Consider the following 142,523-nt stretch of genomic DNA (forward strand, 5'->3'; position numbering starts at 1 on the left):
AAGGAGAAGATGGATATAACAGAAAAAGCATATAGTAGTTGGCTTTATTTCTAATGTAAGTTTTTTGTCTGAAGAAGATACTGTGCACAATGGCTGCTTGCTTCATTGAACAGTATCTTTGATGATACCACTTTTATCTTCTGTATGAAATTTTCCATGTTCATGTTGGCTTCCTAAAAGAGGCTTGACCTTCATGTGGGTGTGTTAATTCTATAACAAATATCTGAATTAATTTCAGTAGTAGACTATAAGCTGTCTCTTTTCTTCTGTTTCAGGTACAGTTGCCACGGGTATACGGTTATGTTGATTTCAAAGCGGTAGCTGATACTACGAAAGCTCTCCTTTTTGCTTTCAAACACCAATTTTTACATGATGAAAAAGCCATCTTTGTAAGCGTGTCTTCACCTTCATGTTATGAAATTTACCTTGGTCGTGTTGGCTTCCTACAAGTGGCTTGACCTTCATGTTGGTATGTTCTCTAATTATGTAAGCAGCATTTGAATTAATTTCTGTAACAGACCATAAAGCTGACTCTTTTCTTCTGTTTCAGGTACAGTTCCCACAGGTTTACGGTTATGTTGATTTCAAAGCGATAGTTGATACGCAAACGTCTCCTTCACATCGGCTTTTCGCTTTCAAACACCAGTTTTTTCATGATGAGAAAGCCATTTTTTAAGCAAGATGTCGTTTGGTGCTACTGGAACACTTCGCAGGCTTGAAATCAGAAGCTTTGAGAATGTAGTATCGTGGACGCCATTATTTCTCACATTGCTTTCACATTTATTTGTATCACAACCTTTAGTACTTCGTAATGGTAGCTGTGAGGTTTGATGCTCCCAAGGAAGGCCTTAGGACAAGCCTTTCTTCAATGTAATCGGGATGCAATCTGTAACTTTTTAAGCTCTAGCTGTATTTCTTTCTTTTTGAATCCAGAAGAATACAAATTTATATGTATCACAACTTTCAGTACTTCTTAATGGGAGCTGTGAGGTTTAATGCTCCCATGGAAGGCCTTAGGACAAGCCTTTCTTCAATGTAATCGGGATGAAATCTGTAACTTTTTAAGCTCTAGCTGTATTTCTTTCTTTTTTAATCCAGAAGAATAAAATTTTTCTCATGTATGGTAACCCACGTAGTCTTTGCTTGATCATAACCATGCGTTTTTAGTCCTCTCTCTCTCCAACGTATATGAATTGTGAAACCCTTTTCTGTTGGGAACAAAAATGTTGGCTTGAGTTAGGCTTTAGTCTTCTTTTCATACCAATGATATGTAATTTAATGAACTTGCCATTTTGGTATGACAAACCACCTTCTGCTATATGCGTTTCTCATTGGAGCTTTCTGTCCTTAAATTTAGTGTCGTTCTTTGTTTGTTACCATGAACAAAAGTGTCTTTAATTAATTTCAGGAACATTAGCCTAATCAATTTTAAAAAGTATAAGCCAAATGAAATATGCATCTTCTCCTCTGTTAAAATAAGTTGATGCGGTCAACCAACATGAAATGAAATCCAAAAAATTCCAAGTCAAAAACCAAAATCGTACTTCCAACAGCATTGCCAATGCCCAACATTATTATGTAGAATAGATTTAGAGCTATCAAAAATTATCTTTGTTCTTTTGTGCATTGGTAGGCAGTGCGTAGACATTGTTCACCATGTTTTTATGGTGCCCTGAAATTTTCTATTCACCTTTGTACAAGACAAAAAGAGAGAGAGGGAGAGAGAGAGAGAGGTATATCTTTTTCTCTATACCCTGTGCCCACACTGTGCGCATTTCTTCCCTTATTGTAGTCTCGTTTCTTTTCTTCCATTTTGCTCTCCTCTTTGCTATTGCTTGTTTATGCAACATCATCAAGCTTCAGTTTTCAGCGACAGGCAGAAGAGAAGAGGCGATGGTCGTCGCCATAATCTGTTGGAAAGAAAATGAAGAGGGGGCAAAAAAGCCCTTTTCAGTAAATGGAGGGAGGCTCATTGTGCAAGTCGGCCAGTTACCTAATTTGTCCACCCCGACAACGGCCCCTCCCATGGCTGACGCAGATGATTTTATTATGTGCAGGTCATATACTCTTTTATCACAAATTTTTTAAGCCTTAGTGGCATCCCCTTAATAGCTTCCAATCAAGGCCCTAAGATGTACGCTAGTTCTGAGGTTCCTCCACTGGATCAAAGTAGTAACCAAAGAATTTCTTACCATGTTATAGTGATTGGAATCGACTGTTGCTAATGGTTATGACTAATGAATGCCCCTTAGATAGGGGTAGTACATTCATGTACCTTGATATTTTTGAGAGGGGGAAGTGTGGAACCTGCTTTATACCGGTGAATATATTCATCGGTATAGACGTTGCACAAGACGCAATTTACATATACCGGTGAGTGTCGTTGATTTAGATCTACAACGATGATTTTTGCCACATTTATTGTTTTTGTGCGCTTTTCGTTAGGTCTTTCACATATACCTAAAAGTCATTCGTATTTATATCATCCATGATTCAAAATCTTCTCAACATTCAGAAAATAATGAAAGGACACAATGAAGAGTTCAAAGATTATACTCAACACAGTTTTTAAAAAAATCTGTCTGTCAAAAATATGAAATGAATTTGCATAGAATGACTCACGGAATCAATGAAACTAACAAACAACAAGAACAGTGACCACTCTTGTCAAATTCTATTCTCATACTCTTTGATGTTCAGGCTAAGATTATCGTGCCTCCTAGATGAAAAAAAACAAAGAGACCCTCAGTATAAACCCAATGCCTACTCAAAAGAAAATGAACCGGGGAAATTCGACGTACGCCTAAGGGCTTTGGAGCTTTCTCTTCTTCTTCTCTTTGCCACCCTTGCTGGGTATTGAAGATGCTGCAGTTATAGTTGCTGCTGGTTGCTGGTTCTTACTGTTTGCTCTTTCCAGGATGTCTAGAGACTAGCTCAGCCACTTGAAACATTGACCTTTTCACTGAAATGCCAGTATGGACCTCAACCTTGTCGCTACCTTCTTCTGGCATTATAAACGGTAGCCGCCGTTCGAGCTCTGGCGCTAGTTTTGGCGCTAAAATAGTGCTGATCAATCTGAACTTGTTAATGGTTTCAAACATTAAGCAACGTTTGTTTGCCTTCGGGGTTTAAACAAACGGTGGATTTGAAGCTTTCGAGCTCATCTCTGCAACAGGGATCTCATATCCATGGTGTAGATTTGATGTCCAACTGCAGCCACAGCAAAGCCACATATTGGCTGATGTGGGCAGTTGCCCACACTAGACCCACAGTTTTTTTTTTTCTTGCATATAGTGCCTTCAAATATTTGTTTATTTATGTATACTAGTTTCTTTTAAGAAATGAAAATTCATGAAATAATGCTCTCATTAAAAAATTTCTGGCTCCGCCATTGAGCTGCAAGAGATGATATGACAGTATTATTTTGGACCATTGGGGCAGGAGGAGGAAGGGTAGAGGGCTTCAGCCTTTCTCTCTCTAGCGGCGGACTTATTGATTAATTGGCATAATGCCAGTGGACTTGGTCATGACAGTCAACTTGACTCATTCTATGTGAACTTGAGCTTGGTCCAATCCATGGAAGTCAGGACTCATTGAAGACGATGATTAAACTCCCACTTCACCACAATAACTCTTATTGGCATCTCTAGAATATTATATTCAATATTTTATAGGAAATTTCTTAAAATTTCTACGTGGCAAGTTTGCATCTCTTATATTTCCTTTTCTCTCGTGGAGAAGTTTTATTGACAGAAGTTGGTGGAAATGTCTCATTGAGAACAGTCTTTCTTCACTTGTAAAGAAATTTATATTTTAGACTTTTTTAACTTTTTTTACAATTCTTTTTTTTTCAAAAGTTATTTTTTTTACATAGACAAGGGTATTTTGGTCATTGCATATGTCTGTACACAACTTTTGTACATGCGAATGTACATATAACCAGTTTCGGAGAAGATGGGTTTAAAAATATTATAATAAGTTTTTTAAAATGAGTCTTATTGTTTTTTTACAGGGAAAGATGACTAAGAAGTTTGTATGGGTTGTTATGAGGAAGGTGACAGTGCATTTTCTGTTTGATCATGTTGGGCTTGGGGAAGTTGCTGATGATGCTGCTTTTGTTTACTTAAGTAATTAATGTTTCTGCCGGCTATGTAGTTGAAATTGAAAATTAATGTTTCTGCCGGCTATGTAGTTGAAATTGAACCGAAGTTCGGGACAACGTCAAGAAATAGATATTGGTTCTTCATGTTTGAGTTTCTAGAAAAGTAAGTTAATAAATAAACCTTTAGATCTTGCGTATTTATTTACCAATTCATTTCTCTATTCAAGATTTTTATGACTGCATTGGAGTTTGTATAATTTTATGGAAGAAAAAATAAAGCTTCTTGAGCTCCAGCTATTCACTTCAATTTTGAAAATTTTGTTCTTCTCCTGTATTAGATTTTCCTTGTACAATGATTACCAAAGTGTGTGACCTATAAAATAGGTGAATATAGTTGTTGCAGGTATGTGTGTCGTCACCTTCTGCTAGTTTAAGACGATGGCTGACCCTCCAAGGACAGCAATGATCGATGGTGGACCCTGATTAGAAGGCAAGTGTCGACGACAAATCATAACTATGAAGCAATAGTGACCCTCCATGGATAGTGATTTAAAAATTTTACAATGTTTCATTTAACAAATGGCTAAAAATTTAAAAACTTTCATTCAAAAACTATCATTGTGTTGTTATATGATGGCTTTAGCAACAATTTATAGTTTTTTAATAACAAATGTTTAAATTTTAGTCATCAGGCAACTACCCAATTATTCAACAGTCTTTATATATATATATATATATATATATATAGATATATATATATATATATATATATATATATATTTATATTTATAAATTTTAATCATCCGGCAACTATCCAATTATCAAACAGCCTTTATATATATAAAAGAAAAGTTAAGGTTGTTGGATATTGGGTAGTTGCTGATGACTAAAATTTTAAAATTTGTTTTTAAAAAGACTATGAATTGTTGCTAAAGCCACCATATACCAATGCAGTGATAGTTTTTCAATGAAAATGTTTAAATTTTAACCATTATATATATATATATATATATATATTGCTCCACCTCTTTACTTATTTGCTTGGTATAGATAATGCATGTAGACTTAGTCTAAAAGGACTCGTTCCATGCTCTTTCTTGAACTCCATCCAAGCCATTCAACACTTCATGTGAAGTTTCCTGGTCGCTCCCACATGCCTTGGCTTTCGTTAAATATGCACGGATCTTCAATAGCCTGCATCCTGGCTCTAACTCTTCTCTTTCTCAGCCTGCAGATTCACAGAAGTTGCTGGAAATGCCTCATCGGGGACAGTCTTCTGCAGTTGCAAGGTCCAATGGATTGAAGGTACTCGCTTTTCTCATTAGAGCTGGAAGATTAATTTAAGGAGCCTATAATGAACGTCCTTGACATTAAGGCTGCACATGAGCCGGCTACTTCAAGCTCTACTCGACTTAGAAAACTAGAGTTCGGCTCAAACTTGAGTCGAGCTCTATAGAACAGGCTTGAGCTCAACTCGACAATACAATATCAAGCTAGAGCTTGACTTGTTTAACTTTTTTCTGTTCAGCATATCTGGTTTTCTTATTTTCACTCATTTAACATGTTTAGTTGCTACCCCTTAATTATTCTCTCATCATATTTCAACATTCATTATGTGGTTGAGCCGAGTCGAGTTTAAATGAGTTCAATTCTTATAACTCAAAGTTGACTTGTTAATGTATCGAGCATACATTAAAACTCGAACGAATCATTTATTTATAAATGAGACAGGTTTGAGTTGATCAGCAAGTTTGAGTCGAGCTCGAGCTGACTCAAACTCGTTATGCAGCCCCACTTGACATGTTCTTACTGTCAGGGCGACGAGGCTATGAAGGAGGCTACGAAGATTGCCCTGACTATTGCAAGGAGTGTGATCTCGCATGCTGTGGGTGAATACTTTGAGCTTGGGAGACTTGCTGCTGTTGCTCTTGATTTTGCATGGCTTTTTATAAAGGAGGTGACAAAGAAGGGGATAAGGAAGCTGATACGGGCTCTTCTACCTGCTCTGTCTAAGCATGCTGTGCTTTCAATTGCTGATGTTGTTTTTGCTGGATTAAATAAGTAACGTTTCTGTTGAAATTGGACCGGAATTTGGGGCAATGTAAGGAACCTGATGTTGGACCTTCGTGTTTGAGTTGCAAACGGATTGTATGACATAAAATATGTGGACATAAGTATGTGGATCTTGTATTTGTATTGTGAATAATTGCCCCCTTTTAGGAAAACTTGATGTCATCATGGGTCCATGTTAATTTTATGATAGCAGCTTTGGAGTTAATGTAGTTAAGTAAAGAAGAAGGTATTTTTGGATTTTTATTTTTTTTTGTATTCGCTCAAAATTTGTAGATCTTTCTTCTTGTTTTTCATCTTTTAGTTTGTATTAGACCTTTCTTATATTCGTGTTTCTGCACACTGAGTGATCAGGCCAGCCTTTTACCTGACCCCTAATCCGAATTGATGATCGCTTCTCCTTCTCACTGGAGGTCGAATTGCCTGCACGCTTCTGTGTGTGCACAAGTATGCACCAAAGGTAAGAAACAGGGGTTGGCTTCGAAGTAATGTACATTTTAGATTTTTTAATATTTTCACAGTCTCTTCTTCGTCTTTTTAAAAAAGTTCTCTCTCCCGCTGTTTGAGGTATATCGGGTTATTCCTCACAATGGTGATTGGGTATTCCCAACTTTATTTATTTATTCTCATCCTGCTCTGCACACGGCAATGGTTGGAAATATGTTCACGATCCCTTCTTCGTCTTTTTAAGAAGTTTCTCTCCCTCGCTCTTTGAGGTATATCAGTTTATTCCTCACAATGGTCATTGGGTACTCCTAACTTCATTTGTTTATTCTCATCCTGCTCTGCACACGGCAATGGTTGGAAATATTTTCACAGTCTCTTCTTCGTCTTTTTAAAAAGTTTCCCTCTCTCGCTCTTTGTGGTATATCAGTTTATTCCTCACAATGGTGATTGGGTATTCCTAACTTTATTTATTTATTCTCATCCTGCTCTGCACACGGCAATGGTTGGATTGTAGCCCAGGAGACCGAGCAGCACAGCAGTCGGAAACACCACTGTCCATTGTCGATGGCACCACCAGGTATTCTCTCTCCCTCTCGCGTTCTTATTGCGTCGGTTCGAGCTCCATAGCCGCCTGCGCCTTTGGCAACGGCCTCTCTCTCTCTCTTTGAGGTATATAGTCTCTTCTCTCTTCCTAACAGTGGTGATGTTTATTTATTTATTCTCATCTGCCCTTTGTGTTTTTGTTTTGTACGGAAGCGGGGGGGGGAAAAATAAAAATGAGCCTTCATAGATACATGACAAGGCAATGGCTACGCACCACCTACCGGTGCTCAAAAGAACCAAGACCATTGTTAAGTCTCGCGGTTTTTAAATCTGTTCTACATAGGGAAGGGGTGTTGAATGAACATATAACTTGCTCCAGTGGAATTCCTCTTCGTCTCTACGGAGAAGAAGGTGCAAACTGCATGGAGCAGTACCATGCTTTCTACATACTTGGGGTAGAGAAACATGGATTCTTGGGGTTTAGGCTCATATACACCACTTAGGCATTCACTTACTGCCCTTTTGGCAAACGGAACGGTATGTAATTCTTTTATGAATATGACCCAAAAATTAAAACACCATAAAATGTGTTTTGTGAGTTTATCTTAATTTTTAAGGTATATTGATGGAACACTTGAAAAAACTGTTTCATTTACCACGGGCCGTTATGGAGCTCATGTGAACGTCTAAAGTCCATGGCCGACCCTTGTGGAGGGACAGCAAAGTAGCCCCATTTTTCTAGCAGGGGCCTTATGTTTCTTTTTTGGTATGTCAATGAAATATGTGTGTTTCTAGTCTCAGTAGTTTTTCTTTTCGATTTATCAAGCTTTCCACTCGTCAGTGTGTGACATAATTAAATCAAAAGCAAAATTTAAATCACTCAAAAAAGCTAAATCTCAACTACTTGATCCTTGTTTGGCTTTTATTTCTTGGCATTTCCACCAGGTGGTATATAAAAGAAATCAACGTCAGTGTCTGGTATGACCTTTTTAGTTAGTAAATAGAAACTTTTGCTGCAATTTGCTTTTTCCACCAGTTCTTCATGTTCAACGCAAAACTTGGTAGTGTATTTTTTCACTTGAAGCTCGTAGCAGCATCAGATAATCATGTTCAACAGAGATCATCAGGTTCTGCAGGCTGCAGCTTGTAGCAGACTACCAATCATTTTGTTCAAGCTCTATCACATCTATTCAGAACATACCTTTTCTTGTGCAGAATGCTCCACTGCTTGAATTGCAAGAATAAGAAAAAAGAATTGTTGGTTGTAAATGATGTTGTTGTATGTTTGGTTTACAACTAATTATCAACTTGATGATACAAAATTGCCTTTCCCTAGACATGGAAACTATTTACAACTAATTATCGGCTTGATGATACTGATTAATTGCCTCTCTGCAGACATGGAAACTATGGAATAGAACAAGTTTTTGGATTTTCTTGATCCAGCATCTGTAACTCCATGTGACTTAGATAAGGTGCAGATGTATGTCAGTATTGGTCTACCTTAGATTCAAGAAGGTGCAGCAGAGAGTGCAACCATGTTACCCATTGTTCTTAGCTGACCAGTGATTTTGAGGTACTTTCTGCACTCAAGTAACCAGCTTATGCATCATCGTCAATGGAAGCTTGGTAAGAGGTTCACGTTCTTCTTTCCAGTAAGGAGAAGATGGATATAACAGAAAAATCATATACTAGTTGGCTTTATTTCTAATGCAAGTTTTTTGTCTGAAGAAGATACTGTGCACAATGGTTGCCTTGCTTCATTGAATAGTATCTTTGATGATACTACTTTTATCTTCTGTATGAAATTTGCCATGTTCATGTTGGCTTCCTACAAGAGGCTTGACCTTCATGTTGGTGTGTTCTCTAATTCTATAAGAGGTATCTGAATTAATTTCAGTAGTAGACTATAAGCTGTCCCTTTTCTTCTGTTTCAGGGACGGTAGCTGACACTACGAAAGCTCTCCTCATCAGTGTTTTGCTTTTGAACACCAATTTTTACATGATGAAAAAACCATCTTTGTAAACGTGACTTCACCTTCATGTTATGAAATTTACCATGGTCATGTTGTCTTTCTACAAGAGACTTGACCTTCATGTTGGTATATTCTCTAATTATGTAAGAAGCATTTGAATTAATTTGAGTAATAGACCATAAGCTGACTCTTTTCTTCTGTCTCAGGTACAGTTGCGACAGGTTTATGGTTATGTTGATTTCAAAGCGATAGTTGATACGCAAACACCAGTTTTTGCATGATGAGAAAGCCATCTTTGTAAGCAGGATGTTACTTGGTGCTACTGGAACACTTGGCAGGCTTGAAATCAGAAGATTTGAGAATGTAGTATCGTAGAAGCCATTATTCCTGACATTGCTTTCACATTTATTTGTATCACAACTTTCAGTACTTCTTAATGGCAGCTGTGAGGTTTAATGCTCCCATGGAAGGCATTAGGACAAGCCTTTCTTCAATGTAATCTGGATGAAATCTGTAACTTTTTAAGCTCTAGCTGCAGTTATAACTTATTATAAACTGTTCCTTGGTTTTGGTGTTCTTTTTCTTTCTTTCTTTTCTGATCCAGAAGAATAAAAATTTTCTCATGTATGGTAACCCACGTAGTCTTTGCTTGATCATAACCATGGGTTTTTAATCCTCTCTCTCTCCAACGAGGTTCAAATCATAGCCAAATTGAAATGGACGGCCTGGCCTGATGACATCCGTTGGATACGTCGGGGTCTCTCAGGTCGTTCAAGGTTCTTCGGGTGTATCTTTCTCTCTATACCCTGTGCACCCTTGCCCACACTGTGAGTCTTTTCTTCCCTTACTGAAGTCTAGTTTCTTTTCTTCCATTTTTTTCTCTTCTTTGCTATTGCTTGTTTATGCAACATCTATTGGTGTATGGAACTTGATCCATACATATGCAAGGGCATTTATATCATTTTGTACAAATACGGGTTTGCCTTAATCCTTATGTTATGAGGGAGGGCGAAGTTTCTTTCTTGGTCTTCTATCTGAGAGTGTCTGTGTTCATCTAAGAGTGAATACTGAAAGATCTGTGCGACCGTGGACGTAGGAGATTACTGTTTCGAACCACGTAAATCTTTGTCTTCTTTCTTATTGCTTCTATTCCCTTCTTGAGAGTGCGAGAGGAGAGTTTTGTGTGTTGTTCCTAACAACATCATCAAGCTTCAGTTCTCAGCGATAGGCAGCTTCAATTCTCAGCGATAAGCAGAAGAGAACAGGCAATGGTCGTCGCCATCATCTGTTGGAAGGAAAATGAAGAGGGGGCGAAAAAACCCTTTTTAGTAAACGGAGGAAACAGGACGGAGGGAGGCTCATTATGCAAGCAGACCGGTGACCTAAGTTGTCCACCCCCACAATGGCGCCTCCCATGGCTGACGCAGATGATTTTTTATGTGCAGGTTCTATACTCTTTTATCACAAATTTATTATTACTGGCATCCCCTTAATAGCTTCCAATCAAGGGACTTGACCATTACCATCTTTTGCCTTTGCAACGGCTGCCAGTTCTGAGGTTCCTCCACTGGATCAAAGTAGTAACCGAAGAATTGCTTACCATGTTATAGTGATTGGACTCGACTTTTGTTAATGGTTATGACTAATGAATGTCTCTTAGATAGGGGTGGTACATTCCTGTACCTTTATATTTTTGAGATACACAAGTTTGGTAGGATGTTTTTCTTTTATTTTTTTTATCCTGATCTATACCGGTGAATGAATTCATATACCGGTGAATGAATTCATCGGTATAGATTTTGCACAAGATGCATACGCCGGTGGCCACCGATGATTTTTGCCACGTATTATTTTTGTCCGCTTTTCCTTAATTCTTTCACATAGACCTAAAAATCACTCGTATTTATAATTTATACCATCCATAATTCAAAATCTTCTCAACATTCAGAAAATAATGAAAGGGCACAATGAAGAGTTCAAAAGATTATACTCAACACAGTTTAAAAAAAAAAATCTGTCAAAAATATAAAATGAATTTTCGTAGAATTAGTCACGGAATCCATGAAACCAACAAACAACAAGAACACTATAACTGTTGTCTTTGATGTTCAGGCTAAGATTATCGTGCCTGCTAAAAGGAAAAACAAGTGACGTTGAGGGTTTTGGAGCTCTTTTTATGGACCCAATGCCTACTCAAAAGGGGAGCCCGCAAGGACCTTGGCTTTTACTTCAGATTTTAAAAACTTTAAAAATTTATATGTAAATTTAAAAAATTATAGTTTAATATATATATAAAAATTGAAAATTTTTATTTTGACAATTCAAAAAATTGAAAATTTTTATTTTGGCCCTTATTAAAATTGTGAAATTACAGTTTGATCCATGCAACAATAAATTCCCGCTGTAGTTATACACTTGCTGCTGGTCCTTACTCCTTGCTCTTAAAGCGTTGTAGTGTTTACATAGCTAAATACCGTCTCTGCTGGTTATGTGGTTGAAATTGGACACGAAATTTAGTGCTAACGTGAAGAAATAGATAGTGGTCGACCTTCCTGCTTCAATTTGAACAAACTAATGTAAATATTGTAATAAGAAAGGTGAGTGATTTCTAGTTTTTATTTAAGTCGCTCCCTTTAGTCCACGAGCGGGTTGGTGCAACAGTAGGGGCGACGGCTTGAAGAAAGCAAATCCATTTTGAATTTTAAGAGCATCAAGCCCTTTACCTTACAAGGAGTTGGGTGGAAGCTTCGGCTTTCTTCTTAGTGATATACTAACCAAAAGTTGCTCTTTATCACTCGAGGTCGGGGATTCATATTCACTCAAGGTCAGAGATTCATATTTGTCAATCATTCTTCTCTTCTTCTTCTATTGTATTATTTCAAGCCATTCACATTCATTGTAAAATCTATGGTTCATCAAACTAAGGATATTAGGTCAGACTCTTAAGATCTACACTTCAAAATCCTTATTTTACTTCTTTGCATTGAGAAAAGGTGGGATTTAAGATCAGGAAAAGGAGGAAAGAAATATCGGATCTTAAATCCATGGTTTTTAAATCCTGGGGATCTCAAATCCAAACCCCCTTCAGATCAAATGATCAATCATTGCATTGAAGAAAATATGACATAAAGTGAACGGGGAAACAAAAATAAGGTGAAAGTAAGTTTTAGAAAAGGGAAGCAAGTTTCTTAATGTGGCTTGTTTGATTAAATATGTATTCCAAACAATGAAGCTTTGATTAAATAAATAGAGAGTTGCTAACTTCAGGCGTAGACAATAAACCCGTGGCGCCTGCAGTTTCAACGGACTTGTCTTAGGTAGATCCAAATAAGTCTGCCCCGATATCCACCTGGCCTTTTGCAGATCCAGCTTGCATTCTCACTGGTTTCAAGTACAAATTCGAAATGGACCCACATCCAAAGTGATCTCAATGATCCAAATACATCAAAAGTCAGATATTTATTCCAAATCCATAACCAGAAAATGGAAAACTCAGAACCATACTATATTGGTGGGCCTGAATCATATACGGATCATATGAATCAGGCTTTCTAGTTTAGGTTCTTGACTATTAGCAATACAATGTTCAGATCAGGTTTAAGATATGAATCTGGATTAAGATGCTCAGATCTGGATTTTCTCATTCTTTGAGTCTGGATCGGATCCGGACATGGATCAACTGCAAGACAAAGTCGCATGTGCCTGGGTGACATGTCGGAGTGCCAACACATCCTTGGGGCCCACGTACATGTGAAGAACACCTTCAATGACCGTCGGTTTGGATTTTTGTGGCTCATTTTTCCCATGTTTTTAACGCGAAAATATCGTCTGTGATAAAATAATTGAAAGAATAAAAAGTTATATTAAAATTTTGAAAATGTCATGTTGAGAATGTAAGGAACAAACTATACTTGGTATTTTTTCCCAAAGGCGTGAATACTTGCTTTACAAAAGATAAATAACGCGATATTTTGCTAAATTGTGTTTAAAAACCAGACGGACATTTGGCAATTGCGACCCGCCTCGTGACGCCTTGACCGCGGTTTTCTGTGGCTCGTGGGCTTTCGCCTGCTGTTATCTTCGCTTTACCGTTGGCGCACATAGAGAGAGAGAGAGAGAGAGAGAGACCACTTTTTGCAACAGCAAGCCTCATTTGCATGTAATAATTGTCGATTTTAAGAAATGTTATAAAAAATAGTTGTTAAAGGGACAAATTGGGTTATTTTTTATTAAAAATTAAAATTTTATGGAGATCTAAATCCATCTCGTTTTTCTCTACTTTTAGGTTTAAAATTGTTTAAGATTTGAATGGACTTACATTTATTATCTTTTAACTCGAAAATAGCATTTGAGGAAACCAAATTGGCAACTAGTTTTTCATCAGTTCATCATCAACTCCATCAATTACGCTACAACAAAAAAAAAAAGTGTGTGAGTTTTTCAATTTTAACAGTCAATCATGTTGAATTTGATGACTGTAAGTGATTATAAAAAGTCAGAACCATCATTTAATTTTTGTATGGAACTTATTTTTAATTTATCTATACGAACACATGATCAACTAAATTAAATCATTTTCTCTTGCATATATTATTTCAACGAACTTAATGGAACTTGAAAAAGTCATGTTTGTTTGACTAAACAAGTTCAATTTTTCGATTCAATTAATGGGGAATAAAAACATGAGTTTCTCAATGTTCGAGTCGTGTATTGTTGTGGCGTGTCGATGTGACTGATGATCATCTTAGGAAGTGCCGCCATGGCCGAGAAGTAAACAGGTGGGCCGTGGAAGTGCCGCCGTTGATTCTCTCCGTCTGCTCTGGTGGAATTCGGGGTCAGTACTCAGAGACACAGACAGGGAATCCATATTTTAAAATTGTTGGGAAGGCAGGCGGAGGACTGGCTTTTCTCTCGAGGACCTGTCAATTCCGTGGAATTCCTCAGAGATGCCAGGCGTTTGCGATGGTTTCACCAAATATATAAGCCCCGCCTCTCTTGTTGTCTGTGTGCCTCTCTGTTACTCCCTTCTTTCCTGGTGGTGATCGCAGAGGAGGAAAATGGCGTCCCTCGCCTCAGATTGCTCGACTCTCTGTGGCGTTCCTTCCGGTTCTGAAGCACCAACTTTGGAGAAACAATGGAGGAGGCCGATTGCCGGAATTTATTATCGCCGGAATCCGGCTTTGGTGAAGAATAAAGGAGTTCGATCAGGAAAGACTCCCTGTTTTAGCGCAGTGTTGACGCAGGAAGGTGGGTATGGTTGTTCTTTCTTCGTGCTCTCTCTCTCTCTCTCTCTCTCAAGAGAAATGGTTCTCTCCTAACTACTAAGTACTCTCATTTCGATTTGTGGACATTCTTTATTGATTCGTACATATATTACAGCGAGTCTTTCTGAAGCGTATTTTACCAATATTCCTTCTGAAGAAATGTTCTTATTCATTCTCATGTTTGCGACATTTTTTTTTTTTTTGATTTTCTCTATGGTGTTCGACTGTTCGTTGGTTGGTTTTTCACTTTCTTGAGTGGATCTCTCTCTCGGTCCCTCTGACGGTCGGTTTTGTATAGGATTAGCAACGAAAACTGCACTAGAAGGAGAGAACCTGTTGGTGAAGTTAAATGATGGTGATGGGCCGTTGCCTCGTAGACTTTTTGAGCAACAGGGAGATTCTGTGGCCGTCTCAGGTGGGAACGGCAGTGATCCCACCGTCAGTTTTACTGTGGTCGGAGCATCTGGAGACCTTGCAAAGAAGAAGATCTACCCCGCACTCTTTGCTCTTTTCTATGAGGGATACCTCCCGGAGGTTTGATCTCATTTCCTTTTGGTTATCCCACAGTTTTCGCTTTCTTGATCTTCCGTAGGAAAACTTTTTTTTTTTTTTTACATTGTGGTGCTGAATCTCCATTGGAGTTGAGAAATAGTTTTGGGTTTTTGAATTTCTGTTGGCAGCATTTTACGATCTTCGGCTACGCGCGTAGCAAGATGACAGATGATGAGCTGAGAACAATGATCAGCAACACGCTCACTTCTAGAATTAATAAGAGGTGCTTCTCTGCTTCCACATCGATTCTTGAACTATAATGTTGCTTTCCCTTGTGAAGTATCATTACTGAATGAAATGTGGAGAACTTCAATATGGTTGTCAGACTGTTTGTACCTGAGTTATATTTAATCGAGTCAGTTGTTGGTTATTGTGGATTTAAATTGTTTTCCTAACATCGTTCTAAGGTTTTCCTATGTTGCTTTACCAGGGAGAACTGCAATGACAAGATCGATCAGTTTCTGCAAAGGTGCTTCTACCATTCGGGGCAGTACGATTCTGTCGACAATTTTGCTGGGTTGGACAAGAAGCTGAAGGAACATGAGGTAATCCCTGGAGTTAGGGTGAACTTTATCTCTGTTTAACTGAAGAATTGGAGCTATTTTGATATGTAAGGTCACAAATAACTGCACCAAATGTGACATTTCTTTACCTTGCCTTGGTGCTATTCTGTAGCACGTGCTAGATTGCAATCGATTTTATCCATGGCTGTAATTTGGGTTAAAACGAAAAGTCACAACCATTGTAGTGGAAAATTTGTGTTATATGAACATAATAATAGAAAACAAAGGCTAGAAGCCTAGGATCTGCTTGTTAAATTCTCAATGATGTAACTTCATGTTTGAAGTTAGCTTTTTGCACAACCTTTGGATGAGCAGTAAAAGTATTATCATCCTTTTAATAAATAAACAGAGAGCTATTTTTGCAGGTTGCAGATAACATAGATGTTTTGTGGTTCTAATGATATTTTGGATATGTATGGAATCTAGTTTATGAATTTATAGAAGTCATAGACTCATAGGTGGCTTTGGCTTATAATTGACTTGGAATTTATTATCGTTGATATTCAACTCACAGGTGCTTGCTAAATTCCCTCAAATATTTACAGGGAGGAAGGGCTTCAAACCGTCTATTTTACTTATCAGTTCCACCAAACATATTCGTGGATGCAGTAAAATGTGCCAGTTTGTCGGCTTCTTCATCTAGTGGTTGGACAAGGGTTATTGTTGAGAAGCCTTTTGGTCGTGACAGTGAATCATCTGCAGCACTTACTAGAAGCCTCAAGAAGTACCTGCGAGAGGACCAAATTTTCAGGTAGACTAAAACTTGAGTGTTCTTTTGAATAGTGGGACTAATGTTCTGAGCATGGGAAATGGAATTTTGCAGAATTGACCACTATCTGGGAAAGGAACTGGTCGAGAATTTATCAGTACTTCGTTTCTCAAACCTTATTTTTGAACCACTATGGACAAGGCAATATATACGGAGCGTGCAGTTAATATTTTCAGAAGATTTTGGGACAGAAGGCAGAGGCGGGTATGCTTGAATATCTGTTAAGCATGCTTTTGTACGACCATTTTGGTGTTAGCATCTATCTGATTATTGAAATTGTTTTTGTATAGGTATTTTGACAGCTATGGGATCATCAGAGACATCATGCAGAACCATTTGCTCCAAATATTGGCATTGTTTGCTATGGAAACTCCTGTCAGCTTGGATGCAGAGGATATTAGAAATGAAAAGGTGATGTTGGTTAAGCAAATAAACAAGTTGTGGTAAAATTTATTGCCTGGTTGGAGGTTTTTGTCTTTGCTGAATTGTATTTTTACATGCTTCAGGTTAAGGTTCTGCGTTCTATGAGACCTTTGCAACTGGATAATGTGGTCATTGGTCAATATAAGAGCCATACCAAGGGTGCACATATGTATCCAGGATATCTTGATGATAAAACCGTGCCCAAGGACAGTCTGACACCGACATTTGCTGCAGCTGCTCTCTTTATAGACAATGCTAGATGGGATGGAGTTCCGTTTCTCATGAAAGCTGGCAAAGCCTTGCATACAAGCCGGTATAAAATTCTTTCTGGAACCTTTTTCATTTTTGCTTTTTCATTCTCCTTTTTTTTCCCCACAGGGATGTATGGATAACTCTTTGCTGTAGTAATGTTCCTGCTGTCTTACTATTTCCTGAGTTGTCTCTCCAATATGTAGCAATTAGTAACTCTATTCCATTACGAGTCTCTCCAATATGTAGCTACTCCACTCTGAGTGACTAAGACTTCGTTAATATCTTGTTTCCAGAGCTGAAATCAGAGTACAGTTCCGGCATGTCCCAGGCAACCTATATAGCAAATGCTTCAGTACAGACCTTGACAGAGCAACAAATGAGCTCGTAATACGGGTTCAGCCTGATGAAGCCATCTATCTGAAGATCAACAACAAGATACCCGGGTTGGGTATGCGATTGGATCGAAGTAATCTGAATCTTCATTATGCAGCTAGGTAAGTCCGATATGCTTGATATGTAACAAACCACACCATACAGTAGCAGGATGTAGGACTCAAAGTTTCTGTGAGCAAATGTGACCTGTTAAATTGGAATACAATCATTGTTTTTTGAAAAAAAAAAAGAAGAAATTCTTGGACCATGTGGGCGATGCACATGCAGGAAATTTTTTTGCAAGCATTGATACCTTTATGTTGCTGACTTTCTCTCATGCAAAGGCCAGTACAAAGGACAAACCATTTTTATCTTTTTGTGTATAATTTATTCAAGCTAATCAGTTATCCCATGGTTTTCTAAATTGTCTTCACTATGATTGTTTCTGCTTGAAATTTGTGAACAATTGCTGCGGTTGCATGTTGTTTACTTATTTCTTCTTTAATTAAACCAGTAAAAGAAAACGGTTATTTGTTAAAGGGATTTCATGAAACCTGAAAAACTTGCCTGAGAAAAGTCATTGGGTTATCATGTGTCCCGAAGAAGGCGATTCTCATATTTTGCATGTCTAAGTCCTCCTCCTGATATTTCCTCGTTAATCATGTGCTTTTTCTTACTGTTTTTATACAAGTCGAGTCAATGATCAATTGAATTATCTCCTCTTTCCACAAGGTATTCAAAGGAAATTCCAGATGCTTATGAGCGGCTGATCCTTGATGCTATTGAAGGAGAAAGGAGACTCTTCATCCGCAGTGATGAACTTGATGCAGCATGGGCACTCTTCACGCCAGTTCTGAAAGAAATTGAAGAGAAAAGGATCGTCCCTGAGTTTTATCCATACGGTAGCCGAGGACCTGTTGGTGCTCACTACCTTGCAGCAAAGTACAAAGTTAGGTGGGGAGATATGGAACACCAACCTGAGTAAATGTGGGATTGGTATCTGTTGCCAAAGCAAGCTCTGCCTTCTGTATATACCTCTTCGAAGTTAAGCCTTTGCGTGCATGGTTATGGATCAATCCTTTGTCGAATTCAAGTTAACAAGATGAACATGTTCGCGCTAGCAACGTCATGATGTCAGGTTTGAAGCAGGTTTTCTGAACGTTTAGGCCAACGAAACTAACCTTATCTAGATCACGCATCTTGTTCCAAAAATTCTGAACGATAATGAAAGATGCAGATCTAATGGAATTTTTCTTTCTTTTCTCCGTCTACATGTTTCTCTGTGGCATCAGTTACATGGTTGTTGAGGAGATGCTCCTGTTTTTTCATTTACAGGTCAAGAAGTTTGCATTGACTTTGCTTTATTTCAGTATCTGCATTATAAAAGCTCCTCCGGATGTGCTTTCTCATAACAGATAATAACAGATATAAATGTCATTTGCCAACTTATTTAAATGATTTATTTAAATGAATAACAATCACTAAAATTAGCTTATTTGAGAAGTACTGCAGCTTTCCATTTTCTCAGAATTGATTGTCTGCATCAATTAAATCCGCATTTTCTTAGTCCTTGTGCTCTTGTTCCAAGAAATTTCATGTTTTCCTTAAATGTTGATGTCTTGGTTCAGAGCCAAATCCTCCTTCCTTGGAAGTTGATTTAAGCGGAAAACAATAATAATGTGTTACACGTGTCAGCATCTGGTAGTTAGACTTCTTTTAAAAGTGCACCGACAAGATTAAGAAGCCTTTGTCCCTCGAAATGCCAGTCTTGGACAACCAAACATGCCCTTTGAGTTTTGATTGACCCTGTTACGTAGATCCGGTCCAGCTTAATCAGATTCAGCGACCATTTTTGGATCGAAATGAAGCTGTTAATAAATCGGGCCATGTTGCGGATCAGGTGCTGCTCACATCAGCTTAAATAATATTCAGTCGAACTCGAGACTTCATACTAGGCTATGTCAGGTAAAAAAAATCAATCACAGAAACTGAATGTGTGTGTATTCAGCTGGATCCAAATTGAGGTAAAATCATACCCATACCTGAATATTAGGGTTCATATTGAGCTAGTATGAACAGATGCTCGATCTAATGCCAACTCCAGGCCCAGTCAAATATTTGAACTCAGATTCAGTATCTATTATTATATTCAAATCTGGGGCCAATCCAAACAACATCAGACGATGATCAGCATCTGAAGTTTTGTACACATAAAAAGTTTTAGTATGAACGAAGAGTTCTCTACCGGAATCTGAACAAGTCAGATTTGGTAGACAAGTAGTCCGGACTTGTTTATACACATTTCCAAGCAGATCTCTATCCCCTTAGAGATCCATGCAAACAGGGTCTTAAAAAAGGTTTCCAGATTTCCCACATCTTCAGTTCATTATCACAACTGAGCTTGCTAAGCAAGAAATTGGGGCAAGTACCCCTTCCCAAGAGTTGCTGTATCCAAAAGATAGCAGTCAATTTACTAGCCAAAAGTTTATATTACGACCAGTTAACAGCATAACATATTGAAATTAACAGAACAAATTTTCCAGCTTTACACTTTCTGATGCACAAAATGGCACCTCGCATAAGAAATTGTTACAATTTAAGATTAAAACGATAGTGCATGTTGTACAGCAAATAGTCTCATGTCTGCTACAACAAACTAATTAATAACAATTGTCAACAAAACAGAGACCAAATTGACTGCCAAAAAAAAAATCTGTCAGGCTACAACAACAAAATAATGTATTCTACAGTTCTTTCAGAAATCCCACAACACGAAAAAGCTGGACATATTGTTACAACTGCACCCGCATATGCTAGAACGGCAGGCTAGAGTTCGGACCTCTCTAACACCGAAATTGTTGTAGAAAAAATGAGTTCTTCACCTTGCACAATAAAAAGAATTACCAAGACGAACTTGCCCAAATCTTAACTACAGCTCTAGTGCACAAAATTGCAGGACGGTTCTAGTGCACAAAATTGCAGGACCCAATGGCCTTCAAAGTACAATTGCAGCTTTCTCCTGTGAAGTATTTGGAGCAGGAAAAGAAATCAAGGGCTCGTAGTGGTCAGCGCCAGCACCACACCATCCTGCAGGTATGCGGGAACCAGTTAGCTCGGAACCCATTGATTTGTTGCCAGTCGGGAGAAGTATCATGTCAAAGAAGGGGCAGGATAACTTTGCTTATATGGTAAGCAACGCATAAATATGATAAAGCGAAACTGTCTACCTCTTCCTTTCATAAGTAGGAAAGCTGGTGGTTCAGAAATTTGACCCCGTGGACAATGTGGCAAGAAAAAGAGACAGCTGTCTTCTTCTATCATAGCATCTGACCCATGAGCTTGAACCTGCACAAGGAAAAATGAACCAAAAACGTTCAGCAAAGACATAATACACAACTATACTCAGAGCATTGTTGTAATCTTAAGTGGTATTGGAAAAAGAAAAAAATGCAACGCGACCAAGTCCAGTAAACAAATGAGTCGCTGCTGATTTATAAGACAGAGAATTCACGTTGTACCAGTTTTCTGACCCTGAGCAACTGGTTAAGTCGAGAATCAGATTGCCAACTCTTCGAAGTTTCAAATAAGGTATATCAATAAATAAATTTAATCGGATAAACCTGTTACATATACATATATAAGTTAATCCTTTATTCCTTTTTAACACTAAAAAGGTGTCAACGGGAAAGAATATAATGGAGTCGAAGTAGACATTAATTGCTCAAGACAGAAGTCAGGAATACAAACTGTGCACCTCCTTTGTCTCGTTATGACTATTCACAAGTGCATATTGCATCATAAAGTGTTAAGGATGCACCATAATGACATTTCACAGTTTCATTATGCATATTTTGAAGATTAGCATATCCATTCCCGGAGCTGGCTATCTAAGAAAACGTACTTCATTTGTTGACACTCAGTATCCTCTATAACTGATTAGGATTTCACAGACATGGCTTTAGAGTCTTAGACACCACCATACCTATGTCAATAGAAACAAATGTGAGACCATGATAAAAATTGCCATATGGCATCATATATTATTAATTTATAATCATATAATTAGCTATCAAGTATCAAGTAATTCCTTCTTTCATGATTTATCATTGGCATTGTTTTGTCTGGTACTGTCCAATGACCAAAATTAAGTTGATAATTTGCAAAGAGTAAAATGACAATTAAACACAGAAATGCATATGCAAGCAAGCACAAAAGCATGTCCTTGTTCTCTCACGTGTTCAGGAACTTGTTTCGTACGCCAAATTTTACAGAATTCTCATGCACAACCACCTACCAAATTCCATGTAATAAGGGCTCTTAAGCAAATTAGAAAAACTCATGGAATCTGAGCATCAGCAAGTCTGTGTCCTAGGAATATGAAAAAAAAGTCAGAGATGAATAAGGCTTACAGAATTTCTCAAACAGTGGAGAAACAAGGACCAGTTTTGGCTCTGTTCACATTCCGGATACAGTGAAACAATGAAACAAGGCACCATTTTTTGCTTCTAATTGCATGATGTCCTATAAGCAAAATCCATACATATATTTCCTTTTCTAAGTACGAGTTGCTTTCAGAGAAGAGGAAAAAGCCCTTTTCTTGTGGAAATTCCACTGCTCATTTGGAAAAGATTTTAGAAGTTAATTTGCTTCACCAAATTATACAGTAAATTTTGACTACTCATCAGAGTGCCAACAGCAAGGACTCAAGCATCCATACAAATCACAAGATCATTGTCATTTTTTGTTTATGTATTAGTAGCAACTATCTACTATTACAGAAAGGCTATCTCTAACAAGTGTCAATAAGGAGACAGAAGTAAGTATCGTCAATAAACCACCCATCAAGCATATTGAACATTGCAGCACTCATATCAAATCAATAAGTAGATTAGCCATAGAATGCAGTGGCTAAGGTCTAGCATAACAAAAATGCTACTGAGAACTGCTTCTAACTTCTAAGGAAGAACAGTATATATAAAAGATGATGACCTATTAGACGCATTAAATTCAAGCAGCCTTATGAAAAACAATCGTAAATATCTGTTCAGTTGATTTATCCTTCTAAAAATAAAATGGCAAATTAATTAATGGAAATAAAAATTTTACCACAAATATTTCCCTTCCAAATTCAGTAGCAAGGCTTTCCACTGCAATGTCGTCTCCAAATGCAGCAGCACGCCCCTCTGTATTTTCATCTACTGCCAACAACCCATCTTCCGTGTATTGCAAAGTAATAATGTCATACTCATCATCTGCAGAACCTGAGACGGACATGAACTTGACCCAACTTGGACCATCATCAACAGCAATGCCCCTTTCCTTGTATATGGATTCTGCAGCAGACTCTCTTCACAAAAAGGTAATAAATACACATGGAAAAACGTTAATAAAGCCAATGAAATTAAATAATATACATATTAATACAAGCGACTAACTCAGCAATCACCAAGATGTTTCTCAGTAACAACTACGTCAATCTTTGATCCACCATTTAAATGAAGCAAATAAAGAATATAAAGCACTGATACTCTGACACGAGACGGATAAAGTAATTTCAATATAAAAAATATCAAACAACCAATTTTCATTAAACAATAAGGGCCTGTACAGTGTCAACTTCCAAGGTAGCTTCTCGCTGGAGGCCATTTCTCACTCAAAACTAAAATACGTTGGTATTTCTTGGATACAAATTGCATGTCAATATATATCTAGGTGAACAACTTCCCGTATTTCAAGGAATTAGTCACTTCAACAATCTGCGGCAAGTATACCTTTGGACAAGCTAGGAGATCAAGATCTGATCATTGTATGGGAAGCCTTATTCTTCGAAACGCTATAAATCCTAGTTCCAAAATGACAAGCCTATTTTCCCAAAAGATTGAAATTTAGTTCTCAGAAGCCTAAGAAGACCCAAAACCTTCATGTGCGAAGGATTTTAGCAAATCATGAATGCTGAAACAGAGAAACCCCAAATACCGTTCTTCTCAGACTTAATCGAGACAATCACCAATTTCTCTTCAACATGCATGATTCACATACCACAGTTTCCAATCCGAATCATCAGTTAATCAGAAGAGGAAACGCTACATGGATCAAGAAATCAAAGAGAAAACCGACAAGGAAGAAACCAAAACAAACGGAACACAGCGACCGCGAGGATGCTTACCTCTGCAACCCAAGATCGACGAGCTCCGAGATGGCCGCGTCGAGCTCCTCGCGTTCCACCTTTCTCGCCAGTAGCTTCACCTCCTGAACGACGTGCACCCCCCACCCCGTCCGCAGGTCCGGCGAATAAAGGTGCCGGACGGCCTCATCAACTCCCGCCCTCGCGATGACCCCGGACACCAGGTCGGCCTCGAACCGGCCAACCGTCCGTCGGCGGAGATCCCTGGCGGAGACCTTCGACAACGATAAGCCCATGGCAATACGGGCGGCGGAGAAGAGGCAGTTGCCATCGGCCTGGACGTCGCCGCCGTGGAAGAGTCGGAAGGTGGCGGAGATGGAGGGGTCGGAGGGGTGCTTCCAGAGGACGCCGCGGGAGGAGAGTTGGGAGAGGGATCGGCGCTGCTGGTCGTCGAGGCCGTCGACGGACTCCCAGTCGACGGCGGCGGAGGAGGGGAGGTGGGGAACTGGGGAGAGGGAATGAAATGGGTCAGGGAGAGTGGACGATGGAGGGCCGCACAGCAGCTTCCCCATCGGAGCAGCGGCTTCCTGATGACGGGGAGGAAGGAGAGATTTCGATCTCCCGGTCGGAAAAATGGCGGAGAGAGGAAGAGAGGGGCGGCTTTGGCCGTTAGGGTAACGGATATAGGGTCGAAAGCAGGACGTTATTTCGGGGAAGGTTCTTTTCGGTTTTTCTTTTAGTAGAGAAATTTTGAAACTCCCACAGCAACATTGAGTGGACGTGCCGGAGTGGTTATCGGGCATGACTAGAAATCATGTGGGCTCTGCCCGCGCAGGTTCGAATCCTGCCGTCCACGCCTCTTTTATTTTTTTCATTTTTGTTCCCGTCACTTGTTCACTTGCATTTTCAGAATTCTTGTACCATTCACTATTAAAAAACATGCATTCAAAAAATTTATCAATCACCAAACTGGGTCTTTGATATCCTTGAATCTTGATTCTACAATTCAAATTTTAGTTTTAGCTTTCCTTCGTTATGTGTTTGTTAAAACATGAATTAAAATTCTAAAGTTGATGAACTAAGTCTCTTCTTTTGATTCTAGAATTGAAAAGAATGTGTTTGTGAAAACATGAGTTAAAATTCTAAAATTGATTAACTAAAACCATCATAACATGTGTTATAAAGAGCAATGAAAGATTTCTAAAATTCTTGAATCATAATTCAAAATTTTAAGGTAGAATCGCGATTCTGAAAATTTTGATTCAATAATAAATTCCGTAATCAAAATTATTGTTTGTTGGTACAATTTCCATTTTATACAAAATGATGATTTTTAATTCTATAACTCCACATTTCCCCTCATCAAACATCCCCTAAGCAACTTTGACATATTTACAAGTGGGCCGTTTAGCTTTGTACAGTAATTCACAAACAATCAAAACATTGAAATATATATACTTTAAATAACGAGTTGTTGACAATATTTAATCCTCCTTTAGTGATTGTAGAGATAATAAGATTCCAGAGGGACATGTAAGGTTAATTCACAATCCAAATCCGATAATTTCAAATTCACTTTTGAATCTGAATATGGCTTTTAAATCAAATCCAACAATATGTTTAACTTTCGAAATGCATATATTTGTTTAAAAATAAATGTGGTATGATCTGAATCTATATCCAATCGAATACTTAATTAAGTTTGAACTCGAGTCTTAAGTCCTTTCTTAAAATTAGACTTCGATATGATTTCTTAATTAAGTGTTAAAGTGTTTTTGTACATTGAACTTTTTCAAAACAATTCAATCAAATAAAATCGAAATCCGATATTCATATCGTTTAGCTGCTATCCAGTTGTCTTATAATTTTTAAAAAATGATATTTTGACTGTGTCAAAATTTAAAAACTTGTGGCTTATGACACCCCTTTAACCATGGTTAAAGCAAATAAAAACAACTATTAAAGCAAAAATCTTCAGGTTTATTTTAAAGCAATGAACTTTTGTCTTCACACCAACTAACCATGGTTAAATAAATGAAAAATTTAAAAAGCATAAAATATTTGGGACGGACTCGTTACGGATATGCCAAAGATTATATATATATATCCGCTTAGTCTCTGGGTCCCCCAGTCTCCACCTCAACCGTCCGATCTTTATGACATCCGACGGTGTACAGTAACCCCTAGACACTCTCCCCTTCTGTCAACCTACAGTACGAACACATCCTTCGCTCTCTTCTCTCTTCCAAGTCCTCTCTTTTGCTGCTTCCCTGTCCATCTCTCTCTATCGCTCGCTCGCTCGCGCGCTCGCCTTTTCCTTGGCTGATAGAACGCTGGAGACGAAACCCGAATTCTCTGCACGGACCATCGCCGGGGGTAGAGACTTTTCTTCGTGTTCTTCAATATTGTCATTCCGGTGTGCTCTTGTTTGCGTTAATCATCTGCATTTCTTGTTTTGATAATCAATGGTTCGAGAAATTTATCGCTTTATTTTCTTCCTCCTTCTTAAAGAGTGAGGAGGAAAGGTGTGGTTGGTCGCATTTCTTATCTCTCCTGAATTATTCCTCTTCTTTTGCTAATCTGTAATTGGAGGTTATATTCTATGTGGGCGATGTAGTTTCACTTGGCTGGTGGATGGTAGGGACCGTGCCCGGTTTACTTGGGTTCTTTCTTGGGCCATTTTCTGGTTAGTCGAGGCAAATAAATGGCTGAAATAGTTATTTCTAGGGTTAACCTTCTACGACATTTTGTATTAGCTGAAGTCGTCACTATACGGAGAAATTAAGTCATTAGAATAGGACGTTGATGTCTATCATTCGGACAATTCGAAATCGCAACCTCCGACGAAACTGCAAGCTGAGTAATTATCATCTCCTGACAGTTAGAAAACAATACATATTTTAAATTTATTTTCGCACGGATCATCAAAATGGCATCATTTGATTGATTATACTCTTTCACTAGCGAGGAAATTGCACATCCTTTTTTTGTTGGTTTGATCAAGAAAATAAGGTCAATCGATTTTGGCTTTAGATACTCACGACTGCGATAAAGAATGTAGAACTTATTCATCTTAAAAATGCCTCATTACTAAATATGCTGATGATCAGTTTATCATATCATGTGGTTTTTCATTTTGTATCAATCCGTTACTGTTTTGTTTTCATCTCTTTGTGTTTTGGTTGTGGGTTTTTTGTTTGCTGCTGTTGTATTGGTTTCTGGAGAGCAGGATAAATTCGTCAGATCTAAATTTTTTTATTGCTTATCAATTCTCTTTACAAAATTTTGGAAGAGTTATTTTCATCCCACCAGCTTTTGCAATAAAAAGTTGTATATTGTCATTCTTAAAGGAGTGCATAGCCTTGTTGATTTATCACCTTTCTACTCTCTCAATAAGACATTACTAATTGTTTTCATTATCTTTTTTGATATGTGGATGTAAGAAATGGTTAGTAAATCTTTATCTTTCAAGTGATATGCATCACATGATTCACATGGATGGCATAAACATGCTGTTTGCAGTTTGCACCTTGTTATTTATGTATTTTGGCTCTGATAGTTATTGTCTAACTTAAACTTTTTGTACTCTTCAGGTATGGCTGACCCTCAGGACGTGTCAAATGAAATAGGATGGTATGTACTTGGTGGAAATCAAGAACATGTAGGCCCCTATGCTGTCTCTGAGTTGCAAGGTTAGTCCTCTGGTTTATAGAAATTCTATTTATGATGCTGCTAATGAAGGTATGGAATGAGGTGCAAATTATGGGTGCCTGTTGTATTGACTTACTTTGATGTTTGAACCTACAGTTGAGTCTGTCTTTTATGAATCTAATGACAATGCTTAGGGCATGCTACTCAACAAAGTATTGTGCCTTTATGGGCTCATTCTTAGTGAGATTCTTTGGAAAAAATCCATCTCAAATAACAAGCAGAGATTGCTATCATCCCAAGATGGGTATTTTGCCCACTTTGAACCAATCTTTCATATTTGTGGCCCTCTATTTCACTTTGATCTAGAAGCAGTTGACCTTTCCTCTCATGTTTTCATATTTTTTTTTTGGGTTTATAGCATGTTCCATTCAGATGCTTCGAACAAAAAGAAATTATGGCCTTCACAGTGTATTTGGAAATGTTTGGTGGACAATAATGACTGGCAAGAAAGTTGATGCTATTATCAGTTGGTTCACTGGGTGTTATGTATTGTGATTGTAGAGCACTTTATGAATGGTTACGTATCAGAAAGTACACTCCTTTGGTCTAATGGGAGAAGTGAATGGATGCCTCTAGCTTCAATTCCTGAGTTATTTGCTAGTTTTCCTTCACGAGAGCCCTTTCCTGGCCCACAGCTTGATGATACTACTACAGGTGAATACCATCCCCCAGTTACAGATGAACAAATTCTGGTTCTTTTTTCCCTTTTTCTTGTTGGGTCTGAGTTACACAAAACTGATTTTCATCCTTACAGAAGGCTCTGGTAACACTAATGAATTCCACAAATGGCAAAAGGAGATTAGAGCTGAGCCTGTACCAAATGGTTCTGAATTGGGCACTGAGACTGCAGGCTTGCTGGAAGATGCTGCTGCAGATTATGATGACAGGCCTCAAACACCATCAGATGGGGAAGAAGAATTCACAGATGATGATGGCACAAGATACAAGTGGGACCATGGTCTTAGAGCATGGGTTCCTCAGGTGGCTTTTCTGTACATAATTGCTTACATGTTTGTTTTCTCTGTGATTTTTGCTGATACCACATGCGTAGACACCTGTGAGATTGATGGTCTTACCTGCATATATTCTGGTGGGCTTCTGTTGTAAGATTTGCTGCTTCATTTTACTCTGTGTAAGTGCAGTTGACCTGTGAGGTCATCTTCATTAGGTAAACAATCTTCTATTTGGTCCAAATGATTTGTAGATGACATGGTATGCCCTTGCAGAAATAAGATATGATTTACCTATGTGTGTTTTTATGAACACAGGCAAGACATAATCCTAACTTGGTCTTATGTGAAAATGTCCTAATTTATTAATCGTATGTGTGAAAGACTCCATCTTACTTGTGGGTTGTGCTAAGAGGGTAGGGTAGCGCAGAGGTAAAAGAGGGTAGGGTATTGCAAAGGTAAAAGATGCTATTTGGCTCTATTTGGTCTCAGTTCTGCAATCTTGGAAACCATCTTACTGTATTGGCATGAGGGAGAACTTATCTTGTAGATTCTCACTTTTACAATCGTTGCACAAGCACAAAAATTTCTTGGCACTAAATTTGTATATGAGATTTGAACTTTTGGGACGTGACAATAGCTTTGGATTTAAGAAGGAATGTTGATGTTGATGCGGAAGAACCATATTCATCAATACAAATTGCATAAATATTTTAACTGGGACAAGTACATGAGTAACGCAAAACCACCCATGTCAAAGTTGCCTAGCTTGGCTGATTGGATGTAATATATTCTTTCTCAGAGACGATTGGTGTGGAATCATCATGATCATATGAGAATTTCCATGGAAAAGTAGTGGGCTGTACTCTAGAGCATGGTAGAACTTTAATGGTGGGCAGCAACAAAAACGGAAGCAGAATCACTAGCAGAAAAAGAGATCATGATGCATTTGTTATGTGGTATCATCGGGCAAGTCGGCATGGCAAAGCTGAGCAGAACACCCGAACAAAGGGAACATGTCCTCATGCTGTAATGGTGGGCAAAATGAATGATGACAAGACTTAGCATGAACTGTCTAACATCTAAGGCTTTTTTATCAGAATTTTGCTATGAAGATGAATTTTAACTTTTTAAGTATACCAGAGAGATGTATCAGAAAAGTTACTATCAGTTTCTTTTCCGGAGTTTAGTATTCCAATTCAAGGGATGTTGCATGTGAAATTTGAATTGCAAGTCTAGACCATTGCCAGTCTGGCAGTTTTTGCTTCTTAGGAATTGTAATGCCTAGTTAATAGGAGTGATTTAGTAACTAGTTTTTTGAGCATGTGGATGGAACTAATGGACTGGGGAAATCCATCTCTTAAAATAATACGTGATCTCAAGCCTATGCCTGATGTTAGATTAAGCTAGGGTTTGCCACACCCTATGGAGTCAAATATCCTCTCAGTTGGATGATGGTACAAGGATGGTGCACTGGGGGAGTTGGACACCTGGGATATACTGATATATAGGTTTACATCCTCTAGGTGTTGTAGGGCCTAAATGGGATATATTTACGATTGAGAAATTGCAATTAGGGGGCAAATTTGCTGCTTTTGTTGCCATCAGCCTAGTCGTAGAAAGCAGTCACTGTCAAAACATGGAAAACCTTTTTAATTGAAAAGATATATAAGCATGTATGGCATTTTGATTATATGTACCTGTTATCACTTCACTGATTTGTTTGGTAAAAATCAATTTTTCCTTTTTTCTTTATGACGTATCAGACTATTTGTGAGGTGCCTTTCTTTGATTATATGTGGCTGCTATGTTTGGTAAAAATCAGATTTCCTTTTTTCTCTTGATGATGTACCAAACTTATTTGTGAGGTGCCTTTCTTCATTGAAAAATATTAGATATGCTATTTAGTTGGTGCGGATAAGAAAGTTGATAGGTTCAAATGGAGGTTGTTACAGGCTGTATGTTTCTCTCATAATGCAGGAATCTACTAGAGTAAGAAACTATTGACTGACATAGACAAATAACTAATATGTTAAAATGTACAAGGAAAGTGAAAAGTTGAAGAGGGTAGTCAGATCCACCCAATCTCAGTGAAGAGTGTAATCATGAGAAGCACTAGAAGAGAAGGTCTAACATGTGCTCATCCTTGGAGAATGAATATACATGTTCGTGAAATTAGGGTGATTAGTGATTACTGTATGGTGTATCAAGCAATGAAAACTGTCAGTGTATATTCTAAAGTTTGTTAACGTCAATGATTTTGAGAAGATGGGTACCAGAAACAGTAATCATAAATTCATAATATAGGTGATACTGGCTTGTAATCTTATATAAAATTGATTGATGAAGCTTTGGTTGGCTTTTGTTAACTCGGGATGCTTTTATTATTTACTTGGTAACCTTTTCATCAATTTTTTTCTGAATCCTTTCAATTGATCACTTTGATAATGTAAACAGGATGAGCCTTTTGGTGATATAAAAAATTATGCAGTTGAAGAGATGACTTTCTTGGATGAAGAGGAGGTCTTTCCCACAACTGGGACTAAAGGTTCACCCTCTGATTTGGAAAAGAATTCTCAAGACAATGTTGAAACACAATCCACAGATTCCACAAAGAAGAGGAAAGAACCAGAAAAGAATAGTGATAAAAAGGTAATTTTCTATGTCATGCTGTCCGTATATTTTTTTGGTTTTCTTTCCTAGTTAACGTGTCATATTGACATAGTATTGCAAACAAACAGATTTTTTTGACTGTAGATTGACTGGTTTAGATTTGAAGAAATTGTCTGTTTTGTAAATACAGATGAGTGGATCTGTGATACTAGGTTGAAGACGTGCACTGATAATGGAATAATGGAGACATACCTGACACATTCAAGGTCTTCATCTTACTTTACAGGAAGCCAATAAGCAACCAGATGGCTGGTTCGAGCTGAAGGTCAATACACATGTCTATGTTACTGGATTGCCTGATGATGCAACTCTCGATGAAGTAAGTATTTCTTGCTGTTGAGTATGTTTTTTTTTTCAATTTTTTTCCCATTTGCTTTTTTAATATGATTGATGACTAAAAACAGGCTGTAAGCTGCTATTTTGCATGTGCTTTATAAGTCTACAACTATTATCCTGTCACTCCTGTGTATGTTATTGAGTTACTGCTTTACTTGTTTCTTAGAGCATTTCGTTGCTGGTGCCTGTGATGGTGTCATGACTGTTATTTTCTCATGGATGCCTCTAGTTGTTTTGGTTAGGCACTTCTATACCTAGTCTTTTCTGAGCTTGACCGGTGTTAGTGCAGTTACCTGTCATAGTCTTTTATCATTCAGTTGTTTGGCTCTCAGCAACATCCTCTGGTTCAGCATATGGTACCGAAGTGGAGTATCCAAGCTAAAGGTGAACGTACTGTTATTATACATTAGGAACGTGAGCCAATCTAATCTGCCCAAGTGCATAATTTGGTTCTAGGATCTAGTCCCATGACTTCTATGTATGAGAAAATACAGATGCTTCTGTTTGTACTAGTTCTTGAGAAAGGATGGATTCAATTTATGTTTGTTTATGTACAAGCTCTCAGATTCTAGTGCATGTGATCTAGAAGCTTCCAGTCAGAATTCATGTATAAAAGAATGGTCATCCTGATCAGACCTACACACACACACCTTTGACACCTTAATTGCTTTTATTGTAGATCATCTTGGACTAACAGGATTGATAATTGGACTTTGGGTACTTTCAGTTCTTGTGGCAATTGGATATTTCAGATCTCTTACACCGCTTTAGCTCCTATACCATAGGTTACTTGTATTAACTATCAGCAGCCATGGAAGTGCATTACTTGTCTCAGAGCTCTTGTATTATTATCATGTGCATTTTGTTAAGCTGTTGTAACTTGACTTTTAATCTCATCTGGTTGGTTATGTGTTTTAACTTAGGACATATGCATTGTGTCTCTGTTTTTTACCTTAAAATGGGTTAGGACGGGTTCTTCATATCCACAATGGTAATGGTGTAGTTTGTGAACTTGCAGGTAGTGGATGTGTTCTCAAAATGTGGCATCATCAAAGAAGTGAGTAGCTTATGAATGGTTTGCTGCACCTAGACGAACATCTGTTTATATGTATTTATACATATATGTAAACCTTCTTACATTGGTGTTGTTTGTAGATACTCTGATTTTTGGGAACTATACTGTTACACTTATGTTATAATAATTATGTATATATATGAATATGTGTTTAATTGTTTATTATATACTTTCTCTATAAAGCTGTGATTTGGTGGCCAGAGTTAGAAGTCGTGATTTTCCTCCAGGGGCATGAAGGTAGTTTGCCTTATGATACAGCCAATGTTATCATTGTTGGCCCCTTACCACAAAAATTTGGGTTGATGCATGGGTTTTCAAGTATGAGTTGACATGCAGCCTGTGTGGTCGATTCAGCTCATTATTGGCTGATATTCTAAGAAACTAAATAAAACCTTTTATGCTTTTCTTAATTAAGAAGATGATGGATATGTTCTGATGTGTATTGGATGAAACAGCGTATCCTGAGGTTTCCTATACGAGATGGAAAATGATATTGACAAAATGCAGCTGTTTCATCATTTGTTTTGGTAGATTTGAACTGCAAGCATCAATGTAATCTATGCATGTGTCATTTTTTATTCTATAGTAATCTAAGTGTAATGTCTTGAGGATAAGTGAGTAGTACTTATTAACCCCCCTAAAGTGATTTTCCCGATGCATGGACTCTCTGAATTATGTTGTTGGAAGAAGTCTTAGTTCTTGTTGGATTGAGCATGCAAACAAGGATCCATTCCATGGCTGAAACTCAAAACGAAAGAACAGGAAGGAGGAGAGCTTCAATTTCATCAAGTTCAATTAATAGATTAGGAGTCCGACAATTTGATTTTCAGACAAAGAAGTGAAGATTTGATTGCCAAAGGCCAAAGTTTTAGTGGGTGTATGAATTGCACTGCGGAAATGCTTGTTGAAGTTATTGAGCTCATACCAACATCAAAATTTTGGATCTGAGCAAACCTACATAGACAAGTGGCTGCAGTACTACCTAGTCGTCTACTGTATTTTGGTACTGGTTCAGAAGACCAATACCATGGAGTCTTGCTTTATATATGTAGGAGCTGGAACAGGCACTTTACAGTTTACACTTTACAGTTTCTAGTCTTTCTACCACATACATAGATGCACATACACCATATATATATTTGAAATCATTTTTTAATCTGGTCGTTTTTCATGTTGTCCTACTTTATATTAAAGATAGAGTTGCTGCTTATCAGGCATACGACGTACTAGTGGTCTTGCACTTCAGAATTTTAAACTATATTTTGTGGATTTCAACAAGCATGTTCTTCAAATTACTGTGTAAATTAGTGCACGCTAACACCTCTCGCTTTTTCTTTGTTTGCCTCCGCTGGGTGTGTGTCTTTTCTCTTTTCCTTTATTCGTAAAATTTCTGGCCTACATACAGTTGGCTGATATACTTTTGCTTCCTATTGTTAAGTGTATTCATGACCATAAACTATATAAACTTTTTTTTTTGTCATCAGTTCATTAATTTGATTGTTATTCTCATTTTAGGATCCTGAAACTAAAAAGCCTCGTGTGAAACTGTATGTTGACAAAGAGACAGGCGGGCAAAAGGGTGATGCACTAGTAACTTATTTAAAGGTATTATTGAATGGCACCAATACTAGAGTTAGTGTTTAATCTCTCTCTCTCTCTATATATATATATATATGCATTCCTAAAATGTGCGTGCTTGGTTTTATGAGGTCTATGAACCTTACCCTGGGCTGTCTCGTTGGTATAAGCAGATGAGTTACAAGTTGCCACAAGTAGAGTAACTATTTAAATAAGTGAATGGCAACTATTGGTTTGACTGAAGTTGCTTTACATGTGGTAACTTGTAAGTCGTATCAGATTGATTGAGTGGCTGGTATTCATAGCCCCATATTTCTTGTTGCACATATTTTAGGAGCACTATGTTGATTATTTAAATATGTTTCTATTTTGACTTTTCGCTTTCTGTTGTATCCTGTAGGAACCTTCAGTTGATTTGGCAATTCAAATTTTGGATGGTACAGCGTTTCGTCCTGGTGCACCACATTGTATGTCTGTTACCCGTGCTAAGTTTGAACAGAAAGGTTATCTGCGCTTACTTTTATCATTTTATGACTTTCTTTGTCCTGTATGACTTGTTATTTATTTTAGCAATTAAAATGGTAGCCTGTCTTACTTTAGATCATGTCTGCAGGAGAGAAGTTCATTGCTAAACAATTAGATAAGAAAAAGAAAAAGAAACAGAAAAAGCTTGAACAGAAGATTCTTGGCTGGGGTGAGCTTTTTTATTTATTTATTTTTCTGTATACCTTTCTACTGCATGTTTGATTGTGTCTATGTATTTAAGTAACTGTAGGAGTTATTTCATGTGGGATTGGGAAAGCTAAGATACCATTTGATTTAAAAATTGCTATAGAAAACTGAAATTATTAGACATAACCTTTCCCTTTTTGCTTCTTTTGACAACTTATTTTGCAACAATGTCTAGAAGCTTTTCTTCTCAAATAATTGAACTGATATTAGCTGGGAATATGAGTATATTATTCTTTCTACAAACAAATTCATACTCTTAGCCACATTATCCTGTCACCCTGAAAATGGGTTGCACATGAACCGGGAACATTGGTGTTAGCATGTTGAGCTCCAGTATAATCGTGGTGTTGTTGTATTATGTATACCAATGCAGTTGATATAGGCCAGCATCTATGATTTATTTACTAGGTTATGTCAACTTTATGAATATATGGATGGTTTTTCTGTTGCTTGATATTGAAATTTATTATATTTGTTGAAGCTGTTCTTAGTAAGGGGAACATCTGATATTCATGCTTACTGTTCGCAGTCTAGTTCCTCTTTCCTATTTCTAACATAATGAAAATGTTTGTATTATTTCTCACCTATCTTTGGTGTTTGTGCAACATGAACCATACACACATACACATATATAATGTAGATAATGTTTCCAAATTACATGAGCTTCTGATGTATACATGAATTGCTGATGTTTTTTCATAAGCTCTTGGGTATTTTCTGCATGAGTTGCAGAACGAAGCAAATTTTGAATCTCTCTGGCTGTGCTGAGTACTTGACTAAATGAAGCCTTTTACTTATATCTCTTCATAGTTCATCTATGCAGTGTGCTCTTCGAAGGCATGATGTTGTTCTTGAGAACTGTCTTTTGTGAAGTATGCATTCAAATATCTGCCAATTATGCTGTTGGCAGTTTTGTTCATAGCATGTGGAAGCAATTCCAAAATGGGAATATAGTGCTTTTGCACATTAAAAATTCTTTATTTCATTTAAAACTTTATTTTGCATTACCAGTGGATAATTTGCAGAATCAGTACTTCAAGGCTTTCACTGTGCATCCTTAGTGTACGGCCTTTGTTCACTTAGTTCTTTTACCTAAACTAGAGTTAAATAAAAGATTGTTGACCTTTGCTGAAGAAATTAAAACCAATGTACTGAAAAGAAAGGGCCCACTTCTTTGAGACATAAAAACACCTATTTGAGAGGCTGAGCATTCTTGGCCGTGCTTTTAGTTTGTTCTGAATCCTTGTTTTTGGAATAATCTTTCATGGTAAATGCTGTTCATTTGTCAGGTGGTCGTGATGATGCAAAGTTGTTAATTCCTGGTACAGTTATCCTCCGACACATGTTCACACCTTCTGAATTGAGGGTAAGCCTTTCTGGGGATCCATCTCTGTATGTGCATGTACCTGCATGGTGACATCAGACCGATGTTTGTGCTCATTTACCTAGGGCATGCATTCATCCATCCCTGTGCATGTGGAGATATTCATGCATACATTGTCTGGTAGGAATAGGATGTGAATGCATGCATGTATCCTTGCCTGCTCTTCTTTGTGTATGCATACATTGCTTACTGTCTGCAGATATTGAAGACTGTTGACGAGTTTTTCTAATTGAAATAGGATGATCCAAACATGCTTACGGAATTACAGGAAGATGTTACAGAAGAATGTGCCAAGATTGGTCCAATTGATTCAGTTAAGGTAAGAATTTTCTACATATTTTGAATTAATTTCCGGTATTGAATTTTCGTGTATGTATTACATGATTACAAGACTGATTTAATTGTGCTAGATTAGTAGATAAAAAATAGGAGCTGCCAATTTCTTGACGGAATCAATGTCCTTGGTTTTGCTACCATGAATTTAGGTTCCAGCTCCAGCTTTTTATCGTTTGGTATGTGCCATACCTATAAGGTGACTGAGTTAGTATTGATCTTTGAGCGTCCATTTTCTCAAGGGGATGACTGAGCTTGATTTTTGGCTTGTTGGGATGTTTCTCTTCTTAACAGTAAGACCTTTAATTTGTTGAAGCCCATTTTATTTTTCAAGAACAAGGTTACTTGTATAATCTCAGTTGGATTTGAAAGGCCATTTTAAGAACGCCACTTGGAGTGTCTCAGTTAGATCTTGGGAGGACCGTTAAGGTTTATTATTTGCCCGTCGCCGCACCCCCCGCACTCCCCCACTTCTTCCTCCTCCCCACCTTTTTTTTTCTATGTTTGAATCCATGTTTGAGTTACCTTAAAGAACATATTCATTGTTTAGTTCACGGTTTCAACCGATAAAGAGTATTTTTACAAAAAGAACTAGTAGTTGACTTGTCATATTACAGTCAGCAGCAGACAATTTTTTTTCACTGGATGATTGCTTGTTGTAAGGTACAACCTGGCTTTTTGGGCGTTTATAATCTTCCAATCCAACTTGTTGATCTTTCAAAACAGCTGGCCTTCCATATTTTTGAGCTATTTCCAGTTCAACTTATTAATAATTTCCAGATGTGGCACTTGTGTTCTTAGACCTGGTTGTGATGGTCGAAACACCCAACTTGCAAAAAGGTTACTTTCTTAAGCTGAGTGTGGTGGTTCTGACTTCAGGTATGCGAAAGTCATCCACAAGGTGTTGTGCTAGTGAGGTTCAAGGATCGAAAGGATGTTTTGAAGTGCATAGAGCTCATGAGCGGGAGATGGTAATTGAGTCTTCATTTATTGATTTGAATGCTCTTTCTTAGGGTTTCTTGCAAGTGAAAGCGCGGTCTCTCTGTTATCTGGAAAACTATGACGACAGAAGATTCAAGTAAACACACCCTTAATTTCTCAGGGCATTGTAATTTTTGCTGTCTCAGGTTTGGGGGTAAGCAGATACATGCGAGTGAGGATGATGGTTCAGTAAACCATTCCAAGATTCGTGATTTGGATGCGGATGCTGCGAGACTAGATCAGTTTGGTGCCGAACTTGAAGCTGAATAGCTGGTTGATTACATCTTCTTTTTTTATTTTCTTTTTCCGTGGGGAGCGCCTGGTTTTCATGTTGAACGATGATGGGCATTTCCTTTGTATTTAACAATGAAAATGATATGAATTAGGTCTTTTTAAGATGGATTATCCAGAGAAACAAGCTGCTTAATCCACTTACAAGCTCTAACCAGGTGCTGCTTTATACCACTGTGGCATTGCCAGCAACGGCTCTGTCACTTGTCTACTAGGTGGGGCTTGAGGCCATCAAAGAAAGAAGAGTTCAGTAATGTAGAGTACATCTCTTGGCAGTTTTTTTTGTTCGGAATGCACCTAGTGACATTTGTAACTTGTTGGGCTGGTGGACTAGTGAAAGTCCGGTAATTAGTCTGACTATATGGGTGTTATTTCTTTGGACTGCAAATAGTGGCAGTAGATGCTATTTTGGGAATTGAATGGAGTAAACACAAGTTTTATCAAGTCTTAAAGGTTGGGAAAAAATAATTCATTCTGAGCAGCGTTAATTTAAGTTGACAACTGACAATTCAAAATCAATTTACATAGTTTGACAAGTTTATATGTGTTGGCACGTTCAAAATGAGTAAAATTAATTTTAGTTTGGGACCAAATTTTCAAGGTTTTTTTTTTCTTTTTAAAATTAACTAATTTTACGCTACAGTATATAGTTGTGAACAGAAAAAGACTTCGGTTCTCTTCTAAGCAGTGGATTGTAATCCTTTTGCTCGCATGAAAATTACTAATCTCATGTAAAGTTTCTTACTAAATTCAATTACTAGAAGCCAGATTCGAGCCGATGTTGTATTACATGCATTATGCAAGCTTAACAGAAGGATGCAGGAGCCAGGAGCAACTAGGCTCACCTACCAGCACTAACTACGAGCCCATCTGTGCCCGAGTCAACATGCAACTATCATAATACGACACAACCACTCCCCCTGAACCAACTTAAAGGCTTCTCCACATGGTTTCGTACGCATACAGTGGTCGCAGCGTACAGTTCAAATGATCAATAGGCGCAGAGCAGGGTTCACGTGACTCCTCTTTATTGCCACCTTCCCAGATTTAGTGATGGCGCAGGCGCTGGCCCCAACGAGCCCAGTTTGGCCAGGTGGGTGCGGTCGCAAGTGGTGTCTCAGTACTTGTACCTCCTGAGTCTGACTCCTTCCATAAAGGCTTGATGCTGCCAAATGTATACAGTCCTTGTCCTGCCACCCTTTGGACTCTCATCATTCATGGTTGAAACTAATGTTGTCAGAATCGGTGCTGGAATCGAATCAGCTTAGCAGTCGATTCCCTGAATCCATTATACTGAAATTTTGTTTTCTGAAAATAAAGGGACAATATTAAATTTCACTGAAAGTGAAAAAGATCTTGAAATATTTGATATGCAGACTCTTCGATGAGGGTGACTTCCATGGTAGGGCGTTTCATTTAAGATGGTAAAACCCTTCGACTATCTGACCATGTGATTGGAACATTTCACTGTCGCAGGTAAAATATCCTAACAAATAAACATGCTCCGATGACCAAACTAGGTAGACACATTTTAGCAAAATTTAATATCTTCACTAAAATTTTGTTTTTTTGACAATAAAGAGCCATTGAAAGTAAAAATGATTTCGAAATGTTTGATATGCGAACTTAGCCGATGAAGGTGATTTGGGTGTTAGAACATTCCATTTATTATGGTAAAACTCCCTCAACGATATGATCACATGGCGTTAGGTGATTGAGTAAGCAGGGAGCAAGAGGCTTGGGTAGTAGATGGAGCAAGAGGCTTGGGTAGTAGATGGGGCAACGATATGATCACATTCCATTCCATTTATTCGGATCGATCCGCTAATATATCGGGCTGGTTCGATGGGGCCCGATTTGATTCCATTATTTTTTTAATTATTATTATTATTATTTATTAATAATATATATTTTATTATTAAAGTATATTTTATATTTAAAAATTTTTGGTCTGTACCGAGCCCGAGCTCGAGTACCGGGTATCGAACCTGGCCCAAGCGAGAGCCCAAGCAAGAGTTTCAAGTGTTGGGCCGAGCCAGCCCCGATGCCCAAGCCTATCATTGAGGCATTTCACTATTGTCGCAGTGAATGCTCCAACAAATAACCGACTCCAGTTTCGCGTGGATGAAAGCTAGATAGATAAATTTTAGGAAATTTTTTTAAGTTCAATATAGATCATTTTTTTTATGAAAGACCGCACAAATGTAATTTAGTGAGAAGAGGAATCCTTGCAGATAAATAAACGAAAATTTAATTTTTTTAGTCAAACGGTACGGACTCGAAATAAGAAAAAAACAAAAAAAAAACTAATGGGTGTACTTTTACTAGCAGTCAGGCTTAACTCATTTTAGAAATGAGATCTTCTTTTTTTTTTTTTTGTTTGAACAGGCAAGTTGGTCCTATGCGCGTCAGTATTATTAAAATCAGAAACTAAAGAACTAAAAAATAAAATAAATTATTTTTAAAATATTAAAAAAAATCAACAGTGTATCGTTCGCATGAACCGGTTGATTTGCCACCCATCCAAGTCGAAGCGGTCAATATCCGATCGGCATCGATCAAGCACCTACCATATCGATCCAAAATCCAAATATCCAGAATCCGCAGAATCCGAATCCTCTTCCCCGGTTCTGACTCCATAGCACTCTTTGCTTCACAAAAAACTTCTAACAATAAACCACCCGAATTAAGTACATTTAATTTCAATTAAGAAGTGGAAGCAAAATAAAATTTTGAAACCCGAGTTTTGTTATCTGGCAGTTTCCTGTAAAAAAGGAAGAAAAAAACGAAAAAAAGAAAAAGTGGAAATAACTGAGCTCCCGAAACCGAAAAGGGTCTTCTTCATTCCAAAATTTTTCTTCTGCAACACAGACGTAGACGACTACTCTCTTCTACGCAACGTACTGTATACGTAGAGCTCGGTGGCTCTATACGATACGGATACAATACGGTTATCTCCGTGGATTTCTACTGAGAGAGTGAGGGACTGAGGGAAACAGAGAGGGAGGGAGAGAGAGAGAACCAGAGGGGGGGAGCCGGAGGGTTACATGACGGAGCAGGCGTTAGGGTTCTCGTCGCTGAAGATCTGAGGAGCATGAACGTACTCAATGGAGTACTTGGGAATAGGGGCCTCGCTCTTCTTCGCCTCCGCTTTCGTCTCCCCTCCTTCCTCGCCACCTTCCTTCTTCTCGTTCTTCTTCTCCGCCTTCTTCTCGCCGCCGCCGCCGGCGGACTCTGTTTTGTTGTCTTTTGCCTCGCCGCTACCTCCTCCCTTTCCCGCCTTCTTGTCCTTCTCCTCCTTGCTCTTCTCCTCCTTCTTCTCCACCTCCTGCTTCACCACCGCCGCGTGCTTCCCCGTCCGCCGGTGGAGGTACGCCACGAGGCTCGCCGGGTCGAACGCGCCCCTGACCGTCACCTGCTTGCTCTTCAGGTCCGGGTCCGCGGACTGCACGCCTGAATCGGGGGAATAAGGTAGATTATGAGTCTGGGAGAAGTGATGGACGGGTGGAGCCCGGGAGCGGCGGTGCGAGAAGCCTTACCTTTCATCTTCTCGATGATCCGTCGGATTTCCTGGGAGCAATTCTCGCAGTGCATGTGGACGTCTAGGACGGCGACTATCACAGCCGGCTGCGACGCCGAGAAATCAGAAGTTTTTAACTTGGAAATTGGAATATCTGAGATTTTTGAAATTTAGCGCCGGAAAGAAACAAGTAGCGAAAAATGATGAAAAGAAACGCAGGAGAACGTGTGTTAGGATATTTTGAATTCGTATATCACTTGCAGGATATTTTGAAATCTCTACGATCTTTTGAAATCTCTTGTTTCCTCCTGAAGACAAATGAAGAAACTGTAGAAAAAATAGCAGTTCCATGTGGACTATACAGTGAGATCGCGACAGTTTCTTGTTCAAAGTTCAAGATTTTCCGCGTCTGAATGATTTCCAGAAAAGAAGAGAACGACAATAGCTGGAAAATTCCGAGTTTCTTTGCTTCTCTTAGAAAAGAAAAAACAGTTTTAGAAGCTGAAGAGCAGTTGAAACGCAGTTCAGAAAACCGGAAAAAGGAAGGACATAGAACGAGCTCAAGATAGGAAGAAAAAGTTCGCCAAAATCACAAAAATTATCGCGATCTTCTTGGAGTTCAGACCTCTTCTTTCTTCTCCTTCTCCTTCTCCTCTTGCTTCGCGGCCTGCTTCTCCTGCGCCTTCTTCGCCTCCTCCAGGCTTTTGGGCGACGGAGAGATGAGCTCTACCTTCCGCCCGCTCTTCTTCTCAATTCTCTGGCAGATCTTCAAGGGATCCGCCGCCTTTCCCTTCACCACGACTCTGTGCGTCTTTGTGTCCACCTGAATCTCCTCTACTCCTGAAAGCCAAAACCCGCCGGATTCCGGCGTCATTCCAACCGCAAAAAAAGGAAAAACCCCAAAACCCCACACATTGGTTAAACCACATGTACTAACCTTCGAACCCCCTCAGCGACCGCTTCACCTTCCTGGCGCATCCCTCGCAATGCATATCCACCTTGAGGACGATCTCTCCCTCCGTCTCCCCCTTCTTCTCCTTCTTCTCCTCTTTCTTCTCTTCCTGTAGCCACAAAAGCAAACAACAGCAGAGGCTCAGCTCCCCACCTTCAGAAACAGCGAGAAGCAACCACAAGCAAGAATATCATTGTAAATCTCTACATTTACCTCTCCCATTCTCCTTCTCCTCTTTCTTCTCCTTCTTCTTCTGGTGACGCTTCTTCTTCTTCTTCTTCCTGTGATAAGTTGCAGAGAGAGAGAGTGTGTGTGGGTGTTGGAGTGTGGGCGTCTACAACGGACTCGGCGTCACATGCGTGGTGAGAGCGAGGAATATCGGCAACGGCATTCGCGCTCTCTCTCTCTCTCCCTTTTCCCTCCAGGTGCGCTCTCTCGTCCTCATCAGCATCACATCACATCACGCCTCGAGCGTCATTCCCAACCGTCCGATTCCCCCCTTCATCCCTGCCACCATCATTTTCATATAATTACTCTCTTAACTTCATTAATCTTAGTTTATATAAGTCACAAACATGACATGTATTTTAATATTGTAGACAAGATATGGGTATATATATAAATGTATATATATATATACTCTCTATGAAGGTTTGCCTTGAATATAACAAGTAGCATCTCTTTTAAGAAGAGACATATTAGGGGAGGTTGCTGTCAAAAGAAAAGAAAATCGTTTGGTTGGAAGAATGTGGTGATCTTTGGCAACATTTTACTGTTATATCATTGTTGACATGTTTTGATGTGTGGGCTGAAGATGGATTCAAAAAGAAAAATTATACCCAAGAGGGAATGTTTTGATAGACCTGTGGGAACGTTTGAAAGTGGACAAATGATACGAAATTTGTCGAGAAAAGGTTGTTGGGAAGTGGAAAACTTTTCGTCATTTTGCCTTGGCACTTTCTGTGCTTTTGTTACCGAAATAAATCTGCACGCGAATTTACAGACAGGTGCTTAACTTTTATGAATTTGTAGTCAACTCCTTAATATTTGAGGATTATAAGTGACAAATTAAATTCATAAAATAATTCACAAACACGATGTATACGTAAAACATATTTTGCCCTTAATTTTTTTTTTTTCAAAAGAAAATTTGTAGACCATATGAGTTGATCCAATGACCAATCCCTCCCCATTTTTCCCTCTCCATCACACTTCAGTGAAAAGGGCCAAATCATGAAGTGATGAGCACATAAATAATGATATTTTCCTTCTAATGGGGTTCAATAGATTTCTTAAGTATATTTCATCACCTTTCGCTAGTTAAACATGTGCTTGTAAATTATTTTGTAAACTTAGGCAGTTATTGTTAAATTTCAAAATGATAGATGGTCCCTTACAAATATATCAAAAAAGTTCAGCTACTTTTTCCAATTTCTTTAAATTTTTATGTCTTTCCCCCCATGTCAAAATATTAGATAAAGATATTCTTCCACAAGGTCAGATAAATTAAGCAAAGTTCTCTAACATGCATATTTAAATGAATTTTCTTTCACTTTGAAACGTAAAATTTCTATGGGATTTCTTCCAAATGGATTTTTTTAAATAAAAAATCACTCTTATTGTGGAAAAATTACTATATTAGTTGAAGTTGTACTTATTATTGCTACTTTCCTGTAAAAACCTCATTAATTTATTAAACCCTCACAGCAATTCTGATCAGAAAACTCAAACATTATCAGTCAACAAAAGAAAATAATTTGACATGAATTTTTCTCAAGTCAAATGATAATATTTGATGCTGATTTGCATCCAGATCCAACTGCATGAACAAATTCTAATATGAAACTTTATGTCTTCTAGAGTTTAGCTAACATTCTTGGGGTCTTCCCCTCTTATGATTGGCAGCTAGCTAATGGGGCTTTCCCCACTTTTTCCAATCCCTTGGGTTCCACCCCCTCTTTTATTGAAAAGAGAGAAGTACTCACCATGTGTTCTCCTTGGAGAACTTAAGTCTACCTACCCAATTTTCTCTTTATCTTATTGCACCATCCATACTTCACTACATTTCATTAATCCATCGATTAAAAAAGAATCCCTTCAAAATTCAAGCTCACTTAAGAAACATATCTATGTAAGCACATGCAATTTTTAAATAATGAAGCCACATTTGGATCAGCATGGGCTCACGCCTGCTTTACAATCAAATTTCTAAACTCATGGCTAACGTAGAGATGTAAACAGTTCGAGCTCCGGTCGGATCCACCCTTTATTGAATTTGGTTCAATCGGACTTCTTTTGAATGCAGACCAAGTTGAAACATGACTAGCAGCCAAGTAATTTGGTTAGAGAACTGCATACTGAATCCGAAATCCATTATTCTGATCTGGATTAGTTTACCTAAACAGATTTGAAACAAAATTGGTAATTGAACATATCCGGTCCATTTGTCTTCCTCAATTCAAAGTGGGCACTGCTCGTCTTGAAGTATTGTCACAAAAAACGTGTACGGGTATTATATGGCGAGGAAAAAGATGAGTATGATACGACAAAGTTGTATATCTCGAGAATAAAACGAAAAAATCTCGGTAAATTTTTTAAAAAATTAAAACATTTAATAAATCCTAAAAATTAAAAAAAAATCATAAAAAATGCAAAAAAATGGGTATAGTACTTGCTTTATATGCGTTTTTTATTTTTTGACTTTTTTTAAAAAAATAGGAATAAAACGGGTATTATATAACTGACTGTGTTTTTGCTGTATTATACGCATCGTTTTCCAATAGAACTGGCTTGAACCTTCTCTTATGTCGTCGGCGGCGCCACTCACCGAGTCACCGGCGACGGCCTTGAGATTTCTTGGTTCGCCAGTTTTCGGCCTTGACGGCGGTGCCAGGAAAATATTTTGTAGAGAAGGACGAAGGAAAAAAGGACGGTGCAGAATCATACAGCAAAGGAGAGGTTTTGGAGGGAAAAGATTGGGTGGATGGCGACATTTCAAACTCCATTTATTACTTTACAAATAGTAATGTTTGTCACTCTAGACAGATTGATTGTCTCATTTGTCACATAGTGTGAGAATCTGTGCATCTGTTGGTATAATAGAATCCCATGTCAAAAACCAGACTCCTCTATACTGTAATCTCCGGGAATCCAGGACTTTTCAGGCCTACAAGCTTGCCAAACCACCTATATATATATATATATATATATATATATAGCTACTGAACTCTTATTGGGTGAGATCAGGAAATTCATACGTGAGATGAAAGAGAAAGGAATATGAAACATATTTATTATGTTTTTTTTATTGTTTTTGTTCACATATGGACGGCCTTTTTATTGTTTGCATGATGTACAATAAAATCAAACTGAAGGAAAGAGAGAGCAGATTTAATTGTATGAAGCATATCATCATCTCCAATGTTCTTAGATCCAACCCGAAACTGAATCCAGATCGTAACATTTATCGATAGTGGCTCTTGGATCAGATCCAGAAACTGCAAAACTGAAAGTTTTGGAGTGTATGAAGATATATGGTTGGATATGTAGTGGTTGAGAACTAGGAGGCAAGTAAATATGTTTATATTGACTCTCGCTTAATAATTTTAAGTAAAAATTAATCTGAAACCGAGACTTAATCCCCATGATTAAATGAACAATCGAAGGGTCAAGGCTCCAGGTGTCTGCTGGACACCTGTGCAGAGCTAAGTACTGTCGGCATTACGGGGAAAGACTTGGGCCATCTCGGGATTTTCTTTTACACGTGGCTAATTGCCTGATGAGACTTTTCATCCCTGACAATTAGATATTTTCTGCCATGAATGTGGAGAGAGAGATATTATGTAAAGTTCAGCAGTAATAAAGTGAAAAAGAGAACAAAAAATCCTTGACTTTTGAGAGAGAGAGAGAAAAGGGAGAGGGAAAAAGCAAATTTATTGGAAATTTTGAAGAAAGTTACTTTCTTTTGCATCTAACCTTTTTTCCTTTTTCTTTTTTTTTTTTTGCTTTTCTTGCCTTTTTTTTTCTTTTAACCATCATGGATATTCACTGAAAAAGAACAAAAAAGTTTAAAAACATACTTTTTTAAAAATCTTGAGGGCGTGTATCATTGACCCCACAGGACCAAGAAGCTGCCGATTTTTTGAATCTAATCTCAATAATATTGAAAATAATCTAAAATAACTTTTTTCTTAAAATCTATTTGAACAATGTCATGCTGATTTAATTTTAATCAGCCAAAATTCTGATTACACTTGGACCCGAACATTATTGTTTTTATATTTATCGGCTTTACTTTTTGTTTACGTTTATAAATAACAATCCACAATATTTAATCGACGGAAAAGTACCTAAAAGTCCGACGCCGTTTCAGTTTCCGAGTAAAGGTGCGGTGGCCTTATCCATCTGTCTCTCGCTTCTTTCCTGAAAGGGGAGGCTAATCATAGCCATCCCCTTTTCAATAATGTTTTTTCAGTACAGAAAGTGAAGTTGAGGCATATGATAATTATCCAAATTCATTTGCAAGTGGTTGGGAATTGGTTCGAAAATGCTGTCAATTTATTGTATCTGATTTTTTTTTTTCAGTTTACTACCACATTTGTAAAGTTGCTTGGCCAACAGAATTTAAAGAGTGATTTAAAAAAGTAAATGAGAAAATATTAAAATTAATTAGACAAAAAAATCTTAAAACATATTAAAAATTCAACTTCAACTTGGCATGTTTCACTTCAAGAATCGTCCCAGAATCAAATCCATTTGCCACCAGTTCCATTCGAATCCGCCAATTTGGGCCGATTCTAATAACACCGCTCTTTAATTAGGGAGCTAAGACTCGAACCCAAATGAATGAGTGAGTCATGGCGAACCCATATATATATTGGACTAACATATCTTCAAGTAGCTCACTCATAGAGCATACACACACATATATATTTCATGTTCAACGCGACTTTAAAACCGATTAATGTTAGATATGTTCAGTTCAGCTCAAGCTTAGCCTAGGCCAAAGCTCACTCGAGCCCAGCTAAGAGATGCCCATGGTCAGGGGCGGATGGAAGGGGGAGCACGCCTAGGCCTTGGCCCCACCCTAACTAATTTAAAAAAAAATTTGAGCCCAGCTAAGAGATGCCCATGGTCAGGGGCGGATGGAAGGGGGAGCACGCCTAGGCCTTGGCCCCACCCTAACTAATTTAAAAAAAAATTACATTAGAAAAATAAAAAATTGTTAGTTGTGCAATGTATTTTTTTTTTATTTCGGTTCAGTTTGGCCCTACCCAGATTTAAGGTTGAACTATTTGGCCTGCCCCGAAACAAAATCCTGGCTCCGCCCCTGTCCATGGTTTAGATGTAATTTGATGACTGGCTTCAAGTAACTGGATCTAGCAGGCGAATTATCAAACTAATTACCCTATGGGATCTCAAAATCTTATTGAATCAAACACAATAGAGTTTTAGGATACCAGGATCCAATTAAATGAAAAAAATTTAAATATGAACGTCTACTTTTTGTATTGAATCCCAAGCTACTTCTATTTCAAACCAAGCAAGATCCAGAAAAGTGAAAAAGATTCTCAATTGTTGACTTCTTTCTTTCTAATGAAATCTGTGATTCTATCTAATTGTGGGAATCATTTACTCCTGAATGCAATTAGTTTATACCAAGCATGGAATCAGATCCAACCAATTTACTTCCACAGAATTAGATCCTCAACCTCCAAATTGTGTTTTGGCAGTAGTATAATGAAAAGGAGTTGTTCCCTTTAAAGAATCATTTATTCATTCATTCATCCTTTTTTGAGTAGAATCTATTTAATTTCCACCAATTCGGTTTGGATCACTCCAATGAAACCGACTTTTTGGACACCGGCCAAGAGACAAGCTTTTTCCAAATAGAACTTGTTTGTTCGTGTAGGTATGGATCTGCCCATGATCGGCTGGATCCAAACCCACATAGCAATTCAGAATGACTTGCAATCAGTGGCGGAGCTAGGAATTTTGGGCTGACGGGCATTAAATATAAAATCTAAGTTACCGGACTCTTTTATTTTACTGCCGCACCGGAGTCCGCATCGAGTCGGGTGCGCACCGGACATGAGTGCAGCTCCGACTCACCGAGCCCAGTTAGATCCTGATAGTTGGATCAATGTTTCATCGCCATCATTCGGACAGAACTCTTGACCTTCTTCAGCTTGACGCCTTGAATACTAAGCTCTTAGTAGCAAATTATAGATCGATCACTTCGGCACAGGGGGGGAGAGGCAGGTGTGGGCGATTGCCTACACAGACCCATAAAAGACTTATATTTTTGTATTTGATATTTCAAGAAAATTGTATTCACTTACATATTGAAGTCCCATAAAAATTAAAAATTTTATAAGCTCCGCCCTTGATTCGATGTTGCAGAAACAGATTAATGTTTAATTAGTTGATCGATCTTGCACTGCTCCCCGTGTCTTAAATTCGAGTCTCAGTTGTGAGAATTATGGCAATTTGATCACTTGCACCACTTATTGACAACTGGGTAGCCCTGGAGAATTGGTAACATGTAGAAGAAAGAAGCAATAGTTGCTCTCCCGTTGCCTACTTGTCCAATGAGCATCTGTGCTTAATTCTTTTCTAAAAAAGCATCGGTTTAGTTCTGTTTATGTAAAAAAACCAATTTTTTTACAAACAATGATTTGATAAAATGACTTTTTTAAGAGTCGCTGAAAGAAAAACAAGAAGAAAAAAGTGTAAATTAATACTAGATGTTGAAAATGTTCATTTCTTTTTCTTCTTATTTTTCTCATGTTGGATTGGACGGTATAAATTAGATGGCTGTGGATTCTAAAAAACTAGAGTTACCATTCAATTTTCTCTCTCTCTCTCTCTCTCTTTCTCTCTCTCTCTCTCTCTCTATATATATATATATATATATATATATATATATATATATATATATATATATATATATATATATATATATATATATATATATATATATATATATATATATATATATATATATATATATATATATATATATATATATATATATATATATATTATTGCATATTTTATATATATATAAGTTATATTGCATATTAGATCTCAAATCTGAGAGTAGTAGTTTAGATTCAAATGCTTGGATATCCAAAAATTGTTCTTCGGATCAAAGAGAAGTTTTGCCAAAAGAAGGCCTGGAGCGGACTGAACATGCGGCAGGCAGAAACAAGACAGGCCCATAAAATAAAACCTTTGATTTTTCATGGGTTTCTAAAAATTTTGATCTGGTTAATTTATTTTTGTTTTATAAAAATAAAAAGAATCAAAGTAAACACATTCACCAGATTCAATACTGCCCAAGTGTTTGGATCGGTTTTTGAAAGGATCTGTATCCAATAGTTGCCACTGAGACATAAAAAAAGAAAATGCAGGCATTTTCAATGTCCAATCTTGTTGTTAATAAACATATGAAAGGGAACCGTCTTATATTCTGATATTGGTAGATGGAATCAAACATGGGTCAATTTCTCATCATCAGCAAAAGCTAGCATTGGAAATTAAATGCTCTCATGGATTCATATTCTTTGCATATAATTGCAAGTTGCTTCCTCCATATTAAAACACTAAAGCAAGCAGAGAATCAGGAAGAAAAAGTTATTGAGGGCCTTAATTGCTCATAGTGATGCATGAGATGACATTTTCAGAAAGGAACATGTTTCAAAGCCAAACTTTTTAGACCTTACCAGTCCCAATCCAAGCCTATGAAATTCCTGAAACAACTCAAACACAACTTTCTCTTTCTCAGTCAAGCTTCCTAGTAGTGGCGGAGTCAGAAAAATTGGCTGAAGGAGCACTCGTTTAACATTACTTATATCTGGTGCGGCACTTATATATATAAGGATAAACGTTTAAAGAAGCCCATTTAAATAAAGAAATTTTAAGAGACTGGGGTGGGCAACTGCCCACACCAGTCACCACCATGTGGCTTCTAGGGTTTCCAGTATGGTGACTGCTGAATTTTAGGAGTTAACCTCGATAGTTAGACCTGACCATGATTCAAATCATGATCTGAATGTCATTTTCAGCAATAATCAAGTCGGCCGGCAGTGGAAAATGTTTGATACAACTCAAGACAACTCCACTATCTTTCTCCCTCAAGCTTTTTAGGGGGTTGGCAATTGCACCACCATGAGTTTTCAGGAACTTGGACAATTACACCTGGAGGCAATTAAAATCGGGATTTCGACACCAATTTCGGCAATAATCAAATTGTCTGCCTAAAAGAAACGCTTGATGTCGCGCTCTACCTCCTGGGATGTGTAACAATCGAATTGTTTATTCATATGAGGTGTTTGATGCAACTTGAGACAATTTATCATCCTTTTCTCACAACTATTTTAGGGTTTCTGATTTGGTGAATGGTTGCACCACCATGAGTTTGAGGAACTTGGACAATCTGTCCTGGACATGATTAAGGTTTGGGTTTGTGCACCATTTTCGGCGATAATCAAGTTGGTTAATTCCCGGCCAGAAATGCTTGATACAACTGAAGATCACTCATCTTCTCTCTCTAGGATTTCTGGTGCGGCGATTGCCCCGCCATGTGCTTTGGCAATTAGACTTACCCATGACTAAAATCTGCCAAGATAATCAAGCTCGTTGCCGGTCAAAAAAAAAAAAAAAAAAGCTTGATCCAACTCAAAACAATTCATCATCTTTCTTTCGGAATTAAGTTCCTTTTAGGAGTCATTCGGCAGCGAGAACAACATGTTACTGTTCCCGAATGCCCCTAAGTTGTTACCGCTTAACAATGAAAACAGTTTATTATTGTTCCATGAATCTACTCCAAAGATTTGGATAATTTTATGAAATACTATAACAAAGTGCTTCATAAATCTGCCCCAAGCAAATTTAAGCAACAGTAACAAATGGTTATTGTCGCGAAACGCCTGCTTAGGGTTTCTGATTTGGTGACCAAGAATTCTGGGAACTTGGAGGACCAAAAACAACGACGTCCTTTGGTGCCATTTTCAGGAATACTTTTCAAGTTGGTTGCTTGTCGATTCTTCCGCTTTCACCACATTAAGTTCATAAGCTCACTGCTGGTTTAGGTTCTCCGGCTACTTTAGCTATTAATTGCTGACTACACGAAAAATTTTCATAAATTTCAGCACACTTTGATTGATTTATACAATCTCTTTTTTATTATTTTATACTAAAATTGCATCATATGAAACTTGATGATATCTATTCATAATATCCACAAATTTTTGAAAAGCCGGTGCTGGATCCAGACAGCAACTTGAGAAAACTGAATTTCGCAAGATGGAAAAACGATCTGAGATAATTTTTTTACAGAAAACTTGAAGGAAAACGATCACAAACTCAGTTGCTTTCTCTTTCTAGAGAGAAATCTAAAAAATATTAAAAAGAAAAAGTATTTTTTCTTTTGAATGGTCTTGTTTCGGGTCCCATATTGCTATTATCAAATCTGAATTAAGTGTTTTTTTTTATACGATGATAGCATGGAATAACTTTCTGACGAGGTCCAACTTCAAGTTGATACAGATCTAATTTGGATCCAGATTCAGATAAAGATGCAAAATCGAACATGATAGCTTCACTTTTCATAATCGGACCCCAATAATCAGGTATTCATTAGACTAAATCTGACCAATGCATGCGTTTGTACGTTTATCCATGAGAATAACATTTCAAACTTTTCTTATGAGGCGTCCTGTTCCGCTTGTCCATATAGGCATGCTTGGATGTGGTGTGATAAAGTGTCATGAGATAAAGTGTCATGAGATAAATCCTCTCATATGCACAACCATGAAAGAAGTTTATGATTTTTTCTCATAACTTCTAAAAGATGCCATAATTTTAACCCGAAACTTTGAGACAATATCAGACGTATTTGACTAAGAGTTGAGACACTGTTCTCAGTGTTTGATTGAGACCGACCAGTGAGATATCCAAATCTTAGATAAAATATCTTATATCCGAATCTTAGATAAAATATCTTATGCACAATTTTGTTCCCTATTTAACCACAGCCTAATAAATATCTTGAATATGTAATGCAAGTATGACAAGAAAAAATAATACCACGTACCTTGGGACTGCGGCTTTGCCTTTTCTTTTCAAAGAAGCTAATGACTTCGGGTCCCTCATTTACTTTTTTAATTATTTTAATTATGTAAATTATGTTAAACAGATTTCGCTTAAGCTCGGTTCAAGCTCGATCTTATGTAAAATAAGCCAAGGAAACTAAGATTTTCTTTTCGGCCAACCACATGGTCTAGGCTGCATTAAGTATTGAACTCTTGACCTCCTTCAACTTTGACCTAATCAATATCCATTGAATGACTTCTTCAAATTTTCCCAACATTAATTTTAGACATTAGCAAGTTGCACCTATTGAAATAAATTTTTTTGCCTATTAAAAAAACACACAAATGTAATATTTTTCTTTAATTTTTTCATTGAAAAAAGGAAAGAACCAATTTTTTTTTTTAAAAAAAAAATCACTTTCCTTTTTTCCATGTGGGCAGCTCACCAATTTTTGGCCTTTGGGACCATAAGTGTGGAAGGAAGGGCTTCACTGCACCTGCCCTGCCTTAAAAAAAGAAAGAAGAAGAAGCAATCCATTGCATTAAACACAACAGCCAACTGCCCAATTCAATTCCCTTAGTAAATGATCCATCTGGGTGGTTAGCCCATCACCTGCTTCAGTCTTATGCCCTATAAATACTTTACACTCAATTAATTTGACCTTTATTTAATGCATTTTTCCTCCTCAGCAACCAATTATAAAATGATCTTTATGACGACTCCAACTAGGGCCGAAATATCATTTTTCAAAATTTTTATATAAAACAAGTGAAATTTTCTAAAATTTACATATAAGTTCTTTTTCAAAAAAATTTAAAGTGGGTCAGGGCCCAGGCCGGCCCTACCTTGGCTCTAGCCTTGTGCTTGAAGATTGGTACCCAAGCATGAATGCTAAGGAACCATATATATTACCTATTCATGTGATGAATTGTTTAGTATATATCTACATTTAGCCATGAGATTTCTAGGGTGAGGATCGTGAATTTTAAGTTTTCCGATGATGTTGTCCTCGTAGGGCATGGTGGTCACGGCCTTCCGGTGAAGAATGTCGGTGTCGTTCTCGAAAGGCCGAGAGGATAACTTTGTCTGACGAAGGTGTCAAGTTGAAGACCTTGAATTAAGTCTGACTTGTGATAAAGTTCGATATTCGGGACTTAATTAGAGAATTAAAAAAAAATAACTTTATTTAGTCATCTAGAATTGGTCCAAAGAGGCGCCATGTGGTTAACTAAATTACTTGGGGACGTATATATATATATATATATATATAGTGTTCAACCACCTAAAGTTGTATTCAATGAATCGAACTTGACAGTTGTACTTGAAGACTAATAAATATATGGCAAAAAATTGTGAAACTTCTATGTAAAGATTTAATCATATGACTTAAGTTTTGTTCTTCACATTTCACATTGAGATCATTTTCATGACTTCTTCCGGTCATTAAATTTTGGTCAATTTAAGTGCATTTATACGATTGAATTCGCAGAAAATAATTTCAAAGTTCACACTCTGTCACGTGCTGACTCCTTCAGTCTTTGCGACACGATTCTAGACACTGGAGAACACGCCCGCGCAGTCCCTTGAATTACATAAGTTTAGAATTTTCTTTCTCTCTTCATCGCTCACCTTCCTTGTCCCCTTCCTTGGAGAACAAGTTACACATCCGGATCAGCTAAAAAAGGATAAACCTCAGAACCAAAGTCAAATGACATATTTTATAAACGGATCCAAATTCAATCCAGATCCAAATCTAAACCAAAACACAAGTAAGAGAGATTTTTTTTAAAGAAAAAGTTAAATGAGGATTCCATTCGTCATTAACAAAGAAGTGCAGGGCTTTTATGGTCACTCGCTCGCTATTTAATTTCGACTGTTGTAACGTCTTTAAGGTCGATTTCATCAGCCTTCGGTTCTCTCTGCCTGCGGCTTAAATTCTCTCTCTACAGGGACACACACACACACACACACGGAGACCGGGAAAAGAGAGATGGCCAAGACGCTGCTGGTGGTGGCGCTGCTGCTCGTGGCCGTCGTCGGCCGGTCGTCGGCGGAGCTCTCCGCCGACGAGCAGAAAAAGTGCCAGGCCGAGGTGACGAAGCTGATGGACTGCCTCCCGTACGCGCAGAAGTCGACCAACGAGCCCACGGCGAAGTGCTGCGCGTCGGTCACCGACATAAGGACCGCGGACGCCGCGTGCCTTTGCTACCTCCTCGCCGCCACCCTCAAGGGCGACGACGCCGTCAAGCAGCTCAATCTCGACAGCTCCAGGATGCTGGCCCTCCCTAACGTTTGCAAGCTTCAGAACACCTCCATCTCCGACTGCCCAGGTGAGCTCCTTCCCTCCTCCTCCACCATTTGTGTTCCTGCAGCTTCCTTCTGGACCCTTCATCTCTCCTGATGGAGGGTTCCCCTGCAGCTGTTCTTGCCATAGGTAGTACCGGTGCCTGTCAGATCATATCTCCCCGATACATATTGTACCGGTATTATGCAGGCGGTCCACAAACCGGCATAGCCGCCGGAAAAATCCGCTAATATGAGACCTAATCGGGGTCACAGTGGCCGTATCGTGTCGCCGCTGCACATGGGTTTTCTCGGTTACCTATACCAAGATGGAGACGGAAAATTTCCAGCATTTGCTGTTTCTCTTTCTCCTTAATAAACTCTGTCGCTGGTTCCGAGTAATCCCATCAATTTTTTTTTCGAGGAAAAGACGAAAGTTGAAGTTGGTAGTAGAAATTATTGTCATATTCTCTCAATATTGTTTTCTTAATGTATAAAATTCAATATAAACGTATTAAAATCCATGGTGATATATTTCCTGTTGGTTAAACAAAATTGAGTTGAATTTGGTGTAGAGTAAAAAATTCTTCGTTGCAAGAACTAAATTAGTGCTAACAGCAGTCAAATTTTAATTAAATGTCAGAATAAATTACACTAAAATATTTGATTTTAGATATAAAATTTTTGAATTTTTGCAAATCTGACACTCTAAGGTTTGCTGGCGACGTGACCTCCTGCAAGTGCTGATTTATTTATAAAAAAAATCGGGCACTTGTGCCAAATTGATTTGATAAAATATTTTCATTTCTGTAATTATTTTTACACGATTCACAAGTAAATTAATGGCTCTACAATCAAAAGGACCGATTCGATTCGATTTCTGACTTTTACGATACTGGCAAGGTTTATTTAACTCCTCCGCCGGCACGGCCGCCGATGCGACGGCCAAGTGGAACACTGCCCATCTGCATGAGACCTCCCATGGCCGGTGTGGCTCGTCGGTTATCCCATTTTTAAAAAGGTTCTCTTCTTTTTAAAAGGAAGAAGACACTCAGTATGCGTGATTGCTGCAGGATTCTCATGAACCAGTTTCCTTGTTTTTTTTTTAATTGTAATTTGAAATGATCAAAACGTTCTTGTATTTAAAAATTATTACCCTCTTATAGTCTTTTAAGTTGGGTGTCTTTGATTACTCACGAATTTCATGTTTGAAGAAATTTCAAATGTGTGACAGTTGAAATCCACACTTGCATCAAACTATTAATTTTAGGTTGTATTCCCAATGAAGATTTTAAATTCAGACTGGATTTATGATCGAATGGAGGGGTTGAATTTGGTACAATAGCGAAGATTATTTTAAGCTCTGCTATTTTTTTTTTAAGGCCTTTTTTGGGGAGAAGCACAGAGATGCAGGTCTTTTATAATAAATTTTAAGAGGAACCAATAAGGGCTATCTTTCCATTAAGAGCCACCGGCTCCGGATCCGCCGATTAATTTTTATGCTCGTGCTTGCATTTATTTGTCAAAATGATAGAGCCGTCTGATCGAATGGCTTAAGTGTTGTCTAGTTTTTTTTTTTTTCATAATTTTTCACTTTCTCTTTTCCTGATTTTGGGCCCCCTCTTTCCCTCCATCGACTCAAAATGTCGAAGTCATGGTTCAGTTTATATATATATCAGTTTATATATACATTATATATACACGTACATATTAATATATAAATCCAATGTGCTTGGATGTATATATATATATATATATATATATATATATATATATATATATATATATATATATATATATATATAAAAGGTGCCTTGTTCTAATGGAAGTTTGGTGTCCTAACCTAAGTACCCAACTACTTGCTGCTTTAAATAAATAAAGGAATGGCTTTGATGCCAAAACTTAGTCCATTGATAGGCTCCATGAGCTGCCTGATCGGGTCTGAAGTCAATTGGATCCAAGTGAGATCCAATGTGCTTGGATTTAGTGGTGCTTTTGGGTGATGGTCAAAATAGGGTTTGTGGTTGATGTCAATAGATCGAATCAGATATATCCTTAACCTTGTAGTCGTATCTTGTAGTCGTATCTGAATCTGAACCTGAATCTGAAATTCGATTTCACCATTCTGATTTTTTGCATTCATATCTGAATCCGAATCTGACTTTTAAACCAAATCTGGCTGATTTTGAAAAATGTAAGAGTATTGGATAGAGCGTATTTCTTTAAAATAAATCTGATCAGATGTTATTTTACATATATATATATATATATATATATGAAACAAAATTTTTAGATGCATGTAAAAATAAAGAAATTTTAAGGGGCATGCGGCTCCACCATTGAGCCAATGTTGTAACTATCAGTTTCCTTTTCATACAATATGCATGATGAAGCAAACAGGTTGCAAATCTTGTGATTTGAACTTGAAGATCTTTTCCCATTTTTGTCCACTATGCAGTTGCATCTCTCTTTCAACAAGGCTATCCATTAATATAACAACTCTCTTGTGATCTACAACAATGGCATCATCTTCAACTGTGTCTTTGTTTTGCAGCACAACTGAAGTTGTCGCCGAACTCGCCGGACTACGCACTCTTCAACAGCTCAGCTACTCCAGCTCCAGGTCTGCATCTCAAAGTCCTATACTCTTTCAATTTTACATTTTTTGCCTAAGATCAAGCGTTCGTGACATGAAATTTATGATCAACTGGATCATCATCTTGGTGTAGGCGCTCTACCAAAGGTATCAACAACAACAACAACAACAACCACAACCAGTGCAGGATCGCCATCTTTGGATGCTTATAGTATCCAATTGCCTTTCAGTAGCTTCGCCATTTACGCGGTTTCTGTCGCTGTCGCTGCATTCTTCGTCATCTTCCTAACCTGGCCATGAGGACAGCAGAGAGAAGCTTTGCTATTTTGTCTTTCCTTTCTGTAAAGGACACAGCAGCCCATGGCGGTCCTTTTTGCTTGGATGCTTTTTTGTCCTCTTCATGTGAACTCTTTCAAGCTACCATTTCCTGAATTGTTTGAAACGTATGTGGATCACATTGTTCACCTTGTTCCTGTTGGATTTTTAGATGGTCTGAACAACAGTTGAATGATTTTTCTTTTCTTTTCTTATTTTGGATGAAATATTTTTCTAAATTAAATAAGACATGACCGGGCCACGACGAGACAAAGCAAAAATTATGAATAACTGATCCAGTTGAGTTCTAACCTGTCCAACCTATTGAATGCCACATTCCTCCTGTTCTGTGCACACAACTACTGAGTTTGGGCCCTATCCTGGAAAAAATATTTAGTTTGTGCACTTTTATGGCGTAAATTATGCACACCTGTACTCAATATTCAGATTTTGTTTCTTGAAAAGGCTGACAGTAATAAATGTGAGAGCTGCTGTAGTCCGAACTCAGAGAGTTGAACTAGGTAATCTGTAAGGCAGAAAATAAGACTTTGATTGAATGAGGACATCAAACTCTGTAATGATCTTAAAAGTGATAAAAAATGTCATCTATGCATGCAATTATTGTGCCATTTTCTCCATATAGCTAGAATGAGATCCCAAGTTGACAGGCGAAGCCAGGAATTTAGAGAGAGAGGGAGATCAATGGACGAAATTTAGATTGGATACAGTTATTGAGATCATATTCCAACATAATACAAAAGCATACATCTAGCTTTACATAAAATCAGAGTTTGATGCTGGTGAAAGTCGAATGTCTTATCATATTTCGCATGGAGAACTTCGCATCGTACATACATCCGATTATTAATCCAAAGGAAACTTTCTTATTAAATCCAGCTACTGCATCCAATATTTGGTTTAGAGAGAGGGAGAGGGCTGTCTTCAAATACCATGGATGTGTGTGTCAGTGCGTGTTTTTTTCCAATTTCAAAGGAAAAGGAGATCAAGATATCCAAATTTTCAGCTTTTTCCAAAGATTAGTCTCTATACGATCAGATTGTATCGATTTAAAAAACAAAAATAAGAAAGCGCACATGATACTAAGGAGTTTTGGAAGGAGCATCATGTCTTAAAGAGAATTTGAGACGGGGACAACGGCTATCTGAAAAACACCCAATGGCTATTTTAAGTTGTTAGCTAAAATTACGTTCACAAACACGAAGTACACAAGGGACTATTACTGCCAGCCAGAAATGTTCAGTTTGAAAATCGGATATTGCATTTTGTCGTCACCACAAAGCCTATCATTGTTCACTGTCCTTTGCAAAAGTAGAAACTTCTCTGCGACAGTTGATCTCCAGTTGTGATCTGGAGATGAACAGTCACAAGCTGGCTAGTCATGGCTGTGATTCTTGAGGCTATGGTTGGACACTCCCTGTCCCCAATACTCTGCTTCAGGTCCAGATGTTACATTTCTTACCAATCTCTGCTAGGAAGAGAAAAGTCTGTCCCCTTTTCTTTTCCTTTTGAACACTAGAGAAACGTGAAGAGATCACACATCCAAATTAAAAGCGATAGACAGCTAATTTCCAAAGTAAAAAGGTCAATCCATAAGTCTGCAAACACTTCCGGCAAATGCTAACATAATCAAGAAAGAGCAACTTTTCCATTAATTGGCCTCCTTAGATTTGTAAAACAAACAACAAATCAAACGCACTAACAAGATGGCACTTTACCTCTACGGCAAAATCAAGTTCAAATTATTAACAAGAAGCTGCATCTTCTGGGACCTCCTCTTTTGAAGCTAAAACTAACTGAGGAGATAAAATGCCTTCCTTTTTTGCTTTGAGACGCTCCCGTTGGAGTCGGAAATACTCCCTTCTTCTTGCCTTGTAGCTATTTGGGTTTTCAGGTTGAACAACACGTGGGTAAACACTCACCTGCGCATAAGTGAAACGTATAATGAATTTCATCAATTTTCATGCTTGAACTTTTTATCAGTATACCTTTTTCCTATCTGGTCCAAATTTCTCAAACTTGACCAGTCCATCGATCAAAGAAAATAGCGTATGGTCCTTGCCAATTCCAACGTTTTTCCCTGGGTGAAACTGAACCAAGAAACACAAATATAAAAAGACGGAGATGGAAGACTGAGTCATCACATAACATCAGAAAGAGCTGATCGAAATTCATAAAATGGATAACTAAAATATCAAACTACATCACATCAGAAAACGCTTATTGAGATTCAAAAATTGGAGAGCTCAAAGGATGCCCAGTCTCCAGAATTATGTGCATAACATAGCAAAAGAAACACAAGTCCTTAGTCAATAGGTCAAAAGACTCAAAACATAACCCAGAAATACCAGTATATTAACAAAACAAAATTAAGATTACGGGTCAAGTTGTCCATCCAAGAATCATCCAACTTCTCCACGATACAATAAAATAGGATATCAGATTCTTTGTAACTCCAAAAGGCAGTGCAACTCTAGAACTAGAGCTGCTAAACGAGCTGTAAGAACCCAGTTTAGACAGTAAAATCCTCTGGAAACCATCAAAGATGTAATTGGCATGCCACAAGATCAAGGAATGGCTAAGCTACTATGTCTAAACAAAACAAAGAAGATCTCCAATCAACAACGTTAGAAATCAAAGATCTTCCCATATTACCATATGGTTCAATCAACTTTTCACCAGACATATTTGCCATGACCCGACATGGTTTAATTTATAACAACTATAAATGCTTTTCTCTGTTTAATATGGATCAGCATTTGGTCATTAGATTCCAACATGTAAGAAGGCTTTTTCTGGTAATTCAAAATCAGTGGTCAAGAGGACAACAGATTAGATGATCAAGAAAGACATTGTTTTTCGAAGAAATGCTTTAGTGGCTGATCCTACCAAACCTATAACGTTAAGCACATCTACAGTATTAAAGTGAACATGAATTTCCAGGCCATATATATACAACTGAATTCAGCACTCCACTGTTTTTGGCCATTCAGCTAATTCCTAAAATCTGACTTCTCCAATGAACTTTGAAGGCTCAAATCTGTAGATCTAAAAAAAAACCATCAAAATTCAATGCACGGAGTGGATTTTATGGCCAACAGATGGATAAATTTAAAACCAATATAAAACTGTTGGTTTTAGATCCTTATAAAATCCAATCTGTGCATTTGAGTCCAACAATTTTTTCAAACCAATAGGTTTGGCAAATTTGGATTTTTCAAGTTCATCCCTGAAGAAAAAAAATAAATGGAATCTGGCAGGACAGCCATGAATAGTAGTGCCAAGCCAGGGATTCTATACATGCATATTGGCAAAAAAGCCATACTCCCAACCAAGTTTACTGGTATAAAACCCCGTACCTTTCCTACCTAATAAGCACCTTTCACCTTGCAGCCATATATGGAATTTCAAATTCTTGATGTCCTAGGAACTACTGATGTTGACAAAATTGCCTCTATCACATCAATAAAGCCAATGTTTCCAGCGCACATACCCCCGCACATACACATATGTAAATTTGCTTATCTAATTGGAGACACATACAAAACTTTGCCCTAGCAGCTTGTACAGTTATTGAACATACCCTTGGGCCACCAACCTATCCCTATATATAGGACACAATGAATGCCGGGTTCAGATCAATCACTCATCAAGGTAATCTGAAGCATGATCCCTTGCACATTCTGTGAGAGCATATCCACGTCAATATAAACATTATGCCTTTTATATATTGACAGTAATATACTTAGTATGCTTATGGGCACAACAGATCTCCCTTTCATGTATCTGCAGTCTGAAGCATGATCCCTTGCACATTCTGTGAGAGCATATCCATGTCAATATCAACATTATGCCTATATCCATGTCAATATAAAATTATGCCTTTTATATATTGACAGTAATATACTTAGTATGCTTATGGGCACAACAGATCTCCCTTTCATGTATCTGCAGTAACCACCTGCAACAATGTTTTCCAGCAAACAAAAGGCTTCCAAGGTGCCAAAAAATATCATAACTCCATGAATTGGCATGACAAAAGGAATTTGGGTTAGAGATGTATGGATATTGGATCACATAACTCATTCATGACAGCTATCTTGTCTTCTACTTTGGAACTATGCTAGATAGGCATGGGTTCCAGTCTTCCAAATGCCGATGCAGGTGCATGTACAGATGAATGTGTGGAATTAAAAAAAAAAAAGAAAGGCATGGGTATATGTGAGGCAAGTGTACACCATACATATAATAAAAAAACAATAAAATTGTTGACAAACAATAAAAGTAATAATTAACAAGCAACAGAATATAATTTTATCAATGATTCAACAGAAAGGAAAGCACTCTATTTGTTTCCACACCCAACCTGCACCCACATGTGAGTCATGCCGAGTTGGGTGCAGCAACCTTTCTGAAGGGTCCATGCATCCATGGTACTTACTACGTAGTTTTTGACATGGCCATGTTCTTAATTTGTCACAGTGCAAAAGTATGAGTACCAACTGTGTGAACCAACAGTTCCTTTTTCTCTTCTCCTATTTATACAAATATGCTTTCTCTCTCACTGCAAAGCAGCTGCCTATAATGGTGCCTTGCCAATTGCCATCCACTAAAGCATCAAAATAGAAGCATGAGTTGTATAGGCTTGCGAGGGATCTCGAACAAGGATTACAGCAAGAGGAGGATTATAGATGCCAAGATATAGAACAAATCACTAGGTCAAGGATGCAAAGATCTTTTTAACTTCAAATGATGCCGGTTCCTTTATCTTTGCCTATACATTGGAAATTTCAAGATAATCAATTTTTTTTTTTTGTAGCTGGATTTACAAAAAGGCATGAGACAGACAAATTATATAAAGCCTGGTTCGTTTGACCTAGGATAAGGCCCATTTTGCCATGCCATATTTTTGTATACCTTTCCAATGTCCACGGATTTCCTTCTTATTGCATCTCATTTACCTTTCTCTCCAACAGTATGATAAGCCTCCACCGCAATTTCCAACTCATTATAAATGATTGTCCATCGGATAGCACTCATAAAAATTTTGTTAACTCATACCTACCCTAATCATCCGCTGTAACTTCCCAGTCCATGAGAGACACCCTCTTTCAGCATTGTCACAGCCTCAACATATACCAGCAACAAACGCTTAGCTGAAAAAATAAAAGAAATCCTACAACCATACTTTTTTGAATACCATATATTTTGTAAATTGTGAGGGACGTATCATTATATAGCATAAGCTTCACCACAGAGGGTGATGCTGCAACCTTAAAAATGAAAACCTAAAGGCCAACTATTTTACACAACCGTAAAAGAGACATCGTTACATCTCTATAACGGGAAACGGTGTATATAATATGAATGGTTCAAATAGCACATTCCAAAATTACTTAAGATACAAAATGAAGACTCCAGCCTTTGAATCATAATTCCAATAAAACAAACCACATACACTCAAACAGCAGAACAACCGATACCATCTTCATTCTTTTAAACAGTAAGCACAAGAAAACCAAAAACACAAAGGTTAAATAGCTTTTCTACTGTTATTTATCAGAACCACTAACCGAATAAATTTTCGGTTGCCCAATTCAGATAATTGAGCTCGTCGGCTTTCTTCCCACCAAAATTCAAACCCTAAACGCCTGAAGAAACGAACTCCTTACCTTAGTCCCACGCTGCCTCACAATGATCGCTCCTGGTTTGGCCACCTGATCACCATAGATCTTCACCCCGAGCCTCTGCCCCCTCGAATCTCTTCCATTCTTCGTGCTCCCCGCCCCTTTCTTGTGTGCGGCCTCGATCGACAGGGGGGACCTCGCCGGGAACGAGACAGAGCACCTGTTATTGAGATAAGGCGCTCCGATATCGCCTCTGAGATAGGAAGACGACGAACTGGGGCTCAAAGAGAGCCCTCTGAAAGATGCAGCCAAGCCGAAGCTCATAGCCGCGGTGGAAGCCATTCCTCTCTCTCCTCCCTCTCTTCTTCGCCTATTGATTCTCTGCAGACCGATCGGAAAGGAAATAAATAATGAAAGCCAGCGAGAGCGAGAGCGAGAGCGAGTGAGAGAGAGAGAGGGAACGACCTTATCTCTTCAGAGAAGACGCAGACGAACGTTTGGCGCCACGAATGCCAAGACAGTGGCGCAATGGCATCGTTAAGCAGCAAAGCTGCAAAAGAATCGGGTTTGAACAACATATATAATATCCAAATCCAAAACCGAGCCATTGCAATTGGAGGTTCGGAAACCCGAGAAAAATATATATATATATATATATTATCCAATCTGATAAAGGTCCCTGAGAATTCCGTTTGGATCTGGATAAAATGTGCTCGAGAAACACGACGTTCGCCGTATGAAATTCATACATGAATCCGATTTTTATCCAAATCCAGACAAAATCTATCCAAAGTCCAAGTTTCTATCCTGTCGTATACACGCAGTTGATCCAAATCCAAGTTTTTTTTTTAGTATTAATCAGGAAGTTCGTTTTTTGTCGAGAAAAACTTAAGAATTCGCAATTTTAAAATTTTTAAAATTATAGAAAAATCTGTAATTTGGCTTTTATACTATTTTTTATTACAACAAACCCCAAAAATTGAAATATCATGGAACGTTTTTCCCTATCGCATTTTGGGCTTTTTTTTTTATTTTTTTTTTTTGAGTAACTAGTATTTGTGGCAGTTCCTAAACTCCTTTTTGAATTGATCAAACTCCATTTAACTTTAATTAAATTTTTTCAAAAAGTTTAAATTCCACTCATGCATTAAACTAAGATGATAAATTTTTTGTGTATGTATGGAGATTTAATACCTGCATCTCGCATTTAAGTTCCACCCTAAACCGGTGAAACTCAAATGTCCATGCTTTTTTTTTTTGCATATTTATTTTTCTTTATGCAGGATGGTATGTGTGTGAGTACGATAATAAGATAATGTTCATGAGATAATAAAAAAATTATAATATAATAAGATAACAGAAGAAAACATAAATATGAAATAATATTTATGAGATAACGCTAAACATAATTATAAGATAATATTTATAAAATAATAAAATATTTATAAAATAATGAGATAATAGAGATAACAATAAAGATAATAAAATATTTATGAAATAATGAAAATAATAAATAATGTTATAAATGAAAAAAATAAAACTACTTTTTTACTAAATATATTGATATGGATATTTTTACTTTTATTCAATTCACAATGTATTTGTGGTTTTTTTTTACCAGTTTTTTTTATTAAAAGTATTTTTTAACATTATGACACATGAAATTACAAGTGTCCGCTGATATAATCAGCTTCACCTTCTCCCACCACAACAGACTGCAGGTTCCATCGTAGCCGGAGGTTCTCACTGCTGCATACTTCTCACTGCAACTTGTCTCCTTCACCAGGTAAACCATACTTTCCCCTTTCGTTCTATTGCGTCATATGTGCTCTTCCACCGGCAACTAAGAGTCGCCATCTCCCTCGCACGTCCTCAGCATCACTGCTCAACCAGAAGACTACAAAAGAAGAAGACGAAGATTGCTGGAAAAGCCCCAAATCCATTAACCTAATCGTTGTTTAAGATGTAAACTCATTTATTTGACCTCTTTTATCAGATTTCATCTGTTGTTGCAATTGCTCTTGGTTCCTTCATTCGTTGTGTGGGTTTGATTTGGAGGAAAGGGATCGATCTTTCCTTGAGGGGAGAAGAGGGATTTTGGTCGTTGTGTTCTGTTTTCTTGAATGCTTTAGACTTATGATTCTGCTTCGGTGCTAGACAAAGGACGCCTTACACTGGATTGTCAAAGCTTGGAGGAACAAACTTTCTTGCTGGGAGATGAATCTGTACATGCATTTGTCTTCAAGCGTTCAACGTGAACATCTGAGAAAATTCAAATGCTTGGTGTGTCAATAATTTGCAACCTTGGGGTTTTTGATGAAGGAAATCAGTATCTTGGGGAATATATCTCATTGTCTATTGCTTGCTGCAGGTAGTACAAGCTGCTAGGGCAAAGTTTTGTATGTGTCTCCAATTAGATAAGCAAATTTACATATGTGTATGTGCGGGGGTATGTGCGCTGGAAACATTGGCTTTATTGATGTGATAGAGGCAATTTTGTCAACATCAGTAGTTCCTAGGACATCAAGAATTTGAAATTCCATATATGGCTGCAAGGTGAAAGGTGCTTATTAGGTAGGAAAGGTACGGGGTTTTATACCAGTAAACTTGGTTGGGAGTATGGCTTTTTTGCCAATATGCATGTATAGAATCCCTGGCTTGGCACTACTATTCATGGCTGTCCTGCCAGATTCCATTTATTTTTTTTCTTCAGGGATGAACTTGAAAAGTCCAAATTTGCCAAACCTATTGGTTTGAAAAAAATTGTTGGACTCAAATGCACAGATTGGGATTTATAAGGATCTAAAACCAACAGTTTTATATTGGTTTTAAATTTATCCATCTGTTGGCCATAAAATCCAGTCCGTGCATTGAATTTTGATGGTTTTTTTTTAGATCTACAGATTTGAGCCTTCAAAGTTCATTGGAGAAGTCAGATTTTAGGAATTAGCTGAATGGCCAAAAACAGTCGGGTGCTGAATTCAGTTGTATATATATGGCCTGGAAATTCATGTTTTCACTTTAATACTGTAGATGTGCTTAACGTTATAGGTTTGGTAGGATCAACCACTAAAGCGTTTCTTCGAAAAACAATGTCTTTTTTGAACATCTAATCTGTTGTCCTCTTGACGACTGATTTTGAATTACCAGAAAAAGCCTTCTTACATGTTGGAATCTAATGATCAAATGCTGATCCATATTAAACAGAGAAAAGCATTTATAGTTGTTATAAATTAAACCATGTCGGGTCATGGAAAATATGTCTGGTGAAAAGTTGATTGAACCATATGGTAACATGGGAAGATCTTTGATTTCTAACGTTGTTGATTGGAGATCTTCTTTGTTTTGTTTAGACATAGTAGCTTAGCCTTTCCTTGATCTTGTGGCATGCCAATTACATCTTTGATGGTTTCCAGAGGATTTTACTGTCTAAACTGGGTTCTTACAGCTCGTTTAGCAGCTCTAGTTCTAGAGTTGCACTGCCTTTTGGAGTTACAAAGAATCTGATATCCTATTTTATTGTATCGTGGAGAAGTTGGATGATTCTTGGATGGACAACTTGACCCGTAATCTTAATTTTGTTTTGTTAATGTACTGGTATTTCTGGGTTATGTTTCGAGTCTTTTGACCTATTGACTAAGGACTTGTGTTTTTTTTTTTTGCTATGTTATGCACATAATTCTGGAGACTGGGCATCCTTTGAGCTCTCCAATTTTTGAATCTCAATAAGCGTTTTCTGATGTGATGTAGTTTGATATTTTAGTTATCCATTTTATGAATTTCGATCAGCTCTTTCTGATGTTATGTGATGACTCAGTCTTCCATCTCCGTCTTTTTATATTTGTGTTTCTTGGTTCAGTTTCACCCAGGGAAAAACGTTGGAATTGGCAAGGACCATACGCTATTTTCCTTGATCGATGGACTGGTCAAGTTTGAGAAATTTGGACCAGACAGGAAAAAGGTATACTGATAAAAAGTTCAAGCATGAAAAATGGATGAAATTCATTATATGTTTCACTTATGCGCAGGTGAGTGTTTACCCACGTGTTGTTCAACCTGAAAACCCAAATAGCTACAAGGCAAGAAGAAGGGAGTATTTCCGACTCCAACGGGAGCGTCTCAAAGCAAAAAAGGAAGGCATTTTATCTCCTCAGTTAGTTTTAGCTTCAAAAGAGGAGGTCCCAGAAGATGCAGCTTCTTGTTAATAATTTGAACTTGATTTTGCCGTAGAGGTAAAGTGCCATCTTGTTAGTGCGTTTGATTTGTTGTTTGTTTTACAAATCTAAGGAGGCCAATTAATGGAAAAGTTGCTCTTTCTTGATTATGTTAGCATTTGCCGGAAGTGTTTGCAGACTTATGGATTGACCTTTTTACTTTGGAAATTAGCTGTCTATCGCTTTTAATTTGGATGTGTGATCTCTTCACGTTTCTCTAGTGTTCAAAAGGAAAAGAAAAGGGGACAGACTTTTCTCTTCCTAGCAGAGATTGGTAAGAAATGTAACATCTGGACCTGAAGCAGAGTATTGGGGACAGGGAGTGTCCAACCATAGCCTCAAGAATCACAGCCATGACTAGCCAGCTTGTGACTGTTCATCTCCAGATCACAACTGGAGATCAACTGTCGCAGAGAAGTTTCTACTTTTGCAAAGGACAGTGAACAATGATAGGCTTTGTGGTGACGACAAAATGCAATATCCGATTTTCAAACTGAACATTTCTGGCTGGCAGTAATAGTCCCTTGTGTACTTCGTGTTTGTGAACGTAATTTTAGCTAACAACTTAAAATAGCCATTGGGTGTTTTTCAGATAGCCGTTGTCCCCGTCTCAAATTCTCTTTAAGACATGATGCTCCTTCCAAAACTCCTTAGTATCATGTGCGCTTTCTTATTTTTGTTTTTTAAATCGATACAATCTGATCGTATAGAGACTAATCTTTGGAAAAAGCTGAAAATTTGGATATCTTGATCTCCTTTTCCTTTGAAATTGGAAAAAAACACGCACTGACACACACATCCATGGTATTTGAAGACAGCCCTCTCCCTCTCTCTAAACCAAATATTGGATGCAGTAGCTGGATTTAATAAGAAAGTTTCCTTTGGATTAATAATCGGATGTATGTACGATGCGAAGTTCTCCATGCGAAATATGATAAGACATTCGACTTTCACCAGCATCAAACTCTGATTTTATGTAAAGCTAGATGTATGCTTTTGTATTATGTTGGAATATGATCTCAATAACTGTATCCAATCTAAATTTCGTCCATTGATCTCCCTCTCTCTCTAAATTCCTGGCTTCGCCTGTCAACTTGGGATCTCATTCTAGCTATATGGAGAAAATGGCACAATAATTGCATGCATAGATGACATTTTTTATCACTTTTAAGATCATTACAGAGTTTGATGTCCTCATTCAATCAAAGTCTTATTTTCTGCCTTACAGATTACCTAGTTCAACTCTCTGAGTTCGGACTACAGCAGCTCTCACATTTATTACTGTCAGCCTTTTCAAGAAACAAAATCTGAATATTGAGTACAGGTGTGCATAATTTACGCCATAAAAGTGCACAAACTAAATATTTTTTCCAGGATAGGGCCCAAACTCAGTAGTTGTGTGCACAGAACAGGAGGAATGTGGCATTCAATAGGTTGGACAGGTTAGAACTCAACTGGATCAGTTATTCATAATTTTTGCTTTGTCTCGTCGTGGCCCGGTCATGTCTTATTTAATTTAGAAAAATATTTCATCCAAAATAAGAAAAGAAAAGAAAAATCATTCAACTGTTGTTCAGACCATCTAAAAATCCAACAGGAACAAGGTGAACAATGTGATCCACATACGTTTCAAACAATTCAGGAAATGGTAGCTTGAAAGAGTTCACATGAAGAGGACAAAAAAGCATCCAAGCAAAAAGGACCGCCATGGGCTGCTGTGTCCTTTACAGAAAGGAAAGACAAAATAGCAAAGCTTCTCTCTGCTGTCCTCATGGCCAGGTTAGGAAGATGACGAAGAATGCAGCGACAGCGACAGAAACCGCGTAAATGGCGAAGCTACTGAAAGGCAATTGGATACTATAAGCAGGGGCGGAGGGAGGGGGGGCCGCCTAGGCCATGGCCCCACCCCTGGCCAATGAAAAAAAAAAAACTTTTACATTGAAAAAAATATTATTTTTTAATCACTTTATGTATTTTTTATATTTAAATTCAGTTTGGCCCTACCTGGATCCAGAGGTTGGACTGTTCTGGCTCGACCGTGGACTATAAGCATCCGAAGATGGCGATCCTGCACTGGTTGTGGTTGTTGTTGTTGTTGATACCTTTGGTGGAGCGCCTACACCAAGATGATGATCCAGTTGATCATAAATTTCATGTCACGAACGCTTGATCTTAGGCAAAAAATGTAAAATTGAAAGAGTATAGGACTTTGAGATGCAGACCTGGAGCTGGAGTAGCTGAGCTGTTGAAGAGTGCGTAGTCCGGCGAGTTCGGCGACAACTTCAGTTGTGCTGCAACAGTTGAAGGTGATGCCATTGTTGTAGATAGGGATGTCAACCGACCAGATTCGGATCGGATACATCTTTAATCATATCCGTTTTTTAGATATTCATATATTCGGATTCGGATTCAGATTCGAATTCGAATAAATCAAAGTCATATCTGAACCCGAATCTGAAATCCGATTTTACAATCTGAATCCGATTTTACAATCCGAATCCGATTTTTATATTTATATCCGAATCTGAATCCAAATTTTGAACCGGATTTTGCCATTTTCTAAGTATTAGATAGAGGATATTTGTCTAAAAATGAATCTGATCCGAATCTGTATCCGAATCCAATCCAATATTCATGTATATCCGAATCCAAATCCGATCGGATGTCATTTATTAAATCCGAATCCAATCCGATTTCTTAATCGAATATTAAATTTTTATCCATATCCGTTTTTCCGGATCGAATCGGTCGGATATCTGATTCAAATCGAATATATTGACATCCCCAGTTGTAGGACGAAAATCGCAAAAGATCTTCAAGTTCAAATCCCAAGATTTGCAACCTGTTTGCTTCATCATGCATATTGTATGAAAAGGAAACTGATAGTTACAACATTGGCTCAATGGTGGAGCCGCATGCCCCTTAAAATTTCTTTATCTTTACATGCATCTACAAAATTTTGTTTCATATATATATATAAACTGAAGCATGACTTCGACATTTTGAGTCCTCCAATGGAGGGAAAGAGGGGGCCCAAAATCAGGAAAAGAGAAAGTGAAAAATTATTTAAAAAAAAAAAAAACTAGACAACATTTAAGCCATTCGATCAGACGGCTCTATCATTTTGACAAATAAATGCAAGCACGAGCATAAAAATTAATCGGCGGATCCGGAGCCGGTGGCTCTTAATGGAAAGATAGCCCTTATTGGTTCCTCTTAAAATTTATTATAAAAGGCCTGCATCTCTGTGCTTCTCCCCAAAAAAGGCCTTAAAAAAAAAATAGCAGAGCTTAAAATAATCTTCGCTATTGTACCAAATTCAACCCCTCCATAAATCCAGTCTGAATTTAAAATCTTCATTTGGAATACAACCTAAAATTAATAGTTTGGTGCAAGTGTGAATTTCAACTATCACACATTTGAAATTTCTTCAAACATGAAATTCGTGAGTAATCAAAGACACCCAACTTAAAAGACTATAAGAGGGTAATAATTTTTAAATACAAGAACGTTTTGATCATTTCGAATTACAATTAAAAAAAAGAAAAAGGAAACTGGTTCATCAGAATCCTGCAGCAATCACGCATATTGAGTGTCTTCTTCCTTTTAAAAAGAAGAGAACCTTTTTAAGTCACACCAGCCATGGGAGGTCTCATGCAGATGGGCATGGCCGTCGCATCGGCGGCGGCGGCCGTGCCGGCGGAGGAATTAAATAAACCTTGCCACTATCGTAAAAGTCAGAAATCGAATCGAATCGGTCCTTTTGATTGTAGAGCCATTAATTTACTCGTGAATCGTGTAAAAATAATTACAGCAATGAAAATATTTTATCAAATCAATTTGGCACAAGTGCCCGATTTTTTATATAAATAAATCAGCACTTGCAGGAGGTCACATCACCAGCAAACCTTAGAGTGTCATATTTGCAAAAATTCAAAAATTTTGTATCTAAAATTAAATATTTTAGTGTAATTTATTCTGACATTTAATTAAAATTTGACTGTTGTTGGCACTAATTTAGTTCTTGCAAAGAAGAATTTTTTACTCTACACCAAATTCAATTCAATTTTATTTAACCAACAGGAAATATATCACCATGTATTTTAATACGTTTATATTGAATTTTATACATTAAGAAAACAGAATTGAGAGAATACGACAATAATTTCTACTACCAACTTCAACTTTCGTCTTTTCCTCGAAAAAAAAATGATGGGATTACTCGGAACCAGCGACAGAGTTTATTAAGGAGAAAGAGAAACAGCAAATGCTGGAAATTTTCCGTCTCCATCTTGGAATAGGTAAGGTAACCGAGAAAACCCATGTGCAGCGGCGACACGATACGGCCACTGTGACCCCGATTAGGTCTCATATTAGCGGATTTTTCCGGCGGCTATGCCGGTTTGTGGACCGCCTGCATAATACCGATACAATATGTATCGGGGAGATATGATCTGACAGGCACCGGTACTACCTATGGCAAGAACAGCGGCAGGGGAACCCTCCATCAGGAGTGATGAAGGGTCCAGAAGGAAGCTGCAGGAACACAAATGGTGGAGGAGGAGGGAAGGAGCTCACCTGGGCAGTCGGAGATGGAGGTGTTCTGAAGCTTGCAGACGTTAGGGAGGGACAGCATCCTGGATCTGTCGAGATTGAGCTGCTTGACGGCGTCGTCGCCCTTGAGGGTGGCGGCGAGGAGGTAGCAAAGGCACGCGGCGTCCGCCGTCCTTATGTCGGTGACCGACGCGCAGCACTTCGCCGCGGGCTCGTTGGTCGACTTCTGCGCGTACGGGAGGCAGTCCATCAGCTTCGTCACCTCGGCCTGGCACTTTTTCTGCTCGTCGGCGGAGAGCTCCGCCGACGACCGGCCGACGACGGCCACGAGCAGCAGCGCCACCACCAGCAGCGTCTTGGCCATCTCTCTTTTCCCGGTCTCTCTGTGTGTGTCCTTGTAGAGAGAGAATTTAAAGCCGCAGGCACAGGCAGAGAGAACCGAAGACTGATGAAATCGATCTTAAAGATGTTCCAACAGTCCAAATTAAATAGCGAGCGAGTGACCATAAAAACCCTTCACTTATTTGTTAATGACGAATGGAGTCCTCATTTAACTTTTTCTTTAAAAAAAATCTCTCTTACTTGTGTTTTGGTTTAGATTTGGATCATCACATTTGGATCTGGATTGAATTTGGATCCGTTTATAAAATATCTTGATGACATTTGACTTTGGTTCTGAGGTTTATCCTTTTTTAGCTGATCCGGATCTGTAACGTGTTTCTCCAAGGAAAGTGAGCGATGAAGAGAGAAAGAAAAGTCTAAAATTATATAATTCAAGGGACTGCGCGTGTTCTCCTGTGCCGTAAAGAACAAAACTTCCTTGTCCCCTTCCTTGAAATTATTTTCTGCGAATTCAATCGTATAAATGCACTTAACTTGACCAAAATTTAATGACAGGAAGAAGTCATGAAAATGATCTGAATGTAAAGAACAAAACTTAAGTCATATAATTAAATCTTTACATAGAAGTTTCACAATTTTTTGTCATATATTTATTAGTCTTCAAGTACAACTGTCAAGTTGGATTCATTGAATACAACTTTAGGTGGTTGAACACTATATATATATATATATATCTACGTCCCCAAGTAATTTAGTTAACCACATGGCGCCTCTTTGGACCAATTCTAGATGACTAAATAAGTTAGCCTCTCGGCCTTTAGAGAACGACACCGACATTCTTTGCCGGAAGGCGGCGACCACCATGCCCTAGGAGGACAACATCATCGGAAAACTTAGAATTCACGATCCTCACCCTAGAAATCTCATGGCAAAATGTAGATATATACTAAACAATTCAATCACATGAATAGGTAATATATATGGTTCCTTAGCATTCATGCTTGGGTACCAATCTTCAAGCACAAGGCTGGAGCCAAGGTAGGGCCGGCTTGTGCCCTGACCCACTTCAAATTTTTTGAAAAAGAACTTATATATAAATTTTAAAAAATTTCACTTGTTTTATATAAAGATTTTGAAAAATGATATTTTGGCCTTAGTTGGGGTCGTCATTAAATATCATTTTAGTAACTGGTGGGTGAGAGAGAAGAATGCATTAAATAAGGGTCAACTTAATTGAGTGTAAAGTATTTATAGGGCATAAGACTGAAGGAGGTGATGGGCTAACCACCCAGATGGCTGGCTGTTGTGTTCAATGCAATGGATTGCTTCTTCTTCTTTGATGAGAGAGCAACAGTTGGCAGGCAAGTGCAGTGAGCCTTCCTTCCACATTTATGGTTCCAAAGGCCAAAAAATGGTGAGCTGCCCACATGGAAAAAAAGGAAAGTTAATGAAGTGATTTTTTTTAAAAAAAAAAAATTGTTCTTTCCTTTTTCCAATGAAAAAATTAAAGAAAAATATTAGATTTGTGTGTTTTTTTAATAGGCAAAAATAATTATTTCAATAGGTGCAACTTGCTAATGTCTAAAAGTAGTCTCCGGAAAATTTGAAGAAGTCATTAATGCATATTGATTAGGTCAAATTTGGTCAGAAGGTCAAGAGTTTAATATTAATGCAGGTCAAATTTGGTAGAAGGTCAAGAGTTCAATATTAATGCAGGTCAAATTTGGTCAGAAGGTCAAGAGTTCAATATTAATGCAGGTCAAATTTGGTCAGAAGGTCAAGAGTTGCAGCCTAGACCATATGGTTGGTCCTGAAAAGAAAATCTTAGTCTCTTTGGCTTACTTTACATAAGATCGAGCTTGAACCGAGCTTAAGCGAAATCGGTTCAATATAATTTACATAATTAAAATATTAAAAAAAGTAAATGAGGGACCCGAAGTCATTAGCTTCTTTCAAGGCAAAGCCACAGTCCCAAGCTACATGCTATTATTTTTTCTTGTCATACTTGCATTATATATTCAAGATATTTATTAGGCTGTGGTTAAATAGGGAACAAAATTGTGCATAAGATATTTTGTCCAAGATTTGGATATCTTATTGGTCGGTCTCTATCAAACACAGAACAGTGTCTCTCAACTCTTAGTCAAATACGTCTTATATTATCCCAAAGTTTCGGGTTAAAATTATGGCATCTTTTAGAAGTTATGAGAAAAAAATCATAAACTTTTATCTCATGACATCTTATCACACCACATCCAAGCATGCCCTTAGTGTGTGTATGGACAAGTGGAAGAGGACGCCTCATAAGAAAATTTTGAAATGTTATTCTCCATGCTTTTATTAGTTTGCACTTTAAGGCCGTGTTTGGTAGCTTCAAATCTAAGATCTGAGGCTCATACGAGATCTGCATTGGGAGATATCTAGTGAACAAACTGTGGATTTCAAATCCATAATTTTCAAACCCGTTTTACACTGAAAGGCCATAGATCTGAGATACAACAGATCGGGGAAGGGGTAGATGAGAGATCCAAGATTTTTGAATCCGGGTATATATATATATATATATATATATATATATATATATAAAGATGGGCAAATCAAGCATGGCCTTCGAACTTGCAATGAATACCCGATTATTCGGGTCCGATTATGGAAAATGAAGTTATGATGTTCGATTTTGCATCTGTATCTGAATCTGGATCCAAATTAGATCTGTATCAACTTGAAATTGGACCTCGTCAGAAAGTTATTCCATGCTATCATCGTATAAAAAAACACTTAATTCATATTTGATAATAGCAAGATCGGACCCGTAACAAGACCATTCAAAATTAAAAAAAAAAAATACTTTTTTCTTTTTTAATATTTTTTTAGATTTCTCTCTAGAAAGAGAAAGGAACTGAGTTGTGATTGTTTCCTTCAAGTTTTCTGTTAAAAATTTATCTCTGATCGTTTTTTCATCTTGTCAAATTCAATTTTCTCAAGTTGTAAACAGATATCATCAAGTTTCATATGATGCAATTTTGGTATAAAATAATAAAAAAGAGAGATTGTATAAATCAGTCAAAGTGAGCTGAAATTTATGAAAATTTTCGTGTAGTCAGCAATTAATAGCTAGAGTAACCGGTGAACCTAGACCAGCAGTGAGCTTATGAACTGAATGTGGTAAAAGAGGAAGAATCGACAAGCAACCAACTTGAAAAGTATTCCTGAAAATGGCACCAAAGGACGTCGTTGTTTTTGGTCCTCCAAGTTCCCAGAATTCTTGGTCACCAAATCAGAAACCCTAAGCAGGCGTTTCGCGACAATAACCATTTGTTACTGTTACTTAAATTTGCTTGGGGCAGATTTACGAAGCACTTTGTTATAGTATTTCATAAAATTATCCAAATCTTTGGAGTAGATTCATGGAACAATAATAAACTGTTTTCATTGTTAAGCGGTAACAACTTAGGGGCGTTCGGGAACAGTAACATGTTGTTGTCGCTGCCGAATGACTCCTAAAAGGAACTTAATTCCGAAAGAAAGATGATGAATTGTTTTGAGTTGGATCAAGCTTTTTTTTTTTTTTTTGACCGGCAACCAGCTTGATTATCTTGGCAGATTTTAGTCATGGGTAAGTCTAATTGCCAAAGCACATGGCGGGGCAATCGCCGCACCAGAAATCCTAGGGAGAGAAGATGAGTGATCTTCAGTTGTATCAAGCATTTCTGGCCGGGAATTAACCAACTTGATTATCGCCGAAAATGGTTCACAAACCCAAACCTTAATCATGGCCAGGACAGATTGTCCAAGTTCCTCAAACTCATGGTGGTGCAACCATTCACCAAATCAGAAACCCTAAAATAGTTGTGAGAAAAGGATGATAAATTGTCTCAAGTTGCATCAAACATCTCATATGAATAAACAATTCGATTGTTACACATCCCAGGAGGTAGAGCATGACATCAAGCGTTTCTTTTAGGCAGACAATTTGATTATTGCAGAAATTGGTGTCCAAATCCCGATTTTAATTGCCTCCAGGTGTAATTGTCCAAGTTCCTGAAAGCTCATGGTGGTGCAATTGCCAATCCCCTAAAAAGCTTGAGGTAAGTTCCATCCTAAACCGGTGAAACTCAAATGTCAATGTTTTTTTTGCATATGTATCTGTATAGTTATTTTTCCTTCATTTTGGAGAGAGAGTTATGTAATTTGTTTCGTGTATGTAATGAGGTATGTAGGATGGTGAACTTTATTTATTATCAATATGTACGAGTATAAGATAATGTTTATGAGATAATAAAAAAATTATAATATGATAAGATAACAGACGAACGGATGTTTGAGGTATCGTTAAACATAAATATGAGATAATATTTATGAGATAACGCTAAACATAAATATAAGATATTATTTATGAAATAATAAAATATTTATAAAATAATGAGATAATAGACATACATAAAGATAATAAAATATTTATGAAATAATAAAAATAATAAATAATGTTATAAATGAAAATAATAAAAATACTTTTTTACTAAATATATTGATATGGATATACAAACCGATAAGTTTTATTTTATTCAATTCACAATGTATTCGTGGTTTTTTTTTACCAGTTTTTTTATTGAAAGTATTTTTTAACATTATGACACATGAAATTACATGTGTCCGCTGATATAATCAGCTTCACCTTCTCCCACCACAACAGACTTGTCACTGCAGGTTCAATCGTAGCCGGAGGTTCTCACTGCTGCATACTTCTCACTGCAACTTGTCTCCTTCACCAGGTAAACCATACTTTCCCCTTTCGTTCTATTGCGTCATATGTGCTCTTCCACCGGCAACTAAGAGTCGCCATCTCCCTCGCACGTCCTCAGCATCACTGCTCAACCAGAAGACTGCAAAAGAAGAAGACGAAGATTGCTGGAAAAGCCCCAAATCCATTAACCTAATCGTTGTTTAAGATGTAAACTCATTTATTTGACCTCTTTTATCAGATTTCATCTGTTGTTGCAATTGCTCTTGGTTCCTTCATTCGTTGTGTGGGTTTGATTTGGAGGAAAGGGATCGATCTTTCCTTGAGGGGAGAAGAGGGATTTTGGTCGTTGTGTTCTGTTTTCTTGAATGCTTCAGACTTATGATTCTGTTTCGGTGCTAGACAAAGGACGCCTTACACTGGATTGTCAAAGCTTGGAGGAACAAACTTTCTTGCTGGGAGATGAATCTGTACATGCATTTGTCTTGAAGCGTTCAACGTGAACATCTGAGAAAATTCAAATGCTTGGTGTGTCAATAATTTGCAACCTTGGGGTTTTTGATGAAGGAAATCAGTGTCTTGGGGAATATATCTCATTGTCTATTGCTTGCTGCAGGTAGTGAACCATTGCTGGCTTTTGAAATATGGTTGGTAAAGTTTTTAGTAGAACGCACTGTGTGTTCAAGTAATATCTTTCTTAGGTTTGAAATATAATAGACATATGTTTACACATGTATAAAAAATTATAGATGATTCATGAAAGGATAGAGCTTAAGCCTGGGCGTCGGACCGGGCTGTTGTCGGGCAGGGAAAAGCCTGATCGGGGCTGGGCCCGATAAGCTTACCCGGATCAACTCGATTCGGCTTGTTTAAAATTGAAAAATAATTTTTTAAAATGTTTTTGTTTTAATAATGTATATTTATTATTAACAAATATATTTTATATTTAAAAATATTTATTTTATAATTAAAAAATTATTTCTTATTTTTAAACGGATCGGGGAGGAGCTAGACCGGGGCTATCAGACCAGACCCCACATGGGCCTGGGCCCCACATCAATTTTTTTTTTAAATATATGTAAACTTTAAATGATATTTTAACTCATGTAAAAAGTTAAAAAGTTTGTCCTCGCTGTTCGCCCGTCCAAGGGATGCTGTTTGATAGCGAATTAAGAAAATGGAACGTGTGTGTCCTGCTCGGCTGTTCCCACGAGTTCCATTGCTGTCAAACGGTGTCTTAGGGACCGTAACTTCTAGAGAATACTCCAGCTGAATGGTTAGTTACCATACAGTAAATTAATTCTAACCGAGGAACCTACCAATAAAATACAAGTAAACCCAATAAACACGAAAACAATCCAAATCTACCCTAGTAAATTCTAGAATTTATCCTCGCTATACTCCTAAGTCTATGGATTCTACCTAGAAAAATAGGCACCAATCCAAATCTACCCAAGTAAATTCTTGAATTTATCCTAGCTATATTCCTAAATCTATGGATTCTACCTAGAAAAATATTAGAAACTAGAGACCCTAACTACAATCTAGATTAAGTTAAAAATCTGCCTAATGACTGAACTACCTTCTAGTCCTATGCTAGAAATTTTATGTGGTGCACTACATTAAATGCAACACTAAATAACAATCAAAATAAAATATAATGCAATGCTAAAGAAAACGTCCTAATTGCTATCTTAACATGGGTGGTTAATATCAGGCATTCAAACGCTATCTTAACATCTCAATACATAAACTACAGCCATGTTTTGCGAAAGCTGACAACAAGAAGGCGCACGATACAAAAATTGTATACGGCAACATTGTTTTGTAATATGTAATCCCATCGTAGTGTTTTGGAAAAGAGAGTAAGAAAAGGACAAAAGAATTCCGACCTGCCGGATTCGAACCAGCGACCTAAGGATTAGCTGACGAGCTTTGCCCACTACAGTCCTCCGCTCTACCAACTGAGCTAAGGTCGGTCGTTGGACGATTGCTGAAATCATTTTTATTCTTTAAATTTCGAAGGTTCCACCCGCGTCAAAGATGTCATTAATGTCCTTGTGCGACTTACTCACATGCCACATCAACACGTCTTAAGTTATTGACTCGACAAACGAGTCAATGGATAGGATTTAAATCCGCTATATGGTTTACCAAAATTGATTTATGAGATGCACACATATTCGGATTCAAATAAAAATCAAAAGAAGTTACGCCATATTTAGAGTATTTCGGTCTAATATCTTATCCGAATTCGATCCATTGACAACCTCACCGCTTGTTCTCTTAAATTGGTAGGTTATTAGCAGGTTTTCAGTTCTTTTTTAAGAGTAAGTTTCTAAGTGTTTCTCCCCTGCCTTCACTGGAAACACCACTTTACGTCCGACTTGCTCAAACACTCATGTTTATAGGGGTCTCAGAATTGCAGAAATAAAGCGTTGCAAAATGTACAAATATGCGCAAAGTATACGACATAATTACGTATAAACATCTTTTGATGGTGGGTCAAATACTCAATTAGTTGCACAATTGACCACATCTAAAACATTGATTATGGCAATAAATATGGATGTCAACATGTCCACCTTGCATTAGATATCCGACCGAACTATTTCGGTAAAATTGGTTATGGAAAAAAAAATATCCGATTAAGAAATCAGATCAGATTCATATTTAAGAAATGACATCCAATCATATTCATATTTGTATATTTGATCGGATTCTGATTAAGATAGGATTTAATTTTAAATAAATATCCTATATCCAATATCTTTACATTTTGAAAATAGGTTGAAACTTGTCAAAAATTTGGATTTGATGTGATTGTCATGCATTTACAAATCAATCTGGATCATCGTGGCCAGCCATCTAAATCCGATTAAATACAAAAATTTGGATATGGCTTTGTAGCTTTTATATTTTAATATGAAACTGATTTGAGATCAAATAAAGCAAGATCCAAATATTTAGATAAGGTAACATGTAGTTATATCCGACATGGATCTGATATATGTGCTTACCCTTACTTATATGTGGCTCCATGAAAGAGAAGATTGTTGCATGAAGGAGATGGCTAGAGATGCATTCTTGGGAATATGAAATGCATCATACTTCTAATGAAAGGTAAGTAAAATCTATTGGTTGTTGGGTTGTGATCATTTAGATCCAGATCCAAACCTTGCATTTTGAACCGAACCTTAATCAACAGGGGCAAACCAGAGCCAGACGGGCCAACCATCGATTGAACTCTGGTTTCCTCCTTGATTGGACCAACAAGAGACTGGATCCAGATCATGATTAAATGGATACAGGCTCCTAAGTGGAAGCAACCTCCTTTGTCATTCTTTGGTTGCAAAAATGTTTGAATCTGCACCCAAACTCCATTAGAAAATGTATTCAAGTCTTTCCCAGTGTTGGTGGGAAGATCGTAAATGGACTGGGTTCAAATCAACCATATACATGAAAACTTGGATTCAGATCAAAGTCGACAAAACGAAGGAATCAAAGTAAAAATGGGTTCAAGAATTAACATTGATACTTTTCAAAACCTAGTTGCACAAGATTTGGTATCTACATGAACTTGAGTTGGATTGAATCTCAATCATATGTCATATTTCTATTCATGTGAATCTTATTAATAATCAGATCTAAATTTCTTTACCATCCTTGTCTAAAAGAATTCAAAATCAAATCGGGTCAGAGGAAGGGTTTGGGTCAGGTACCGAGCGAGTAACGTTGTGAGTCGTGTTCTTCGATGTCTTAAAAATTTAGTCCTGTATCGATCAGAGGAGATGTTGGGGTCTGCTTCTCTACTATATAAGCGGACGAAAAGAACGGTGGAAAGGCACGCAGCCGCGTGGTGAGAACAGAGCGAACTATTCTTTCGCCTTTTACTAAAGAATACCGTGTTCTCTCCACTCGAAGCGGCATACGCCTATTTTTGGAGGGCTCTTCCCCTAACGGGTGAAGGCCCTAACAATTTTTTAATTCAAAGTTTTGTGCCGTCGGTTCCTTGTGGTATGGCCATTGTCTGGTCTGGAATCTAACGGGATCTGCCGGTTCGTAAACGATCCAAACCTTCTTATCGGGTCTGATAGTTTGAGTGCTGATCATGACGAAATGTTTTCGGATTCATCTCAGAGATCCAACCACAAACTTAACCAGTTTGACTATTGATTGTGTAAATAGTCTAGGCGTGGACATGGCCCATACTCGTTCCCGGATCCAGGTTGTACCTGATTTGTGGACCAAGTTCTGTGAAATACTATCAAATCCATAAACTTTTTAGTGTAAAATAAATGGGTACAGGACAATATTTTGAACTTTGCGCCACTCTAGACCTGCTTGGTAGGTAAAAGATCAGGCATAGGTCCAGACTTGGTACCTGCAGGTTTGATCTGGATCCGAATCCACCTGGTCAAGAGATCCTCCTGTTCACGTTGATTTATTCGGCGTTCTAGATTGAGAAGTGCAAGACTCAATGGGTTCGGATACGGATCATCAAAATACTGATAGCTGGATTTGGCCTGGACCCTGTACCGCCATAGAAAAACTATGCTATTTGAGGGAGACAACAAGTTTCAAGGGTCCCTTAACAAAAACACCATACCGAATGCATAGACGATGGTCATCATAATGAACCTTGCAGTTTTTAGCGGCTCCATCCATGAGTGCATCATCAGCCTTACCATGGAGCACCATACCAAATGCATTTCATGTTCATCATCATGAGCCCCAACATAAAATACCCTAAAGCCACAAATTTTAATGGCTCCATCGCTACAGTCCACATCCTGAACCACCAAACCGAATCCATTCCATGCTACACCAAATGGTAGATGTGAAGACCATACCAAATGTGTACCATGGTTTCTTCATGACCCTTACCATCAATCATCTACCATCATCACGATGTATGCACATGCAGCCATAAGCAATCATTTTTTTAGTCCTGTATCGATGATGAGCAGGTGGAAAGGCTAGAGGGCTATAAAAGGAGAAGGATACCTGGCATGGCATGTGTGAGCCGGAAAAGGCAACTCATCAATGGGTGAATGCCTAAACTGACTACATAAAGTGGTTTCCAGGATACCTGGAATGTGTGAGCCGGAAGCAGCCATCCGTGACGCTATCCATGATTCCGATAGTTAAAATGGTTAGCAGGATACCTGGAATGTGTGAGTCCGTGACGCTATCCATGATTCCGAGAGTGCAGAGACCAAGCCGGAAGCTGCCATCCGTGACGCTATCCATGATTCTCCGAGAGTTAAAATGGTTAGCAGGATACCTGGAATGTGTGAGTCCGCGACGCTATCCATGATTCCGAGAGTGCAGAGACCAAGCCGGAAGCTGCCATCCGTGACGCTATCGGGACTCGGAAGAGACCAAGCCGGAAGCTGCCATCCGTGACGCTATCGGGACTCGGAAGAGGGGAAAGCAGGGGAAGAAAAGGGAAACCGCCAGGAGGCATCGGGCCAGGCATGGTCGGTCCCGGGCCGAGACCCAGGATATCGAGCCGGCCCGCCCGATGCCTTCCTCCGTCTTTATCCAATCTGGCCCGGCCCTTCTTCCCACCAGAGATTGCAGTAGCAGAGAAAGCGGGAGAGACCATGCCCGGCCCGAGATTATCAATAGTTTATTATTATTTATAAAATAATAATCAGATGTAAGAAAGAACATTTAACGCAAGTATAAGTATAAGATAATGTTTGGAGACAATGAAATAACACAATCAATATAGTAAAAGAAAAAAAACTTTTTTTTACTATTTAAAAAGGTATATTGATCATAAAGAGGTATATTTGATTATTATGTTTATACCGACTAACTTTACCATTATCGAATTCTCAATTTTTTTTTTCGTTTTCTTTTGTTCTTACAAAAATAATTTCTTTTGTCTTAATCATTGGTATTTTTTGTCATTATTAAAATATACAAGAAATTGCATGCACGAGAACCTCGCATATAACCCAGCTTGGGTGAACAACGGGTTTCTATAGTTTTTATAAAAATTTCGTTTCCATCCCTTTCATAAACATAATTATAGAAAGAGGTTTACAGCCCCTTTTTCTGCAATTTAGTAAGTTTGCATGTTTACAAGCTTTTGAAGAAAAGTTTTAAAGTTTGGAAAATATGTTTTGAGTGGTTTTAGCTTTTGGAAATTTTAAAAGAGGCTTTCAAATAAGGGTGAGCATCCGGCTGACCCGGTAAAACTCGACCCGGGTCGACCCGTCGGGACCGAAGCCCGGCCCAATAGCCTGCGTCCCGGCCTGGGCTTGACCCAGCCCAGCTCGTTTGATCATAAAAAAATATTTTTAAATTATAAAATAAATTTTTTATAATATATAATATATTTTTAATAATAAAAAATATTTTTTTAATTATTAACGGGCCATGCCGACCGGGTAAGCACCTGTACTGGGTACCCAATTATATTTTCCGTAGCTGGGATGGTTTATTAACTTTGTCTATGTAGACTAAAATGGGTAGGTGAAAAATCAGACCTCTGGGCTAAATAACTTGGAATCTAAACCAGGTTGGATCTGGACCCGAGTTCATCAGATCATGTATTCCAACTCACACTCAATTAGTCTGTGTATTAGCATCAAAAGTATAGTCTGGGGTATACCATAATTTTAAGGTGGATTTACAAAAGACTCATATAGTGTTCTTAATGCCAAACAACTACAACTCTCCATAAAGAATATGGATTGGGACAATCAAGATACCAGAAACTAGCACTATGAAACGATTTTCAACGGCTCTATGGTAACTAATGCATACATTACCATGGTCATCCTCATCAGTTTAGGATGTTCATGCATGGAGCTGAGCAGAGTGGTGAAGCCAAGATTTTTCATTATGAGGGGCAAACTATAGTTTTGAAATTTTAGTAAGGGTCAAAATATATTTTTTTAAATCTTTTATATAAGCTAAATGAAATTTTTTAAAAACTATATATATATAGTAATCGTTATAAGCCTTTAAACATAACATAGTAATCGTTATGAGCCTTTAAAGTTGGCTTCTTACCTTTTATTGAAAAAACAAAATTTACATGTACAAACAAAAAAGTGCACAAAAAAATTCAAAAAACCAAATTTATAAGAAGAGAAAGGGATAACCCTGAAATGACTTACAACTCTCTCTAACACCATTTAGAGGGTCAAAAACTTTAAGGAGATTAATCTCACTTCCAGTGATAGATTTACATTAAGCACTGTAACAAAAACCAAAACAAGACATCTTGGAGTCTTACAGCTGCTCTCAAGTGTTTATTTCCATTTTAAAGAAGTACCGAGAACCTCAAGCAGCCTACTATTCACCTGTGAAGAACCTGCGAAGAAGAAGTGAAAATGGTTTCAAGTAATCTGCAGCATCTAATTGGGACACTTTTCCTTCAAAAATATGCTGGTGTATAGACAATTTCTATCTGGAGGAGCAGATGCAAATCATCTGTGTACCAGATATGGTTGTGGGAGGCTCTCCTAGCAGCGATCGTATCAGCAGAGCAGAACAGTTTCTCTCCACCTGTTCGAGAACTCTACAACGCTTCCTGTTGCAGAAAATAAACTTACTAGCTTTTCTTTTTGAATTGATGGTTAACATTCATGAGCCTTTATGTCATACCAAATGCCAACCACGACAATCATAATGGGCTGTCCCATGAGCATCGATACAGTTATGGAAGACCAATAGATACTCTGAGACACCAGAACCTTCAATGGCTCCTTCACCACGTCAACAAGCAAAGGAAAAACCCTTTTCTGGTTGCTTCTCGCACACTGCTTGACGATCTCTCTTCCCGTCAACCGCATCCAGATTTAGGGGCTCATGGACTTCAGTCCTTCTGGCTTTAATCCCTGGGAAGTGCCGAACAGGAATCCCCTCCATGTTTCTTCTTAAGCGGGAAACCTTTTTGTCCTCTTTCGATTTTATTCTGATCGATGGGAGCAGCCTATTTTCTAGCGTAGTCAAGATTTCTCGCAACCATTTGGCGGCGTTCCGGCAAAAATTTGAAGTGGGTACCGGGAAAAGGTGTTTGTCCGGCTGCCAGCTTGGCGGGAAGAAGCAAAAGGGTCGTGTTATAGAGAGAGAACTGAAACTTACAAGAAGAATTTTATGACGTCGTCATATGACGACCTTTCACTTATTTAGTCCTGTATTGATGGGCAGGTGGAAGTGGCGGCGGTGACAGGGCTATAAAAGGAGCATACTGCCGTTGCTCGAAACCATGCCTTTCTCTAAGATCAAGTGTATCTTTTCATTTATTACTTCATCTTTTGCCGAATAGAATCAGACATATATGAGTTTGGCTTTCTTCTTTTGCCGAATAGAATCTGATATATATGTGTTCGGCTTTAGTTATTTCTAAATCTCAAAGAGCTTAACATGTGTGTAATAGCCCGTAATTATGTGCTTTATTTAGTCAGTGACCTGTTTTAAGTTTTGTAGGCAGTTTTTTACTATTATGGTTTTTTTTTTATTCGTTCAATGATTTGGACATTGTCATGATTGGTGTAGTTTTTTATTTCTGGTCTTTCGTTAAGATTATAGTTTTTGAAATTTTTCTTATTTGATGTTTTACGTTGGACATTGTCTTGATTGGTGTAGTTTTTTATTTCTGGTCTCTTAGACCTATCGTTAAGATTATAGTTTTTGAAATTTTTCTTCTTTGATGTTGATTATAGTTTTTGAAATTTTTCTTCTTTGATGTTTTACGTTTATTTTCTTCTTCTATGGTTTTCATTTGCCAAGCGATTGTTATTTACTTTCTTTTGAAGTTTTCTAGTTTGGTATATTCTCTTAATTTATTTAGAAGGACAGTTAGTCTGTTTTTCAAAATATTTATTTCTTTTACTTGTGTTTTTAGATTTTTGATATCTGCTCTATCTTTAGCATCTTCATAAGAACATCGTTAGTCATTTCCGGTGCTAATTTTTTCTTTTACCTTTCCAGTGGCCTCTACTCTCTTGAAGAACATTTGCAAAACTATTTTCAGCGGATTTTGATACTTCTATGACAAAATTAAACAATTTTTTTTATTTACTAACCTTCATATCTCTTTTTTTACTATCGAGTTTTTGCATTTAACCAATGTTTTACCTGTTATTGTCCGTTTTAACAATAAATTTTGTGAATACTATATAGATTTCAAAAAGTAAGAATGCATAATATAATGCTAGTAATTCTTTCCTATCAATTTCTCATTTGCTTTCGTTTTTTTTTTAACTTTCGGAGTGATACCTTCAAAGGTTTTCTTTGGTGTCTCCTTTATATCTATATTTTAATACTGACCCATAACTATTATCAGATGCATCTTATTCTATTATCCAGATTAAATCTTTTGTTTCATCTGGGAATTCTATCTTAGCCTCTTAGGTAGGTTTTACATATCTTTTGACTTTTTTGTATATGTTGTCCGTCAGTTTCATCCCAATAATATTCTTTATCCCTTTTTAACATGGTTTGTAATGGTTTACAGTATTTTGCCAACTTAGGAATGTATTCTCGAATTTGGTTGACTAAACCAAGAAAAATTGTAGTTTTACTTTTGTTTACATTATAGTTTCACTTTCATCATTATATTCAGAACGTCCTTTAGAACGATGAGAAAACACAATATTAGTGTAATTAAAATATATTCGAATTCGGATTTAAATTTAAATTCCGATGAAAAAAATTATATCATATCCAAATCCAACTTTAAAATCTACATCCGAATCCGAATTTTAAGGTACATATAAATTAGACATTTAAGTTATATCCGAATCCGATCAGAATCCGACTTTCAAATTATATCTGAATCCATCCGAATCCGATTTATGACTTTTAAACCATGTGTAAATTATGTACAACAAAATATATAGTATACTCAAAGTGAACTATGGAACCCAATCTTCACACCTTTTAATAACATCTAACATGCAAGACATAGGAATTAGGACTATATCTTTTAAGAACATCTAGCAACCAAACTTCAGTGTTGCCCATGTTATTTTCAGCTTCCCCAACCTTCAATATGTTCTCCAATCCTTCAAGACAAACCATCACAATTCTTATGTCTGGGTACATCAGAAGATCGCACAAAGGTTTGATGCAACCCTGACTCACCAGATACCTAAATAACAATGTTTACCAATTAGGAAAAAAAATGATACAACAAACGAGACAAAAAAACCATACAATAATGTCACACCAGAGGAGGACGGAAATAAAATTACAGAATGCCGCTCAAAAGCATACCACATAACCCAAGCCACCACAAATAATGCCGCACCAGATCACAACTCAGAGAGAAAGAGAAGAAGGAGGTAGTTTCACCAGTTTCCTCCTCCTCACCCCTATGGCCGGTGAAACTACCTTCTTATCTTTCTCTCTGAGTTGTGATATGGTGCGGCATTATTTGTGGTGGCTTGGGTTATGCGGTATGCTTTTGAGCAGCATTCCATAATTTTATTTCTGTCCTCCTTTTGTCCAAAATACCCTCGAATGCCTCAAAACGACTTTTTTCGAGGCCTCGGGGTTCGGGTAAGATAAATCTATTGTACAGTTTTTTAAAATAGTTTAAGTCTGGCATGTTTGATACTGGTGACAACCCATGTGGGGTATCCTCCCTATAAGGGAGTGTAAGTGGAGAAATAATCCCGTGGACGACCTTCACTTGTAATTCACTTCCCCTTCAAACATGTGTTATGTGGGTTTGATTTGGATTAAGTACCAAAATTCAAAACAAGATCTGGCCATTGATATGGGCCATGGTGGGTCGAACCATGGTCCAGAAATGTAAATCATTAAGATTCATTCGGGTTAGATAGGGAATCAAATTCAGTGCAGAGATACATATAGAATCCACAAGTGTGTGTTGACACATGCACATTTATCAAGAACGAATAAAATGTGGTTGAGATAATTATAACACATATTATAATTATAACACTAACAACAACAGATACTATTTTCAAGAAAATTCAAACTATTTTTCGTTTAATTCATTCAAAAAGTTACTTTTGACCCCCCCTCGAATTTCTTTTCTGGACTCATATCATATTTAATGTTAATGTGCCCCAGTAAACTCAATGCTCGCCAAAAATCCTAGATCGTATGAAAACAAGATGATGGCAACTTAGAAAACAAATGCACTGATGTTCATGATCCACAACAGCAAGCTATTTCTGATATTGTGGAGGAGGTTGGCCACCACCGATAGCTTGCTGTCGGTGCCTCCTCGAGCGTCGCTCATGCGTTGCACTGCTGCACGGAAATGAGCATGCGACGTCGTCATCCTAATTTTAACTCACTTAAAGGATCAACTGACTGGCCGAGATCGCCAACGGTAATGGATATTGGCCTGGTGTGGAAGTCCCCATCCTCTTTGGGCTGACCTGGTTTGGTCTCGGTCCGAAGACCAAGCGTGTGGCAACTTGACCCACTAGGCATTCTAATTCATCATGAGACAGCCCACCAACCTCGTAGGTCAAGCCAAGCCAAGGTGGTGGTCCGCTAACTTGGCTCATGCAAGTATTTACTGGCAGGAGGGCCCGGGCCATGGCTCCGGTGAGCCCAGAATTTTTTTTTTAACGTAAAAAATTAAATTTTTTTAGTTTGGTTCGACCCGTTGCTCACTGGACCGAGTTGGGTTTGTGGCGAAGAGGGTCTGAACACTCAAAACATGTTAAGGCCCGTCCACTAAGATCATGACAGCAGTTTTTATCAAAGCCAATTGCACCAAACCTGGATTAGCTGGATCCGTGGGTACTGCTCAGAGAAAAGAGCCAAATCTTCCTTTTAACTCCTCATCTTTTTAGAGTATAAGATTTGCTTTCGGTCCATCGACATGCCGCTTCTGCAGTTGTTGGTGGTGCTTCTGAAAAAGGCTTGAATGAATTGGAGGAACAGAAGAGGAGATGGTCACATAGCTTTCAGTCAGTAGGCGATGCAATCACCCCGCAGTATGCTATCAAAATGCTTGACGAATCGACTAAGGGGGAGGTGATCATCTGGAATCGGGCAGCATCAAATTTGGCGGCGCAGTGGTACAACTACAAGAGGCCTCGGCAGTGGCTGACTTCTGGTGGACTGGGGGCAGTGAAGTTCGGTGTGCCGGCTGCAATAGGAGCCGCGGTCGCCAATCTAGGTGCCCTCGTGGTTGATATTGACATGGACGGCAGCTTCATCATGAATGTGCAATAATTGACCACCATTAGAGCGTACAACCTACCTGTGAATATCATGCTACTGAACAACCAGCATCTGGGTATGGCGGTACAGTGGGAAGATCGAATCGACAAGGCGAACAGAGGGCACAGTTACGTCGGAGATCCAGCAAAAATGTTCGAGATATTTCCGAACTTGGTGAAATTTGCAGAGGCCTGTAATATTCCAGCCACCGGAAGATGTAGGACACTCCAGGGCCTTTCTTGCTGGATGTGATTGTCCCACATAAGGAGCACGTCTTGCTGATGATTGCCAGGTTTGGGGCATTCAAGGATGTGATCATGGAGGGAGATGGCAGGAGAAGTTACTAAAGCTCTGGCTTCATCATTTAAGTGGGATATCATTTGTATATATGTGTAAACCCTGAGGGAAGGAAGACAATGAAAATAAAAACCTAAAGAAAAACAATAACAAGAATAAATACAAGGGCAGAGACGTCGACAGTGTTGTGGAAGTCTGACTGCCGGTGGACAGAGACCGCTTGATGCTGCTGGATGCCGGATCTGAAAACGAGAGTGAGAAATGAAGGGTGCGGCCGTGCGGGTGAACAACGACAGATAGTTCTCTATCGGATCATCTACGTAACCAGCGTACGCGTATGTTGAATGTAGACCTATCAATTATAAAATATTTTTTTAATTATTAAACGATCTGGACTGGCCGACTCAGTTCGCACCATCGGGTAGCCGGCCCGTGGTCCAGGCCTACTTTTGGACCAGTTTTTGGTAAAACATAGATCTATCTTAAAACAATTCTTTTGGATTTGAATACTGTTTAAGCCATTTTAATGATTCTTGCATCTTGTAAGAGACTACACATTCATGTTTAACTTAGGTTATCAAAAAAATTGATTATACTTTTGTTTAAATTTTGAAGAGATAATGCTAAACTGATATCCGTAATGCAACTTGAATTAGACTTGGATCTTGATTATCAGTCCCACTCATATTGAAATTATGTTTTAACTTTTGTGGAGATAAATTTAAATAAGGGACCAACTTATTTTAAACGTGCATTTTACTTGTTCTAAACTTGTTTGGATTTGGATCCACCTTGTTTCAGATATAGATGTTTCGGTTCTTTTCAAATTATATTCAGACTTGGAGTTAACTTGTTTACAGTCGACATATTAGTTGTTGCAAATAGCTCTGGACCTAGATCTAGCTTGCTTTGAAAATAAATAATTTAGACATTGCAAATGAATTTGGATTTGGATCTACATGATCTACAAATAGATATTTTGCGGACCTGAATATGGTCTATATTGTTTTGAAAATAAAATGTTGCAAATAAATTTCTAAATTGGTCCAATGTATATTCTAGTTGTTGTACATGGATCCAAATCTAGATTTGACCTGTTTTGCAAAGGCTTATGAGCAATGGTGGTCGATAGTAATTGGGGATGTCGGATGTTTGAAAACTTTTTTTAATTGTTGTGAACATATTTAAATAAAAAAAAAATTTTGCTCCAAAATGTATTAGTTATTGAAAATGGATTTGGATTTGGCTTGCTTGAGAAAAGTTATATTTCTGTAATTAGACTTGGAAGTGTTTTTGTTTGAAAATAAATCCATGTTCAAAGTTGCAAACTGATTTCAGATTTGGATGACTTCCTTTGAAAATGTGTATGTTTAAATGTTGTTATAGATCTGGACCCGGACATAGTTTGGCCTAATATAGTTCCACGGTGTGAGCTTCAATACAATGAAACTTTGGGAACAGTAAAACATGATAATAAATACTTATGGATAATCTGTTGCATGATTACGAATGGATCTAAGTTGTTTTAGCATTCACATATATATGTTTGTAACTTTGCTAACTGTTGCATATCAATCTGATGATGGTCATAGAATCATGTTGTATTTGTTTTGATTAAGCATATACATTTGTGCTTGGATAATTGTTGCAAAGAGATTTGCATCTGAATCTAGTTTATCTCACATAAGTCTCATGTGCTTGTGTTTTGCAAAATTATGAACTTACTTGGATTAGTACTTGAGATCCAGACTTTTGTGCTAATCAATTGAAATATTGTGCTTGTAGACATACAAATGAGATTTGGTCTTGATGTCTGAAAACTTGCTTTTTAAGTAAGTTTAGGTATGCTATACATGATGTTGTTAATTACATGTTTTGCACATGGTGTAAATGAAGTACATGAGCAAAACAATATATATGCGTCTAAAAATACGTTTAGATAGATGAACTAAATCATGAATGTGGTTAACGCATATCTAGGCTTGGGACACCATCCGCATTGAAGGGTGGGCGTCGGGCCTGGGCCAGGAAAAACCTGGCCCGGGACGGGCCCAATAGGCCGGCCCGGCCCGTTTTGCCCGTTAAGAATTAAAAAAAAAATTATTTTTTAATAATATATATTTATAATTAATAAATATATTTTATATTAAAAGTTATTTTATAATTAAAAAATTATTTTATAATTTTAAATGGGCCCGGCCCAGGCCGAGACCCGGGCCCCTGCCGGGTTCACAGGCCCAAATGCCCACCCTTATCCACATTGTGCCCTCGGTTATGCACAAGGAAGATTAATTATGGTTGTCAACAATGCCAACGGATAATTAATATTGCATGAATTTCATGTATAAAATTATAATAACTATTGTTGCAAATACATATTATTGTTAAATGTTTTTTTTTATCTATGTGCATATAAATTTTAAAATCTTACCCTTCATATAATAAATATTAAGTTGCATGTCGCATTGTTAACCATGAATGTTGAAATAAACTGAGAACATGTTTTTTATTTTTTATTTTTTTGAAATTTCAGATGATGATGAATAGAAGGGATGCTGATGAGGCTGCTGCATTGCACACTGTAACAAAAACCAAAACAAAGGACATCCCCAAAACTATGTCCAAAACCCTTGCCTACCTTCAACCTTGGAGTCTTCAGCTGCTCTAAGCGAAAATGGTTTTGAGTAAATCTGCAGCATCTAATTGGGGTGCTTTTCCTTCAAAAATATGCTGGTGTATATACAATTTCTATCTGCAGGAGCATATGCAAATCATCTGCGCACCAGATATGGTTGTGGGAGGCTCTCCTGGCAGCGATCTTCCCGTTGCAGAAAATAAACTTACTAGCTTTTCTTTTTGAATTGATGGTTAACATTGATGAGCCTTTACGTCATATCAAATGCCAACCACGACAATCATAATGGGCTGTCTCATGAGCATCGATACAGCTATGGATGACCAATAGATATTATGAGACAACGGAACCTTCAATGGCTCCTTCACCACGTCAAGAAGCAAAGGAAAAACACTTTTCTGGTTGACACTGCTTGACGATCTCTCTTCCCGTCAATCGCATCCAGATTTGGGGGTTCAGGGACTTCAGTCCTTTTGGCTCTAATCCCTTGGAAGTACCGAACAGGAATCCCCTCCATGTTTCTTCTCAAGTGGGAAACCTTTCTGTTCTCTTTTGATTTTGTTCCGACAAACGGGAGCAGTCGATTTTCTGGCGTAGTCAAGATTTCTTCGAACCATTGGGTGGCGTTTCGACAAAAATTTGAAGTGGATATCAGGAAAAAGTGTTTGTCCGGCTGCCAGCTTCGTGAAGGGAAGAGGCAAAAGGGTCGTGTTATAGAGAGGGAATGAAACTTACAAGAAGAATTTTATGATGCTGCAAGCTTCGCCATATGAGGGCCATACATATGGGTCTTTCACTTATTTAGTCCTGTATCGATGGGCGGGTGGAAGTGGCGGGGGTGACAGGCCTATAAATGGAGCGGACTGCCGTTGTCCCAAATCATACCTTTTTCTTCTTTTCGGTTGAGATAAAGTGTATCTTTTCATTTAATACTTCTTGGGTCATATAACATATATGTGCGGAATAGAATCACATAACATATATGATTATGGTTATTTTTAAATATCTTTTTGTAGCCTTACATATTTCAGGAAGGTTTTCTAATTCTTTTCTTGTTTTAGTGTATATTGTGTGTAATAGGCCGTAATTATATTGCTGTCTTCTGTATTAGTTTTAGGATATGCTATTAGTTTATTTAGACCGGGTAATGGTAAAGTCGAATATCCTTTGCCCTTTGTTTGGTTTGGTGGGGTTGTTATTTAGGAAGTCCGTGACCTGTTTAAAGTTTTGTATGCAATTTTTTACTATTATGGTTTGGCTTTCTTTTTTCTGTTTTATGGTTGGTTGGTTTGGACATAGGTCTAGATTTGTGGTGGGATAATGTGGACTGGTGTAGTTTTTATTTTTGGTCTCTTGAACCTTATTAAGATTATAGTCTTTGAAGTTTATTTTCTTCTTCTATGGTTTCATTCGTAAAATCCATTTGGCACTGTGAACGCTGTCAAAGATTTACTTTCCTCTTCTAATTCACGTAGAATCCGCTTTTGCAGTCAAATTTATTAAAATGTTGATATCTTGATATTTGTGTTAATTTTAGTATTTTATTTGAAATAACATAGTTGTAAGTTTTTGTTTTTGTATTAAGATTTCTATAATCTATAACCGTTCTTGTTTTGCTTTTTTTTTATCGCTATGTTTATTTATTATAAAAACTGGAGTATTATGTTTTGAGTTAGATTATCTTATGTAGACTTCTTTAGTAGTTCTCGTATGTGTTTATCAAATTCTACTAAATCATTTGGTACATATTTCAATGGTAGTTGTGTGATTATGCTATCTTCATCAATCAGTTTTATTTTCACACTAGTTTTGTATTTTTCCCAGATTTCTAAAAAGATGTTTTGAATATAAAGATGAAAGTTCTTTTTCTATTTTCTATATGTTGAAGTTCATTTATGTCGTATACGTGTAATGTGATTTCATTTATACGTTTTCTAAATAGCTTTTGAATCATTTAACTGCTTCCTTTTATTCACGAGACTTTTCGTTTTTTCACTGTTCTTTACAATTAAAGCTTCTATTTTCTCTTGGTATGGTGTAGTAAGAATTAGGTGTTTTTCAGTTATTTAAGAATGGTTTCCTAAGATTATATCTTTCCCTTGTAAGTGGAAAGCGTACATCCTACTTATTTCATATTTGTACTGTAATATTGTCAGCTTTGTATGTTATTAAATCTTTCAAATTATTAAATGTAAGATTGAAGCCGGAGGAATCTAGAGCAGTGAAATCATCTATTCCATATTTGGACTGTCATCCGTTGAATTTGTGCAAAAGTACACAACACAACTATAGCAGACCTTCTTCCCGGTAGGGAAATTCCAATAAGGAGTTGGTCTTATGGTCGATTGGGAATTATGCAATAGACGCAGCTGAATGAACTTGGTCATTTCCAGGCCCCGCTTTGCTTCTGGTTGGGTGCTTGAGTGAACTCTTGATCCTCGGATGGAGATAATTTCTCCAAGGTCACTTTGTCGTCAGCCTTGTAAGAGGGCACTCGGCTCACGTATTATCTTCGACCTCCTCTTACTTTTACTTTTTTCTTGTCCTTCTTTTTAAAGCTCTAATGGGGTCTACCACTATGAAGGTAGCAGCTATCACCAACACCACCACCAAAAGCTTTCTTCTTACCAAGCTCCACCGGAAAGAGACGCAGGGAGAGCAGCCGGCGGCAGAGACGAGTCCTTTGGGACTTCCCCATTTCGGGCAAGTTTGGTTGGAGGGAAAGGAAAGGAAATGGAGGGATTGAGCAATCCCTCCTTTGTTTGGTTGACTAACTAAAAAGGAGGAAAAGTGAGGGAAAAAGGTAAAGTGTGTTTGGTTGGGAAGGAGGAAAATGAAATGATTGTGTAGTGTAAAATCAGACGACTTGAGAAGAAAAGGAAAGGAAGAGAGGAGCAAAAGTGCTGACTGCCACAATGCCCCTTCCTTCACGTTTTTAATTTTTTTAAACATTTTGACTGTTATTCCATTCCATTCCTTTACCGGAGACTTTGACGACGGGGCAGTCAAGTAGGCTTCCTTACTGATTCAGATTTTGATCAAATTGAAATTTGGATCTGGACAAAGTGGTGACGGGCCTCGCGCACTACAGCGAGGGAGAGAAGGCCTCGACAGCAAGCGATCGGTGGTGGCCAACCTCCCCCACAATATCAGAAATAAAAAAAACCTGATACCAAATGGAGAGGAGATGGTTAAGGGGGAGAGGGACAATGGTTATCTAACCGTCTCTCTCTCTTTCTCCATTTAAACACTCTGCACTACAGAATTACACAGCAAAGAATATGAAAATCATATACCACTTGCTAATGCCCACGTATAGCATCATCTCAACGCCATCTGCAAGCAGTAGGGAATCAGTCAACAGTTCAGATATCCAAGAAGATGATCTTTTACAAGTTAGACCAACACAGATCTGTCTCCCACATTCAACCATTCACAAAAGTAGCTGAAACCGAAAAGAAAACGATACTCATGCCAGGACCCAACTCCTCAAAATTCACAGAAACAATGGAAAACAGCCATCAACCACAGGAATCAAAGGGGCACACAGACCTGCGGGGAGTCCATAAATCCTAACCAGTATTACCTCCAAGGAAGCCCAATACAAGGAATAAAGAGATTGCTTCTCTTTTGGTAGGAGAAAAAATGGCAATAGATGCAATGGGAGTCAATGGAATGGAGAGAGAGGGAGAGAGCGGAAATCTGGGGAGAGAGAAAGAGGAGGTACACAGACGTGGGGGAAGGTGGGGGAGGAAGGATCGCATTTAAAGGCGCCAAAATGGAGCGGTTGATGGAGGGAGAGGGAGAGGAACAATGGAATATCTCTCCCACAACAGCAAGCTATCGGTGGTGGCCAACCTCCCCCACAATGTCTGAAATAGAAAAACCTGATACCAAATGGAGAGGAGATGGTTAATAGAGGGAGAGGGAGAGGAACAATGGAGTAGCTGTTAGGATTGAATCCATAGGTTTTTTTTTTCCTCTCCATTTTGGCGCCTTTAAATGCGATCCTTCCTCCCCCACCTTCCCCAGATGTACCTCCTCTTTCTCTCTCCCCAGATTTCCGCTCTCTCCCTCTCCCTCCATTCCAATGACTCCCATTGCATCTATTGCCATTTTTTCTCCTACCAAGAGAGAAGCAATCTCTTTATTCCTTGTATTCGGCTTCCTTGGAGGTAACACTGGTTAGGATTTCTGGACTCCCCGCCGGTCTGTGTGCCCCTTTGATTCCTGTGGTTGATGGCTGTTTTCCATTTTTTCTGTGAATTTTGAGGAGTTGGGTCCTGGCATGAGTATCGTTTTCTTTTCGGTTTCCCTACTTTTGTGAATGGTTGAATGTGGGAGACAGATCTGTGTTGGTCTAATTTGTAAAAGATCATCTTCTTGGTTATCTGAACTGTTGACTGATTCCCTACTGCTTGCAGATGGCGTTGAGATGATGCAATATTAGCAAGTGTTATATGCTTTTCATATTCTTTGCTCTGTAAATCTGTAGTGCAGAGTGTTTAAATGGAGAAAAAGAGAGAGAGAGGGATGGTTAGATACTCCATTGTTCCTCTCCCTGTTAACCATCTCCTCTCCATTTGGTATCAGGTTTTTCTATTTATGATATTGTGGGGAGGTTGCCCACCAGCGACAGCTTGCTGTCGGGGCCTCCTCGACTACCAATTCCTTTTAAATATTGTTTGGCATCTTATGTTTTTCGTCTCTTTCACCGCTTTGGTTTTTTCTGGCAATCGTTTATATTGTTGTTGATCCTATCTGGTTTAGCGGTTTTGTTCTCAAAATTCATCCGACTATTGCTTTGAGATGAGAAAGTTGATCGATCGTTTGAAATGTTTAAAATAAAGTATATATAAATCCGTCAAGAAATTCATGATTTTTTTATTGTTAATTCATTTGAATATTTTGAAATTTCTCTACTGTATTTATATTTCTAATATTGAATCCATAGGTTTTTTCCCTCTTATTTAAGAACTGTCCATTTTCCCTGTTATTTCAGATCCTTATTAGAGGCAATGAAACATGAACTTTAGCGTAACCAATCCCTGGGCATTAGCAAGTGAGTTTCAATTTAGAGCCTCAAGAAAGTAACCAATCCCTTTGTAAGTAATCGGGTCAAATCCACTTATGCGTATACTAAGCCCGATATCAGAATTTAAGGTTGTATTCTGATACATTCAATATGATGCACATCGTGTTGAAACAAGAATGGCTTTGAGGGAAAGAAAGAAAATCCAGATTCAAAATCCAATTTGATGAAAATCTGGATCCGCAAGGACCTACCTAACTGCTCCGTCGTGAAGTCTCTGGTCCATCACCACTCAAAGAGGGAAAGTGGGGAAGTCCCAAAGGGCTCGTCTCCGCCGCCGGCTGCTCTCCCTGCGCCTCTTTCCGGTGGAGCCTAACAGTGATCGCGAGAGAGAGATAAAGAGCACTTGGGTCATCTTTAATGGCGTCTACCACTATGAAGGTAGCAGCTACCACCACCATCACCACCACCACCACCAAAAGCTTCCTTCCTACCAAGAGCCCTAGCTACCATCACCACAACTTAACAATCCCCCCTCCTTCATGCTCATCACGCAGAGCCACTGCACTTACCATCAGAAACGCTCTTCCCCCATCCCAGCAGCCCCGCCATAAATCACTCGATCACGCCACCGCCACCGTCCCAACGCAGCACGAGCGCCGTTCCGCCGTCGCCGCCCAGTCGATCCCTGCGCCCTTCGTCTCTCGTTTCCCTCCGGATGAGCCGCGCAAGGGAGCGGACATCCTCGTTGAGGCGCTTGAGCGTGAGGGCGTCTCTCACGTCTTCGCGTATCCTGGTGGCGCCTCCTTGGAGATCCACCAGGCCCTTACTCGCTCTTCCTCCATCGAGAACGTCCTCTGCCGGCATGAGCAGGGCGAGATCTTCGCTGCCGAGGGCTACGCCCGATCGACGGGCCGCGTCGGCGTTTGCATCGCTACCTCCGGCCCCGGCGCCACCAACCTTGTCAGCGGCCTCGCCGACGCCCTCCTTGACAGCGTACCGCTCGTCGCCATCACCGGTCAGGTTCCCCGCCGTATGATCGGCACTGACGCCTTCCAGGAAACCCCCATCGTCGAGGTCACCCGCTCCATCACCAAGCACAATTACCTAGTTCTCGACGTTGACGACATCCCACGCATCGTCCATGAGGCCTTCTTCCTCGCCTCCTCTGGCCGCCCGGGCCCTGTCCTAATCGACATCCCCAAGGACATCCAGCAGCAATTGGCCATCCCCAACTGGATGCAGAAGATGAAACTCCATGGTTACAATCAGAGATTGCCGAAACTCCCCATCTCTTCCCAGGTCGAGCTCATCGTTGATATGATCGCCAGTGCAAAGAAGCCCGTTCTGTATATCGGTGGCGGCTGTATCAATTCCGGCGAGGAGCTCCGCCGGTTCATCGAGCTCACTGGCATCCCCGTCACGAGCACTCTAATGGGTCTCGGCATCTTTCCTTCTGCTGCTGATCTTAGTCTGCAGATGCTGGGGATGCACGGGACGGTTTACGCGAACTATGCGGTCGATCAGGCCGATCTGTTGCTCGCCTTTGGTGTGAGGTTCGACGATCGGGTGACCGGAAAACTGGAGGCGTTTGCGAGTCGGGCGAGCATCGTTCATATCGATATTGACCCAGCTGAGATCGGGAAGAACAAGCAGCCCCATGTATCGCTCTGTTCAGATATCCGGCCGGCGTTGGAACTGCTCAACGAGCTGTTGGTGCAGCGGGAGGAGGTTCTTCAGAGTCTAGACTTCTCAGGGTGGAGGGTTGAATTGGAGGAACAGAAGCGGAGATGGCCATTGAGCTTTCAGTCATTCGGCGATGCGATCCCCCCGCAGTATGCCATCAAAGTGCTTGACGAATTGACTGAGGGGGAGGCGATCATCAGCACTGGAGTCGGGCAGCATCAAATGTGGGCGGCTCAGTGGTACAAGTACAAGAGGCCTCGGCAGTGGCTGACTTCTGGTGGATTGGGGGCAATGGGGTTCGGTCTGCCGGCTGCAATAGGAGCAGCAGTCGGCAATCCAGGTACCCTGGTGATTGACATTGACGGGGACGGCAGCTTCGTCATGAATGTGCAAGAATTGGCCACCATTAGAGCGTACAACCTGCCTGTGAAGATCATGCTACTGAACAACCAGCACCTGGGTATGGTGGTTCAGTGGGAAGATCGATTCTACAAGGCGAATAGAGCGCACACTTATCTCGGAGATCCAGCAAAAGAGTCCGAGATATTTCCTAACATGACGAAATTTGCAGAGGCCTGTAATATTCCAACTGCCCGCGTGACTCGGAAGTCGGAACTGGAGGCAGCCATTCGGAAGATGTTGGACACTCCAGGGCCTTACTTGCTGGATGTGATTGTCCCGCATCAGGAGCACGTCTTGCCGATGATTCCCAGCGGAGGGGCATTCAAGGATGTGATTACGGAGGGAGATGGCAGGAGAAGTTACTGAAGCTCTGAAGATTTATCATATGAGATATCATTTGTATATAAGTGGTATTGAGTTCTACAAGGGACTGGGCTTAACTTTTCCGTTTTCCCTCTTGGTTTAATTGCTAGTCCTCTGTTATTTATCTCTTATGAGTTTTCAGTAGATTGGAGCTTATGATTTAGCCTAAGGAATTAGTTGTTCATCTGCTAATTCTTTTGGACACAGTTGAGATAAGTATCAAATCATGGGTGATGTATGATGTACTGATTTCGGCTCTTCTGTCTGTTTTTGTTTAACAAGGAATGAAGTTTACAACCGGTGTTGAACTCCGTCAGTTATTTTGCTCCTTCTGTTATTGTAGCACGTTGAAAGCTTGTGGAAGATTGTATGGAATACTATATTGTGATTTTGTGTTAAGTGAAGAGTCCTTTGGATTGGGTTTCTTCTGCTGCTCGTGTGTAATCTATCTTGAACTGTTGAGAGAAGATCAGTTCAAAGGGGGGAAATCTGATTAATCTAAAAATGAACCAGAGCCAGTCCTGGTGTGAACCCGATAATGTTTCTGGTCATTTGAAGAAGCTAAATAGGCGCATCAAACACGAGAATGGTTTCTGGAATTAACAGCAATTATGGAATTAATTTAGTGCCTGTTCAAGTTTTCAGTTGGATAAATATGCAGGAAACTTTTTGCGACTACGTTTCTTTATCTCCCTAGAGGATATGAATAGATTGTTTTACTGCTCTAGATTCCTCCGTTTTTCGCTTCATTCTCACATTTGACAATCGACAAACTTATCTTGGCATTGCGGAAAGCATGCACCAAGTTGTATAATGTATAGGTGACAATTAGAGCCTCACGTAATGACAAGAAAAGTTATCAACTAAAACACTTACAGTAAAAGCTTTTCTTGCTTGCATTTTCCGTGGAATCCTTTTCCCCTCTGTTCTTTATTCTTGCGTTTGGAAAAGAAGAAAAACGTTTTGTTGGTTTACTTTTCTGTGTTTGATTTGATGGAAGAAGGGGAGAGTTGGGCAGTGAAAATGAAACAGTTTTAAGAAGTACCAAGTTACGCTGCTGCTCTGCTTCTGTCGCCTCAATTCAACTTCACAGGTTAAACCAACATTTCATAACTTCTCAGTGCAATCCGTCTCTCTCCATGTACAAGGTCAGCAGATGGGGATGGTACCCGGTTGAAGCCTCCCACCATTTGTATTTTAGAAAAATAGCACTCACAAGAATCAAACTGAGGACACACGTTTACATGCCACCAACTCAATCAACTATGTTATGGACAAAGTAGAAAAACAACAATAATTTACAATAATAAATTCATAAAAAAAAGGTTAAAACGCTAGAAGACAATTATAAGGCGTATCTGACCATATATAAGCATCTTCTGTATGAAAATGAGGATGGCTTCCGTGAAGCGATGCAGGGATAGGGGCTCCCATCCCACGTCTCGCCGACTGTGGAATAATAAAATAGGGTTGTAACATAAGACGAGTCAGAAACAGGCAGCCCAAACACGGTCAAGCTCACATAATCGGAGGAAAGGAGACATGAGAAGCCGCCCCACGGGGGATTGACTTGGTATAAGCAGTCGGGCTTACTACGTAATAGTAAGAACATCTTTGTCGACGTCCTAGGTACGTCTGACTTGTTAAGGACGTTGCCTCCCTTTACTTGTAGTCATTTTCTTTTCAACTCAGAGAAATTCTTGATGAACCACCGATGTATAAAGACATAGGAGGATTTGTTAAGAAAGTAGTTAGTCCTTTTTAAATTGAAAGGAAGTCGACGTTACAGAAAACTGGATCAACGAGGACGCGTGAAAAAAGGAGAGCTTCAAGAATCTGGTGACTAACACTTCCTTACTTGTTAGATGGCGGACCTTTAGCCCCCCTTAATGGTTGATTAGGAAGTTGAACTTGACAATTGAGGTGCTGATAAGAACGTATTATTTTCTGAAAATATGCTTCTAAAACACGTTACATAAAAACTGTGTTTTGTGCCAGAGAAAGCAATCTGATCATGAATGTTATTCATAGATACAATAATCAAATACTAGATCCACCGATCAAATACAGGATATAGTCGCACTCTTCCCTAAAACAAGAATAGCCTGAGCTTCAAACAGGTGTTTACAGAACACGATGTTAAATGCCGCCGATTATATCCAACAATACGATAGACTAATACAAGATTGCCCAAGGGCCCTATCACTCAGCTTTTCAAAACATTCCACAAATTGTATGGTCACAATAATCTCAAAATTTTGAAGCAGTAAAATTGGTCTAAAACCCATAACAAAGGAAATTAAGATTGAAGTAATAAAAGCTTATGGGAGTTCGCTAGAAGTGAAACTGAAAGGCAAAGTTCTGTACATAATCGAATGTAACTTCCTGAAGCAGCAACCCCCAAACTGCCTGCTCATTTAAAATGAAAAAAAATCTAGAGATGGCAATGTTGCTGCATCAAGAATTCTGATGTAAATAAATTAAGATGATCCATGAAAACAATGGGCACAATCTTCAGAGTAGAAGCAGTTGAATTAATCATGACACAGATAGGCCCATACTGCCACCAGCAGTAGAGATCTAAAAATCTCGCTTGGAAATAGAATAAAATAAAATGCACATGAGGTAACGAAGATTTATCAATTTATTTCATAGTCTATTAAATGTACGATAAAGAAGAAAGAATTACATCACAGGTTCAGAAACATCTTCTCAACCTAGCATCTAAAGGTAGTAAAACCACCCTTCTCATCAAAGCCTAGGAAAAGATCGAGAAGCAGCAATGTCTACACGTGAAATCAGCATCCTCATCTTCTGCTCCAAGGGAGAGGTTAACCTCAACCCTGTTATCATCACAAGCTGTGGCTTTAATCAAACCCTCCACTCATGGCAGTCCGGATGATCTGAAACAAGGCTGCCCGACAGAAAATAGAAATAAACGTGAATGCACTTGAACAAAGTAAAAAACAGATGTTCAATGCAAGGGACGAATAATAAATGACACAGGATAACTATTTCACATCATGGTCTATGTAAAGGTAGACGGTGGTGACCATGTTTCTTTGTGAAGAAACAATCAAAATATGCTTTAGATAGAAACATGCAATTGCTGCAATGGATAATTCTGACCTAGAAGGGAAAAGCACACAAAATAGGCCATGAAAAAAGAAGTTGGTTACTGTCTTTTGTGGAATAGGGGATAACTACCCACTATTTTCCACAACAAGAAAGTGACGAGCTGATCAATCCAAATTTTCTTAGGCAAAATATGAGAACAAGAAAGCTTACATGATCCGATCACAACAAATATAAAGAAGCCAAGAACAATGGGGCCCACAGGGTAGTCATCTTTCTTTTTGTATGTCTCTGGAACTGCACCCCTCTTGGTGACGTTTTTCTCAAACCTGGCAACCTTCCTGTCTGAGAAACGCCTTGAGGTTGTCTGCGAAAGATCACGCAGTTGGTAGGGTATCAGGAAGTAAAACTTCTACACTTAAAAATAAAGAAATTTCTTTCACATCACGCATCATCTTACACAGAAAAGTGTGACTTAAGAGCCACAATAAAAACATGATAATTGTCATTTGTGGCTACTGTCAGTCTTATAATTATAATGCCTGCAAATAAGTCTACCAATAACTTCCCATAAATATATTTTTCCCATATCTCCAAGTGTATTATCAAATCTTTATAAGCTTTCCACAGCATCGTGTTTGGTTCAATAGTTGGAAAACAAGGTAGGTTAGGATCGATTAGTTAGACTATTCCACCAACGGCACACAGAACAGCATGGAACAAGTTGCACCTAAAGATAGACTACCTAAAACTGTCGGTACAAAACAACGGGTACTGGCTTAAACATAATTTTTTAACTTGAAAGTAAAAGACAACCTGTTACAAATGCAAAATTTCAACAGTGATTTTTTACCTTGAATATTTTTGAACTGCAATTGACTGCATAGATTAATAAAAACGACCTTATCTATATGTCAGCAAAATATAGCAAATAATACAATACAAGCTCTGTTGATGAGAAGGAAGGAGGATTATAGTTTTTACTGGCAAAATTTAATTGATTTAGAAAATCAGCATCCGAACCATTTAAACTTTAAGATTTTAACCCCTATCCTCCCCAGTTTTTCGATTTGCATCTTCATTTTATTAAGATTATCATCATAACTCAAAGGTACCAGATTCTTGTGTGAAAACCCAACAGAAATTAGTTGAAAATAGCAACTTCTTCAGTACAACGCTTATAATAGAAGCCAACATGCATGTTGCACAAACAAAAACTGGAAAAGAAAAGACATGCTAAATTAAATGCGGCTGTCAGCACAAGGACTAGTACTCGAAAATATATTATTAAACAGCTCCATGGCGCAGGCAAGCAGATGACCGGTCTGATTAAAAAGATTAGCAGTCATAAAAGGCCATGTTATGATCCTTTCGTAAAGGACAGTGACTTTGCTAAAAATTGAGCACCAAATATATCAAGATGATTTAATGCAACATAAATGAAACTTAGAAACACCAAACAAACGTTTGCCATTGAAGCCATTGTTTCAGACAATTTCCAGTTCAAGTTCACGCAAAAGTTATTTAGATTCCCTAATCTAAACAGATCTAAGCAAATATTATGCGAACGGGAGTCAAAATAAAGCAACGCATGCATAAAAGTAGATTGCATCGACAACCCACAGCAGATCAAAGCCAAAAATATGAATCTGCTTCAGATCTAAGCCAAAAATGCGAACAAATAAGACCAACAAGCGCAAAGAGAGGAAAAAGGGATGCAATTCTACGCTTTCACAATCTTCCGAACACAAACAAAAAAGCGAAATAAGAGAAGACAAAATCAGAATCAGAAAAGACATGAAGAAGCTATAATCAAAGTGCAGGCTGCAAGGGATCGAAGAACCATAATTAGGGAGACCTGCCTTCATCCGGTCGTATCAGTAACAAAGAAAACCGAAATCCAAACAAAAAGTAAACAAATAGAAACGCCGACATGAAAACATAAAAACCCCGAAGAGTTACAAGATCTGAACTCCAAGGGATCATCAGCAGAGAAAAAAATCCAGCGGGAAGAGAATAAGCGCAAAATTTCGCCAAATTGTTCACCAATGCCGCCACAGAAAGCCAAACAATACAAACAGGAAATAAAAAAAAAATCAAGTGTGCCAAAGATCACAAAGAAGATCAAGACGAAGAAGAACAAATTATTACCATCTTCCTTCTTGATCCCTTTGCAGAAGCAGAATTTACAGAGACCGAGGATTTCCCGGAACCCTAATGGCGACGATCTCTCCGGAATCCAGAGAGAAGGAGAGAAGCCCGGAAAATGCAAGAAACGCCGAAAATAACGTTTTAAATAGGCGGATGTGAGAAAATAAAAAATAAAATAAAATTTAAACAAAAATAAGCGGACAGACGCGGCGACGTCAAATCAAAGAAGTCGCCACCGATTTTCCGCCCGCAAAACCCAAAAAGGGTCGGGTCGTAAACCTGTTGTCTTAACTTGATCGGTCAAAACTATTGGACCCGATCCATGAATGAACAGAAGTAACCGAAATTATCACTAAATAGAAGAATAATAAAAACTTGGTTAATTCATAATTAGACAAATATTAATATTATACATTTTTTAATAGAAAAGTCAAAATGAAAATCTGAGACTTAATGGCATTTAAAGCTTTTTATTTATTTAATTTGGCAAAATGATTAAAACGTACATTTAACAATTTATTGCAGTTATTGCAGTTTTTTTTTTCCTCTATAGCCTGAAGAATATGAGCATAGTGATTCACTGACTAGCTTAAACAAGTCAAGTTTGAGCTCACACTTGGTTAACCGAACTGAGCTCGAGCTTGCCTCATAAAGCTCGGCTTGAGCTCGCCGAGCTATATGCGAGTCGAGCCGAGTTCAAACTGACTCCGCTCATGCTCGACTCGTTCGTTGAACATTCCTTCCAATAGGCCTAGATGAGCTTGAAGCCTGACATGGCAAGTTGTATGAATGTTGATCTTTAGACCCAAGCCGGACTCATACACCCATTTTAGTTCACCGTTTCGTATAGGGGATTATAAGTTCATCAATCCCTATTAGCTTGCTTAGCTATGCCCAATAATATCAATAAATAACAATTATACCGAAATAACTTAGTTTTGTTAATATTTAAAAAACTATGTAACACTTGATTAATATTAGATATTATTAGTCTTTTAATGAACACCTAATTATATTAATAAAAATGGACATATTTTTTCATGACACTTTTTAGAAGGTAAAATGGAAAAATTTTATTGATTTAACAATTAACATTTTAAAAAACATTTTTTGTGGATCTTTTTTATTAACCAAGAAAGCGCGTGCTTTTAACAATATGATAAAGTTATGTATGCTAATTTTTCAATTATAGTTAGCTTTCTAATATTGTCTTTGTACTTTTCTCTCAATTTTAAATGTAGACCAACTGAGTTCAAAGTTGTGAAGCAAGGGGATGTCAGGCCAACCTCTTAACCTCCTTCAAAATAAAGATGGCATAAACAACTCAACACACTTTATCTGTTTCTTATTTTTTAATAGTGTTTCTGTTAAAAATTTATATTTTGCATGGCGTTTGTTCAATGTTTCAACAATTGTGAAATGGTCGCCCACAATCTACATGTTTTAATTCAACATTAAGATTGTGTTTGTTTCACCGCGGATTTGAGATCTGCAGCGGTCTGAAATTCTAAGATCTTAAACCAATAGATTTAAGATCGGGCACCCCATCCCGCCGCGACTTTAAATCCATGTTTTTAATATGTAACGTGGATTTAAAATTCATGCTAGATAGATCTTCAATTTGTTGAATAAGAAACCCTATTATACCAACACTGCTTTTTTATGCAGTCTCAGATCTAAAATCTAAAGCTATCAAACACAACTTCATGGTCATCATCAACATTTTCATTCTTCATTAATCGAATAACATCCTTTTAAGGCCGTGACAGTAGAACAACTTATAAATGTGCCAAAAGGAGGGTGGGTGGGGTTACCCCATGGGGCCAGGCCCAGCACAGTAAGACTAGACTGGGTCGGCACCGGCCAGGTAAGAACCGGGTTGGGGCCGGCTCGGTCCTTACAAGTCGGGCCCAGACCCAATACCCGAAACCCTCCCCTTGGCCCGGCCCGATTTTAATAAAAAAAATATTTTTTAGATATCAAATACGTTTTTTTAATATAAACATATTTTTAATAATAAAATGTATATTATTAATAATAAAAAATAAAAATTAATCAGGCCAGATCTAGCCTCGGTCGAGCCAGGTTTTTCGGGCCCAGGCCTGGGCCCATACCGGGCTGGTTACCGAGCCCCATCTGCGGCCTGGCCTTGCACCCTCCCCTAGCGGTGTTGGGCTTTTGAACCTCTTCTCGTTCACACAAAGAAGGGCACTCGAATTTGCTCTCATATCCTATAATACCCATATTACATTCACTAATATTTCATTATCATATTTTATGTGCGTTTTTAGGCGTCGTTAGGACTCAATATAAGGTGTATTTACTTTCATACACGTAAAGGTTTTGTGCGTATCTTGTTTGTGGTTCGAATAAGTAGTTGATCCATGTCCAGATCCAATAAGACATGAACTAAATCACGCTTGGGGAATTCTTCATTGCTTTTGACCTTTGTATATCAAACAAAGCCAGTAGTGATCCGCGCCGCTCCCATGCCTTTGTGCATTAGAAGAGAAGTGCTTATATCATCTTCTTCTTCTTCGACTTTGCGGTTTGTTCCCTATCAGTATCGAACTGGTAACGTCCTGCAAACTTGTCATTTCTACAGGTTTTCTTTGCCTTCTATTAGTCCAGTGGAGACCTTGTAGGTCCTAGCCTTTATTTTTCAGATAGTAGGCAAATGCTTTTGTAATAGTTGCAGAAATTTGAATTGCAATTTCTAGCACTGTGAGCAAACGTGTGAATCAGTTCAAACGTTTCTGCTTTAAGATTTCACTATACAAAAGTTCATCAATTATATATTTTCAGTGGTCACAGAAGCCGCGAAAATTTGCCAAAGGGCAACTGCATTTTCATCTTCATGTGTTGGAAGGGCAGTGTATAACCTGAACAAATACACATGATCATGTGAAGCAAGTCTGCAGGCACAGGCAATGGTGGAGATAAGAGCAGCCCAGCCTGGTCTGAACAGTCCAACCAGCCTTTGGTACATTGTTCACGGCCTTGAGCTTACCATCTCGGCCTTAAACTGTTTCTGGTCTTGTCTGGTCTACACTTCGTGGACTGTAGCTGAGTTTTCTGAAAAAAATGTCATGAACAATTCTTAGCACTCATCTTCACCTACATATTATTATTATTATCTAAGAAAGAAAAGGGACTGAGCATGTGAAACAAGACCTACCAAGCATAGCTTGGACGCATTGAGGTTGAAGCACACTTTGGAGGGACCCTCATCGACAAGTGATTGATAGATTTCCCTTCAGTTACCACAGTCCACTACTTATCTAGCTAGAGAAGAAAAGTATGAGGTACCGTGTTCAGCCACCAACTGGGGAATGGGGATGCCAACGGTCAGGTTTGTGTTCAATGTCAGAACAAGACTGGGAACCCAAATTTCTTAGTCTTGCTTGTTTATCCTGCAGTAACCTGTTGATGTATACTATGCAACACTTTCTTCGCAATAAACTAATAGCACACAACAGCTAAAGGCCTAGAGAATCTGACATGCTTCCACAATTCAACTTAATACAAGCCACTTTCCAGAAAGGAATCCACACAAAAAAACCATGATGTTTGGTGCACACACCTTAAAGGGGTTCTAGCCTGAGCTAAGGGCACCCATAAATTTCATTCAAATCAGACCAAGTTTCAAGGGCATAAAAGGCTTTCAAAGACAAACATTTTCGAATTTTCTAAAGCAAAGGGAAAAGTGAAGAAGATACTGAAGGAGAAAACAACAGATTGAAGCACCAATATGTTCACAAATGGTTGAATACTGGTTGACGCAGCTTCTCTTCATGGGAGAGACTACTGCTGGCTTATGACCAGAAGCAGCACCACAATTTTGTCAAGAATGAAAACATGTTCATGAATGGTCCAGAAACAATTATCATCCAAAATAAGCTATGCCTGTTAAATCCCATTTCCAGACCCTTTTCTTGCAATTGGCAAGGAATCAGGTAAACCTCAAAAGAAAGCTTCAAGGTGTAAAATGGCAAGGCTGGAGTCTAAATGTGCTGCACATTTTGGCGTGATTTGGCAAACCCTCCCCAACCTTAGTTTTCTTCATTGTCAAGAGAAAAGTTCAAGATGACAACCAGAACATAGGACAGTTCACAAAAAAACACATAATCTGGCATCTTCTTTTCCAACAAACAAAGGCATCAAATGGTAAAGTATCATTAACAACAACAACAACGATGATTTCAGTCTCGCAGCTAGGTTTAAGAATAATTAGTCAGTTACTATTGTTGGAAAAATGCACTTATGCTCAACAATTCTACAGAAAATAGGGGAACTCTCAATAGGCATTATGCAGAGGCATTTCAAAGGCACAACACAAGCCATTTCTGTGGGTTTTTCCATTTGAAAGCACAAGTAGACATGCCACAACGGCAAGCTGCATTTTTCCAGATGTATAGCTTTAAATTCATTCAACATGACCAAACTGCAATGTGCTACTACAGATTTGATTTCCTATTTCTTTTTCTAGGATGAAGAGAAAAATGTAGTATTTTGTGGTTCCTTTGTGCTATAGGGTTGCATGGAATAATTCCAGTTACAGAAGCAATTATGGAGAACATGCAAGATTTATGCTACCATTTTCTGGAGAGTATGCAACAATTAGTCCACAACCATTATCTACTAAGTACAGGTAGATGTATGTACAAAATCTCAAGATTTTCCATGAAGTGAGTATACAATTAGAAATTAGTTACTGACAATATCCTTTGAGAGAGAGCCTATTAAATAACTATTTGAGAATTTACATTGTTAGATATTTTTATTGTCAAAGTACAGAAATTAGAAGCCTACCTCCAAATGTTTGATTATTCTTTAGTCGTTGCAAGAGGACATTCCAGTCTACACTTTCCATCCATAAGTGTTTGAATCTAAAATTTAGATAGTGGATATACAACAACATCACATAATCTTAGCATGTAGGTAGTAAAATTGTGAACATGGCAGTCATGAAAGAAGTTTAAGAGCAAGTATAAATAAAGAAAATTTGTAAAAGCGTAGCAATTCACAAAAATTACATGTATAAGAGCTACAGATGATTTAAACTAGAGAAAAGAAATTTCACAGTGTACACATTTGGAGAAGAACAAAGAACAAAAGATTAAGCACAAACAAAGATGGCATCAGTCGATGCACTTATCTTGTCAAATTTACAAGGCATACCATTCAACCAGAAAAACGTGGCATGCCTAAGACAAATTTACCCTAGTAGCTTTGACAGTTTATTTGAGGATATCCAAGTGAAATGATGTGTTTGGACAATGAAACCTTCGCTAACTGCTTCCTCCACTAACTGCTTCATGAGCGGGCTTTCCCATATAGATTAGCATAAACAGTCTTGGTCCTATACACAAGAATCATGCTCAACATAACAGCAAGAATACATAGCCCTGACATTATGATCAGAGTTACAAAGAAACAAACAGCGCCAACACACTTCAGTGAATCCTCTACATTCAGCATGCCAAGTGTCGTCCTTCCCAGAATGGCTAATGAACCCCACGGGTGGTGATCAATCTGAGCCTGCTTCTCGGCCTCATGGTCATAAATGGTGCTAGCGATCAACCCAGAAAACACTAAAGAACCTGCAGGGTTTGCTAATGTCAGGAAATTGTACAAGGCCCCAAAATTTTTCAGCCCAAACAGTTCGGAAGCAGCAGCAGGCACAATTGCCCAGTGGGCACCATAACCAAGACCGATCAACAGTGTGCCAATGTACATGGCCCCAGGAAATGCCATTGCAACAGAGAAGTGCCCAATTGTCATGATAACCTGTGAAACAGCCAATGCGATTGGCCTTGGATATGCATATTCCCTGCAGACCACCATATTCATAAGCATAGAGAAGGAAAAACAAAGCTGCATATAAAAACAGTTCATGCCCCAGAGATTATTTTAGAGTGATAAATTTGAAAATGTTTACGTTGCTTTCTGCTAAGACTAGCTTCTAAAAAGTATATCCTTCTAAAAACCATTATCCAAGATCATGTGTGATAGAAAATAAACATGCTACTAAGAGAAACATATAGAAGTCATAGACTACCAAGCTAATGTGGAAGGATCATGAAAATGCACATCCAGCCAAATCAGTTCAATGAATTACGGAGAAAAAAAAGCAGTGAGAATCTGACAAAAATTATTTAGAGATAGATAGACTTACTTAACAACAATTTCGGAGAAATAGCCTCCACCGACACGTCCAAGAAAGTTCCAGATGCTAATCATTGACACGAATATATGTGTATTGTCATACCCCAGGGACTGACTCATCTGACCCAGGTTATCAATGACAGTTAAACCTGATCCTGAACCCAGAAGCAAAGAAAACCATAACAGCCAAAAATCTGCCTTGATAAGTGCCTGCATCAAGGTGAAGTCTTCTCCTCTGCGTGGCCCCTTCCTCCTTTTGACTCTTACGGCACCATCAGCTGCTGCTTGAAAAAGACGTGCCTGCAAATGGGCAATTCTCTTTTCTCTCTCCAATGCAGGAAGCAAATCCACTTCCCGAGGTTTTTCATCCTCAACCTCACTGAGTATAACCTCATTGATGTTGCTGGATTGCCCTGCTTTGCTGGATTCTTCTTGAGCTTGAGGCAGCAGATTTTCTTTGATATCTGATCCTGGATTCAGATAGCAGCTCATTGTCAGTGGTATGACAATAGGAGCCAACAGAAGCAGGAACAACAGAATAGTGAACACTGTCACTATTGATCGACGCAAATCAACCAAATCCTCCAGAAGCATGACACCCATCAAATATGCTGCTAAAATCAGACATATGCTATACACAAATGTGAAACTAGAACCGTCAGAAGCATTAACTTGTCTGTGCCCTCCCACAGGCCGCACGATAAACATCAGACCAATGGCCACAATGGTAGGTCCAACAGCAACCATATATATCATTGCTGCTTTATCAGGAGCAAACACCAATGCATATATCTGGCTCAAAATAGCCCCACTCAGGCCTGCAAATCCTTTCAATATTCCAACTATTGGACCTCTGTTCTTGGGGAAATTTTGCACACACGAAACCAAGGCAGCCGTGTTGAAGTAGGTCTCTCCATTTGTCCCAACGAATATAAGTAGACACATCTGCAACAATTAGGAGGAGTTAGTGCCGGGGACGGCTAATCAGTTTTCTTTGCCACGGCCATGAAACACTAAAATAAAACCAAATAGCTTCACTAAACCTGAAGATCGTGAAACATCAAATTGCATGGCAACCTGTCCACAAGCCACAAGGCTTTTGAACGCAGGCATGAGATTAAAAATTTTGCCATACAAGCAAATCTACTAATCAACAAAAGCAGGAGCACAGATGAACGTCCAAGAGTCAGATCTGTGCATTGAACTCCTAGAAGGCTAGAAGACATCAGCACTCCATGGATTCCAGGTCTTATATTTAAAACTTAGATCACATAATTTAAAATTCTCCTAACCGTAATGAGATGCAATCGCAGCTGTTCTTCGGAGCTCGTGATACACTTTCACCAATACAGATATTGGCATGCAGATCAAAATACCAAAGAGAAATAAAGAAATTTACTCACAACCCATAGCGGCACAGTGGGAACCCTGTGGGTGACAACCAGCCAAAGCCATCCATAGCCAATGAAATTCTTAATAGCACCAATGGAGATAACACCCCATGTGGGCAATATCTCACACAAACTCCCTGCAAGAAACCCAACGCAGTCACCCAAATCCTTTGCAACCCCCAACCTAGCAATCTGCTTCTGGTTATAACCCAGCGAACTCTTTATGGCAGGAGATATGCTTCCAAAAAGATACCCAATTCCTGCACAAGACTGCAACCACATCGATGCAACGAAAACAAGCCATCTGCTATTGAGGAACTGCGCCATTCTCCCCCCGCTGTGGCTTGTCATGTTCACTTCCTATGGTAAAAATAATCAATGAATCAACACTACCCACTTGATATATGCTTGTGGGTACCTCAGAAAGCCATTTCTTTTGCCTTTATTTCACGATTTTTGGTGGTGGGTGATCGTCCTATTTAACAGTAACCAGTTGAGATCTCTTTGCTGGTATCTCTGAATGGCTGAAAATCCATCCGTTGCCTGCCCCTCATGTTCGTGTTAATTTTCTGTCCTCTTCCATGCTTGCCGATTATGACGTCCTCGCGGATATCGCTGGACACAACACATTTTTGCGTTCCATCACGTGTCTCTCCCTCTCTCTCCTCTCTCTCTCTCTCTGTATTAATGCAAATGACGCACAGGAAACCAGGAGCATTCTTATCTCCTACGTGTCAGGATTTTCGTTTTTTTCCTGAGATGGCTCGTAACTTTTCACAAGAGGGGCGGCTTGAATTGGATTTGACATTCAGAAATAAATGTTTGTCTTTGTTCTCGGCAGACACAGAGAAATACACAAAATATTTAGAACCATGCACTTCCATGCGAAAGTGGGGAACGAGTGGTGACGATTTGGTATTTATGACTAAAACGACAGCCACCAAGTGTTCGATCTCTCTTTTTTTTTTCTCTGTTTTTTGTTTTCTTTTTTGGTGTGTGGGGTTTAACTTATTGAATGAGAGAAGTCAAATTTTGGACCATTTAAGGTACAAAGCTTGCTGGTTGGAGGTGTTGCTTCCGCCACTCCTACATCTATCAATCAATTCATTGCTAGTGCATTCCAGGGAGAATCTAATTTTCACTTTTAGTTGGTGGGTGAAAAGTGAAACTTACAAAACCGAGATATGAAAACATAGAGATTGTTTAGATCTTTTGTAGCTTTTCTTTGAGCAATTTAATTGAATCCTAGGAAGCAACCTTCTTGAAATGGTCTTGTGAATAGAATTATTTCAAAAAATATTTAGATAATCAATCGAACTTAGTCCAAGTATCACCTCTATGCCCCCTTTCAGTTTTTGAAAGAACCAAAATTTTATCTATAAGCTTTAAAAAATTTAGTTTAATTTATATAAAAAATTTTGAAAAATTATATATTTCATCTTTGTTAAAATTTTGAAACTATAGCTCAGCTCATGCTACAAAAAATTCCTACCTTCTCATTCTAAGGTGTGAGACGACGATTTGAGGAAGTTTGCATAAACTGTTCAAGCAAAAGCTAGATTGTACAAAAAATATCAAGATAATAATACGAAAAGATTTTACAGCACCTTTTGTTACCATATCGATTCGAAATAAGATTATTTTAGTCAATTCTAGTGACGGTGCTATGAACATATTTCCACATAATTTATTTGCTGCAGACCAATTGTCTAAGAGTTTTAAGTAACGAAAGCATTATGTGGTCATTAAATATTTGCCAAAGTTGTCAGCGATTTGATCTCTAGGCTCTTACAATAACCTGATAATTTGTCATAAAAAATAGCTGATTCCGACAGCCCAAGTGATCCATATCACGTGAATTTGTTAGCTTTCAAAAAAATAAGAAGACTGCGGAAACCACAGGCTGATTACATTCTTTAAAACAAGAAAACGTGTTTGTCGGTTGAAAAAGCGATTCAATGACCACTGTAAGAAATAGACAATCAGGATTCCAATGGCGTAGTCTATTATGATTGTTCAAATTATGGTTAAAAAGTTTAGAACTGTACAACTAGTCGAACCAACTCCACTCGGACCGAATTCATTCGGCTAAGCTTGACTCGAGTTCGACTTGTTTGAGCTCGAACTTAACTGAAAACCCGAGCTTTTAAACAAGTTGAACTTAAGACTAAACTCTAAGTAAGCTTGTTTAATCAAGGTTATATATATTTTTTATAATTTCCAAACTTAAAACTAAGGGAAATGGCAAGCCAAATGGGGAGTTGGTAAATGAACTTAAATGAGTCGAGCTCGAGCCAGAACTTGGCTTATTGAGTCGCGTTTGACCTAACCTTGTACAATCTACTCGAGTTCCAGCTGAGCAATATGTGTAGTTTCATAACATAGACCAAATTTGAGCTTGTTATCCAACTAGGAGCCAGTGGCCGAGCCACATGGTGGCTAGTGTGGGCAGTTGCCCACACCAGCCTCACAAACTTTACTTATTTTTATGTTAATAAATATATAGGTACTCCTTAAAACATTAAGGTTATTGAACTAGTGCCCCTACAAAATTTCTGGCTCTGCTAATGCCAGGAACAGATAAAATGATATGTTTCCATTCTACTCAAATGCTGGATCATAGACTCTAACAAATTTCAATTCGTTTTAAAAGATAGGGTCCGTTTCAAGTCTAAATCCAAATATCAATGCAATAGTCAGATTTTTTTTTTTCCTTTAAAAGGCCCGAAGGCCCCCCCATTCCCCCTGCCTCTGGGGTCCTGAGCTGCATCGATGTCAGCGATAGCAACGGTGCACCCTTCAGCTTAGATGTCGCGCCCTACCGCCTTAAGACACAGGAACATAGCGCTCACGGGAATCGAACTAGAGACCTGCCTTAGTACAGACCCCTAGCTCAACCAGCTACGCTATGCCCCTTGAGGCCAATAGTCAGATTAAATTGAATTCAGTAAAGAGTATTTTTGAGCTTAACTTAGACCATCTATATCCCTACTTGCAAACATCAGCCCTAATCGCACTCTTTACGGTGTAATTGATTGCCTCAGATTTATGATCCAATATGATTTGGGATTATGATCGGATTTGAATCAAATACCTCTGTAACCATATCTGCTTTTTTGATATTGATATATTTTGATTCACATACAAACAAATGAAAGTCATATCTCAATCTAAATCTGAAATTTGACTTCACAATCCGAATTCGATATTTACACTCATATCTAAATCTGAATCTGAATTTTGAATAAAAATGTAAGGGCATTGAATACATAATATCTATTTAAAACTAAATCTGATTTGAGTAAGATCAAATATTTATGTACATTGAAATATGAATCTAAAGCCAATCAGATGTCATTTCTTAAATGTGAATTCAATTCAATTTCTTAAGATATTAAATTTTTTTCCATATCCGAGTTTTTCAGAATGATTTGGTCGGATATCCTATCCAAATTTGGATATATTGACATCTTTATTTAAGATCCCTATATATATATATATATATTTATATTATGTATGTAGTATGAAAACCATGGATTTCACATTAGAATCCTCTCTCCTTTAGATATCAAATATATGGTTTTCAGTACAAAAAAAAATTGAAATCCATGCATATGAAATTCTCCATTTATCAGTGCAGATCTCAATATCACCTCCGATCTAGGCTATTAAATGTAATGCCGCCTCGAACCCCCATAATCCGACGGCCAAAACTAAGTTGTTGCCCAATCAAATTTTCTTGATATCCAACTTTTATGCTCAAAATTATTGTAGTTTATTGCATATTGTTTAGATATGCATAAATGAGGGCCAATCTCCTCATTGGCAATTTAGACATTAGTAAAGTTTGGCTTTAACACTCAAGTAGTTGACCCAATAAAAAGTGGGAGAAACAAGAGAAAGATGACAAATTGTGGGGACTTTCAGGCCCTGTTTGGATGACATGCCTTCAAAACCTGATTCTGTAAATCAGGTTTTGAAATCTGGTTTTCTTGTGGATGCCAACACAAAAACCAGGTTTTTTCTTTTTAAACCTGGATTTTGCTTTGATGCCAAAAACCTGGTTGTTTTAAAATCTGGATTTCTTGTGGATGCCAACACAAAAACCAGGTTTTTTTCTTTTGAAACCTGGTTTCTGCTTGGATGCCAAAAACCTGGTTGTTCAATCAGGGTTTGGGAGCCAAAAAGTGGTTTTTGGGCTCCAAAACCTCGTTTTGGGGTGTCACCCAAACAAGACTAGTGTGAACCTGATAATATAATCAGATTAAGATTGTGATAATGATAATGGCCACAAAATTTAGTAAAAATAAGAAAAGTATGGTTATATAAAATTATGCATCACAATGAACACCTTGGCTCACTCATTAGCACTAAATATGTTAAGATGGAGTACTGGTATGAGAAGGAACATAACTTCCCTGGCTCCTGACTTAGCAAGAAAGAAGGTAGGTCCATGCAGGGTCAAACCAAATTAAGCTTAGCCCAAGGACTCCTGAATGGTTTGAACGCAAGGTCTAGTTTGCAATCCAAACTTGGCCTATGTCACCGGACACTCATATTTATAAATTTGTAATTCACTTATTGAAACGACCGTTACTAGAATTACTCAGTCATCTAACGAAGGCCGTTCATCTAAAGTAGATGAATGATTGAGAGAAAAACAAGAAAAAAAATGTGTAAATTGATAGTAAATGATGAAAATACTCGTCACCTCTTTCTCCTTATTTTTCTCTTAACAATTCTTCATATTGGATCAGACAGAACATGTTCGATGACTGGTCTAAAAAGCTAGAGTTATCATTCATTCTCTCTCTCTCTCTCTCTCTCTCTCTCTTTCTCTCTCTCTCTCTCTATATATATATATATATATTTATATTTATATATACACAATATGCCATTGACATTATTTTTTGTTCTTTCTCTTTACTCTTTCTCAAACACACATGCATAGATACATGTACATACACACACTCTCTCTATTTGGCAAGAAAGGGCTGTTGGTGAGAGAAAGAGGGCGGGTAAGAGGGATAATTAAGAGCCAATCTTATTAGACTCAAGACCAGGATGGAGCTAGAAATTTTTCATGAGAGGGACTGAATTAAAGTTTCTAAATTTAGACTAGTGCTGAAATATCATTTTTCAAAATTTTACATAAAACAAGTGAAATTTTCTAAAATTTACATGTAATTTAAAAAAAAAAAACACTTAGATAGGGCCAAGCCCATGCAGGCCCTACCTTGGCTCCACCCTACTCAAGAGCGATAACCTTCACTGCCTTGGCGAGAAAAAGAAGAAAAGAATAAAGGGTATCCAATCTTGGCTATATATTAAACCTTGACTTCAAGACTGAATCTTCGTTGTCATTTGTGGCGGACATGAACTGGCCCATATGAACCTTTATTACAATTAAAATAAAATATCATCTTCATCAATATTTCATTCAAACCTTGACCTATACAATGTTGAATCGATTGAAAGAAATTAAAGTAGCCCAAAAGACCATAGAACAATGGATGGAGGTTGCTTCGCAATAGAAATATTACGTTCTTTGAATACATTATTTCATGAATCTATCCTAAAGATTGAAATCAAATTTTGAAATAATATAATATTCATACGACCAACAGTCTTATGGAGGCGTTAATTTGTTTACTTTGGATATGAGATTTGAGGTGATATAATTATGACTGAGTACCTCAGATTTGATAATTTGAAGTCAAATCCTCTTCCATTTTACCAAAAATATGAGGCTTTGACCATAAATTGAGGATGTCAAGTCCTTGTTTTTGCTTTTTACCCAATGGTAAAATCCAGTATTTGTTCACTATGTAGCTCTCATGTAAAAGAGATTTCAATTTAGCCCCCAATCTAAAATATGGGACTTTTAAATGCACTTTAAGAGGGCATTTGATTGCTCTGGATTTGAAATATTTGGATCTAATGTTGGAAGTGACGTGACATACTTTTGCTGATGTGGTAAAAAAATTCATCGCAAAATGCATGGTTCATCAAACTAAAAATCTTAAGCCAGACCTAAGATTCACACAATATCATTATGCTTTTTTTGCATTGAGAAAAAGTCAGATTGAAGGGAGGACGGTTGGATCTTATATCTATCGTTCTTAAATGTTGACGATCTCAAATATAGAGCTATCATTCTATCACATGCCCCCTAAGAATTCTTACATCGACATGATATGATGGGAGGTCAATACAATACGATTAAGCGTGGGCATCGGGCTGGCTCGGCCTGACCCAACCCGATAAGCAGTCGAGCTTGGGCCGGCCTGACACCCGAAACCCGAGCTTGGGCTCGGCTCGGTAATTAAAACCCAAGCTCAAGCTTGACCCAATTAAATTAAAAAATATAGCAATAAAATATTATAATTATATATAAAAATTAATAAACATTTAAAAATTTTATCGAGCCCACCTGTCAAGCTAAGCTGAGTACCGAGTATCCATCCACCGGCGGCCTTGCCCTAGTGCTCAGGCTTAGATACGATGCAAATTTGCTTATAACAGCTGACATACGGAGAGGCATTGGTAGTCTAAGCCTTTCAATATCAGACAATAACTTGTGACATACATTGTATTGACTCCTCCTGTTGTTATTTGGGTAATGACTTTTGCATTTGTATCTAAATTCAAGCAGAAATTGAATCCCGTTAGGCGTAAACGTTGGATCTCTGCAAGATCCGATTTAAATCCAAATCCAACCAAGCCAAATTGGATAAGGACGGACTTCTGATACCAGAAACTCGGCATGTGTCCGACCCGTTAACATGCATATAAAAAGCGCGTGAAGGTTTTGAAAGCAAGGTCTACCGCCTTTTCTTTCCCGCGTCCCGCGAAAATTGGAAGAGAGAGAGAGAGAGAGAGAGAGAGAGAGAGAGAGAGAGATTCGTCGTCAACGATCGGTTGCAGTCTTCTACCTCATCGGGCTTTTAGATTCTTGTTGCGGCGATCTTACCGAGCTCTTCGAGGTAAGTTTCTTTCCATCTCACTCCTGATTGTTCCTGTTGAGATAAGGGAAGCATGTTCCCCGTTTTACATTCTTCTCTTCGTCGGTTCGTCCTATTTCGAAGTAGACTGTGCAATGTAGCGGTTCTGTCCTAGCGATCGGTTATCTGTTCATTTATAGTTTATTGTCTTTGTCCCTTCGCTTTCATATTTGTATGTACTGATATCGCGGTGGATCTACGAGGAAAACGCGCGGCGCATGCTTTTTTGCTATGATCTGGAGAATTTTTATTGAGACGATTTCGTGCGAGATTGGATTCTTGCACTTGTTCCCGATCTTCATTTTTTCTCTTTTATCCGTTCCGAGGCAGTCGATCAAGTTGAATGGTTTGGGTTGTTTTTTTCCTTCTTCGCTTGTGTGCTTTTAATGTTGATATTCACCGATAGCTCCTGCCGATTTGTGAGAAAGAGGCGCGTTACCTCCCTTTAGTTACTTATCTAGGAATCAGCGTTTTGAAACATCCTCCGTGCAAGAACTGGCCATCATGTCATGAGATCTTGCATTTTCTTGTTTTCTCCTTCTGATATTGATTTGATTACTGATTGAATCTCTCAAGGAAGGGAAAGATAGATCACTGTGTGTTGTGCGCGTGTGTGCACGCGCAGGAGATCTTGCTTTTCTCTTTTCTTCTTTTTGCTGTACTTACTGGATATCTGAAAGAGGAGACGTCTGTGTGTGTGTGTGTGCATGCACTCGCAAACATGAATGTTTGTCCTACTTCCATATGCACAGTTTTCCCTTTCTTTTTCCACAGCTAGTGATAAGAAATATTAATCAAGTTAAAAGCTGAAGATGGTGAAACTACAGAAATCATAACATAGTTAAGTCTTCTGATTGTTCTTAAAGTGTATTCTGAACGGGAAAATAGGTTAAACTAAAATATATCATGATGCAAGTCTAGGTAACTTGGATTGGCATGTATAATCACTGTTCTTGGAAATTTATCATATAGATTCTCCTTAATTTGTTGAAACTCATGAACCGCAAGCATCCATCGTCATTAGAAAGGTTCAATGTCGATTTGTGTTTCTCCTTCCATATATTTGCTAATTCCGGCATTTAGCGGTATTAGTGTTTCTTTTGGACTATATTTTTAGGATTTACTCCAAATTTAAACCTGCAACATGCATAGACATTGCGTCCAACTCTGATTTATTCTAGGTGAACAAACATATCCCCGAAGCTGTAAGATGTAAGATGATGAAATTGTAAGAGCATAATGTTGGGTAGTGGTAGTGGCCATGAGCCCTACCCATTCATATCGTAACTGCAAGGGGGCCCACTTGCAGTTACGAGCTTTAATGCTCACCTAAAATCTCTCACTCACTCAATCGCTGCTAGGGTTGGGGAAAACCTAAGGGGCTGGACTATCGATTCCTAGTATATCTAGAGAGTTTGATGAATCTCTCTAACACATCAACCTGTGAGAGGCCCCTTGGAAGAAAACCCCAAAAATCTCTCTCTCTCTAGTTTTCTTTCTTTCTTCCTTTCTTGCTCGCAGAGTTGCAGGCCAAACTTGGTTGGAGATCCTGGGCGGAACCTAAAGTTCCTACAGTGGTATCAGAGCGTCAGGTTCTTCTAATTTCGGTAAGTCTCTTCAGACTTCTGTGACGCCTATGATGATTACCTATGTCATGCTGTGAATGCCTAAGTGTGTATCAAGCTGTATATCGAATCATGTTTTGTGAATGTGCAAAGCATGCTAGTGTTGAGTGCTCTGTCTCTGAGTTTCAAGAGAAGCAAAGATCAGTGTCGATCTCTAACCCAAGCATATAAGTGTCTTAAAAGGAAGACGCTGTAATAAGAACAAATAGCAGAGGGTTTGGACAGAGAATGCATAAATCAGAGGACTTCGTTTTTTTTTTTTTAGTCGACCTCTTTGTTTTTCCAATGACCGAGCATGTGGAGAACGCCTTCACCAGCAGGAAAGGGCAAGCATCCTTTTTTTTAGTGCTGTCTCAGATAAGAAACACCGAGCGAGAAGGAAGGCTGCACACACTCCCTGCTGACCGCCTGACGGCGGCCCTTCCTCTCCTTCATCACGGAAGAGGAGGGGCGACGGCCTGTTTCCTTTCTTCTGATTAAAAAAAAAAAAAAGGCACAAAAAAAAAAAGGGGGAAAGGCCACCACCATGGCCGGCGGTGGCCCTTTCACTTACGGGAGTAGTGAATCAGGGTTGTTCTCTGAAGTGGCACGAGCATCTCCTCGCGATAATGGTGGAAATTGGCCGGAGGCGGCAGTTGAAACCGTCGGTCAGCCGGACGCGGTGGAGGTGCGGCGGGCGAAACCCTAGCAAATGGTTTTCGCGAGAGGAGAGAGAGTATCGAGCGAGAAAAATGGGGAAAACTCGTTCGGAGGGGTATTTATACAAAAAATTTTGAAATTACGAATTTGGTCCACACATTTCTCATAATGTTTTGAAACGCATTCATATTTTGTAAATATTAGTTCCGCTGCCATTTTTGCTGAAAATCTTTTCAGAAAAAGGCTTGTGAAAGCTTATTTCTGTGGAAACCTAGAATTTTATATGAAATTCCGTAATGATACCCTCAGAGTTATTCTAAATTTCTTTCCGTAATGATACCCTCAGAGTTATTCTAAATTTCTGAAAGAAGGTTCCAGAAATTGTTTTGCATTTCCGATGAAAACAGAGATTTTGTATAATTGTATATAGGTTCCCTCAAGATGATCGAAAATTGCAGCAAAAAGGGTTCCAAACGATTTAAAATTTAATATTGAGTTTTGATTGTTTTAAGTGATACCTTAAAATGGTATTAAAGATCTTCTCCCTGTTGTGTATCGTTGTTATATATTTGTCATGGAATTAACTTAGAAATGATTTCAACAGTGGGAGCTTAGAAATGGTGAAAACTAAAAATGGTTAGCAACAAGTTTGTGTGCTTATGCAATTTTGTTACTTTGTGTGTGCATGACCCAATGGCGCTATAAATGTTGTGTCGTATTTGGATATGGATATTATGTTGAAACATGTTTATACTGAATTTGAATTTGGATCCTCTTGTTGATATTATTGTATGTGGATCCGATCTGAATTTAAATAATTATTTGGATTGTTGCTTTGGATCTGATTGTTGCTTAAGAACCATATTTGTATTCAGTTTGAATTATGACATATTCAGATCTAAATTTGTTTGGATATTGGTTAAAAATCCATATCCTGTTTATGTTGGTTCAAGTATATGTTATTGTACTTAATTTATGAATATTCATCTTAATTTTGGGTCTATGCAGATATTAGATATGACCAAAACTTTTGTTTTCAAAATCCATATTCAGTTGACACTAAACACTAAACATTGCATTCTTTTGGAGCATGATCTGATTTGACTTGTTCAAGATCTATATTAGATCTAAACATATTATGATGAGCTTTGATTTTTAGATCTAATGGTTTTACAAGTTGTACTTTTGCAATGTGTGTAACGCTAAAGTGCTAAAGATGAATTCCAGTTAGAAGGAATGATTATGTTATCACATGTTGATATGCTAAGAGGTGTAAATCAACACTCTTAGACATGGTGAGATCCTTATAACATTATGTTGGGTCGTGATACATTAAGTTCCAAATTAACTTGGTTGAATCATTGGATCCAAATTCTCGTACTGTTACTAAACACAATATATCATGTTTGCTTTTTGGATCCAATGATATTATGATATTTGTTGTCCTTTCATACTCAAATCATTCTAGAGTGCTATTGAACAAGGCAGAGTGCTATTGAACAAGGCTTTATTTACTCCATTAATGAGGTGAACTTGTTTTAAAATATATATTCAAGAGGTGTAATGTAACACTCTTGGAGTGGAACTCATATAAGTTTGAATGTCTTGATTTAAAGACTTACTTTATTTGCTCTTAAGGGTGATGGATAAGTTTGGGTAAAAACCTGCATCATCTCAAGGTAAAGAAATTTTTTCTTGTTTCACCTTGTTCAACAGTTGGACTATTGTTTGGATCCAAGCATGGTTATTGAAATCATAGTGCACAATACTTCATATGGATCATTTTTTTTTAAATTCAGATTATTGTATTGTGGATATTGCTGGTTGGATCTGAATTTTCATATTTGAACTAATGAAATCCACATTACGTAAAGTTTAGCTGCAGATCTAAACTGACTTGTTTGGATATGTGAGAATAATTCATATCCTGTTGTTTTAATTCCAATATATGTTATCATGGTTGCTTTTGGCAATACGTGTTGTCATTCTAGATCCAAAGGTTATTATTGAAAATCATTGAATAAAACTTCATTTGCCTTTCTTTCTTAGGAAAATGAATTTATTTTAATGCATACTCAAGAGATGTAATATAATACTTGTTTGAAGCTTTGTAGCACTAAAGTGCTAATACATGATAACTTGTTTTTCTCAAAAGAGAGATGGGTTAGCAATGATCTAAATATGGTTGTTGAATCATATTGTAGAATATTTCAATGAGGATCATGTGTTTTAAACTCATATCAATTGTATTGTGGATGTTTTTGGTTTGGATCTATACTAATTTAATCTGAATCTTTATATTCATGTGGCTTTTGGAATTGGATCTATTCATTGTTTGAGATCCACCTTATATACATCATTGATTCAGATTTGAATATATATTTGGATATATGGTTAAACAACCATATCTTGTTTATATTAGATCCAAGCATATTATGTTATTTATTCGTTTGAGGATCAAACAAAGCTAGCTTGGTATTAAGCAAGTTTCTGTTTGAGGATGAATTTGATTTTAAATTTTTCATGAGGTATAAAATAATACTCATGAAAATAATGAGATCCACACTAATTAGATTCATATTGAAATACTTGGAGATCTATAATACATGTTAAATGCATATCTAAAAATGAAACGATGTGTTTGCAAATACATATGTATGGGATACCCAAATGAAAGTAGGGTATATGACATTTTCTTTTTACGCATGAGTTTGAAGTGTTCGAATAAGAATACCGAATACAATAATCCAATGGGAGATCATAACGATCTACTGGAGGATCTGATTTATTCAGATAATCAGTCTGGCAATGAACCGACTGAGAAACAATTTAATGATGAATCAACTGTGCACGATTCTTATGATGATAAGTCTGGTAATGAACCGACTGGGTAGTGAGCTCCATGATTATATGTGAATAATTGTTGCATGTACAAAAACTGACTATTTATTTGGTGATCAAGTTTGATTGATTGAATATGCTAATAAGCGGTCAGGTAATGAACCGACTAAGATCAGTTTGGTATTAAACGTCCAACTGAAGCTTATTAGTGATCTTATTGATCATCTTGTGGTATACATATGTAGAGATATGTGAATTGTATATTGCATGCATGGGTTGTCAAAATTATGTATTGACCTTGATGAGTTAAATGAAACTCATTGTATGAGAGAGTACATTGATGAAAATTATACAAGATGAAAAGTGCTTGTATGATAGACTATGGGTTGATTGCTCATTCCCTTAAATAGTCATAATAAAGATTAAGTGTCGCTAATCAAGTTGATGACTATATAAATATTTGATAAGTGGGAGCACACTTGAATATGTCATTTACTATGTTGAAAAACTAATATTGCTTTGCCATATGATATAATGCATTGCATAAATGCTATGGAACTCCTGTTGTTAAAGGAGTTAAGTAATTATGGAATACAGTAAAGAAAAATATTTCATGTGTTCTGGACTTGGTACAAGCTTCTAATTTGGCTTGTAAGTATACATTAAGAAAGTCCAGGCTGACCCTTGTTTTATGACAGTTAAATGTTTGAGATACATGAATGAAACAAATGATATATTCAAGTGATTGTTAGCATTTTTTAACAAAAGGAATTCTAAATGTATGAGGCTAAGAAATTCCTGGTTTGCCTCTTTGTGAGGTGGTTGAAAAATATTCAGATTGATTTCATTGTTGAATAAGAAGAGAATATGCATGCACGTTCCAAATGCTTATATGATTGCTAGTATTATAATCAAGAGAATTCTTGATGTTTTATGTAAAACTTGTGGTCCACATGGGACTAAGTTTTAGTATGTTATAATGTGATATATATTAAATATTTGAAAGGTTGCGAAGGAAAAACCATTGAATGGAAAACCTCGCTGTAAACCTTCAAAAAGGTTAGGTTGCGTTGGAAAAGCCAATTATGGAAAACCACGTAACAAATTGAATAAAGAAAACCCACATAGAGTGGAAGCAAACTGGCGGTCTCATGGCCAAGTGGGAGATGTTGGGTAGTGGTAGTGGCCATGAGCCCTACCCATTCATATCGTAACTGCAAGGGGGGCCCACTTGCAGTTACGAGCTTTAATGCTCACCTAAAATCTCTCACTCACTCAACCGCTGCTAGGGTTGGGAAAAACCTAAGGGGCTGGACTATCGATTCCTAGTATATCTAGAGAGTTTGATGAATCTCTCTCTAACACATCAACCTGTGAGAGGCCCCTTGGAAGAAAACCCCAAAAATCTCTCTCTCTCTAGTTTTCTTTCTTTCTTCCTTTCTTGCTCGCAGAGTTGCAGGCCAAACTTGGTTGGAGATCCTGGGCGGAACCTAAAGTTCCTACACATAAAGGGTTGAATGTGAGCTTCGGCTGTTTTTTGGGTGATAAAATGAAATATTCTTTTAGGTAAAGTTTGCACCTGTCAACATTATTAAGAAAATCCAAAACCTTCAATTGGACCTCCTCCGCTTTCGAATACCAGGCAATATTCGGCCGTCTACATCTCCAAATTCCGATCGGGTATGCGAAAGTTTAAGTAAATTCAGTAGCGGAAGTAGGGTTTGATTGTGGCTGAGTGTGCCTGGGGTTGAGATCTGATCATTTAGGACAAAATTATGGGTTTGTCCGTAAGCTAAGAAGTCGTATCTGGATCTTCAATTTCATTGATTTGAACTTTTATTTCAAGTCTGAGTTCCGAGTTTGATTAGATCCAGATCCAAAAAGGGTTCTACAGCTACCTGCCGCAGGTCTTATTCAGTAAGGTCCGGTCCAAACAGACTGTTATTTATTTAAATAAGCCCGGTCATAGCCTAGTCCGCTGTTCGTCATGCCAGCGTATGAGCATGAAAAATGTAAAAAACTGATTAAAAAAAAATATCAAGCGGACATGGTGCATGTGAGCACATACCAAAATCGAATAGGCATTTCAGGTGGACCCTGAGGAAAAAAGAAAAATAAAACAAAGCACGGAGTTGTGGTGGTAAAATTTAGGAGTTGGTGGTAAAACTGATCAACGTATGTTTGAGGAAATTGATTTAGTTATTACCTCACTGTGAGATAATAAGTTTGTAAAGAAGTTCAAATTGGCACTAAGATTTTATCATGTCACCTGTTTTGTAAAATTTCTGCAATGAAAAGGGGAAAAGGATTCTCTGAAGTGAGTCATGAAAAGTGCTACATAGTTTTATCAAAGCTTAAGCCTACGGAACACTTGGCTCAGACAAGTAATTCTCTATTTGGATAGATTTATGTTTGATGACTGGTGTCAGCCTGCTTGATCTTTGCAAAGGAATAATCATGTTGCAAAGTGTTTAATTCCATGGTAGAAGAAAAGTAACACATGGAAACTTGCACAAACATCTTACAGTATGAAACCCATGTTTTTTAAGCTGTGATTATGCCTAGTGCTTACTTTTTAGGTTGAGTATTGAACTGTGTTTTGATATCACTAAAGCGACTCGACCCACTATGACAATAAAGTCGGGCCTGATTCAGTAGATTCCAACTCGCTCCCTAATAGTTTTGGTTTCGATCCAAAGGCCAAAATAATTAGTAATGAGAACAACCAATCACTTTAACAACTCCTTTATATGCTCTTGAAGATAGTTATATCCATTTTTTTATCTGAATTTTTATGTCTAATCACGTTTTGGTTCTCAGGCATTAGTGGGCACCCTTTGCGGCTTTAAGCTGAGCAAATGTTGCTTTCAACCGCAAGGCTTGGAAACTCACTATAAAGTTCAAGAACTCATGCACTGCGGAGCAGAGTAGAAGGAACCGAACCGACCAAAAAAATGTCAGACAAATCATCACTATAATTAGGCCGAACTTTCTCATGTTCCATTAAACCGTTTATGCTATCATATCCATTGTCTTTTTTCCAAGAGTCGTCATGAAAAAACATGATTGTCGGAGGGGGAGGGGGAGAGGGAGCCGGAGGGGGAGGGGGAGCGGGGGACTGGGGAGGGGGAGGGGAGCTGGCCGGATCGGGCTGGGCCGGGCCGACCCAAGCTGCGTTATTTGGCCCGGGCCCGACTTGGGACCTGGTTTTCTTGGCTCGTATTTGGGTCCGACCGGGCCAGGTACTGGGTACCCAAAGGCGGCTCGGCCTGATGCCCACCCTTACTCTTATAAGGCTGACGACAAAGTGACCTATCTCCATCAGAGGATGAAGAGTTCACTCAAGCACCCACAAATCGTGACCAGAAGCATGCGGGGCCAGTAAATGACCAAGTTCATTCAGCTGCGTCTAGGCGAGGCCAGCCAACCAAAGCGAACCGAGAGAAGGGAGAGTGACACTCTGACTTCAGGACAACTGCCTTATAAGTCAAATCTAGATCCTGAAACTCCAACTCAAGAGTGAGGAGGCCATATGTGGAGCTTGGTCAGGCCTAATAGGGTTTTGGTAATTCAGAAATGGTAGATGGCTGATCTCAGTGAGCTTATTAAATTAGAGTAGGCTAGTTCTTAGCTAAGGTAAACCTATTGTTGACTCTAACAACTTCTGCGGACTATAGAGAGAGTTATCCTAACTGCACCACTGTTTGGCAGTTTTTAGAATTCTAGAAGAACTTTTCAATTTTGGGGGTAAAAATGGTAGGTATCAGTGGCAAAATGGTCATTTTTAGGATGACGGCAACTTAGGAGATCTGGGTTTGGCCTTCCGGTTAGTGAATGAAGTTCTTAAGAGTTTTTTTTTTTTTCCTGATAAATGACCCGTAATGTTGAACCTGCTTTGGAAATCAATTCAAAATCAGGGCAAAATTGTTTGACCAATGACGAATTTGTGGGTTCTATAGTATAAGTTGGCTCACACTTCACTTAATCTCATTCAGGTCATGGACCTTAACTAGCCAGGCAAGTTAAGGTTCATCTGGGCAGCAAACTAGTTTAGGCTAAACACAATTTAAAGGTTAAACTAATCAAGTAAATTGTTGCTGTTTCAAAATTGATTTATTAAAGCATGTAGTTAGTTTTAGACAATTCCTTTCGAAAGAATGAGCGCAGTTAAGCTTAGCCATGTTCCATACCCGTTTTAAACTTCAAGTATAGGAGCAAATATTGCTTAATTGGGTTCTACTTTTAAAAAGAATCCATGCTGCATAGATTGGAAACTAAATGAAACCTTATATTATAAATAAATAAATACAATTATAATAAAATTATTAGTATGTTTACTAAAACCAGCCTCACATTCTGTGAATGACATCTTATCATTTATGAAAGAAAAGTTCAAAATCATATGAATGCATACAACTGTGTTCCATTGAAATAATTTTCTACAGTTCAAAACTGACGGAATGTACAGTTTTGATTTTAAACTTTTCTTTTGACGATGCACCGTTTCGTGGATGCTGATGAACGGTTAACCAGTGGCCGAGCCAGAAATTTTTTTTTTGAGGGACAGACAATAAGTTTATATTTACTCACATATGAAAAACTAAAAATTAATGAAATTTTTATATATAAATAAAGTAATTGTCGTGGCCTGGTGTAGGCCAGCTACAATGTAAGCCCCGCTTTTGGGATGCATCATAAAATCACCAAGATCTTAAATGAGATGGTTTCGCCCTTCTCGTGAACCACCAAAACCTGTCGGTCAGGGTGCACAACCCGATGTCATTTTGAACAGTAGTCTCCTCTCGAAGCCATTTTGAACAGTCCTCTCCTCTCTAAGCCAGACCAGACGAAAGCAAACGATTTTTTTTTTTCCCTTTTTACTCATAAGCTTCCTTTTATATATTGGAAAGCATAATCTTGGTGAAGAACATCTTCAAATATCATACCTTTTAAGTGGCTTAAATCACACATCACAAACGCGAGCTGGTTACGTGCATTGGTTTCGCTTCCCTCTTCTACAAAAAAAGGACGAAAAAAGGAGTCGAAAGTGGTCAGATTTGGAAGAGGTCGGCAGAAACTTTTGAACGGATTTGGAAGCAGTGGATGCTTTACCCACATGAATGCTAGAGGCTCACTTCTGAACATAGCAAAAGCGAGGGTGAAAAAAAATTGCACAAGCTTTTGGGAAAGCCGCCAAGCAGGAGGACCCAGAGAGAAGGAAAGGATTTGCCACTTGCAATCGTTCAATTTGGTTTCAACAATCTCCACCCAATTTTGGGCGGGAGAACATTACATGGCGATCGCCTACATCTTCCCCTCCGGACGTCCCACCCACTTTCGGGACTTATTTCGGGAAAATTTCTCCGCATCTTTTACAGTGTCCACAAAGTTGGAACTCCTGCCGGAAAGTTTTCCATTTCCGGCATGACTTGCTTCTGCTGTGCTTAACAAAGCAGAGAAATAGAGAGAAAGGACGTCATCGCGCTTGCCTGTTTTAGCAATCTGTCTGTTAATATCGCATACTTAAACTAAGCGTTCTTGTTGTTCATTTTTTCCGTTTCCCGTCCTTATCTGACGCATTTATCTTCAACTCCTGAAAAAAAACTTGGTGATCAACATCTAAAATAATAAAAACTTATAAACATGCCAAGGGCTATAACATAGCTCGTCGATCGGCAATGGAGTCCGGGCATACGACGCCGGAGTTATATCCATCAAGAAAAACAATGGTGATCCTATTGCTTGCAGCTAGACTGGGTTCCATATATGAGACAACTAAGAGGGTTCCGTATATGAGACAACTAAGAGAGGATCACCATTGTTTTTCTTGATGGATATAACTCTGGAGTCGTACGCCCGGACTCCATTGCCGATAGACGAGCTATGTTATAGCCCTTGGCATGTTTATAAGTTTTTATTATTTTAGATGTTGATCACCAAGTTTTTTTTCCGCAGTTGAAGATAAATGCGTCGGATAAGGACGGGAAACAGAAAACATGAACAACAAGAACGCTTAGTTTAAGTATGCGATATTAACAGACAGATTGCTAAAACAGGCAAGCGCGCGTTGACGTCCTTTCTCTCTATTTCTCTGCTTTGTGGAAGCAAGTCATGCTGGAAATGGAAAACTTTCCGGCAGGAGTTCCAACTTTGTGGTCACTGTAAAAGATGCGGAGAAATTTTCCCGAAATAAGACCGGGAAGTGGCTGGAACGTCCGGAGGGGAAGATGTAGACAATCGCCATGTAATGTTTACCCGCCAAAAAAGGGCGCGTAAAAAAGCGATGGTAAAAGAGAAGACAATAGTGTAAAAACTCAAATATTACATTACATATAGGCTCCAACTCATATATACTCCATAATTGGGAGAAGCAAGTAGCAAATACCAAATTATAATAAAATTTGTTAATGCAACTGACATAATTCATGAACCATAGATCACAATCTCCACCCAAAAGACCAGACATAAACCAAATTGAACGATTGCAAGTAGCAAATCCTTTCCTTCTCTCTGGGTCCTCCTGTTTGGCAGCTTTCTCAAAAGATTCTGCAATTTTTTTTCACCCTAGCTTTTGCTAAGTTCTGAAGTGAGCCTCTTGCATTCATGTGGGTAAAGCATCCATTGCTTCCAAATCCGTTCAAGAGTTTCTGCCGACCTCTTCCAAATCCGAGCACTTTCGACTCCTTTTTCGTCCTTTCTTGTAGAAGAGGGAAGCAAAATCAATGCACGTAACCAGCTCACGTTTGTGATGTGTGATTTAAGCCACTTAAAAGGTATGATATTCCTAAGTTGGCAGAATATTGTAAACCTTTACAGATCAAGTTAAATAAGGATAAAGAGTATTATCGATGAAACTGACAGACAACATATACAAAAAATTCAAAAGATTTGCAAAACCTACCTAAACTAGAATTTTCATATGAAACAAACGATTGTATTTGGATAATTGAATCAGATCTGATCAAAGTTATGGTTCAGTATTAAATTATAGATATAAAAGAGACACAAAAAAAAAAACCATTGCAGGTATCACTCCGGAAGATTTAAAGAAAACGAAAGCAAATAAAAATTAATATGAAAGAATTACTAGCATTATATTATGCAATCTTACTTTTTGAAATCTATATAGTGTTCACAAAATTTATAGTTAGAACAGACAATACAGGTAAAACATTTGGTTAAATGCAAAATTAAGAAACTTGATAGTAAAAAAAAAAGAGATACGAAGGTTAGTAAATAAAATAAAATTGTTTGATTTTACCATAAAAGTATCAAAAGCGTTGAAAATAATTTTGTGGATGTTTTTTCCACAAAGTAGAGGCTGCACCGGAAATGACTAACAATGTAAATTCTTATGAAGAAGGTAATGAAGAAGGTAGAGATTCCAAATCTTAAAGCTGAAATCGAAAATTTTAAAAACACAGGTAAAAGAAATAGATACTTTGAATAACCAGCTAACCGTCTTTAAGTAAATTACCAGAATGTACCAAACTAGAAAACTCCAAAAAAAAAAAAAGTAAATAAAGATTGAAACCATATAAGAAGAAAATAAACTTAAAATAGCAGAGAAAATTTTTTTGTAAAACTATAATCATGACAATAAGTTCAAGAGACCAAAAATAAAAAAAACATCTACAAAACTTGAATGAGGTCATTGACTTCCTAAATAACAACCACAAGGAACCCAACCAAACAAAGGGCAAAGGATACACACAATAACCTTCCTGAAACATGTAAGGCTACAAAGAGAAATTTTAAAAAAATAATAAAGCTGAACTTGAACTCATGTATGTCAGATTCTGTTCGGCCAAAGAAGTAATAAATGAAAAAATACACTTAATCTTAGCCAAAAGAAAAGAAAAGCGTGGTTTAGAACAATGGCAGTCTGCTCCTTTTATAGCCCTGTCACCCCCGCCACTTCCACCCGCCCATCGATACAGGACTAAATAAGTGAAAGTCCATATATGGTCGTCATATAACGAAGCAATTTTGCAGCATCATAAAATTCTTCTTGCATGTTGCAGTCCCTCGGCTCTCTATGACATGACCCTTTTGCTTCTTCACTTCACGAAGCTGGCAGCCAGACAATCACCATTTCCCGATACCCACTTCAAATTTTTGCCGGAACGCCGCCCAATGGTTCCGAGAAATCTTGACTACGCCGAAAAATCGACTGCTCCAATTGGTCGAAACAAAATTGAAAGGGAACAGAAAGGTTTCCCACTTGAGAAGAAACATGGAGGGGATTCCTGTTCGGTAGTTCCAAGGGATTAGAGCCAGGAAGGACTGAAGTCCCTAAACCCCCAAAAACCTGGATGCAGTTGACGAGAAGAGAGATCGTCAAGCAGTGTCGCGAGAAGCAACCAGAATAAGGTTTTCTCCTTTGCTTCTTGATGTGGTGAAGGAGCCGTTGAAGGTTCCGGTGTCTCAGAATATCTTTTGGTCTTCCATAGCTGTATCGATGCTCATGGGACGGCCCATTATGATTGTCGTGGTTGGCATTTGGTATGACGTAAAGGCACATGAATGTTAACCATCAATTCAATAAGAGAAGCCAGTAAGTTTATTTTCTGCAAAGGAAGCGTTGTAGAGTTCTCGAACAGGTGGAGAGAAACTGTTCCACTCTCCTGATACGATCGCTGCCACTCAGGAGAGCCTCCCGCAACCATATCTGGAGTGCAGATGGTTTGCATCTGCTCCTGCAGATAGAAATTGTATATACACCAACATATTTTTTAAGGAAAAGTGCTCCAATTAGATGTTGCAGATTTACTAGAAACCATTTTCACTTCTTCTAGGCAGGTTCTTCACAGGTGAATAGTAGGCTGGCGGTTCTGGGTGCTTCTTTAAAATGGAAATAAACACTCGAGAGCAGCTGTAAGACTCCAAGGTTACGGGGTAGGCATGGGTTTTGGACATACTTTTGGGTATGTCCTTCTTTGTTTTGGTTTTTGTTACAGTGACTTAATGTAATCCATCACTGGAAGTGAGATTAATCTCCTTAAAGTTTTTGTCCCTCTAATTGGTGTTAGAGAGAGTTGTAAGTCATTCCTTGTAAATTTGGTTTTTTGAATCTTTTTTATACACTTTTTCGTTTGTACATGTAAATTTTGTTTTTTCAATAAAAGGTAAGGAACCAACTTTAAAGGCTCATAATGATTACTATGTCATGCATGAACAAGGGCAGAGCCATAATCCTTCCCCAATATATATATGTGTGTGTGCAGTTTTAAAAAAGTTTCATTTAGCTTACATAAAAAGTAAAAACTATAGTTTTCCCCTCATAATGAAAAGTTGTTGGCTTCACCACTCTGCTCAGTTCTATGCACGAACATCCTAAACTGATGAGGAGGACCATGGTAATGTATGCATTAGTTGTCAAAGAGCCGTTGAAAATCGTTCTACTGCTCACTAGCATTTGGTTTTCATAGTGGTAGTTCTTGGTATCTTGATTATCCCAATCCAAATCCTTTACAGAGAGTTGTAGTTGTATGAGGATTTTGTAAATTATGGTATACCCCTGACTATACTTTTGATGCTAATACACCGACTAATTGAGTGTGAGTTGGAATACATGAGCTGATGAACTCGGGTCCAGATCCAACCTGGTTTAGATTCCAAGTTATTTAGCCAATAGGTTAGATTTTTTACCTGCCTATTTTAGTCTACACCGACAAAGTTAATAAACCATTCTAGCTAGGGAACTTCACATAAACCATTCATGATTTAGTTCAAACATTTAAACATATTTTTTGACGTATATATATTGTTTTGCTCATATACTTCTTTTACGGACGTAATTAACAACATCATGTATAGCATATCTAAACTTAGATAAAAAAGCATAATCTACGTTTCTGGACATCAAAGACCAAATATCATTTAACGTATATTTCAATTCATTAGCACAAAAGTCTGGATCTCAAGTAGTAATCCAAGTAAGTTGCAGATAGCAAAGTTACAAACATATATATGTGCATGCTAAAACAACTTAGATCCTTTCGTAATAATGCTACAGATTATCCATAAGTATATATTATCATGTTTTATTGTTCCCAAAGATTCATTGTGTTGAAGTCAGTAGTCAAACGAACTCACACCGTGGAACTATATTAGGCCAAACTATGTTCGGGTCCAGATCCATAACAACATTTACATATGCATTTGCAAAGGAACTCATCCAAATCTGAAATCCGTTTACAACTCCCGACATGGATGTATTTTCAAACAAAAACACTTCCAAGTCTAATCACAGAAATATAACTTTTTTCAAGCAAGCTAAATCCAAATCCATTTTCAATAACTAATACATTTTGGAGCAAAAAAATATTTTATTTAAATATGTTCACAACAATTAAAAAAAGTTTTCCAACATTCGACATCCCCAATTACTATCAACCACCATTGCTTATAAAGCCTTTGCAAAACAGGTCAAATCTATATTTGGATCCATGTACAACAACTAACCGTTTTAACAATATCCTTTATATGTCAACGAAGATCTTTTATAATTTTTAATAGGAGACTAAATTTTTGGAATGCTACATTGATAGTAGGCCTGGGCAACGGGCCGGCCCGATTGGGCCCGGGCCCGATAGGTCTGGCAGTGGCCCAACCCGGTCAGTTTACATTAAAAATTTATTTTTTTTAATTTTTTTTAAAAATATATATTTAGTATTATTAAATACATTTTATATTTTAAAAAATATTTTATAATTTAAAAATCAATTTTTAAATTTAAATGGACCGAGCCGAAACCCGGGCTATCGGGCTGAGCCTGGCCTGGGCCAAAATCCGGGCTATGGGGCCGGATGCCCACCCTTAATTGATAGAAACCAAATTTTCTAATCAACTTGAACCTGGTCTCAATAAACCAATTTTGGCAATTCTGGCTGGATCCGGGCGAGAACGGCGCAATTGATATAGTCTTTCGCTAGACAATGCTGTTCCCCCGATGGCTGGAAAGTTGGAAATTTGTTCAGAATTTTTGTCTCTCTCTTGATTTGGCATTTCCGGCGATATGCGAGAAACCGGCGCCTGAGGTCATTGACATGGGTGACACCAACCAGCCGGAATTTTTTGCATTTTATTTTATGGTATTGGATATGAAAGATAAGTTAGCATTCTGTCACGCCTCTTATATAAAGTTTGATATGTTAATCTGGTATGTCTGGTTCTTTAATACATTCAAATTTGGGAAACTCAAAAAAGTGTTTTTTTTCTTCTATAAATCAGCAGTTCGGTCGTGTATTCATATGATTATTGGTGTTTGGTAGTGCCACGAGCAATTGAAATGACACCTGTAGACAATAACAATAGCATTATAGCGGGAATAAGCAGCTTAAATCACTTTAATAATTGAAGAGAAAAATTATCTCGTGAAATACTTAAGAACGAGTGAGATTGAATCTTTTTCCTTTTAATTCTGTTTCCAAACAGCGGCGAATTAAAAGTGAAATATTCATGTTAGTGACTATAAAATATTCCAATAATTTACACCTGCATTTTAGTTTCTGTTTTTTTAAAATGCACCTCACATGTAAATTTCTATGTTCAGCACATTTTCCAGAAAATCACTTCCCCATTGATAGATTCAGTATCTTCTGTTTTTTTTTTCTGGTTTTCCAAAATAAAGCATCGAAATTTCTTAAACAATCCATCACAATAAAATCAACCTACTAAATATAAATACGGTGGAGAAATTTCAAAATATTCAATGAATATATTGACAAAATCAATATACCAGCTAAATTTTAGTCGCTCAAAAGTTTCTTGAATTTATTGACCGACTTATGGATTTTTTGTTTTTCTGAACGTTCGTTCAACCTTATTAACTAAATCCCAATATTCGGCTAAATTTTAAAAACAGAACCACTAACCAAGAATGAAAATCAAAATAAAAACGATCCGTCGGAAAGAAAATGGACGAAGGAATCCCAAATAATATTTGATTAAGGAATTGGTAGGGGTGCACCTGCAGTAGTGCAACGCATGGGCGACGCTCGAGGAAGCCCCGCTGGCAAGCTAGCGGTGGTGGCCAACCTCCCCCACAATAAATTAATTTAACGCCGTGTGATAACATGTCAGATATCAAACTGATAAGAACAGACACTAATTGATCTTCTGCTTTTATAGCCCTCTCGCCTTCCGCCATTCCACCTGCTCATCATCGATACAGGACTAAAAAAATGATAGCTGATGGCTGTATGCGTGTTGTACATCGTGATGATGGTAGATGATTGATGGTAAGGGTCATGAAGAAACCATGGTACACATTTGGTATGGTCTTCACATCTACCATTTGGTGTAGCATGGAATGGATTCGGTTTGGTGGTTCAGGATGTGGACTGTAGCGATGGAGCCATTAAAATTTGTGGCTTTATGGTATTTTATATGTTGAGGCTCATGATGATGAACATGGAATGCATTTGGTATGGTGCTTCATGATAAGGCTGATGATGCACTCATGGATGGACCCGCTAAAAACTGCAAGGTTTTTTTATGATGACCATCGTCTATGCATTCGGTGTGGTGTTTTTGTTAAGGGACCCTTGAAACTTGTTGTCTCCCTCAAATAGCATAGTTTTTCTATGGCGGTACAGGGTCCAGGCCAAATCCAGCTATCAGTATTTTGATGATCCGTATCGGAACCCATTGAGTCTTGCACTTCTCAGTCTAGAACGCCGAATAAATCAACGTGACAGGAGGATCTCTAGGCCAGGTGGATTCGGATCCAGATCAAACCTGGAAATGCAGTTACCAAGTCTGAACCTATGATCTTTAAACTACCAAGAAGGTCCATAGTCGCGCGAAGTTCATAATATTGTCCTGTTCTCATTTATTTTACACTAAAAAATTTATGGATTTGATAGTATTTCACAAAACTTGGTCCACAAATTAGGTCCATCCTGGATCAGGTAACGAGTAAGGGCCACGCCCAAAATCTGTTCACGCCTGACTATGAACACAACAAATAGCCAAACTGGTTAAAGCTTGTGATTTGTATCTCTGAGATGAATCCGAACACATTTCGTCACAATCACCAGACTGTAACAATTCGGACCCGATCAGAAGGATTGGATCGTTTTTTAACATTCAGAACCAGTTAGAATCGAGACCCGACAATGGCCATGTGGCAAAGGCACCTGCGGCGCAAACCATGGCAAAGAGAATTTCCACCGTTTTTCTCGTCCACTTATATAGGCAGAAGCAGACCCCAACCTCTCCTCCGATCGATACAGGACTAAATTTTGCGTCTCTCAACGTCACTCGCTAGTACCTGATCCCAACCCTTCTTCTGACCCCATTTGATTTTGAATTCGTTTAGACAAAGACGGTAAAGAAATTTACAAATGATTATTAATAAGATTCACATGAATAGAAATATGACATATGATTGAGATCCAACTCAAGTTTATGTAGATACCAAATCTTATGCAACTAGGTTCCGAAAAGTATCAATGTTAATTATTGAACCCATTTTTACTTTGATTCCTTCGTTTCATCGACTTCTGAATTAAAATCTAAATACATAGTTATTTGAAAAATGGATACAGTCAAAAGTATATGTATATCTGATTATTTGACATCTCTACCAATGCAAAAAACCAAGATGCATCATGATTACCAGGTGATATCAATGGCCATCATTTTCTTGCTTTGGGACATTATGAATGGAGAACAAGGGAACCAGTTCGGGAGGAAACTGGGTTTGGCGGGGTACTGTCATGCAATTACAATTTAATCTGTATCATTGTGGCCAGACATCTAAATCCGATTAAATACAGAATTTTGGATATGGCTTTGTAGCTTTTATGTTTTAATATGAAACTGATTTGAGATCAAATAAAGCAAGATCCAAATATTTAGATGTGGTAATATGTAGTTATATCTGACATGGATCTGATATATGTGCTTACCCTTACTTTTATGTGGCTCCATGAAAAAGAAGATGGTTGCATGAAGGTGATGGCTAGAGATGCATTCTTGGGAATATGAAATGCATCATACTTCTAATGAAAGGTAACTAAAATCTATTGGTTGTTGGGTTGTTCTCATTTAGATCCAGATCCAAACCTTGTATTTTGAACCAAACCTTAATCAATACGGGCAAACCAGAGCCAGACGGGCCAACAGTCGATTGAACTTTGGTTTCCTCCTTGATTGGACCAACAAGAGACTGGATCCAGATCATGATTAAATGGATACAGGCTCCTAAGTGGAGCAACCTCTTTTGCCATTCTTTGGTTGCAAAAATGTTTGAATCCGCACCCGAGCTCCATTGGAAAATCTATTAAGTATTTCCCAGTGTTGGTGGGAGGATGGTAAATGGACTGGGTTCGAATCAACCAGATACATGAAAATTTGGATTCAGATCAAAGTCGACAAAATGAAGGAATCAAAGTAAAAATGGGTTTATGAATTAACATTGATACTTTTGAAAACATAGTTGCACAAGATTTGGTATCTACGTGAACTTGAGTTGGATCTCAATCATATGTCGTATTTCTATTCGTATGAATCTCACTAATAATCAGATATAAATTTCTTTACCATCTTTGTCTAAACGAATTCAAAATCAAATCGGGTCAGAGGAAGGGTTGGGGTCAGGTACCGGGCGAGTGACGTTGAGAGACGCGTTCTTCAATGTCTTAAAATTTAGTCCTGTATCGATCAGAGGAGAGGTTGAGGTCTGCTTCTCCAACCTGTCTTCTATATGTTACCAATTGGTTGTTTCTGGAATCGGACATGTATGAGTTCGGTCCAAAATTGGACATATATGAGTTCGGCCCTTTATTATATGCCATCATTATTAGATTTGGATTTGTTTTAGGATATGCTATTAGTTTATTTAGACCGGTAAAGTCGTATATCCTTCGCCATGTTTTAAGTTTCGTTTATGGTTTGGCTTTCTTTTTTTTGTTTTGTGTTTCATAGGTAATTTTTTATTTGATGGACTGGTGTAGTTTTTATTTTTGGCTTTTGAACCTATCGTTAATATTATAGTTTAAATATTATAGTTTTTGAAATTTTTATTCTCTGTTTTAAATTTATTTTCTTCTTCCATGGTTTTATTTACCTTTTCTTGGAGTTTTTTTAGTTTGGTACATTCTGGTAATTTATTGGTTAGCTGGTTTTTAGTTTTTATAGACTATCTATTCTTTTAGATTTTCGATATCCGATGTAGCAAAAAGATTATTTAAGTCATGACCAGATCCATGATCCATTATCTAATCATGTCCCTGCAGTTCAAAACCAAAAATTTGGTAGGAAGCGCACTAATTCAAAACTTTCATGCTTCCATGCTTAAAAGGTATCTATGAAAAGGTAGTGAGTAGATCTATAATAAAAAAAGGATTTCTTACGGTATAACTAGGATAGTCGCCTCAATGGGCATAGCGTAGCTGGTCAAGCTAGAGGCCTGTATTAAGGAAGGTCTCTAGTTCGATTCCTGTGGGCGCTATGTTCCTGTGTCTTAAGGCGGTAGGGTGCGGCATCCAAACTGACGGGTGCACCATTACTATCGTTGACACTGACGCAGCTCAGGACTCCGGAAGCAGGGGGAATGGGGGGGGCTTCGGGCCTTGCTTGGGCGGTGGGGGTTTAACACCTCTCGCTCACCCAAAACTAGGATAGTCAGTTATGAACTGTCACATAATAAAAGCAGTTGTTGCTGATATTTATGAAAAGGTAGTGCAGTGGCAGAGCCACATGATGGCTGCAAACACCAGTCTTAATTTTTTTTATTTTTAAATAAGCATTTTTAAATATTTATCCTTATATTATATATTATAAGTATTTTTAAATGAGTGTTCTTCCAACCAACTTTTTTTTTTTTTGGTTATGCTACTGGGGCTGATGTGACCAATAATCCACTCCAAACCACATGTGATTCCAAAGAATTTTTGAACTTGAAGTTGGATACCATTTTATATCTGGGTCCGAATCCAGCTGATCCTTAAGAGAGATCTGGGACCATAACATGCATGTATAATCCAGGTCTGAGACCAGCTTCAACTCATTAGATCCTGCCAATTTTAAACCGGAGCCATTACTTTAAACTCGAATCCAGATTCAAAACTACCTATGTACAACTCACTTGTGATGGACTCCTCCCATCTTTTCCATTGGCGCATCTGACATTAAAACATGAATAAAATTAAAATAGCTCGTTATCAATTGGGATGCCCTTTTCGACGATCATTCTTAGAAGCAAGTGAAATCTTAGGTAAGTGCTCAATGAAACCACATACATATACATCAGTTTAGATTGAATGTCATAAACTTATATGTACACAAGCAGTGGCAGAAACTAAAACTTAGAATAGCAAGCGCTTGAATATTAGTAAAATAATGATAAACAATGGTTGATATATAGAACTTACATACAATATGTTTAAAAAATATATAATCACTTTAAGACAATGGACTGACCACATACTATGAAATAGATATAAAAATTCAGCAGCTGAGCAAATGAAAACCAGTTTGCATATGACATCTGGAACAGTTACCAGTCACATATGAATCCCTTCGTTAATAAACACTAACGATGATTTTATTTTCCATTGGTTTAAAAATTGGTAATATTTTAGCATAATACATGCTAGCAAAGCGAACCACGTTAAATTTGTCATTGTTTTCTTTATGAATACTATGTCATTATCACAGTGAGCTTGATGAACCATCAAAACTCGCTATCGGTTTAGTGCCATGGAGCGCAGGAGCAGCGAGAATACACATTCTAGTAACTTTCTTACCCAAAAATTGTCCGTGAGAGAGAGAGAGAGAGAGAAGGAGAGATAGTGCTGCACAAATTATGAGAAAGAGATGTTTGGTAGCTGGTCTCTGCACTCTGGGGAATCATGGATAGGCGTCACGGATGGCAGCTTCCGGCTCACACATTCCAGGTATCCTGCTAACCATTTTATGTCAGTCAGTTTAGGCATTCACCCACTTGATGATTTGCCTTTTCCGGCTCACACATTCCAGGTATCTTTGCACAAAAGGTTTTGCAGCGTCAAGGTCGGAGAAGATACTGAAGTATTCCAGAGGACGGACTTCAGAGTCCTTTTTTTTCGGTGTCTACAGGGAAACTGCCTTCTCTCATTCCTCCATGAACGTGGCTGTCGACATTGCTTCAGTATCTTCTCCGACCTTGACGCTGTCAACTTGGGTTCTGAAGTCCATCCTCTGGAATACTTCAGTATCTTCTCCGACCTTGACGCTGCAAAACCTTTTGTCGAAGGATACCCGGAATGTGTGAGCCGGAAAAGGCAAATCATCAAGTGGGTGAATGCCTAAACTGACTGACATAAAATGGTTAGCAGGATACCTGGAATGTGTGAGCCGGAAGCTGCCATCCGTGACGCCTATCCATGATTCCCCAGAGTGCAGAGACCAGCTACCAAACATCTCTTTCTCATGATTTGTGCAGCACTTTCTCTCCTCTCTCTCTCACGGACAATTTTTGGGTAAGAAAGTTACTAGAATGTGTATTCTCACTGCTTCAACATATAGAAAAAGAACTTTCATCTTTATATTCAGACTTTAGAATTATGGGAAAAACACAAAACTAGTGTAAAAATAAAATTGATTGATGAAGATAGTATAATCACACAACCACTATTAAAATATGTACCATATGATTTAGTAGAATTTGATAAATACATGCAAGAACTACTAAAAGGAGACTATGTAAGACAATCTAATTCAAAGCATAGTAGTTCAGATTTTATAGTAAATAAACATAGCGAGCAAAAAAGAAACAAAACTATAATGGTTATAGATTATAGAAATCTTAATGTAAAAACAAAAACTTACAACTATCTTATTCCAAATAAAATACTAAAATTAAAACAAATATCAGGATATCAATATTTTAGTAAATTTGACTGCAAAATCGGATTCTACCACATGAAATTAGAAAATGAATAATCTTTAACAGCGTTTGTAGTGGCAAATGGATTTTACGAATGGAATGTATTACCATTTGGGTATAAAAATGTACCTAGAAGATTTCAAACTTTTATGGATAAAAAATTTAAAGGATTAAGTAACTATGTCATATACATTGTTGACATATTATTATAAACATACACGGAAGAAGACCACTACACTTTACTTAGAGAATTCATAAATTATGCTAAAAAAACAGGAAGAACAATAAGCAAAAGCAAAGCAATAATTTGTAACAGATAGAATTTCTAGGAATAAAAATAGAAAAATTAGGATAAAAATGCAAAATCATATAATACAAAAATAGCAATGTTT

The 142,523-nt window shown here is 38.0% G+C and overlaps 9 protein-coding genes, 2 long non-coding RNA genes, 3 other non-coding genes and 2 pseudogenes across 22 annotated transcripts; 9 read left to right on the plus strand and 7 right to left on the minus strand.

Moving 5' to 3' along the window:
- The first annotated feature begins 6,763 nt into the window (after positions 1–6,763).
- LOC126410211 (uncharacterized) lies at positions 6,764–9,703 on the plus strand. Of its 2 annotated transcripts, XR_007573807.1 has the most exons (5): positions 6,764–6,888; positions 7,134–7,288; positions 8,561–8,738; positions 9,100–9,264; positions 9,345–9,703. It is a non-coding gene; the product is annotated as an uncharacterized LOC126410211 (long non-coding RNA). The 2 variants fall into 2 exon arrangements; XR_007573806.1 differs by having other exon boundaries at positions 7,134–8,738.
- Positions 9,704–13,928: 4,225 nt separating this feature from the next.
- On the plus strand, positions 13,929–18,697 carry LOC116258086 (glucose-6-phosphate 1-dehydrogenase, chloroplastic-like). The gene is made up of 10 exons (XM_031635188.2): positions 13,929–14,385; positions 14,701–14,936; positions 15,083–15,177; positions 15,385–15,499; positions 16,063–16,268; positions 16,341–16,490; positions 16,577–16,697; positions 16,793–17,022; positions 17,255–17,455; positions 18,066–18,697. Exons 1-10 carry the CDS (start codon positions 14,196–14,198, stop codon positions 18,316–18,318), a joined length of 1,797 nt encoding a protein of 598 aa, XP_031491048.1. The 5' UTR covers positions 13,929–14,195; the 3' UTR covers positions 18,319–18,697.
- A 1,215-nt stretch (positions 18,698–19,912) lies between these two features.
- On the minus strand, positions 19,913–24,132 carry LOC116258031 (uncharacterized). Its single transcript, XM_031635092.2, has 4 exons — positions 23,500–24,132; positions 22,440–22,680; positions 20,561–20,678; positions 19,913–20,420 (listed from the first exon to the last, which is right to left on the minus strand). The coding sequence occupies exons 1-4, from the start codon at positions 24,027–24,029 to the stop codon at positions 20,329–20,331; spliced, it is 981 nt and encodes a 326-aa protein (XP_031490952.1). The 5' UTR covers positions 24,030–24,132; the 3' UTR covers positions 19,913–20,328.
- Positions 24,133–24,231: 99 nt separating this feature from the next.
- Positions 24,232–24,313, plus strand: TRNAS-AGA (transfer RNA serine (anticodon AGA)). Its single transcript has one exon. It is a non-coding gene; the product is annotated as a tRNA-Ser (tRNA).
- Positions 24,314–25,649: 1,336 nt separating this feature from the next.
- LOC116258095 (uncharacterized) lies at positions 25,650–37,712 on the plus strand. Of its 3 annotated transcripts, none has more exons than XM_031635212.2 (14): positions 25,650–25,873; positions 27,051–27,149; positions 27,670–27,822; positions 27,923–28,149; positions 30,576–30,770; positions 31,018–31,110; positions 32,146–32,184; positions 33,718–33,807; positions 34,181–34,283; positions 34,394–34,474; positions 35,802–35,878; positions 36,135–36,215; positions 37,109–37,200; positions 37,357–37,712. In XM_031635212.2, the coding sequence occupies exons 2-14, from the start codon at positions 27,053–27,055 to the stop codon at positions 37,478–37,480; spliced, it is 1,452 nt and encodes a 483-aa protein (XP_031491072.1). In that variant the 5' UTR covers positions 25,650–25,873; positions 27,051–27,052; the 3' UTR covers positions 37,481–37,712. The 3 variants fall into 3 exon arrangements, with proteins under 3 accessions (XP_031491072.1, XP_031491071.1, XP_031491073.1); XM_031635211.2 differs by having other exon boundaries at positions 25,650–25,833; XM_031635213.2 differs by having other exon boundaries at positions 25,650–25,833; positions 27,926–28,149.
- A 2,601-nt stretch (positions 37,713–40,313) lies between these two features.
- LOC116257762 (heavy metal-associated isoprenylated plant protein 7-like) lies at positions 40,314–42,398 on the minus strand. The gene is made up of 5 exons (XM_031634738.2): positions 42,187–42,398; positions 41,959–42,082; positions 41,647–41,861; positions 41,041–41,128; positions 40,314–40,954 (listed from the first exon to the last, which is right to left on the minus strand). The coding sequence occupies exons 1-5, from the start codon at positions 42,193–42,195 to the stop codon at positions 40,545–40,547; spliced, it is 846 nt and encodes a 281-aa protein (XP_031490598.1). The 5' UTR covers positions 42,196–42,398; the 3' UTR covers positions 40,314–40,544.
- Positions 42,399–53,966: 11,568 nt separating this feature from the next.
- On the plus strand, positions 53,967–57,480 carry LOC116257327 (non-specific lipid transfer protein GPI-anchored 1-like). Of its 2 annotated transcripts, none has more exons than XM_031633942.2 (3): positions 53,967–54,401; positions 56,909–56,977; positions 57,084–57,480. In XM_031633942.2, the coding sequence occupies exons 1-3, from the start codon at positions 54,062–54,064 to the stop codon at positions 57,248–57,250; spliced, it is 576 nt and encodes a 191-aa protein (XP_031489802.1). In that variant the 5' UTR covers positions 53,967–54,061; the 3' UTR covers positions 57,251–57,480. The 2 variants fall into 2 exon arrangements, with proteins under 2 accessions (XP_031489802.1, XP_049934607.1); XM_050078650.1 differs by having other exon boundaries at positions 56,909–56,969; positions 57,082–57,480.
- A 1,429-nt stretch (positions 57,481–58,909) lies between these two features.
- Positions 58,910–63,464, minus strand: LOC116257980 (50S ribosomal protein L27, chloroplastic). Its single transcript, XM_031635025.1, has 4 exons — positions 63,376–63,464; positions 62,956–63,291; positions 59,272–59,373; positions 58,910–59,205 (listed from the first exon to the last, which is right to left on the minus strand). The coding sequence occupies exons 2-4, from the start codon at positions 63,250–63,252 to the stop codon at positions 59,029–59,031; spliced, it is 576 nt and encodes a 191-aa protein (XP_031490885.1). The 5' UTR covers positions 63,253–63,291; positions 63,376–63,464; the 3' UTR covers positions 58,910–59,028.
- A 1,157-nt stretch (positions 63,465–64,621) lies between these two features.
- On the plus strand, positions 64,622–67,234 carry LOC116257346 (uncharacterized). 3 transcript variants are annotated; one of them, XR_007573795.1, is made up of 4 exons: positions 64,622–64,696; positions 64,787–64,875; positions 65,068–66,871; positions 66,939–67,234. It is a non-coding gene; the product is annotated as an uncharacterized LOC116257346 (long non-coding RNA). The 3 variants fall into 3 exon arrangements; XR_007573796.1 differs by lacking the exon at positions 64,787–64,875 and having other exon boundaries at positions 64,632–64,696; XR_004173352.2 differs by lacking the exons at positions 64,622–64,696; positions 64,787–64,875 and having other exon boundaries at positions 64,889–66,871.
- Positions 67,235–68,663: 1,429 nt separating this feature from the next.
- LOC116257272 (non-specific lipid transfer protein GPI-anchored 1-like) lies at positions 68,664–72,134 on the minus strand. 3 transcript variants are annotated; one of them, XM_050078647.1, is made up of 4 exons: positions 71,703–72,134; positions 69,347–69,415; positions 69,129–69,240; positions 68,664–68,960 (listed from the first exon to the last, which is right to left on the minus strand). In XM_050078647.1, exons 1-4 carry the CDS (start codon positions 72,040–72,042, stop codon positions 68,894–68,896), a joined length of 588 nt encoding a protein of 195 aa, XP_049934604.1. In that variant the 5' UTR covers positions 72,043–72,134; the 3' UTR covers positions 68,664–68,893. The 3 variants fall into 3 exon arrangements, with proteins under 3 accessions (XP_049934604.1, XP_031489747.1, XP_049934605.1); XM_031633887.2 differs by having other exon boundaries at positions 68,664–68,963; XM_050078648.1 differs by having other exon boundaries at positions 68,906–69,032.
- Positions 72,135–78,647: 6,513 nt separating this feature from the next.
- Positions 78,648–78,740, minus strand: TRNAY-GUA (transfer RNA tyrosine (anticodon GUA)). Its single transcript has 2 exons — positions 78,704–78,740; positions 78,648–78,683 (listed from the first exon to the last, which is right to left on the minus strand). It is a non-coding gene; the product is annotated as a tRNA-Tyr (tRNA).
- Positions 78,741–80,611: 1,871 nt separating this feature from the next.
- On the plus strand, positions 80,612–80,726 carry LOC116258214 (U5 spliceosomal RNA). Its single transcript, XR_004173634.1, has one exon. It is a non-coding gene; the product is annotated as a U5 spliceosomal RNA (small nuclear RNA).
- A 7,731-nt stretch (positions 80,727–88,457) lies between these two features.
- LOC116257189 (acetolactate synthase 1, chloroplastic-like) lies at positions 88,458–89,288 on the plus strand (annotated as a pseudogene).
- A 7,794-nt stretch (positions 89,289–97,082) lies between these two features.
- Positions 97,083–99,755, plus strand: LOC116257579 (acetolactate synthase 2, chloroplastic-like). The gene has a single exon (XM_031634468.2). It carries the CDS (start codon positions 97,326–97,328, stop codon positions 99,357–99,359), a length of 2,034 nt encoding a protein of 677 aa, XP_031490328.1. The 5' UTR covers positions 97,083–97,325; the 3' UTR covers positions 99,360–99,755.
- Positions 99,756–109,573: 9,818 nt separating this feature from the next.
- LOC116257564 (protein NUCLEAR FUSION DEFECTIVE 4-like) lies at positions 109,574–112,811 on the minus strand. The gene is made up of 3 exons (XM_031634436.2): positions 112,154–112,811; positions 110,761–111,695; positions 109,574–110,415 (listed from the first exon to the last, which is right to left on the minus strand). Exons 1-3 carry the CDS (start codon positions 112,490–112,492, stop codon positions 109,899–109,901), a joined length of 1,791 nt encoding a protein of 596 aa, XP_031490296.1. The 5' UTR covers positions 112,493–112,811; the 3' UTR covers positions 109,574–109,898.
- Positions 112,812–136,213: 23,402 nt separating this feature from the next.
- On the minus strand, positions 136,214–136,389 carry LOC116258211 (U2 spliceosomal RNA; annotated as a pseudogene).
- Between the last annotated feature and the right edge of the window lie 6,134 nt (positions 136,390–142,523).

Source organism: Nymphaea colorata, chromosome 7 (genome assembly GCF_008831285.2).
Source record: "Nymphaea colorata isolate Beijing-Zhang1983 chromosome 7, ASM883128v2, whole genome shotgun sequence".
In the NCBI taxonomy this organism is placed as follows: domain Eukaryota; kingdom Viridiplantae; phylum Streptophyta; class Magnoliopsida; order Nymphaeales; family Nymphaeaceae; genus Nymphaea; species Nymphaea colorata.

Excerpts from the sequence above, each read along its gene's own strand:
- LOC116258086 (XM_031635188.2), top strand. The coding sequence starts at position 14,196 with ATGGCGTCCCTCGCCTCAGATTGCTCGACTCTCTGTGGCGTTCCTTCC. Across the intron at positions 14,386-14,700 it reads CGCAGTGTTGACGCAGGAAG|GATTAGCAACGAAAACTGCA; the intron begins GTGGGTATGGTT and ends GGTTTTGTATAG. Across the intron at positions 16,269-16,340 it reads CGAGAGGACCAAATTTTCAG|AATTGACCACTATCTGGGAA; the intron begins GTAGACTAAAAC and ends GGAATTTTGCAG.
- LOC116257579 (XM_031634468.2), top strand. The coding sequence starts at position 97,326 with ATGGCGTCTACCACTATGAAGGTAGCAGCTACCACCACCATCACCACC.
- LOC116257564 (XM_031634436.2), bottom strand. The coding sequence starts at position 112,492 with ATGACAAGCCACAGCGGGGGGAGAATGGCGCAGTTCCTCAATAGCAGA. Across the intron at positions 111,696-112,153 it reads CCACTGTGCCGCTATGGGTT|ATGTGTCTACTTATATTCGT; the intron begins GTGAGTAAATTT and ends TAATTGTTGCAG. Across the intron at positions 110,416-110,760 it reads TTCTCCGAAATTGTTGTTAA|GGAATATGCATATCCAAGGC; the intron begins GTAAGTCTATCT and ends GGTGGTCTGCAG.
- LOC116258095 (XM_031635212.2), top strand. The coding sequence starts at position 27,053 with ATGGCTGACCCTCAGGACGTGTCAAATGAAATAGGATGGTATGTACTT. Across the intron at positions 28,150-30,575 it reads TTAGAGCATGGGTTCCTCAG|GATGAGCCTTTTGGTGATAT; the intron begins GTGGCTTTTCTG and ends TAATGTAAACAG. Across the intron at positions 35,879-36,134 it reads TCACACCTTCTGAATTGAGG|GATGATCCAAACATGCTTAC; the intron begins GTAAGCCTTTCT and ends TAATTGAAATAG.
- LOC116258031 (XM_031635092.2), bottom strand. The coding sequence starts at position 24,029 with ATGGGGAAGCTGCTGTGCGGCCCTCCATCGTCCACTCTCCCTGACCCA. Across the intron at positions 22,681-23,499 it reads GTCGATCTTGGGTTGCAGAG|AGAGTCTGCTGCAGAATCCA; the intron begins GTAAGCATCCTC and ends CTTTTTGTGAAG. Across the intron at positions 20,421-20,560 it reads CCTACTTATGAAAGGAAGAG|GATGGTGTGGTGCTGGCGCT; the intron begins GTAGACAGTTTC and ends GCATACCTGCAG.
- LOC116257272 (XM_031633887.2), bottom strand. The coding sequence starts at position 72,042 with ATGGCCAAGACGCTGCTGGTGGTGGCGCTGCTGCTCGTGGCCGTCGTC. Across the intron at positions 69,416-71,702 it reads CTCCATCTCCGACTGCCCAG|CACAACTGAAGTTGTCGCCG; the intron begins GTGAGCTCCTTC and ends CAACTGTTGCAG. Across the intron at positions 68,964-69,128 it reads AGTCCAACCTCTGGATCCAG|TAGCTTCGCCATTTACGCGG; the intron begins GTAGGGCCAAAC and ends ATTGCCTTTCAG.
- LOC116257762 (XM_031634738.2), bottom strand. Across the intron at positions 41,129-41,646 it reads AGAAGGAGAAGAAAGAAGAG|CCGGCTGTGATAGTCGCCGT; the intron begins GTCTGAACTCCA and ends TCGGCGTCGCAG. Across the intron at positions 40,955-41,040 it reads GATCATCGAGAAGATGAAAG|GCGTGCAGTCCGCGGACCCG; the intron begins GTAAGGCTTCTC and ends CCCCCGATTCAG.
- LOC116257980 (XM_031635025.1), bottom strand. The coding sequence starts at position 63,252 with ATGGCTTCCACCGCGGCTATGAGCTTCGGCTTGGCTGCATCTTTCAGA. Across the intron at positions 59,374-62,955 it reads TGAGGCAGCGTGGGACTAAG|TTTCACCCAGGGAAAAACGT; the intron begins GTAAGGAGTTCG and ends TTCTTGGTTCAG. Across the intron at positions 59,206-59,271 it reads TTGGACCAGATAGGAAAAAG|GTGAGTGTTTACCCACGTGT; the intron begins GTATACTGATAA and ends ACTTATGCGCAG.
- LOC116257327 (XM_031633942.2), top strand. The coding sequence starts at position 54,062 with ATGGCCAAGACGCTGCTGGTGGTGGCGCTGCTGCTCGTGGCCGTCGTC. Across the intron at positions 54,402-56,908 it reads CTCCATCTCCGACTGCCCAG|CACAACTGAAGTTGTCGCCG; the intron begins GTGAGCTCCTTC and ends TTTGTTTTGCAG. Across the intron at positions 56,978-57,083 it reads CTCAGCTACTCCAGCTCCAG|GCGCTCTACCAAAGGTATCA; the intron begins GTCTGCATCTCA and ends ATCTTGGTGTAG.